Below are 136,029 nucleotides of genomic sequence, written 5' to 3'. Positions count from 1 at the left end.
TATACATCATGCAAGTACACCATTCCATCCACACATTCACCCTTTTACCAATGTATGGTATTCACAGACATGAGAGTACATCTCGTCACGTTCTCGTTCATACGTATGGGATGAGGTACATTAATGATTTATGATAATGGCTCCGTCACTCACGTCCACATACACATTGGTATTTGTTTTCATATAGTTTTATTTTTCTCAACAAAACGACTGATTGTGGACAGGTAGATTTGAGTGCACCATGGCGTGTCCCAATACAGACGTATAAAAGAAGCAGGTTATATTCTGCCGTTAAATGAAAACCCGCCTAATACCAGGGCAACGAGGGCAGGAATAAAACCTGATGTTGATCAACCATTTATATAGTTTTGAGTCTCCGATTTGCTCATGGAAGTTCTCCTTAGGAATAGATTTTTGCAGACATATTTCCTATTACGTTTAAAATGTCACATTTGGCTATCTTGCGGTCATGTAACGGGGAGAAGTAACTGGTCAGCTCCCAATGTCGACAGTGTGTGCAAAATGTATAGAGTGACATCCCGTTATTGTGGAAACTCTACTTTCCGGACGAATCCTTGTGTACCTCGTAGTTTAGGGATCACCTCAACATACTGGCAAATGTTTTACCTCAAGCATATGGTAATAAACACATTAATGTGTATCCAATAGCAAAGTAAAAAAACCAAAGAGACCCACCAGCTAAATATTGTGAGAGTGCCTGGGAATTTCTGTCCCTGCCTCAAAACACGTAGTTGCTTTCTGTGAAGGGTGCCAAACAATTGAATTTGTGTTTACAACACACTTTGAGAACATGGTGGTGGCAGTGATTTTGGCAGTGATAGTGGCGGTGTTAACGTTGGCGGTGGTGACCATGATGTGGCGGTGATGGTGACGAAGATGCCGGTAACGGTGACGGTCATGGCATTATAAGAAGTTGATTATTTTGGAGATTTATTTCGATATCTATTTTCTGCCTTCGACCCGCTTTGAATTATCGCTTAGTTTATGACCGATAGTTTCCCATAGGACGGATTGAAAAAGTTCATTTTGTGTGTTTCCTGTGTTACACACTTCTTATGTTGCACCTTTCAAAACTAAGGTTAATTTATGTTCTCGTGACAATAAGAACCTCTGTGACACAGGTGGTTTTTCTCCCACACCAAGCTGACACGAGTGATATTACAAAAATATTGGTCAAAGCAGCCCCCAACTCACTCTGTACATGAGAGGTTCAAACGGGACACGAGAAAAAGTCCTATCACTGGCCGGATTAATATCCACGCACCAACTACATACAAACGTATCATACGTGAATATTACCAGACTGATTAATGTTCGAATAGGCCATGTGTGGGGGACACTACGTGATTTAGGTGGCTTAATTTGATTCCCTACTAATCACAACGATGTCAGTTTTCTTAGCTGGTGTAACTAAAATATTGATTTGCAGCCACAAAGAGAATCACATTGGCCGTATTGCAGAAATAAAAGTCCCATATCCTTAGAAACCTGTCATTATTTACCATTTATGGCTCTGACACAGGTGTGGTTGAATATGACAATACGTTGTAAGTCGAGAAGGATATATTTCCGCCCACTGCACGTCTAAACACGTGGTGGGAGACTATGTGTGGTAGGACGGGCGAGGATCTTATTGAAAAGTGGGCATGTTGTTTTGCATCAAATTCATTCTCCGGTAACATACAGAAAAGTTGATGTCGTCAAAAATGAATCAAACATACAAACACTAAATTGAAGGTTGTTCCTGTTCCAGAAAGAAAAATATAAAACTTATATCAAATAAATAGTTCGTGTTACATATAACTGAATTTATAATATTTCATAGATCTTTCTTAGTTTTTACCAATAAATATATATCTATATCTATATCTATATATCTATAGTTTTCTGTGGTTTCATTTTAGTTTTTGGCATTTTCGTTTTGGTTTTTGACATTTCCATTTTAGTTTTTGACATTTTCGCTTCACATTTCAGCGACTCAATAGCTACTTGGAAGTACATTTTCCTTGTTTTCGGTTGTTTTTATACACGATTTATCACATATCTGTATGACAAATTGTGTTAATTTGCAAAAGGTTACGATAAAAGTAAATGAAACTTCAAAATATTGAAAAACAGACTCCATGTCCCTTATGGGCCACCGTAGTAATGACTTACATTTTACAGTTACAAATCATTTTTTACTTCTAATCATTGTAAGAAGATTCAGTATAATGGTAAGTAAGCCCAGACCGTGTCTAACAACAATGGTTTGTTTTGTTTTGTTTGTTGTTTAACGCTGCATTCAGCATTATTCCAGCTATATGACGGCGGTCTGTCGATAATCGAGACTGGACCAGACAATCCAGTGATTGATATCATGAGCATCGATCCACACAACTGGGATACGATGGCATGTATCAACCAAATCAGCGAGCCTGACCACCCGATCCCGTTAGTCGCTTCAACGACAAGCATGGATTGCTGAAGACCAATTCTATCCCGGATCTTCTCTGACAACAATGTCAAGACATTCACAACCAATCATGGCTCCTGTGTGTAAAGCATAAGATAGGTTTATGTTTACAAGTCATTCCAACATATAAACAGAACATTATTGTTTTGCAACATTCAGAAAACATCGCGTATTTCCGTAAACAACAGTGAGTGAGTGAGTTTGATTTTACGCCGCTTTTAGCAATATTCCAGCAATATCAATGTCTTCAGCGTGACGAGCGAACGCTTTAACCACCAGGCTACCCGACCGTCCCCTGTTAACAACAAGATAATGGCTCCACTGTCGACAACACTCCACCTTGACGAAAGTGCTTCCGGAAGTTCGCGAATAATTGCGAAAGGCCCATATCACGGTCTGTGGGGTCATGACGAATACGAAGGTGTTGAATACTTACACTACTGAATGTACACATATATTCCCTGAATGAGTGAGTGAGTATGGTTTTACGCCGCTTTTAGCAATATTCCAGCAATATCACGGCGGGGGACACCAGAAATGGGCTTCACACATTGTACCCATGTTTGGAATCGAACCCGGGTCTTCGGCGTGACGAGCGAATGCTTTAACCACTAGGCTACACGACCGCCCCTTCCCTGAATGAACCTGAGTGATAGCGTGTGGAAATTGCAAACACCTTCTCAAATGTGATGTTTTCTGCAGTCGCAATGTGTTTTTGTTAGGTTCCGGTGAGAATTAATTAATAACTAAGCCCCAGCTGTTACTCCCATTCAGCGAGGAGTACGAAATCCAACAGCCTGGTGTGTTTACTTATGTGGGTGTGAATAACAGTAAACACGGGGCCTCCAGGAACCACCAAGGTAGTTCGTGTGCCGCGCTTCAGCTGTTGGGTCGACTCAGGTGGTATGCGTTTTTCCTGTTTGTATTTTCTCTGCCTCACACTGCAAAATGTTTTGTCATGTGCTTGAGTATTTGGTTCATTCATGCTTTCTGTGTTCTGAAATGTTTCTGATTTATTTTAGAGGCACGCGGTGAAATTGGGAACACCCGCAGGACAACTGCACTGCATCTACACAACGTCATTCTGGTGAGACAGCGACACAAACACCAACAACACACCCACACTGTCTCTACACAGCGTCATTCTGGTGAGACAGCGACACCAACACCCGCAGTGCATCCACACTGTCTCTACACAACGTCATTCTGGTGAGACAGCGATACCAACACCCGCAGTGCATCCACACTGTCTCTACACAACGTCATTCTGGTGAGACAGTGACACAAACACCCGCAGTGCATCCACACTGTCTCTACACAACGTCATTCTGGTGAGACAGTGACACCAACACCCGCAGTGCATCCACACTGTCTCTACACAACATCATTCTGGTGAGACAGTGACACCAACACCCGCAGTGCATCCACACTGTCTCTACACAACGTCATTCTGGTGAGACAGCGACACCAACACCCGCAGTACGCCCACACTCTCTCCACACAACCTCATTCTGGTGAGACAGCGACACAAACGCCTACACACACCCACACTCTCTCCACACAACGTCATTCTGGTGAGACAGTGACACAAACACAAACAAAACACCCACACTCTCTACACACAACGTCATTCTGGTGAGAGAGCGACACAAACGCCTGCAAACACCCACACTGTCTCTACACAACGTCATTCTGGTGAGACAGCGACACAAACATCCGCAGTGCATCCACACCGTCTCTACACAGCGTCATTCTTGTGAGACAGCGACACCAACACCCGCAGTACGCCCACACTGTCTCTACACAACGTCATTCTGTTGAGACAGCGACACAAACGCCAACAAAACACCCACACTGTCTCTACACAACGTCATTCTTGTGAGACAGCGACACCAACACCCGCAGTACGCCCACACTGTCTCTACACAACGTCATTCTGGTGAGACAGCGACACAAACACCCGCAGTACGCCCACACTGTCTCTACACAACGTCATTCTGGTGAGACAGCGACACCAACACCCGCAGTGCATCCACACTGTCTCTACACAACGTCATTCTGGTGAGACACCATTGAAAGTAGTCATCTGAAATATTATTGATGGCCATATTTCATCGTCCATGGGAACCAATATACGCAAAAACAAACTTTCCATCTTCACAAGAAATATCTGCCAAAAGCAGAATCGATTGTACGATTCTGACCATATCATGAACTTCAAAGCTGGTCACATCAAGAATAGTTTGATGACTTCCGCTATGAGGAGGACAACTGTCCCGATGTGTTTTCAATAGCATCTGCAATATATATGATATATGGGGAAAATATACTTGAATCATTATGCAACTAGTTGCCCGTTTGCGCTTAGATAGGACCTTGTCGCAAAAATGGCCATGTGAGGAACAAGAGGCGCTATTCGGCTTGGCCCGGAATAACACGAGTTGGTCACGAGAAATCACGATTGACTCGGTCTGGTTTTATCGATGTGTTGGGGGGTTAACATCATTACACAGCGGTAGTAGATCAAATGGAAGAAGATAACCGACCGGGTTACCCAACGCCAATGAACTTTGTACGAAAATTAAAAAATTGTAATCAGCAAGAGTGGTATTCAAAGTGATGTCTGGGTAAAAAATGTAAATCCCTTTTAGTAGAGTATCATTATTGTAAATTCACGGTTCGTGAATACAGCCGACTTGTGTTAGAAGCGGAAAACTGCCATTTATGATAAATGACGGTGATATTGCTCGTTGTAAGCGACACTGTAAAATGTGTTTGCTGGGAAAACTTAAAGATGAGTACCGGGTTATATTGCCCATTTTCACTGCTTTGAGATCACCACCATAGTATTATTGGAATAACGTTAGTGAATTTAATATATATTATTTTACCATGTAATAAGAAGACCATGTTAATCGTACAAGGTTTGTGAGATAAATGTCACACAATCAACAATCATCTCACACACACACACACACACACACGCATGCACACGCACACGCACACACACTCACTCACTCACTCACACTCACTCACACACACTCACACACATCCACACACACACACATCTGCGCACAAACACAAACACATCAACAACTGATTTCAAGACAAACGTTATCAAATGAACTTGTACACGCAAGTGTTGGACTAAATTATTATAAATGACAATATATATGGAAAAAACATATAATGTTTATTTTCAGCATTTTTTGCCTTTTGAAAAGGATAAAACTAAACCAAAAGCTTTCTCTCGGGAAAATGAGCAACGGTCCTCGCGGTCAGGTTAAGATGTCATGCAATCAGCCACGGCACATAACCTGACCACGAGATTCCCAAAGAGGGCAGCCCTTGTGAAAAACATGCTGTGCTCTGGTCATATTCTGATCCGGACTCCCAACAGCCTGTGGGCGGACACTAGCCTTGCTCCAAGGCTGTACTGAATGATATGTTCACGGGTGTATAGTAATTCTATCCTTATAACAGTCAAGTCTTCATACGCGGACAGTACAACTAAGGGCGTCAGTATTTTACAGGGACAACTTGTTCGTATTATTTATATAATCTAGAAATTGTTGTCAAAACTAACAATGTTTGCCTTAGAGACTTGAGCAAGTCTAGGCGGACAGTTACCGATCTCGCTGTTTTACGAACAAAGCGAGGCTGACTTGGTATCCAAGATCCCCGAACAGTAAACGATTTGCCCTATCGTGGCTACGGAAATGACTCATCAGGTTTTAGTGAAATGTCGCCCATATCTGATGCTGTATATGTAAAGGTCAAAGCAATCAAGTCAAACACAACTGCTTGTCTGTCACACGGATAGATACGCTAAAGCTAAATCCATCAAAGTATAAAAGAATGTATAATGGTACCGTTTGTCATTGAGATGATCAAAAAACGATTAAGGGGTTGAGGAGTAGCCTCGTGGTTATATTTCGGCTCGTCGGAATCGGTTTCCCCACATATGTACAATGTGTTAAGGTAATAATGTGCTGAATTGTAACTAAAAGCGGCCTAAACACCTACTCCCTCAATCACCCACGCACAAACACTGATTAAACCCTGGGAATAGCTTTCATGAGAAATGGTCTTGGAGAATGAGTTAAACCCATGATTCCATCCAAGGAGGGCATCCGGCCATCCACAGGGACGAACTTGAACCTCTGGATCATGGTGGTCAGGAAGAGGAACAACTCCATCCGGGCCATCGACTCACCCAGACAAACTCGTCGACCTGAAATATTTCAAACCCTTGAGTTTTAATTCCTAATGTCCTTGTTCAGGAAATATCCGACCTATTCGTGTCAGCATCTTTGCCGCATACGTAGATATACAATAATTCGTTAATATTGCTTCATTGCGATGACAAACACAAGCTGTTACCTTGGCGTCCCGCTGGTTGAGGTTGGGTGGGTTTGGACTTGTTGAATGTCACTCACTGTATTTAATTTGTAATACACTGACGAGTAAAACAAACTATGCCAACAAAATTCGGCTTGACAACCGAGGTAATATATTATTCCAAATGTAGCGTTTGTAGTTATGAAACATTATTTCACGTTCGAACCCAAATTATAATATTGTTTGTTTGTTGTTTAACGCCACACTCAGCAATATTTCAGCTTTATGATGGCGGTCTGTAAATAATCGAGTCTGGACCAGACAATACAGTGATTGACATCATTAGCATCGATCCACGCAATTTGGATACAATGACATGCACCAACCAAGTCACCGAGCCTGACCACCCGATCCCATTACTTGCCTCTTACCACAAGCGTAGTCGCTTTTTACGGCAAGCATGGGTTGCTGAAGACCTATTCTGACCCGGATCTTCACGGCTGCCAAATTATGATAAATGTTACATAATGGGTATAGTTTCTTCAGCTCGACAGTGTATTAAGAACACTTGTGTAATGTTTCACAAAGAAATGACTGTGACTGTAGGACTGTGTTTTTTCCGGCGAGTAAACTCACCCAGAGAGAAGGGAATGAACTCTTCTTTCTTTATAATCTTGCCAGTGTCGTCATGGAAACGGCCGGGACGGAAGTTGTCTGGGTCGCCCCACACATCCGGGTCTTGTAGGACCGAATCAAGCATCAATATGACGTTGGCACCTTTTGGGAACGTGTACCCTCTGAACTGGACATCGTGGGGAACGGTGTGTGGGAGAGCGGTAGGGGCGATATCCGCTCGTCTCAACACTTCCATAATGGTTGCCTCGACATAGGGCAGATTGGTCTTGTCCTTCATGGAGGGTCGTCTGCTCTGGCCGATGTTTTCCTGGATCTCTTGAAAACACTTTTCCTGTACATCCGGGTTATGGAGAAAGTAGGCCAGTGTCCATCGAATTGTAGTGGATGTGGTTTCTGTCCCGGCCACAAAAATGTCTGCAATAACCCTGGTCAGGTTCTCCACTGAAACAGAACATCAACACTGATATAACACACCGTGCATATCAAGTAAGGTGGTGAGGGTGGTGTGGGTTGGGGTTGGGGTTGGGGTTGGGGTTGGGTTGGGTCGATGTTATAGGAGTCTTTTGGGCCTTTCCTCACACACGCTCCGACACGTCGTGATTTTACTTGTATTAACAACGGCATTAAACCCAACGCATTTATCCAAGTCATAAATGGTAACACAGAAACGAAATTAATTATTTACAAATTTACCAAGACAAGGCCAAAAAGGTAGTATGAAATTCCGCAACATTACACTTAAGGAATAACACAGAACATAAAGTCGTTGCCTTTTGCTTTTCTTTGCGACGTCGCATTTCCTTGATATAGGGGAGGATGAAGTCGTCCGCGTCATCATAGTTATCACAAAACTCACTCACTCAACCTTTTGATGTTAGCACACGAGCTTTACAAAGGGGCTTCTTGTCCCGGTTCCGAAACGAAGGTAGTAAGGAGTTAAGACATTCGATGTTGAGTGTCAAATACCAGAACCTTTCATGTACTGTAAAAATCTAGCATGAATCCGACAGCTTCCGTTTATGCTTACAGTTTAAAGTCATGTATAACAAATACATCTTCGTTCAGTTTATGCTTACAGTCTAAGGTCGTGTCCTCTTGCTTTTCTTTGCGAAGTCGCATTTCCTTGATGTATGCGTGGATGAAGTCGTCCACGTTATCATCGTCGTGGTTCTGCAAGTGTTCCTCTATCATAGGGTGTAGCAGAAGTGAGGTGATGGTATCCACATTCTTCAAAGTCTTCTTAAATTTGAATAGATCCCCTGGCAGAAAGCGCACAATAGGCAGCACGTTCAACACAGCAGCCGCACCTATGTTGGAAAAGTTTTCGTCCATAGCTTTCAAAAATGTAATAAAAAGCGGGTCTGTATATTCAAATCGCTTGCCGAACATAGTGGAGCAGACGACATTGGATACTGCGTTCTGCACCAGACGGATGCAGTCAAACCCGTGTCCCCGTTCTGTCTCGAAGGCCTCGAGAAACTGCGAGATTTCTTCATGTATTTTGTCCTCCATGATGTTCCTGCCAGCTCCAAACTCTCTGAGAGTGTTGAGGGTGAAGCGTCTTTGTTCGCGCCAGAGCTCCCCAGAGGTACCAACCACACCTGTGAAATGAAAATAAAAAGGACAAACACAGTGTGGGGCAACACAGGTGGATGTGTTATGTGGGGCAACACAGGAGGAGATGTTATGTGTGGGCAACACAGGAGGAGATGCTATGTGTGGGCAACACAACACAGAGGGAGATGTTATGTGGGGCAACACAGGTCGAGAGGTTATGTTGGGCAACACAACACAGAGAGAGATGTTATGTGTGGGCAACACAGGAGGAGATGTCATGTGTGGGCAACACAGGAGGAGATGTTATGTGGGGCAACAAACGTGGAGGCGTTATTAAATGTGTGGGCAACAGAGGTAGAGGTGTTATGTTGGGCAACTGAGGTGGAGGTGTTATGTAGGGCAACTGAGGTGAAGGTGTTCTTCAGGGCAACAGGGGTGGCGGCGTAAATTGGGGCAACACGGGGTGGGGGGTGGGGCTGGATTTGAAGAACGGAGGTGGAAGTGTGATGTGTGGGCAACAGAGGTGGAGTTGTTATTTAGGGCAACAGAGGTGGAGGTGTTATTTAGGGGAGAAGATGTGGAGGTGATATTTAGGGCAACAGAGGTGGAGGTGTTATTTGGGGCAACACGGGGGGTTTATTTGAAGCAACAGAGGTGAAAGTGTTATGTGTGTGTGCAACAGAGGTGAAGCTGTTAACAGAGGTGGGGTAGTTATTTGGGGCAACAGAGGTGGAGGTGCTATAAGGGCATTAGAGATGGAAGTGTTATTTGGGGCAACAGAGGTGGAGGTGCTATAAGGGCATTAGAGATGGAAGTGTTATTTGGGGCAACAGAGGTGGAGGTGTTCTGTGTGTGCAACAGAGGTGAAGGTATTATTTATGGGAACAGATATTAAGGTGATATTTAGGGCAGCAGAGGTGGAGGTTTCATTTAGGACGACAGAAGTGGAGGTGTTATTTAGGGCAACAGATGTGGAGGTGATGGTTAGGGCATCACAGGTGGATGTGTTATGTGGGGCAACACAGGAGGAGATGTTATGTGTGGGCAACACAACACTGATGGAGATGTTATGTGGGGCAACACAAGAGGAGATGTTAAGTGTGGGCAACACAACACAAGAGGAGATGTTATGTGTGGGCAACACAACACTGGTAGAGATGTTATGTGTATTCAGGGTAACAGGGTTGTGGTGTTATTTGGGCAACAGGGGTGGTGGTATTTAGGGCAACAGAGGTGGAGGTGTTATTTGGGGCAACAGGGGGGAGGGGGTGTTATTTAGGGCATCAGAGGTGGAGGTGTTATTTTAAGCAACAGAGGTGGAAGTGTTATGTGTGGGCAACAGAGGTGAAGTTGTTATTTTACATAACATCTCTACCTCTTTTGACCCACATAACACCTTCACCTCTGTTGCCCCAATAAAATCTCAACTTCTGTTGCCCAAAATAACACCTCCATTTATGTTGCCCAATGTTCATACTGTGCTGTAACAAATTATGACACCAACCTTTCCCGCGGGCAATGAAGTCATTTAGGAGCGTGTGTGGCCTGTCAGAAAAGACGTCGGCGTTCTTGACAATGGCGTCTCTCAGGGCGCTGTAGCCGTTGAGGACGATGAGTGGTACGTTGAACAGGTACACACTAAAGATGTCGCCATATTGTTGCCTGAGTTTCTTAAACGTGATCCGGGGATCAGAGCCCATAGAGAGGGCATTCCCAACAATCGGGAGGAGAGGGGGTCCGGGTGGGAGGCCGGAAGGACGCTGTGTTAGCAGCCATAACACAGCTAGCACAGCCAACACACACAATAACACAGTTGTGGGACTGAAGGCGAATATATCCACCATTGTATCCTAATGTCCAGTTCTCGTATCGTCGGTTTTCCAAACTGAAGATGTCACGATGTGTTTTCCCGCTTGCGCCGTGACAAATTGCCTCATGCAACCACATAGGATGTGTTACGCATTAGATTGAATCAGCTGAGCATGATGCCACACAACCGTGACCTAGATATTTCTGTTGTCCCAACTATTGCACAATCTGTATGATTGCCTGTCGTACCTGGTAACACTTGCTGTTAGTTAACATTTGTTTGCTGCTATACATGTAAACATGCTTTGGGACTTGGATAAACCAGACTAACTCTATGCATATTGTAAACGAATTGATTCAGTCTATATACATTTTACAATAGATTATCTAGTCTCTGTTACCATCAGATATGTATTACAGACAATCCTGTCTCTGTTACCATCAGGTATGTATTCAGACAATCCAGTCTCTGTTACCATCAGGTATGTATTACAGACAATCCAGTCTATGTTACCATCAGCTATGTATTCAGACAATCCAGTCTCTCTTCCCGTCAGGTATGTATTCAGACAATCCAGTCTATGTTACCATCAGCTATGTATTACAGACAATCCAGTCTCTGTTACCATCAGGTATGTATTCAGACAATCCAGTCTATGTTACCATCAGGTATGTATTACAGACAATCCAGTCTATGTTACCATCAGCTATGTATTCAGACAATCCAGTCTCTCTTCCCGTCAGGTATGTATTCAGACAATCCAGTCTATGTTACCATCAGCTATGTATTACAGACAATCCAGTCTCTGTTACCATCAGGTATGTATTCAGACAATCCAGTCTATGTTACCATCAGGTATGTATTACAGACAATCCAGTCTATGTTACCATCAGCTATGTATTCAGACAATCCAGTCTCTCTTCCCGTCAGGTATGTATTCAGACAATCCAGTCTATGTTACCATCAGCTATGTATTACAGACAATCCAGTCTCTGTTACCATCAGGTATGTATTCAGACAATCCAGTCTATGTTACCATCAGATATGTATTACAGACAATCCAGTCTCTGTTACCATCAGCTATGTATTCAGACAATCCAGTCTATGTTACCATCAGCTATGTATTCAGACAATCCAGTCTCTGTTACCACCAGGTATGTATTTAGACAATCCAGTCTATGTTACCATCAGATATGTATTACAGACAACCCAGTCTCTTTTCCCATCAGGTATGTATTACAGACAATGCAGTGCCTGTTACCATCGGGTATGTATTCATATAATCCAGTCTCTGTTACCATCAGGTATGTATTACAGACAATCCAGTCTCTGTTACCATCAGGTATGTATTCAGACAATCCAGTCTCTGTTACCATCAGATATGTATTCAGACAATCCAATCTATGTTACCATCAGATATGTATTACAGACAATCCAGTCTCTTTTCCCATCAGGTATGTATTACAGACAATGCAGTGCCTGTTACCATCGGGTATGTATTCAGACAATCCAGTCTCTGTTACCATCAGATATATATTCAGACAATCCAATCTCTGTTACCATCAGATATGTATTACAGACAATCCAGTCTCTGTTCCCATCAGGTTTGTATTACAGACAATCCAGTGCCTGTTACCATCGGGTATGTATTCAGACAATCCAGTCTCTGTTACCATCAAGTATGTATTACAGACAATCCAGTCTCTGTTACCATCAAGTATGTATTCAGGCAATCCAGTCTCTGTTGAAGAACAGGTCAGAAACATTATGAAAGATGAACTTGAAATGGAAAATGCACAGGATGAAAGCCAAGTTGTGATAGACAGAGCACACAGAGTGGGTAGGAAGAAGTCTGGGGGTAAGTCTCGACCAATAGTGGTTAAGCTTACCAGTAGTAAGACCAAGTCAGACATTCTATTCCGTGCCAGTGCCAGGAACAAGCTGAAGCAGTCTCCATTCAAGATGAGCGAGGTCAACGGCTTCACAGTGAGACAAAAGAGGAGGAAACTTATCCCACATATGCTTGATATAGACAAGAAGAAAACGGGATACCTGCAATCAACCAGGTCATAGAGCCTTACAACCCGATCACCAATCGGCACTAATATGGGTAAATGTCAAGGCCGAAAAAGGGTATACCACTGTTTGTGTCACATTGAATGTGGTACGTCATAGTCAAAACTGAAAAACAACAGATAGATTGTCACTGAGATGAACTTAAAGGCACATCTTTACAATCACCTTTCAATGATCGGCCACTTATCAATGATGACTAACACTTGTAAAAGCCACAGGTTCATAAACAACTTCGGAAATCTCTCCCGTTACGTTTACCGTGTCAGCCATTTTGACGTCTTGTACTTCATATAAATGTATTACGACGCCCTATCATTGGACTGGCTTAGTGAGGTAGTTCTTAATAGACCTTGTTCATCTAATGATGATATTATTTGAATATTTTTGTTGTAAACAAACTACAAAAGATGTAACTGTGAGCATACAGACGCTCTTGTCACCTCTTCCAAGGAACTACTTCCTTCCGCGATACAGCAGGTTGTTGTATGTCTGTCAGTGTAAACAAGAAGTCACACATACTTAATGTAATCGTGTATAGATCGACATCCTTCGAGGTGAAAATTAGTGATATATAAAAAACATAACAATTGACTTCCACTTTGTGTGAGTTCATTGGAGTATGAACATCGGTATAAGTGAGTGAGTGAGTTTGGTTTTACGCCGCTTTTAGCAATATTCCAGCAATATCACGGCGGGGCACACCAGAAATGGGCTTCACACATTGTACCCATGTCGGGATTCGAACCCGGGTCTTCGGCGTGACGAGCGAAACGTCGGTATGAACATTGTTAAACGTATTGCCTAAGCAAAAGTAGCTTGAATCAGCTAAATAGTTCTAGACCTAGTTCTATCTGAGTGAACATGACACAGCAGTTTTACCAACTACAGTAACCGAGTTGGTAGTTAACTCTCAGAGGTGGGTGTCCCAGCTTTTGCTAAACCTCTGTTTGTTTTCCTCTGAAATATTTGTTTTGGGATTCAGATACAGCGTCAGACTGCATACGGACAAAAGAGGCTCACTCATCACAAATCAACCCCGGTAATAACCGGTAGTCATGGCCACCGTGGTCTTGTTTAATCATTTTCTGAAAAATGTATGGGACTTATCGGTAATTTAACAGAAAATAAATGCTTTTTTTAACAATTGTTTTTTTATAACATGCGTCACATTTCTTCTTGATCGTTCCAGTAGTTGTTCAATTTTATTTTTATGTCTATTACTTAATGTTTGTTTGCTGCTATACCCCTGTAAAAGCATCGTTTGGGAGTCAGATAGTCAGACCTGCTCTCGGTATGTTGTAAACGACTAGATCCGGTGTCTGTTACTACCGGGCGTATATTACACGAGCCTATATCCAGTGTCTGTCACCATCGAATTGCACTAGCTTGGAACCATTCTCTATTCAGACCAGGTATATATTACACTAGTCTATATCCAGTGTCTGTCACCATCGAATTGCACTAGCTTGGAACCATTCTCTATTCAGACCAGGTATATATTACACTTGTCTATATCCAGTGTATGTCACCATCAAATTGCACGAGATTGGAACCATTCTCTATTCAGACCAGGTATATATACACTTGTCTATATCCAGTGTCTGTTACCATCGTATTGCACTGGCTTGAAACCATTCTCTATTCAAACCAGGTACTAGTATATATACACTTGTCTATACCCAGTGTCTCTTACCATCATAAGGGGCGGTAGGGTAGCCTAGTGGTTAAAGCGTTCGCTCGTCACGCCGATGACCCGGGTTCGATTCCCGACATAGGTACAATGTGTGAAGCCCATTTCTGGTGTCCCCCGTCGTGATATTGTTGGAATATTGCTAAAAGCAGCGTAAAACCATACTCACTCACTCATTCACTCTAACCATCATATTGACCTTGATTGGAACAGTTCTTTATTGCTACTAGGTGCATAACACATTTGCCCGCCCGAGCACTGACAGAGGCGATTTTGAACAACGCAGCTTAAGATGTTATCTATGGTGAATTTAAATTAATTCATCTCCCTTTAGATGTGGTTATACGTGAATGCCTTAGAAGTGATAGAATGAGGTTGGACAATCTAGTGGGCTATATTTCAGTTATAAGCGAATGACTTAGTAACACCTTTTATTTCAAGTTAGAGGCCACAGGCCCATAGAACATAACGTTAACATTACAGAAATACAATTACTGATAAAGTGACTTATACAATTTCATTGCATTCAATATGAATTTCGATAGCTGTACAATAGTAGGTTTATGGTTAGATGACATCAGACGAACAAAGGATTCCAGTGACGGATTTACAAAGTATTTAGAATCAATGTATCGACATCTTAAATCATTAAAAGCAGGGCATAAAAGTGCAAAATGAAATTCATTTTCCACTAGACTAATATTTAATCGAAGACAATATCTACACAAGCGACATTCTGGATCGATGCGTCTGCCCATTTCGATCATCAACTGAACAGCATCATTACAAGCACTCAGAGGCAGATACAGAATTCTATGTATATACTTACTCTGAACTCTCTCAGATTGATCCACGACTTCGTATCCCCAAAGTTCGGAGCCGTATGTTAGGATGGGCAGAACCATGCTATCAAAGTATTTTAGTGCAGTCGTTAATTGGTAAACCACCATACATAGAGTGCAATCTGTATATGTGTAAGCATACTTTCTCCGCCTGCTTTGTCAACACCTGTTTCGATCTCGTCCAAACTAGTTTAGGTGTAAAATAAAGACCAAGATATTTATAAAAGGAGACGGTTTCGATCTGAGAGCCCCAGTAATACCATTGTTCATACTGCCGTAGATATCCACCATTTCGGAATACAACAATCTTCGATTTCTGTATATTTAGGTTCATACCCCATTTTTCACAAAAGTTGCTGACGCAATTTATTTGTTCTTGGAGTTTGCCTGCGGTATCTGCAGAGTTAGCAATATCATCAGCATAGAGAAGTGATCATATATTAGGATAATCTTCTGATATGAAAATACCTCTACAGTTTGAAGAAGTCATCTCAGCAACCAATTCGTTGATGTAAAATGAAAATAACAGCGGGCTGACAATACATCCTTGGCGAGTACCAACCAAGCACTGAAAAAGTCTGTGAGACCTTGATCTGTCCGTCCACAAGTTTGTAGTTTTGAATACATATTTCTTAAAACAGTTAAAATATTTCCATGTATTTCATAGCTAATAAGTTGATGCCAAAATAAAGTGTGATTTACGCAATCAAAGGCTTTTGAGGGGTCTATGAAGAAAACATATAATCTGCCACCTGTTGATTTAGAGAGGTATTTTCTAATCATCCCATAAAGAGAAAACATGTTGTCCACCGTCGAATAACCTTTCCTGAATCCAGCTTGATTTTCATGAATACCATTATTTTCATGAGACCAATTTTGGAGTCTCTGGTTTAATATTTTGGTGAAAACCTTTCCAATCACTGGTAATAGATAGATTCCTCTGTAGTTGTTTGGATCAGATAAAGTGCCTCTTTTATGAAGAGGACATATGATTGCCTTGCACCAATCAATCGGGAAATTCCCAGTTTTCAGTATTTCATTAAACAAATTCATAAGTATCGGAGATATTTGAAATGAAGAATGTTTAAGTAATTCCGATGGAATTCCATCGCAACCTGCAGCTTTATGACATTTAAGATAACCGGGATTCGAACCCACAATCATAGGTTTCTGGCGTGCCCAAGGGACGCAACTCTGCACAAGGAATCGCGGCGCCTTAGACGACTGGGCCACCCGTGCCTCCAGATAACGGATTGTCTCTGTAACTTCCTGAAGGTTTATGTCTCTATTAAGTTGATCAGGTAGTCCTTCATTGCAATTGTTCCAATGTGAATCATACTCAAATAAATGTTGATTAACTTTATCTATAATAATCGAGGTGGTTTGACCTGTATTCAGTAACTGTTTAAAGTAATTATGCCATTCAGTGACGCTGACTTTACTACCTGTAGAAGACGAGTTGGTCTTTTTAAATGAATAAATAGATTTCCACAGTTCATCAGGGTTGTCACGAATACAGTTTATCTCTGATTCCTTGCCGAAAAGACGATTTACAATCATGACACACTGATTTAAAGTTTCGCTTCTTTTGTTAATATATTTGCAAATCAAGTGAAGCGTCATTCAATCTAAATTTGTCTAAGGCCCGATACTTTTCACGCTTGGCTATCTCACACTGCATGTTCCACCACGCGGGCTGTCGGACGGGTATGGAGTCACGTGACCCATGTCGTCTGCTCATTGAAGCTGCTGCCCGCTCGCAAAGATGGGATATCTTATTGACGGCGTTATCAATATACTTATAAATTTCAGCATTAATATCCTTAATCAGTGATTTTGAAACATCATCAGTGATTATTTTGTCAAAGACTTTTTGGCAGCTATCTCTCCAAACGTACTTTGTGTCAGTAACATGTCACCGGCTCTATCCATAAGCTTAGTGTTGATATTCAATTCACAAAAATAGGAAAGTGGTCAGATTCGTCCAGACTCACCACTCAGCACATCATATGTATTATTCATTTCATAAATTGTTTCTTCAAGAATATCGAGACTGTCTTTATCTGTTCCCTCATCGTAGGTTGTGTTTTCTGCAGAGATGTAGAGAAATCCAACAATTACATCTCTTTCCATATTGAAGTAGTTTCCATTCAAAAGAATGTAAACAGCATCCTGAACACATGGTACAATTCTCTTGACACCATCGCATATAGACTGGTGAATAAACACACCTATTCCCCACGTCTACCTTTAGAAGTGACTGAAAGAGGTTGGACAGTCTAGTGGGCTATATTTCAGTTATACGTGAATGCCTTAGATGTGACTGAAAGAGGTTGGACAGTCTAGTGGGCTATATTTCAGTTATACGTGAATGCCTTAGATGTGACTGAAAGAGGTTGGACAATCTAGTGGGCTATATTTCAGTTATGCGTGAATGCCTTAGATGTGACTGAAAGAGGTTGGACAATCTAGTGGGCTATATTTCAGTTATACGTGAATGCCTTAGAAGTGACTGAAAGAGGTTGGACAGTCTAGTGGGCTATATTTCAGTTATACGTGAATGCCTTAGATGTGACTGAAAGAGGTTGGACAATCTAGTGGGCTATATTTCAGCTATACGTGAATGCCTTAGATGTGACTGAAAGAGGTTGGACAATCTAGTGGGCTATATTTCAGTTATACATGACTGTCTTAGAAGTGACTGAAAGAGGTTGGACAATTTCGTGGGCTATATTTCAGCTATAGGTGAATGCCTTAGAAGTGACTGAAAGAGGTTGGACAATCAAGTGGGCTATATTTCAGCTATAGGTGAATGCCTTAGAAGTGACTGAATGAGGTTGGACAATCTAGTGGACTATATTTCAGCTATACGTGAATGCCTTAGATGTGACTGAAAGAGGTTGGACAATCTAGTGGGCTATATTTCAGCTATACGTGAATGCCTTAGATGTGACTGAAAGAGGTTGGACAATCTAGTGGGCTATATTTCAGTTATACATGACTGTCTTAGAAGTGACTGAAAGAGGTTGGACAATTTCGTGGGCTATATTTCAGCTATAGGTGAATGCCTTAGAAGTGACTGAAAGAGGTTGGACAATCTAGTGGGCTATATTTCAGCTATAGGTGAATGCCTTAGAAGTGACTGAATGAGGTTGGACAATCTAGTGGACTATATTTCAGCTATACGTGAATGCCTTAGAAGCGACTGAAAGAGGTTTGACAATTTAGCTCTGTTTCAGTTTCAGACTGTCGACGAAACGACTGAAGATGTTTTCACAATCGGCGGAAGCCGCCCATGCCAAGTGTCTTCATTTGAAGTCAACCATTTAAATTTCAGCTACATCACCACTGAAGCGAACTGTCTCGGCTGATGCAGGCTAATCAGTGACCGATAGCATGAACACCAATACGATGCCACGCATTGTGACCAGGCTAGGACAAACCATCATATAAGTGCCATGACCAATGTTTGTCATCCGGTCCACATTTAAATAACCCCTGAATAGGAGGATAGGGGACAATGGGGTCACTTTTCCTCTGCAGTCATTGAAAAAGTAGTCAGACACTATAAAGAAGGTGACCGCCTCCGTGGTCTTGTGGTAGAGCGTCCGACCGGAGAGCGGAAGGTCCGGGGTTATATCCCCGACCGCGTCCTACAAAAAGACGTTAAAAGATTGTACTTGTTGTTACCCTGTCTGGCGCTCGGCATTAAGGGGTTAAAACAAGGACTAGTCGGCTCGGAGTCAGTATACTGTGTCTGATTGGGGTATTCATGTTGAACTGCGGCATGGTATCTCGATGAGCTAGCACTATAAATCGGCATCAGTCCGTACTAGTACAAGCAGCCACACACACACATGCACGTCGCTATATAAGTGCAATAATCTTGGACGCGACGTTAAACCCAATTTCACCTCACCTATAAAGAAAGTAACACAAAAACTATGACATCAATAACATTCCACTAGGTGAAAAAACGCGTAGGTGAAGGTAGACTGGCCACCCAGCTGAATACACCATGTGCTTATTGGTCCTGCAAGGCAAACACCTCACAAACGAAGGTTTTGTATGTGCGCTGATGTAGACCAACAGAAGCCTGTTATTTATCATTATTTAACTATATCGCTGGTTCTGATACACCATCGCGTGTTTATATGGCAGACAGAAAATATTTCGATAACACTTCAGTTTAGTTACTCAGCGAGTATAATTGTTCCAAGTTTTCCACCGAGTGTATAAATTACAGAAACCATGAAGTGTTGAATGTTTGTTTGGCAAAAGACTTTGTCAAAAAGTACATAGAAAGTAGGCACTTGGAAATAGCATGGTATTCGTCTTCCGTATCTACAGCCCCGAATATATTGGCATTGGGAGTACCTAAGTGTAAATGACAGTTGCATAATCGCTAAACCTTCTGTGATGGATCAAACGCAAGATTGATTCCAAGATAACACGTCTGGGATACATTCCGCATATCAACCATAGCTAATATGTTGGTTTAATGGCCTTGGTTGACTGAATATATGTTTGGAACAGATTGGAAGTATATTTCAACATCATCATTACTTCTACATTTTGTTATGTTCGTATAAGCCGCCTATGATAGCCTCTCCTCGGTGGTAACTAGCTGACATTACTGGAAGTATAGGCTCCGATGTCTCACTTGGGCTGCCTGCTGTTTTTAGTTTATAACATCCAAGCAATCGGGAACCGGTCCATTTGGGGAGAGGGTTCGGATATGAGACCCAAGTAGTGTAAGCATCAGTCCACGTGTCTTCAGTGTAAGCATCAGTCCAGTGTCCATGGTGTGAGCATCAGTCCACGTGTCCACGGTGTAAGCATCAGTCCATGTGTCCACGGTGTAAGCGTCAGTCCACGTGTCCACAAGAACCAAAAACATTACACGTAGGCCGGTGTGTCTTTTTGCAGAAGCCCAGCGATTAATAAAACTAAGTAAGATAACATAAAAGATAGCTCTGGCGAGGGAATTGATTGAGATGAAGAGCACGGAAGCAGATGCCATCACTTCAAAGGGACGTAACTCGGAGTTACATCTTGTTATTTTCCAAAATCATTCTAAAAGATTTTTATCTTAGTAGGTTCAAATTGGAATGGAGCAAAAAAATACTTTTAATGTTTAGAGGACTCGTGTTGAGTGTCTCACTTATGTTGTCGCCATCCCTGTCATGCACAGAATTACCAGTGTCAAAATAATACATCCAATCTGCCGCACAGTGTGCACACTTCTGCTCATGTCTAACGCCAACAAATAAATTCAGTTTGGTCAATATTTTAATCAGTAACAATTTCACTTAAATATCTCACAAATCTCACATTTCAATGGAGACCTGTGAGATTTCAATGAACCTGACAAGTCATGACTAACACTTAGATCTCGAGGCCCCGGTACAGAAGCAGCTGTACACACAGCGCATTGTGGGGATGTATTTGAACGCGTGGGCAGATATTTGTCATCCTCTCGTATCATGCTAGACGGGCGCGTGTTTTTTTTCTAGGGCAACTCATTCCCAATGAAGTAGCTAAAGAAATTGCCCTTCACAAAAAATAGACTAAAACTGAATAAGGTGGGATTTCTCTTCCTCCCATAATTGCCACAAACCCCCCGGCCCCGCGGTATTATAGAATCAGCCATGATGTAATTTCTCGAGTACTTGCGTCAACCGACATAATTCGCATTGTTAGATTTTTTTAAATACCGTCCGTATATCCTCTACTAAACAACCAGGGTACAGATTCAAAACACACTGGTAGATTTGTTGATTTGTTTGTTTGCTGTTTAACTCCGCACACAGCAATAGTCCAGCTATATGAAGGCGGTCTGTACATAAAAGAGTCTGGTCCAGAGAGTCCAGTGATTGATATAATGAGCACAGATCCACGCAGTTGGAATACGATGAAATGCATCGACCAAGTCAGCGAGCCTGACCATCCGATCCCGTTAGTCGCCTCTTACGACAAGCACGGGTAGAATAGTATACGTGTAAGTCTATGTGAAGAATATGGGTTACTTGTTAGTCGTAGCTAATGGCGCAATATTGGCCTTGTTTGTCGTAGCTAATGGCGCAATATTGGCCTCGTTAGTCGTAGCTAATGGCGCAATATTGGCCTTCTTAGTCGTAGCTAATGGCGCAATATTGGCCTCGTTAGTCGTAGCTAATGGCGCAATATTGGCCTTCTTAGTCGCCGCAAATGGCGTAATATCGGCTTCGTTAGTCGTAGCTAATGGCGCAATATCGGCCTTGTTAGTCGTAGCTAATAGCGCAATATCGGCCTCGTTAGTCGTAGCTAATGGCGCAATATTGGCCTTGTTAGTCGTAGCTAATGGCGCAATATTGGCCTTCTTAGTCGCCGCAAATCAAATGGCGTATGCTCATGGTGCAATATCGGCCTCGTTAGTCGTAGCTAATGGCGCAATATCGGCCTTCTTAGTCGCCGCAAATGGCGTAATATCGGCCTCGTTAGTCGTAGCTAATGGCGCAATATCGGCCTTGTTAGTCGTAGCTGTGGCGCAATATCGGCCTCGTTAGTCGTAGCTAATGGCGCAATATCGGCCTTGTTAGTCGTAGCTAATGGCGCAATATTGGCCTCGTTAGTCGTAGTTAATGGCGCAATATTGGCCTTGTTAGTCGTAGCTAATGGCGCAATATTGGCCTCGTTAGTCGTAGCTAATGGCGCAATATTGGCCTCGTTAGTCGTAGCTGTGGCGCAATATCGGCCTTGTTAGTCGTAGCTAATGGCGCAATATTGGCCTCGTTAGTCGTAGCTAATGGCGCAATATTGGCCTTGTTAGTCGTAGCTAATGGCGCAATATTGGCCTCGTTAGTCGTAGCTAATGGCGCAATATTGGCCTCGTTAGTCGTAGCTAATGGCGCAATATTGGCCTTCTTAGTCGCCGCAAATGGCGTAATATTGGCCTCGTTAGTCGTAGCTAATGGCGCAATATTGGCCTTGTTAGTCGTAGCTAATGGCGCAATATTGGCCTCGTTAGTCGTAGCTAATGGCGCAATATTGGCCTCGTTAGTCGTAGCTAATGGCGCAATATTGGCCTTCTTAGTCGCCGCAAATGGCGTAATATTGGCCTTGTTAGTCGTAGCTAATGGCGCAATATTGGCCTTGTTAGTCGTAGCTAATGGCGCAATATTGGCCTCGTTAGTCGTAGCTAATGGCGCAATATTGGCCTCGTTAGTCGTAGCTAATGGCGCAATATTGGCCTTCTTAGTCGCCGCAAATGGCGTAATATTGGCCTTGTTAGTCGTAGCTAATGGCGCAATATCGGCCTTGTTAGTCGTAGCTATGGCGCAATATTGACCTCGTTAGTCGTAGCTAATGGTGCAATATCGGCCTTGGGGTTTATTTATGTTATATTTGTTTGTTGTTTAACGCCGCACTCAGCAATATTCCAGCTAAATGACGGCGGTCTGTAAATAATCGAGTCTGGACCAGACAATCCAGTGACTGATATCATGGGCATCGATCCACGCAATTGGGATCGATGACATGCATCAACCAAGTCAGCGAGCCTGACTACTCGATCCCATTAGTTGCCTTTTATGGCAAGCATGGGTTGCTGAAGACCTATTCTACCCCAGACATTCACGGGTCAATACTGGAATGCAAATATTTAACAAAAGTCTAAAGCCTAATAACAGATTGTATAATGATTTTTAAGTGTAAAAAATACCTTCTACAAATATGCCCCAAATCAAGTCAGCGAGCCTGACCACCCGATCCCGTTAGTCACCTTTTACGACAAGCATAGTCGCCTTTTACGGCAAGTATGGGTTGCTGAAGACCTATTTTATCCCGGAGTCTTCACGGGTTTATTATTTATGTTATAACGTTTAGAGGGACCCGGGGGTCAGTGGGGATTCCGGGGCGGAGAGGATCCCCCAGGATATGTATGTTTTTTGTCCGTCAAGCAGAAGCAGAAAACGAAAGTGTAGTCAAATGGCTATGGAAATCTTGGAACAGTTAAAAAACATCACCATCTCCTCCTACCGGGTACCCGCTCATTGCTGGGTGAACAGAGGCTTATTTCGAACAAAGTCATTTGCCCAAGGAGACACCACATGTACTACATGTGCTTTAGTGTGGGGCAGGACCGAAGCCCTAGAAACTCTCAGGGGGCATACCGTCGAACACGGTCACCCAACTAACCACGATCTCCGCGACCGACGTTGCTGAACTTCGCCTGATTTGTGACCTATGCATTGTACAAATTATCATGTGCCACAACGTGCCACCAACGCATGTAAATAGATAATTACATCTGGTTTCCGGGAGATATTGACACTTGACACCGTGAATAATATTTCACATTAATACGCAGTTTTCAGAGAATTGCGGAATGGGTGATCACAGCGTTCCGCATGGGGCATATTTTAAAAGGCATTGTGTAAAGTATGGAGTGGATTTTGGAATTGTGTATTTTGTTTGCTTATTGTTTGTTTTTTAACGCCGCAATCAGCAATATTCAAGCTATATGATGGCGGTCTGTAAATAATCGAGTCTGGTCCAGACAACTCAGTGATTGACATCATGAACATCGATCCACGCAATTGGGATACGATGACATGCATAACCAGGTCACCGAGCCTGACCACCCGATCCCGTTAGTCGCCTCATGCGACGAGCGTTGTCGCCTTTTACGGCAATCATGGGTGCTGAAGACCTCTTGTGTACATTGATCAATCGGAAGGGGTGCTCATTGGGATTGTGTTCACTAGCCAATATATTAGCAAATATCGCCGTGGGCGCTTATTAGAGCGGGGCGCTTATTACGTCGGATACGGTACTTTGTTTTATTTGGATATTATATCATGTTTATTATCATCTTAAGTATAGAGTAAACTTGCAAAGTATATGGCAATAGAATAGGGGGGGGGGGGGGGGGGGGGGGGGGGCGGCAGTTTACAAACTCAATTCACGTTATTGTATCAATACGGGTCTGTACAACACGGGTTGCAGTGGGGAAGGAGTACATTCCATTTTTCTCATTCCAAAACCCATTCCATACTTTATACTATGTCATTTCATTTCATTAAAATAAATTTAATGAGAATTACAAAAGGTTTTTTTAAATAATGTCTGGCACTGAAGTAATATTTTTATAATCCCTTTCTGCAAATTGTCATTTAATCCCTTTCTGCAATTCGTCATTTAATCCCTTTCTGCAATTCGTCAAAAACGACAGAAACAACGCCAATTTCAAGATATTGTTATAGAAATACAAGACTTGTCCCCTTGAACTTTGGGTGACATATCTATTTATACCTGTACGATATGTTAATTGTGGAAACTTCTTACCAATTTGGTTTCAATTTATGAGGAATTCTATGTGCAGAAATCCGAGTATGTTCCAGAACTGGTGAAGAAGTCCCTTAGTCCGTACAGTTATACAACAGACATGCGTAGATTGTATCAATCAATCAAGGCAAAATGCATGAAATTATACTGGGGGAAACTTCACGACAACAGACGGAAAGTTCAGGTGGTTGAATGATGTTGAGTGCAAATAAGCTTCATAGAGTTGCCTCCCTTCCTTAGTCAGCCCAAGTCATCATATCAGAATTTTCTGAACATGATGCATTTCTGCCGTGGAAATATTTACAATGATGCTCCCTTTACTTACATAGTATTAATACGCCTGGTGCAACCATTAGCCTGAGGTAACAATGCTCAGCATCGAGTACATTTCAAATCTTCGACAATGAAGGGTATTTCTATTTTAAGACTTGATGTAAACATACATGTGACGTCACAACAGGCTACCCATTCAGCAAAAAGTACGCGAAAGTTTGAACCAGGTAGGTGAGTATCGGATATATTCCCATGTATATAGCACGCTTGTATACACGGATTCTGTTGATGAAGATGTACGTACAGTTTGTCATCCCGAATGTACGAACTACAGTGATGTCAATTTGGAACGAAACATTCAAATTGTGTAAACATTTCGAAGCTCCGAAGCCAAACCATGTTGTGTTCAACAAAGCCAGAAACAGCAAACGTGGTGGACTCACCACGACCTGACTTTTATCATTATACAGAGGCAGTTCGGGCTTTGTTGTAAACAGCGAAGATACTTATTCACCTTTCATTAACATAATCTGTCTGATCAACTGTCATGGGTTTATGTTATGAAATGCAGTATCTGCGGATCTAGTGCCATGTTTATTCACTTTTCGACTGATGATTATTATTTTATGAGCGCTTCATTTTGCTTAAATATTTATATGTTGTGTTTAATCTTTATTTAAATGTTTATCATGTTTCGCAAATCGTTTCAGAAGATCTGTCAACCCAGCTGAAGGCAAAGATTGGAATTTGCATCATGCTCACTTGGTAAGTGGTAAGATCAATTTTTTTTATCATTCAGAGCTCTAGATAAACTTTTGGTCATTTGGGTATTTTACATTTATTTTTGATTTGGTATCCACAATTTTTAGAGGGTATTCAAATATTTTGTACACACCTGTTTCTTGCCATTTGGGTATTTTAACCTAAAACTTGTTTCGTAACAATCCCCTTAAATCATTTAATACTATGTGAAGTCTTTTTTGTTTGTAAAACTTAGCATTGCAAGAGAGGCGCTATTCTTTTAATCACCAATCAGTGACTATTTAAGATACAACATGTACATTGACAAGGCACATTGTGCTTCTCAATTGGCATCTATCAGTGTGTTTCCTGCAGAATTTTTTCCGAATGTAACTGCCGGTAAGTGAATTTTGCGATCGGCTGATGCACAATCATGTTATCTAACAGTTGTAATATAGGAAATCTTTTTATCTAAAAGTTGTAATATACCCATTAATTTTATTTCAAAAGCGTATTTATAGTTTTTTTTATGTGTATTTGATATGCTAGGATTTTATTTGTCTGCAAATTTATTTTTTATTTAAGCATATTTTACGTAAATACGCAGCTCTGATCATTTCAATGTCAATGGCAGGGCAAGGGGCTATTTAGAGTAATGGCTCAATCATGTGTGGTTTTATTTTAACATGTTTATAAGTGAATAAGTAGTGTAAAGTTATAGATACAGAAAAGAGTAAAATTATGATGATAGTTAAATATAATGGTTCCTTCTTAATACAACTGTTCAAATCTTTTCAAGTACCCAGTCCATAGCAAAACATGAGAAAGAGAAGAGGTTGTAATTAGTTTTGAACTTTGAAATGTTTATTGTTGCTCACACAACACAGAAATGTGCAACTTCATATTTAACATTGATATCACTGAACATGCTGAAAGCCATGCCATAAATTAAACTTTAGAAAATGAGGACTTTTCAACATGCTCTGTAATGTAGACAAAATATTACTTTTTAACCAATTTGTCATATTCCTTACTTGTAATCACAACCATAACATCTTGTTCACATGTTAAGTGATCTGGTGCCCATATCTGTCCCAGGTCTAGATAGTGTTAAGGGATTTATTTAGGATTTCTGACAGGCAAGTTGGATAAAAAAAACCATCTTTATTTTGTTTAAATTTTAGGATTTGATCTAAGTACTTATTTTGCCAACAAAGCCTAAATTCTGCAGTATTGTAACATTGCATTATATGCTATCATGTAAAACTAACAATTCAGCCGTAACCTCTACAAAGGTGTAACATTTGTGATAACTATCAGTATATTAACATGAATTCCATTTTGGGAATTTTTACCACCATTTACTGAAGACTTGGAGCCAAACATTAGCCTCTGGGCAGGTCAGGATAAATCGCTGTTACCAGCAAGGCAGTAAATTAATTTTGGTACATTGATATACTTAATCATGTGTTAATACAATTTGACATAATATGTTATTGATAAACAAGTGGTATTTCAGGGACATGATCTAATTTCCGAGGACTGCCGGGCGGTCGGGTGGCCTAGTGGTTAAAGCATTCGCTCGTCATGCCGAAGACCCGGGTTCGATTCCCGACATGGGTACAATGTGTGAAGCCCATTTCTGGTGTCCCCTGCCGTGATATTGCTGGAATATTGCTAAAAGCAGCGTAAAACCATACTCACTCACTAGGACTGCCAATAAGCCAACAGTTCCTGCTTTATGGGAAACTTCTAGTCCTTACGGTGTTCTACTAGTCATATTTAACCATGGGTAATTTTTATGTCTTTTTCCATTTCAATTTAGTATGTACCATGTTTACTGCCTTTTGACATTTTTTTTATATGGTAAAATTTGGAAAAAAGGCAATACTGATATTCAGTGGAAAAAAAATGACTACTTGCATCATGTATATACTATCCAACTCAAATCTGGGGCACGTGACTTGGGGTTAGTGCTGCTTTCAACAGTATTCCGGTTATGACACAGTGTGTCAGCTTAATGTGGAAGGAAAGCCTGATGTGATGCAGGTCTCAGATGTTTACCTCTTTGGTCAAACCCATAAGCACAGGAATTTGACAAGCTTAGAAACGTGATCAGACCCGTGAAGATCCGGGGAAGAATAGGTCTTCAGCAACCCATGCTTCCTGTAAAAGGTGACTGTGCTTGTCGTAAGAGGTGACTAACAGGATCAGGTGGTCAGACTCGCTGACTTGGTTGATGCATGTCATCATATCCCCATAGTGTGGATCGATGCTCATGATGTCAATCATTTGATTGACTGGTCCAGACTTAATTATTTACAGACCACAATCAGCAACATATAGCTGGCATATTGCTGAGTGAGGAGTTAAGCAACAAACAAGGAAAGAAACATGAATCTGGCAAACAGGGATTCAAACTCACAATCATAGGTTTCTGGCCTGCCGAAGGGATGCAACTCTGGACAGTAAATTGCAGTGTCTTTGACAATAGGGCCACCACAAAAAAACTCAAACCTATAACAGCACACATGAACCATGTTTTATACAAGCAACACAATGGCAGTCTGTTAATATGATCGGTATGGAATAGCAATCGGTACAGCAGACAAGGTACTGCTGGCCTTAAAGGATCACTGCCTATATCACCCAACCCACACATACAGCCATATGAGCTATCACATTACCGGTGTATACAATGGTATATCTACCTGCCACTGTAGATGAGTGGGCATGTCATAACAGACTGTATACAACCTCTGTTTAAACATGTAGTTAAGTTGATCGAGTTACCACACTCCTGTTCACACAAACCTCCTTCAGAGACATTTAATTTCTTGGCTCCCAACTGCCTGTTGATACATGATCTTGCTTTTTTGTAAGTAGCCACTTGGATAATTTGTTTGTAATGTATTGCTTGAAGAAAAAATGCAGCAATTATAAATGAAGTAGGTGTTTGTAACGTGTTAAAGCATGTTAAATTTAGGCCATCAAACATTTGTTAGAAAAAATGTATGTTCAAGTTTACATAACCCATGATAACCAATACTAATTTTTTTAATATAAACCAATAATTTAACTAGAAAATAACCTATGGACTATTTCTGCCGGCAGTTTAAACCATATTCACCTTGGGTGGATCCAGGATTTTAAAAAGGTGTGTGTGTGTGTGGTGGTGGTCCACTTGGGTCATTTGTAATTTCTGAGCCCACCCAAAAGCCTAACAAAAAAGACTGTTATCAATTTTACTTTAACAACCAAATAAACATGTTAGCATAGTGGGATTTAGTAAAAAAAATAAAGTGGTGTGCGTGCGTGCATGCGAGTGTGTGTGGCCAACCCAGGAACTCCACATCTAAATCTGCTATTGTGATTTCTTTTTTAAGATATGGCATTAATTACTAAATAACTTGGCTACAATTTGATACAAATGCTCCAGGATAATATTAAACAATTGAACATTCAAACAATGTACATTGTTTTACTATTCATGTACAAGTTGTAGTACAATGTTGTACTTGAATGTGTATATATTCTGTATTGTTGAATAGTATATACATACATCATAGGTGATAAATATATATATTAATCAATACACTATTCATCAATACTGGAATGGTTGGTTGGTTTGTTGTTCAACACCGCACTCAGCAATATTCCAGCTATATGACGGCGGTCTGCAAATAATCAAGTCTGGACCAGACAATCCAGTGATAAATGTCATGAGCTTTGATCCACGCAATTGGGATCGATGGCATTCATCAACCAAGTCAGCGAGCCTGACTACCCGATCCCATTAGTTGCCTTTTACGGCAAGCATGGGTTGCTGAAGACCTATTCTACCCCAGACATTCACGGGTCAATACTGGAATGCAAATATTTAACAAAAGTCTAAAGCCTAATAACAGATTGTATAATGATTTTTAAGTGTAAAAAATACCTTCTACAAATATGCCCCAAATCAATTATCATTCTTTTCCAATATCTTCAAATCAGGTTTCAGCTGAGCAATCAACATAGTCTAGCTTTGATAACTAGCACAGTATATAAACATAGGTGGGCACTTAAACCGTGTCAAATGAGCTGAATGGGCTTCTATACACACTAACATATTTGTTTATGACTTGGGTTAGTCTTTCTGTGTGTTCACAGGCTTAACATAAACTTGGGGAATATATTGGTATATGTTCCCAGCTGTTCTATCGATTGATTTCAAGTTGTTCGGAATGTAAGATATTGACGAGCTAGGTGTATGTGACATTCACCAGTACACCGAGGGCTTCACAGGTGGGTATACATTATAGCGATGAGTTTGTGATAAATGGTGTTTGGATGTTTTCGTTATTGAATCACTTGTCATTACCAGTTTTAAAACACATGTTTGGGACATTTTGGATCAGCTTTTGTCCTTGAAAAGAACTGATCTAGAACCCTTTTTATCGCACATTTTTAAATTTTATGAGAATGTAATGTTTTGAAATTATTATTTTTCTTTACTAACTAGACATGGCTTCCTTAATGCTTTAGCTTAAAGTTTGTTGTTTTTGTACATTATGATGGTCTTGTGTACTAGACACAGTAAGGTTAAAAAAATAAGTCTTGGTTCTCAGACACCGCCCAGCGTTTTGTTTTTGCTTTACTGCGCATCTTGTGTTAACCATGTTATGGTTATGGCAGCATTAGGAGTTTGTATGCTTGTTTATGTAGGTTGATGGTACACAGCTGTTTATTTGGTTATATACTAGTTTAAATAAGAAAGTAGACACAATTTATGGCAAACAACTTCTTTTTTTATTGTAAAGGCAACACTTTGGTATATAAGGATCCATACTAAAACGTCATCTTTACAGTAACTAAAGAAGTTGTTATCCACAAATTGTGTCTGTCTACTTTGTCATCTGTCAACTTCTAAGTAATACCTAGGAAACAATTTAGTTTGAACAAGCCAAAACAAAAACACCTCAACTATATTTTCAAAAGTCATTGCCTGAGAACCAATTTTTTTATTTTTTAAGCCTAAAATCTCAAATAACACTTTGTGCATGTTGTGACTCAGTTTGCATGATTTGGGCTAACATTGTTTGTTTTCTTGTTGGCCATTATTACTTATTATGCTTACAGGCTGGTAAACACATGGTAGACATTAAAATGTTTAATTGAGTATTGATATTGTGGGTTTTTTATATGTTTAAACTTTTTGTCATTGGTGAAAATATACAAAAATATAGTCATGTCAGTCATACAGGTGGACCTTATATCTCCTACGGGGGCCTGGGTGGCCTTGTTGTGTAAGGCACCGCGATTCGCTGTGCAGAGTTGCGTCCCTTGGGCATGCCAGAAACCTATGATTGTGGGTTTGAATCCCTGTTTTCCCCGATTATGTTTCTAGGTTTGTCAGCAACATACCCTTGCTCGTTGGTTTCAGCGAAGTAGTAAACGTTACGGTGGTGACATGCCGCAATATAACTGGAATACTGTTAAAAGCGGTGTTAAACCCAACTCACTCACTTATATCCCCTACGATATTAGATAGTGTGATGGCAATACTCCAATGACAAGTTGGATTATCAACCAATCATATCAATGCTGTACTACACTGTCAATATGGCTGAGAAGATACACCAACTGTGCGATCCGATACATATCACGATACCTTGCTCGAGATCCGATACATATCACAATACCTTACTCACGATCGGATATGTATCACGATACATGCATGTGCTTTTATCTGTGGAGCGTTAGCCATCTTTTTCATAGAGAGGATGGGCAAATACCTGGCACACTGATGATTTACAGTTGGCAGTGTCAAGTATGGCACAACAAATGAAAATATGTATGTTTTCACTTTTAACTTGCACTACTGATAAGTGTTTAGTGGAACAGTTATTAAAGCAAACATTTAAGGTCAGAATCAATATTTTTTACTGAGTATGCGACTGTGATCGATACTTATATCGAGAAGTTAAAAAATGCGATCCAAGGTCAGAATCAATATTTTTTACTTAGTGTGCGACTGTTATCGATAGTTATATCGAGAAATTAAAAATTGCGATCCAAGGTCAGAATCAATATTTTTTACTTAGTGTGCGACTGTGATCGATAGTTATATCGAGAAGTTAAAAATTGCGATCCAAGGTCAGAATCAATATTTTTTACTTAATGTGCGACTGTGATCGATAGTTATATCGAGAAGTTAAAAATTGTGATCCAAGGTCAGAATCAATATTTTTTACTTAATGTGCGACTATGATCGATAGTTATATCGAGAAGTTAAAAATTGTGATCCAAGGTCAGAATCAATATTTTTTACTTAGTGTGCGACTGTGATCGATAGTTATATCGAGAAGTTAAAAACTGCGATCCAAGGTCAGAATAAATATTTTTTACTTAATGTGCGACTGTGATCGATAGTTATATCGAGAAGTTAAAAACTGCGATCCAAGGTCAGAATCAATATTTTTTACTTAGTGTGCGACTGTGATCGATAGTTATATCGAGAAGTTAAAAACTGCGATCCAAGGTCAGAATCAATATTTTTTACTTAGTGTGCGACTGTGATCGATAGTTATATCGAGAAGTTAAAAACTGCGATCCACCGATGCATCAGTGTATCGTCCCACCACTAACTACCTAAAATAGGTACAATTGAGAGACTAGTTGTTACCGGTAGTCTAATATTGAATAAGCACTGTAGTTTACTGGGCCTTTGAGTTGAGTTGTTGTTGCATTAAGTGTTTAAGAGGTCGCCTTATGCCTAGGCAATTTCGGCTGACCTGTCCCTCTTTGGGACTCCTGTGTGTGAGTAGGGTACACATATCTATTGTGAGTTTGGTGTTCACATAATTTCTGTTTTAGTATTGATATGATTTCTATTTTCTTATATTGATATGATTTCATTTTTATCCTTGGCTGCTCTGTTTATATACGTTCGAGTAGCTGTCCATCTCACAGAAATAGAGTTAGTTTGGCCTTCGCTATTGCATCTCTTGGCTTTAGGAGATCTATGACAGATAGCAGATCTAACTGCAATTCTTGTTTTAACCTAGCCCAGGCTGGGGCATGGTCTTGACATTCTAGTAACACGTGATCAATGGTTTCAGCCTGATTGCAAGATGAACAAACCTTGTCATAGTGCTTTTTATGACCGAGTCTTGAGGCGTGAGATAGCAATTTTAATTTTCCTTTTATTTGAGTATGAGTTTGGTTTTTGTTGGACCTTGGGTTGAATTTTGTATAGCCATCTGCCGATCTTACTTGCGTCCCATTGGGCTTGTCTTTGAGGATGTTGTTGGAGATTTTATGAGTGCTTCTAGTAGAGCTGACTCCTAACTCTCTTGAGGACCATTCTAAACATGCCTCCATGACCTAAACTCCTGATGCTTTGTCAAGGATTTGGCACTGTTCATGTTAGTGTTAGCAGCATCATCTTCCGAGTAGAAGTCGGTGTGTCATGGTGGGTTGGAGTGGAGTTCAGTCTGTCATTACCTAATTCCTCTAATCTTTAGCAAGTCCTGAACAAAGGACTGATTAAGAAGAATCATACTTTCAGTGTGTAAGGTGCACTGTTGTGTTTTGGGTAGCTACACTGTGATCTTTACAGTCTACTTGTGTTTATTGTTGACTTAACATGTTTCACATGTCAGGGCTTGAGGTATAAAGCCAAGGCAACTACATGTTTGTTTGTTGTTTAACGCCTCACTTAGCAATATTCCAGCTATATGACGACAGACTGTAAATAATTGAGTCTGGACCAGACAATCCAGTAATTGACAACATGAGCATTGATCCATGTAATTGGGATCGATGTCATGCATTAACCAAGTCAGCGAGTCTGACCACCCGATCCCGTTTGTCCCCTCTTATGACAAGCATGGTCGCTTTTTACGGCAAGCATGGGTTGCTGAAGACCTATTCTACCTCGGATCTTCATGGGTCGGCAACTACATGTAGCCTCTGCGACACACTGAAAAACTTTTTCTCAAGTGTTTTAAGTTTATTATTTTACCATTCATTGTTACTATGACATGTATAAAGTGAAACAGTTACACAACCCTGTTATTATTGTTCTTCAGAGTCATGAAGGAATCAAGAACCTGAACAGAAGAAGACAAGCAGGTAGATTGCAGTGTTTTTGTGAATGATACAACATGTCTAAATCCTTTACTTGAGCCTTAAAACTCGCATCAGAGGGGATAATGACAGGTACATCCCCATTGATGCAGGTTATAAATCTCATAGTAGTCATAGCAACCTGATTAGTCTTAAAATGGCATTTAGAAGTGATATGCATAAGGAAGAGAATTTATGGATGTCATCTTTTTTATAATGATTAACACAACATTTCTGAGTATATACTTAGTCCTCCATCAGGTGAATAAATGTATGAGGTAGAGAACATATATATGTACCTGTAAGAACAACAAAGTAACTCGTTAACAAAGGTGGAAACTTAATAAGGGAAGTCATTAGTTAATTTGCGCTGATAGGTGATTAGCCACAGACAGATGGAAAAGTGTCTTATTACTTTTGTTGTTCTAACAGGTACATATGTCTGTCCTCTGCTTCATAGAATTTCTGCACCTGATGAAGGAGTAAGCATATACTCCGAAATCTTGTGTTAATCATTATAAAAAAGATGACATCCATAAATTCTCTTCCTTAAACTAATCAGTGTTTTTTCTAATTTTTGGAATGACTTTTCATTTAATATGTTTAAAACATGATATTAATGAATATCTACATGACTATGTTCACCACTTCCTGATGATAAAGGTTGCCCAAATGCAGATGGTGCCTGCACTGTTGAGAGTGAACATGTTGTCCCCTATACCATGTACACTGGAGAACAGACAAGACCAGTGTCAATACTCTGTTTACTGCAAAATTGTAGCAATGAAATGCCATATAGATATAAATCCGAAAACAACAATTCGTCTTAAATGGCATGAAAGTTGTTTGTTTGTCCATACCAACTTGTCACCATAATTTAAGACTTGTCATGAAGTAGAGAAAATATTGTTCAACAAACTACCAGGTAATTATTGGTGTTTCAATGCCTGTTGTTACCATGGTTACTAGGGTGTCTACACAATAAACATAACAGCTGAAGGGCATCGCGCAACACAGGGGTAGTCGCAAAACTTCTATAATCCCTCTCTTTTATAATATGAAGCTTTAATTCCAGTCTTACACCAACCTGATCATGGCTCGGTGACTTGGTTGATTAATTTGTGTCATTGTACCCTGATGGTGTGGATCGTTGCTCATAAAATCAATCACTTGATTATCTTAAGCCAACGTCATACAGCTGGAATATTGCTGAGTGTGATGTCAGACATCAAACATCCATAGATGAAACCAAGCTCTCAACTATTGCTTTAAAAACTGTAGACATGGTAGAAGGCAGTGTGTGTCTGTTTGATCCAATGACAAATATCAACTTATGTTAATTTAACATACAAAACTAAAAGAAGAGCAATCTGTTCTTACACACTGCCCACGACGAGTTAAAATTCTCCAAAATATAACTTCAAAACCTTTCCCAATGTCCATATTGCCCCAGTGGATGGAATTGTAGCCATTGAAAGAATTATGAGCAAAATGTCATGCGGTGTGTAAGAGTTCAAATCCAAGTAACAAAAAATATTTTAACAACATTTAATGCAAAGATGACATTCTTGGGATATTATATAAAATTTCTGACATTTGACATAATATTCCTGGGGATTTATTGAAATCTGGTCAGAGAAATAAGGCCTGATGTCACTGGAGGTTTAATAGTACTTACAATTATATGGGACTTGGATTGTACAGCAGTCTAGGATGCTACACCTCTCTGCAGAGTAGTGTCCCTTAGCTATCAGGATTCGCTGAGATTACCCCTGGCTATTTAGCCCAGCCTCGGTTGTTTACAGACTGCCGTTAAAAACCTGGAATATTGCTGACAGTACTATTAGCAAACAAACAAACAACATCAAAGGGAACACCAAAGGTAATGTTTCTTTCATGCATTGCTTTCAGTGAATCTGTGATACTCATCCACTACCCTACCAGTCTTTCTGTGACCGTGTGACCATCTGTGATTCCCCAAGGCTGTCTGTGATATTACTGAACAAACATGCTGTCCAGCACACCAAAAATGAAGGTAAATATATGTAACCATGACAACTGTGCTCCAACATTAGTGGTAGACCAGCAGCTAGGGGGCGGTAGGGTAGCCAAGTGGTAAAAGCGTTCGCTCATCACGCCTAAGACCCTGGTTCAATTCCCGACATGGGTACATTGTGTGAAGCTCATTTCGGGTGTCCCCCGTCGTGATATTGCTGGAATATTGTAAAAAGCAGCATAAAACCATACTCACCAGCAGCTGGAGTGTAAATACAGTTAACTGGAGTGTATGAAAGATTCAAATGGTTCTGACTAATTGTCATTTAGTATATTTTATTCTGTTGATCAGACCAAACTTTTCATGAAAAATACGCGACAGGGCTTGATGGAAAAAACTTGATTTTACTTGCACCAGGTGCATGTTGACATGAAAACCTAGTTGCACCAGACTAAACCAGGTTGCACCCTGGTCCCATAAATTTATCAAAGTTGAAACATAGGCCGGTCTGCTGCTAGTGTCTCAAATTAATGACACATTGCTGTAAAACGAAATACGAACACACATAACCTTGAAGTACAGACAGTTTGATGATGTCAAGCCTAAGAAAGCATGACAGATAACACTCAACACAGGGACTAGGGGTGTAGTGTGGTAAATAAAACTTAGGGGTACTGAGTTTGTTCAAACATTAATTTTGTTTGGACAAGTAAGGGTAAGTCAGAGAGCAAAAATTTTGACATGCACTTAGTGCATGTAGACATAAATATTAGCCTGCAGTTTTACTAAAATGGTAGCACTTGTGCATGTTTTATATAGCTAAAGGGAACTATGACTTGTGCACATTACTGGTACCTTTAGCCAATCTCAATAAAATCAGACCTTAGTTCTCTAAACAAAGATCTGAGGACATCCCATTACGGGTCACGTCAGACCGACCTTGCGCGAACTTTGACCGACCAATAGAATGACCAATCAGAAGGCAGCTTTCTCGTGCTTTATGGCACTAATTTCAAATTGGCAACTACGGTTTGAAACATATTTTGACAAATTCTTGATTACAAATTTGAAACCTAAACAAAAAATCATTCTGGAATGGCTAATAGATGGTCTAGATTGTATGGATTCAGTCCTAAAACCTGTAACTATCGTTCGGATTACCCCGTTTTAAAGTTTTCGAGGTTGTATGATAAGAAATCACATTCCAACTGTCACTTTCATGATCTGGTAAGTGACGGACTCATTGGTCGGATGAAAGGTCGTTCTGACGTGACCCCTAATGGGATGTGTTCAGATCTTTGTTTAGCAGTAGCGAGAACTAAGGTCTGATTTTAATGAGATTGACCTGCAGCTTACATTAAGTCATGAAAAAGACAAAGCTCTTAATGGGTCTGTAATCAAGTAAGTGTATCTATCATCACCTAAGTGTGTCTATCACTAGCAAGTGGGTCCATCATCAATAGTATGGTTAACATTAGGGCTGGGACAATACACCACCGATCCGATACGTATCAGGATGCCTTGCTCATGATCCGATACATATCAGGATGCCTTGCTCACGATCCGATACGTATCAGGATGCCTTGCTCACGATCAGATACGTATCAGGATGCCTTGCTCACGATCAGATACGTATCAGTATGCCTTGCTCACGATCAGATACGTATCAGTATGCCTTTCTTGCGATCAGATACGTATCAGGATGCCTTGCTTGCGATCAGATACGTTTCAGGATGCCTTGCTCACGATCCGATACGTATCAGGATGCCTTGCTCACGATCAGATAAGTATCAGGATGCCTTGCTCACGATCAGATACGTATCAGGATGCCTTGCTCACAATCAGATACATATCAGGATGCATTGCTCACGATTAGATTCGTATCAGGATGCCTTGCTCACAATCAGATACGTATCAGGATGCCTTGCTTGAGATCAGATACGTATCAGGATGCCTTGCTTGAGATCAGATACGTATCAGGATGCCTTGCTCACGATCCGATACGTATCAGGATGCCTCTTGCTCATGATCCGATACGTATCAGGATGCCTTGCTTGCGATCAGATACGTATCAGGATGCCTTGCTCACGATCAGATACGTATCAGGATGCCTTGCTCACGATCAGATACGTATCAAGATGCCTTCCTCACGATCAGATACGTATCAGGATGCCTTGCTCACAATTTGATACGTATCAAGATGCCTTCCTCACGATCAGATACGTATCAGGATGCCTTGCTCACAATTTGATACGTATCAAGATGCCTTCCTCACGATCAGATACGTATCAGGATGCCTTCCTCACAATTTGATACGTATCAAGATGCCTTCCTCACGATCAGATACGTATCAAGATGCCTTCCTCACGATCAGATATGTATCACAGCCCTTGCATGTGCTCTTTTCTGTGGTGCATTAAGCAATCTTGTTAATAGAGAGGACGGCCACAGACCGGAAACACTGATGATTTACAGTTGGCAGTGTGAAGCACAACAAATGAAAATATGTATGCTTTTACTATTAACTTGCACTACTGATTAGTGTCTAGTGGAACAGTTATTTAAGCAAACATTTAAGGTCAGAATCGAAATGTTTTTACTAAGTGTCGACTGTGATCAATACTTGTATCGAGAAGTAAAAAATCGCGATCCACCGATGCATCAGTGTATCGTCCCACCACTAACTGTCAATAGTGATACTTTCTATCTTTCGATGACATTGATACGTAACCGACAAAGCCACCCGCTTTACCACCCAATCCATTTAAACACCTCTGTCAACAAGCAAAGGGTTATCTTTTTTACCATTCTATAAAGTTGATATTCTAAATGAAGCACTTATCATTGTTTTTAAATGTCTCTCTTCAAAACTATATTTGTGTTTAGTGTTCGGTAACTACCTCAAGGAAACAATGAGGTCCGAAACAGGGAAAGGGAGATAACTCTTCTAAGCTATGTGAAAGTGGAAAAGAGATTTTACAGCACTTCACCTGAAACAGTTATAATTATATCAGATTATTATCATTGGGTTGGTTGGTTGGTTGGTTTGCTGTTTAATGTCACACTCAGCAATATTCCGGCTATATGACGGCAGTCTGTAAATAATCGAGTCTGGACCAGACAATCCAGTGATTGACATCATGAACATCGATCCACGCAATTGGGATCGATGACATGCATCAACCAAGTCAGCGAGCCTGACCACCCGATTCCGTTAGTCGCCTTTTACTACAAACGTAGTCGCCTTTTACGGCAAGAATGGGTTGCTGAAGACCTATTCTACCCCGGATCTTCGCAGGTTGATTATCATTGGAACAAAACAATAACAAAGATTTATATGATAAGGTGACATGCCATCATATGGCTGAAATAATATTCGAACAGTGTTTAGATCATTTCCCTCATTTTACAAACTTAATTTTAATTTTGTTCTCTTCGTAGAAGCAGGAACCTGTATTCCGAACTCCGATGACATACAGCCCCCGTCTTGTTGGCAACAAACCTGTCCCATCACCATCACGCCAAGAACTCTGGCGCAGACAGCTGGGATTTGACGATATTGGTAAGACCTATATATGCTTACCTCATTGATGCATATCACAATACCTGTTCCTCAAATTTGAAACATTGTTGCATGAAATTCTCAGCTTAATATTGATGTATGTGTTGATTTAAAGGTGTTTTAGTATCCGTAATGGTCAGTTTTTAATCGACAATTTGTGAAATCTTGCTGACATGTTACTGTGCTTTATGACAGATCTTGTGTTCCTGTTTACCGCAAATTACCAGTTTTGTACTGGTAAAATTAGCCTTGGACCGGTGATTCATGTGACTGCCAGTCCCTGTGGACCGGCAAATAAATTACCTTATAAATCTTTGTTGTTGAACAATATTGCAATATTCATATGAGTATATTTTACGACAGCTTGTCTGTGACCATTAGGGTTACCATCCCTTTGTCTATTTTTAGTTGGAAATGATAAAAATTAGGGGAGGGACTGGTAATTTTTTGAGTTGCCGGTCCACCAGGTCTGGCAGTTTCCAGATTTGAATTAGTCCCCAGCAACCTATGCTGGTCGTAAGAAGCAACTTAAAGAAAATGGTTGTTAAGTTGGTAACTTGGTTGATTGGATGCTCACAATATCAATCACTGGATTGTCCAGGGTAGAATAGGTCTTCAGCAACCCATGCTTGCCGCAAAAGGTAACTATGCTTGTCGTAAGAGGCGACTAACGCGATCGGGTGTCAGGCTCGCTGACGTGGTTGATGCATGTCATCGTATCCCAATTGCGTGGATCGATGCTCATTATGTCAACCACTGGATTGTTTACAGATGGCCATCATGTAGCTGGAATATTGCTGAGTGCGGCGTTAAACAACAAACACTTCATTGTCTGGTCCAGATTTGATTATTTACAGGTCGCCGTCACAACGCTGGAATATTATTGAGTGTGGCGTTAAACAAGAAACAAACAAACACTGGATTGTGTGGTCCAGATTCAATTATTTACAGTCTACCATCAAATAGCTGGAAATATGGCTGAGTATGGCATGAAACAAGAAACAAACAAACACTGGATTGTGTGGTCCAAATTTAATTATTTACTGGCCGCAGTCACATAGCTGGAATATTGCTGATTGCAGTGTTAGACAACTAACACAAACATCACAACATCATAAAGTAATTATTTAGTTAATTTGTACTCTATATTCTTGACATTCAGTGATTGAAGTGTTGTCAGATCTGCTGGACCAGTCTTTGTTGGTGTGTTGACTGTGTGATACCACTAATCAATACAGCATGAATGACAGGCTATGATTGGTCAATTAGCGTGTTACTCCCCTGTCACCCCTTGTGACTGATGAGACTGTACTGTTGTGACCAGGTGCCTGCTGCAACCAGCAGTGATGACGCCAGGGTTTTCTCAAGCCGCAAGACTGAGATTTACGTTAGTGGAAATGCAAACGAAATGTTGATAATGATTGACAATTATCTGGACATTCTAAGAGGCCAATATTAGACCCCACTACTGTAGCATCTGTAAAATTCCCAAATTGGCATTAAAGATATCCCAATTCTATTTAACAAAAAATTGAGAATACCTATTAAATAAAACAAAAAAAACTTCTGCCACAGACACATAGTTTGATAAATCCCTGATTAATTTATATTATACGAATGTAACACCATTCTGATAATAGTAACAATATATTGTTGATCGCAAAACATTTTGTCAGTGGAATATGTGTCGCATACAAATTTGCTGAACTGTTTTGTTTGATTAGTAGTCTTGACTTTGGTTTAAGGCTTTTACAAACATGGAACCATCAGATATGTCTTTGCAAGATGTAATCTACTTTAACATCAGTTTCCACATAGTAAAGTTTTGGTTAATTACATGGAGACATATAAGCCAGTGGGTTGCTTCAGGTGATTCCTAGGGCGGTCGGGTAGCCTAGTGGTTTAAAGCTTTTGCTTGTCACGCCGAAGACCTGGGGTTCGATTCCAGAAATGGGTACAATGTGTGAAGCCCATTTCTGGTGTCCCCCTGCTGTGATATTGCTTGAATATTGCTAAAGCGGTGTAAAACCATGCTCGCTCACTCACTCACTCACTCACTCACTCACTCACTCACTCACTCACTCACTCACTCACTCACTCACTCACTCACTCATATGATTTCCACATGTCCCTCCACAGGGCGGACCAGGGAGGAGGGGGGTCATGGAGTTCGACACCACAACACACACCGCACCCTACCCACCAAGCACCTGTTTTTGAACATAAGATGAATAACATGGCCACCAATGACATGAATCCAACCAAATCGTAGTAGTGGTAGTGTTGACCATCTTCCTGAGGCAAGGGAGTTAACTAATATAGAAGTCTAGTTTCCACCCTTGCTGAACTAGACTAGAATTTCATAGAATTTCCAAGTTATGTAATCTTTTTGCTAAACGAGCGAGTCTATGCATTGTCCAATCAAAATCGCATTACAAAATCGACATCCGGTTTGTAAACTGCACTGCAGATTTAGGTCGATTGCAGGATTTGAAAAGCATGTGTACCTCAACTGAGCATCGACAGATATCCAAATATTTTCATGTTTTCAATCAAGGTGCTCAAGTAATTTTATGCACTTTGAGAGGTATAACCTGTTTTGTAACAAAAAAGAATGTTATAAAAATATAGATTATTGATCAAATCATCTTGACTGGGCGCCGTCATTTTGTGAAAAGCATATACAAGTAATATGAAAGGTGGAATCTGATTGGTCAGTAGGAGGGACAAAGAAGGGACATAACTCAAAATAGCCTCTGATGGTGCTACAATCAAGCCACGAAATTCCAGCCTAGTTCGGCAAGGGTGAAAACAACTTTGAAGTCAGTTAACTCCCTTGCCTCGGGAAGATGAGTATTGACAAACTCGTGTACATTTTTGCCTTCATGTAAAGTGTCTAACCCTAATCTTATTTACACCCAACTTAACCCATAAGTGTTCAACTCAGTCTGAATCTCCAGCAGTCAGTCTTATATCAAGGACAGCAGGATCAGGAAAGCAAGAATCTTTTTAATTATCCTTTTGTTTAAACATTAATTCCACAATGTAGACCTAACTCAAGTGAGTGCACGCATCATGGACAAACCGACCCAGGGATTTAAAAGTCATTGACTCAAGCCAGAGTTTGAGATAATTCAAAACGAGTGGTGCATACATATGGCAATCTTTATTGTGCAAAACCCTATGCTCTTCATCTCTAGTGACATGAGGATGTCACTGTCAAAACCTGAATACCAACGTTCTAAATTACCCTGCCATGTGTAAAAAGACTTTCCAACCAGGAGGGATATAATAGTGATATCACCCTGTTGATGAGTTGCCATTCTCACAGCATGTCATCAGTGACTTATTGAACCCAAAGCCTGACCGATGTTGTTGACGACGACAATGATGCTGATGCTGATGAGCAAGCAATCCCCTCCTCCATCAGTGTTTCTGACCACAGGTGACTCCAAGTAGGATTTGTCAGGAGGGGGATGCCGGACATGTTGTTGCCAGCTTGCATAAACCCGCCAATTTTCAGTTGTTTACTGCTCAGCTTTTCAAAGTGGCAGAACTGTGATCCAATGTAGCACCTGTAATATGTATATGTAAATGGTATGAAATGTCAGTACTCTTAAAAAAAACATTATGTCTTTTAATCATGGATACTGACATCTATGAATCAAACAAATCATTTGAATTCATGTATTGAACGATTAAAAGCAAACCTTTAGTAGAGAGGATATTTATCATAATAGAATGGAAATATCATTCTCTGAATAATCGAGGATTCAGTTTGAACTGTATTTGAATACACACCTTTAAAAATTGTCAACCGATCAGATTGCAATAATAAGCAAGAAAAATTCACTGTGCAGAACTGCGTCCCTTGGCCATGCCAGAAACCTGTGATTGTGGGTTCAAATTCTGGTTCGTCCCGATTATGTTTCTATGTTTGTAAGCACTATACTCAGGATTTACTTCTGCATTAAGCTGTGATATAACTGGAATACTGTTAAAAGCGGCATTAAACCCAACTCACTCACTCTGAAACAGGCCTTTGGTGGCCAATATTGTTCTCAATACAATGGTGATATAATACGCTGGAGAGTCAAGAACATAGTGAAACCGGACCAGGGACCCTTTGTTTTCTCTTCTTTGTGTATGTACAGGCCCGTGAGGCTGGGTGTGGCACTGTGTGGGTGGGCGTGGCACCATGTATACTCATCCCATCAAATACCCTTCAACCTATTCTGTCCAGCTATGCAGAAATTGTTTACATTACATTCCCGGACACTTTGGGCAGGTGTTTTGTTAACTTTCCATTATACAGCTCTGACCCGGTCAGTATTAATGTCTATAAAAGGCAGGGAGGGGTGTTTTGATGTTGTGGTGCTACAGAATTATATCAACACTCATGTTATTTATTTGCTTCGTGTGTAGATGATGTTATATCTATTTTGGTTGACCTCTCATATGTCTCATGTGTGTATTTTAGTCGTTTGTCCAACATGTTTTTGTCATTCTGATTCCGTCAAGTTTAATGTACATTCAGTAAACTGAACAATCTTATTAAAATCAAATGTTTGACTCCGATACAATACCTCGCTGTATGAAGATCTGAGGTCACCTCCATAGGTCGTTTTAGGTGAACTTTGTACTTGACCAATCAGTGTCGAGGCTTCTAAATTCTCTGTACAAGTGAGCAAAACATTCAGGCAAGCATATCTGAATCTGTATCTTGAAACAAAGATAATCTAGGAGTTCCAAACACAAAAACAATAAAGCCATGCTATTATATTGTTGTGGATATTTTATACATCTTGTTACTGAGAGCGATGGATGTGCTGTCAAGGGTATAATTTGTTCTGCGGCAGGTCTCTTTAGGCTACACACAACCAAATGTTTTCCCATAGACTTCTATAGTAACGTTATATCTTTTTAAAAAATAACTAGGCATTCAACAGCCATTACATTTACATATATGCACAGTCTGGCCTTAAAGCTGCAATAAAAACACAAATTTTGGCTAGGTTAGTCAGCTCCTTTTCCGAGTACAGGAAGCTGAACACACCAACCCCAGTTCCGCACCAAATGTCGCCTACTTGAAAATATCTGTGCTCACATAAAGCACAAGTCATCTTGTTAAAAAAGTCAGCACCAAATATTGAAAAATATGGGCAGTTTTAATTGCTGGATGGATGTACATTTAAAAGACAGACAGCCTGCAGATGTCTCTTGATCTGCACTGTCACAACCAGTTCTGATTTGGTGTAGTAGAACCTGTAGCAAAGACACAATTTCCGAATTGAGGCTGTAGGTAAAGGAGGCTGAGGAGGTTTAGAAAACATCTGATTGGCCCAAGAGGCTCTGCATCATTGATTTTGATTTGGCGTTCACTCCGGGTTCAACTGACGTGTCCTGTGGAGGATTTCTCAGATCCTGACACAGAGATGTATTTTGTTTGAGTAACAGATCTTGAATTCTTCTTCTAGGTTTACAAACATTGTTCTTGTTAACAACTGTCTTGTGTTCATTTGCAATCTAAGAAATATTATAAGTCCAAAATAGTTCTTTCTCATTAATGTAGTTTCATTAATCAATTTCAGATTAAATTTGGTGGTTGTCTGAGAATTGTGTCCTTTGGGCATGCCACAAACCTATGATGGTGGGTTCAAATACTGGTTTTGCTCTGATTGTTTAAAGGTTTGTCAGCATCATACGCGTGCTCGTGGGTTTCACCAGAGTGGTAAACCAGACACCTGCATCACTTCGGGCTTTCCACCCACATCAAGCTGATGTGCTGTGATATTACTGGAATATTGTTCAAAGCAGCCTTAAACCCAACTCACTCACTCACTCACTCATTAACTTAAACTGGCTTTCACCAAAGATAATCTCAGATCTACATCAATTAGCTCTTTCCTCACACATCATGCTGACACACCATGATATAACTTCTATACTGTACACAGTGGTGTTAAACTCACTCACTCACTCACTCACTCACTCACTCACTCACTCACTCACTCACTCACTCACTCACTCACTCACTCACTCACTCACTCACTCACTCACTCACTCACTCACTCACTCACTCACCCACCCACCCACCCACTCACTCACTCACTCAACCCACCCACCCACCCATTAGAAGCATCATGGACAACTCTCTGCCTCTGAATCATCACGGATCAAATTTAAAAATGAAACCCCATCCAAGTGCATCCAAACACCGAGTCCCCATTATGAACGCCTGACAGTAGTGTTGTCAGTGTGACAATAGTGCTTTGATGGTCCAGTGTCTACACAGACTATACACCTGCATCCCTTTGTACTGGGCTGCCCATCGGTCAGCTAACTAAGGATCTCAATCACAATAGAGCACAAACCCCTCTGATCTCAGGGTAAGGTCAGGTCAGATACTGACCACAGGTAATCAGCTCAAAATAACCCGTGAAGATCCGGGGTAGAATAGGTCTTCATCAGCCCAAGCTTGCCATAACAGGCGACTATGCTTGTCGTAAGAGGCGACTAACGGGATCAGGTGGATCGATGGTCAAGATATCAATCACTGGATTGTCTGGTCCAGATTTGATTATTTACAGACTGCCGTCATATAGCTGGAATATTGCTGAGTGCGGCATGTGTTTCTGAATTTCTGTTCATCTATATGAATTCTCATTTGACAAGATTCACAATTTTAACTATATATCATGATATATTCAATCTTTACCTTTTAATCACACACCATAATTTCCTTAAAATAACCACTGAGATATTAAAAGCAATGAAGGTTTGAAATGGTAACATTAGAAAATATGGATACAAATGTTTCTGCCTGTTAATGTGTATAAGTTTGATGCAAAAAACATGATGGACAAGTAATAATATCTGATAGTAAGTGTTTGTTATCCAATGATAGGTACAACCAATTCCGTCACTCACCTTTTTTCAGTCATTTTATAAGAGCTATTAAGTAATATTCTCCACAATATACCATACATTCTTCTTCATCAACTTTATGGGTAATCTTAAACCTATGAGTGAAAATGACTCACATACTGACATGCTGATATATACTCAACAAAACAATTTAGGGATCATGAACATTTTAGGGATATTTTTATGAAATTATGTGCACAGTGTTCACTTAAAAAAAATCCTCAAAAATATTCATGATGCCTAACTTATTTTGCTCACTATAGATCAGCACAATATAATTTGACATCCTCAGTCATTGGTTTAAGATTATCCATAAAGTTGATGAAGCAGAATCTCCCCGGAACACATTCTATTGAGGTGATCTTAGTATTGAGTACTTCACAGTCATATTACACCCCTTCCGATACATTAAGCTTTAAGGCCAGGCGGTTAGGTTGTATGTTACAGCCTAGGGTGATATAGACGTGGTGTATGAGTGGCCAGCTGTCAGGGGTGATATACGTCCATGCAACACCCATGTAATGTCCCCTAGATAGATACAAAGTGTTTTATGTTCCTTGATATACCGTAGTTCATCAAATAGAAGCTCTACAGAAGTAGAAGGTAAAGGGCTTTTCAAGCTCTTATTAAGAATTGTTACATGTTGATTAATTTGTGAAACTGTAGATTAAAAAAAAAAAAAAATTATTCTAACAAAATATTTATCAGGTTTATAAAGGTTTATAAGCACCTTCTTATTAAAGCTAAGGAAATAAAATAAGGGAATATTAACCTTAGTAAGCTAAATATGCAACTGAAGGTAGATAAGCACAGGGGTAAGGAGAACAAAATAGTGTTAACACTATTTATTGACAAGATATGATATTTATACTCATACAATATGCATCAATAGCACATGATATTTGATTAATTGTTTTAGTAACTACTCAGTGTTCACAAGATAGAGTATTGAAATAAAGTTTGTTCATAGAAATTTTTATTTAATTGATTTTAACGTAGTTAACATTTTAAGGTCAGTATCATCAGTGGCTATTTTTCTCGAGGAATTACGGCAGGCATTGTTGAGATAAGCATCAGTACAATCTAGCCTTGCAGTTGTGTATTGGGTATTTATTATTCAGTCCAGTTTAGGGAAGATTAGTGGATCATCCAGTAGTATTACAGTGTTGTACACACTAGGGGATTATGTGTTGCTAGAACTGGTGTAATCAGGCCTGGGATTTCTAACACTTGTCACATGTTGACGAAGATCATGGCAGATTGTCAACTAATGGTCTATATCCTTCGGTTCCCAGTCATGGTTGTGATTGAATCGTTCCAGATAACAGGATTTGCAGATGATTCACTGACCCAATATAACAATTCTATTGACGAAGACATATTCAACCGTTTAATAGGTGTTTTTCTGACTCAGACAAGGTACTTAGCAATCTACACAGCGCCTGGTGAAATGAAACACTGAGTATTCTGTTAGCGCCAACATTTACCATCACATGGTTAATCACAGAACTAAAGTACCACCAGGGATTTATTTGGATCTGCACAGATGATGTTCAACCTAAACCTGCTGCAAATGCTGTAAGGGGCGATTGATGGAATCAGGAGGTGTAGCTTGTTGACTTGGCTCATTGCATGTCATATCCCACTTGTGTTTATGATGCTCCTGGTGTTAACCACTGGATTGCCTGGACCAGACTTGATTATATACAGACCGCCATCACGTAATCTGAATATTGATGAATGCAACAAAAACAAAATAAGCCATATGTCAGTTCTTGTTAATATACAGTAAACTATAGTTATAACAAACTCAAAAGGACCACTAATTTTAGTTCTTTATAACCATAGTTCAAACCCATGCCAGGGGCGGTCAGGTAGCCTAGTGGTTATAGCGATCGCTCGTCACGCCAAAGATCCGGGATCGATTCCCGACATGGGTACAATGTGTGAAGCCCATTTCTGGTGTCCCCCGCCGTGATATTGCTGGAATATTGCTAAAAGCGGCGTAAAACCTCACTCACTCACTCACTCAAACCCATGCCAAACAACCAGGTGGCTCGTAGGGCTGGGAAGAGTCCAAATTTACTACCCAGGTACCCACCACCCTGACTCTCAGGAGATAGGTACAAAATGTACGAATGGCAATAGTTTGACCGTAGCCCAGGACAAAATGTATTTAGATACATGTATAAAACACTCTGGTCATGCACACTGAAGTTGACAGAAGTTTTATCTTTATTCAAACATATAAAAGTGAGAAGGAATGGGTGCACATATAGTCACATGACTAACCTCGGGTCCGGGTAGTCCTGTGGGTACCCGGGTCCTTCTCAGTACCCACCCGACCCGAGAACCCAAGTTACCCGTCCCAGCCCTATTGGCTTGGTGTTCGAAATAAGCCTACTTTGGACAGGGACGTATGTTGTTGTGTAGCCTACTCTCCTTGCTCCCCCTAACCTTCTTCTCCCCCCCTACTTCTTCCCCCTCGCACAGGGGGATGTCACACATGGGTACCTGGGCTTAAGACACCACACAAAGATAGACCTGAACAAAAATGAGTTTTGATAAATTATGACAACCGCGTCCTACAGTGTGAGATTGACAATGATGAGAGGAATGTGGCTATACACTGGAATATATAAAAGGGCTTTGACCAAAGAAATGCATAAAGGTTTTTTTAAAGATCAGAAGTGTGTCTGTAAAAAGATAGTACTTGATGCACCCTCCTTTATTTAAGTAAGGATTTCTTAACTATATTTTTTTTCATCTTTATTCTGATTTAATATTGTGTATGTACCTTTGTGATGGGCTATGTAGCTCAATGCACTAGTGTGCTGTGTGAACAAGGCCACACTTGGCGAATGATTTGGCCCATCGGAGCCAAAAACAGAATATCGAAATAGAGGTTTAAAACTTTAAATTACTCCTTATGCCTGACTGCCCTATCTTTCATGATGTTGATGGATGGGAAAAAAGAGGTACAGCTACAGAAATCTAACATTGCCATTTTCAATGTTAATTCGTAAGTTGAAATTAATAATGAATAGTCTGGCCACCGGAAACACAAACTGAAGAGAACAAACCTTCTACCACATTAGGTGTGTTCCAATAGCCTAGTGGTTAAAGCGTTAGCCCCACACGCCGAAGGCCTGGGTTTGATTACCGACATGGGTACAATGTGTAAAGCCCATTTCTTGGTGTCCCCCGTCCTGATATTGCTAGAAGATGTCTAAAAGCGGCCTAAAACCATACTCACTCACTGGGATCAAATTACACTGAAACAGTGAAAACACAATCAATTTTAAATTGAAGTAGAAAAGATGACATGATTGCGTTTTTGTGCTCAAGACCTTCACACATTAAACGAGATTGGAACCTTTACGACATTGTTGTGTTGTTTATCTCATGCCTACATACATGCACCCAGAAATACTTAATAAGATGTTTGTGGCCATTTTGACAAATATTTCAAAAAACGAATATGCATTTTTGATGTGTGTCTCTATGGTAACGTCCTGAACAGAATCAGCATATATTATTTCCCCTAAACCATGTGTAAACAATCTGATCCTATCATCATATGGAAAATGTATTATAAAAGGTATTAAGCTCGACAAATTATGTTTCATTTTGACCTGTCCAAGTTAATTGTTAGCGAACAATCATTCAACAATGTGAAGACCATAAAACCCAATGCTGAATCTAAAGTGCTTTTGACATGCAGACATACCAGGCATCGATTTCGCTATATCCAAGCTGCACCAGTGCAGGTAAAACATTGCAAGTGCAGGTAATTTTCATTGCCAGGTTCCACCCAGTGCAGGTAACATTTCCCACGGCAAGTGCATGGCAGCAGTTATACTTGATAAAAGTGGAAAACTTAATTCTTTTAGAACCGGCTGCAAATCTTTTAGAATCCAGGAAGCAAAAGTTCATGAAAATAGTGAAATACACTGGTCTGAATGCAGTGAACTTGTAGAACTACCACTAGAACAGTCACTCATGAGGTTACAATCCCAATACACAGACACTTTGACACTTCTGTTAAAGGTAGTTGGCTGGAGGGGCGGTCAGGTAGCCTAGTGGTTAAAGCCTTCACTCGTCATGCCGAAGACCTGAGTTCGATTCCCGACATGGGTACAATGTGTGAAGCCCATTTCTGGTGTCCCCCGCCGTGATATTGCTGGAATATTGCTACAAGCGGCGTAAAACCATACTCACTCACTCACTCACTCACTAGTTTGCTGCATATGATCAAGATGTTAAAAGCCATTTACAGATTTCCTCAAAATAAAATACTGTAGCACATTCTCAAGTTTATTTTCTTTTTGGATTTATTTAATATCCAACATAATTGAAAATACAGTGTTTCAGTTTATGATAAAATGGTGCAGCCAATATTTTGGTGGTGCAACCTGATTAATTGACTCTGTTGCACCTGGTGAAGGTGGTAAAACAGAATGAAATCATACCCTATATACTGGTGGAGGTTCAGGAGACATTATCTGAATTTAAAAGGAATTTTGAAATAAAAAATTTAAAAAATCAGAATAGTACCAGTATTTTGAAAATGTCTTAGCCAATGGTTACTTGTGTTCTGTTCAAGAAAATATCTCGGATTAAATTTACAATAATATTTATTGACAGGTAGGTGTTTGAAGCAATTAGATTAGAGGAATGTATTTTCTTTTCTATACTTTTACATACCGGTAATATAGAGTTTATCAGTAAAACAAGAAAATAAATAAATTAATTATTAGATTCAACCCTATCTGCATGACCATAAAACACCCTGCCCCTTACATCAGTGTATTGTAGAACATTAGGAGAAAGGTGATTGCAGTGTGTTACCTTCATACTTTACCTTTGGGCAGTCAGGTAACCTTGTGGTTCGCTCATCATGCCAAAGGCGATACCCCACATGGGTACAATGTGAAGCCCATGTCTGGTGTCCCCCGCCGTGATATTGCTGGAATATTGCTAAAAGCTGTGTAAAACCTCACTCACTCACTCACTCACTCACTCACTCACTCACTCACTCACTCACTCAACAAAATCTTACCAAACATTGATGCTTCATTTGAATCACACCCATTAACAGTTACTGTACATAGATACCTTGAACAGTTTGTTTTAAAAATATATTTAGAATAACATTCCTCTTCCTCACCTTCTTTTTAACCCTGGATGAAAAAGTAATAAGTAATTTATTGTGGCCTTATATAAATATAAAATAGTTGATGTGTTTCATGAGATTACAGCCATCCTTGAAAAGGGGATGCATTGGGGGTTTTATCATAAGAGATCAATGTGTTCAGATATGAAACATTTAACTGCCCATATTTGGTCATGTTCATCTCAGTCTCACTAAGTTAAACTTAGTAGACACTCCTAAGTATTTTTAAATTTTTTAAATCAAGACATCACTCAGTTAATTGCATTCGTTATTTACAGCTGGTTTTGTTTAGAAGTGACGAACCTAAATCAACAGTTTAAATGCAGTTGCACACCCCACCTGTCAGGTAAATGTTGCCGACTGCATGTTAGGTGCATACACACTGCATACTTTCACTCAGACACGTAAATCGAAAATCCCCCGTGTTTTAGTCAACCACTTCACGATCACCGCACCCTGAATTTGTTCTAAGGGTATCTTATCTAGATAGTAGCTGAAATATCTGTGTCAATAGGGTGGAGAGAGTGATCGTTCGAGGAAGGGGTTTTGTATTTACATTTGTCAGGAGTTAGGGGTAAACATGATTGACAGATACAATAGGGAAGCGAGTGAGAGGTTTACCCCACGCACAATATGGATGGGTCGGTCCACTTTTACTGAGAGTATTATGTGGGTGGATATAAAGTAGGGATCAGTTTGCACCCTTGTGTCAGTGTATTTACCAGAGGATACATGTTGGTAAATATTACATGCATCTTATAGATGAGAAACTTATCTTAGTCCATCTGAAATTGGAATTTGATTTTCTCAAATTTATAAGTCAATTTTGAACAGGGGCTAACATATTTCTTTTCTAATATGCATACAGCCTTAGAATTATCATATTTTAGAGTCTAGCAGAGCTACTTATAAGCAGCGTATTTGCGTAAAATACCCCTAAAAATATTCAAAACCCATTTACTTTCAATTAACTTGGGTACAGAAACGCATGCATTAAATGAAATTGTAAATACCCAATGAAGCTTTTTCAGCATGCATACAACAGAGCTAATTTCTGAAACACAATTACAAGTTTATTTACTTTTCAAGTCAAGCCTATATATTTAGAACCGTTATATACATCTAAATTATTCTCTTTTTTTTAAATCTTAAAATGTCAACTGATTTGGGGAAAACCCCAATAGAGTGATGAATAGATGAAAAATATTGGTTACCAAATGAAAAATGTAATAAACCAATTAAAATAGAAACCCTAGAGTAAAAACTCAATTGCTCAAATACTTATCTGGAGCTCTGGACTAGTAGAAACCTTATTTCACTAGTCCACAGACTTTGAAGCATTTTCCATCAGCCTTATTCAGTTCCAATGTGTGGTAATTGAAGCATTTAGGACTGGTTCAGACTTATAGCCCTCAAATGCTACAAGTCAGTGAGACTACCATCACTGGATTGGACCTGTCCTCAGCACCATTTGGTAGTCTCGGGCTAGCGGACTAGCGTGAATTGTCAAGGCTGTACAAACCAGTGGGAATACTGTAGAGTTTCATGCTTGTATCATTTAAACAATTCCCTATGTGTTGTGTCTTTATCTGCCCTTCTATGTGGCGAATCTATTGAGTGATTTATTGTTTGTACTGACTGAATAAACAGCAAACAAGTATTGTCCTGATCTAGATGAAGTGATTGTATGTTCCTAAATTGTATTATTCATTCATAAAATATTTGTCATTATTCTAAATTTTCACACTTCTTGTGTCCCCTGACAATATGGCTGGAATATTGCTAAAAGTGGCTTTAAATCTCTCACTCACCCACTCACTCACTCACTCTAAACTTTCATCAAACATTTTAATGAAATTATATTTTATAAGCACTAAGTTGTAAGCTTGAAAACAAATCTACAATAGAATCTTTTCTCTAACATTAAAAATTGCTTCGCCATCGTTGTCTAACAAAGGAATTGAAAAATCAATAACGTTAGAATACTGTCAATAAAAAATGTTTCAATTTCGGATGATGGTGCCTAGCCAACTTTGATAATATCATGTTTCCAGCCTTTGCCTTCAGCCTTCTCTCTGCAGCATGAAAAATATGGAAGTGATACCTATGTTAGTGTTCACACTTGCTCGGATGAAAATACTTTCACCCATAAAGATTATCTCCTGTCATGCCCGATCTCCCTTGTTTCAGACGACCGCCCATCCACGCCTGGCAGCTACCACGACCCCTACTCAGACACAGACACCGACCACGAGGATTCTGGGAGATTTGCAGGTATGAAGTTTATCCGTCTTATGATATTTATCCGTCCAAATCTTGTGATTAAGTATTGTCACTGATGTGTAACGGATTCGCAACAGAGAGTGAGTGACCTGACCCCCCTACAGGGAGTGAATGGACTGGCCTGTGCTGCATCATGTATAGTAAAGGATCAGTTTGGCTAGAACACTGGAGGGGAGTGGTAAAGGCAGTGACAGGCTCGCGATAGCCTGGACTCGGACACTGTGCACTTCTTTTTGGATAATCATTTGTTAATTCTCACAAGATGGTTTTTGGAGTCTATCGCTATGACTACCCATCCGATCCAGCAGGAGGATTAGCTAATAATTATCAGAAGAAGCTGTACATCATCGGCGGCGTGCATGATAACACAGGTGAGATTGAATTTACGCGGGCCACTCCGTATATGATTCATCATTCTCCAATCAATCAAAACATCCGTTTCAATATAATGTCTTGTCAATATGGACAGATTTTATCCAAAATATCAAACAGATATATATGTCATGTTTGACTTTCAAACAGACGTACATTACAATTTCACAGATTTATAACAGCTATTGTATTATATATAAATATTATATCATATTTCATATTTGCTAAAATTGTTGTGATAATTTATAATAATAAATTTGTATAAAAGTCTGATATATACCTGACATGAATATCATATTTGTCATGTATGCAGATCACTAAATAACATAACATGAGCCTATCAGACAACCAGGCTCCGTTATCTCACAACAGATCACAATTATTTCACATTCCCTTCCATAATTTGATGTTATGTTATGCCGGAAAAAAATATCAGAAGGACCGAAAGAAACCATTCAAACAGCATTGTTGTTGCAAAGGTAACCCGTCCAGCAAGTTTGAATGAAGTTCACCCACACAAGTCCGGGTTAGATCGTGGAGTCATATTCTTGTCACCTGCGTCTCATGAAGCCTCTGATACTGCCTATCTATTATAAAGTCTCTCTCACTTAGCAGGAGAAAGGAAAATGTCAGTGTATGCAGCAGGGGTAGCTTGAATAATGCTTGGGGTGACTTATTGTGTTCTTCTTTGTGTTTATATTCATGATGGTTCTGGGGTTATATAGGGATTTATTCCCCTTTATTCCTTTATGTCCCTATGTCTGCAGCAAATGTCAGTAAAAATTCCCAAATTGGATTTGTATTTTCCAATTCATGTTACTATTATAACTAATGATAGCCTTTGTAGAGGTAACTTGTATTTCACTGATAACACGACCAGTTTAGAGGAAAAGGCTTGAATTCTTAGATTTACCTTATTACATTGAATGCAATGTTAAAATATCTCTGAATTGGGGAAAATAAGAACTTTGAACAGAATAATGATTTTTCCCAATTTGGCTGCAAGGGGACTTAGTTTAGAATCGTAGCTAGGTTGGTGTGGGTTGTCAATGATGACACGGCCCTACAGACATCCGTGATGTTGGTGTTATAGCTGGTTCTACCATATGGACCTTATTATGAGGGGGCTGTGATATTGTGCTTCATTTTAAGCAAAGGATGTTGGGAATACATTTTGTGCTATTTGCTTTGGTTTGATGGCCAAACCTGAACAGATGGTGTTGCTGATCAGACCCGACATAGGCCATTAGTATGGATGAAAACATTGATCAGAGATGTGCTGTGACGCAAACAGTTATACATTGATGACAATTCACGACGTCAATATTTGACATCGATACTGCTCATGTTTTCAGAGAGAATTAACACGATTAAGAAAAGTCTGATAATCAACACATTTGGCATACATGTACTTTTCAAATGACATTACATCGATGACAGTAAGAATATTAGGAGCTGACATTGCTACCACTGAAGTTTTCAAAGATATTCAGAAATCATTGATGAAAAATACCTTTTCTTTACGTAGTATGCACACTTCAGTTCTTTTCTATCAGAATTACGTTGTGAACATTGTAACGTATGTGACCGTAGATCAGCTGATCTCATACATAAGCCGGAGTATTAACTTGGTCATTGAAATCTGTATCAAAATGTTATGTGCAGTATAGCCGGGCCCCCAACCTAAAACTATGTCTCGTCGTGATCTGTCATTGGAAATAGAATATCAACAAGTCTGAATTATCATGATTATGCAAGTTGATTGTGTTGTTACACCATCGGTGATTTAAAGTGTTCATTGTATATATGGACTCATGTTTGTAATCTATGTAATCTATTTTACTGATTTTAATCAAATTTTCATTCAATAATATTTACATTAATTTTGGTGTCTATCCGGTACTTACAACCTCCGTACAGTATGGCCGAATCCTCACATATCTTATATTATAGGGGCCTCTTGACTGTTCAACAAAGGTAAAACCCTACATCACCGTAAGGGACTGATTTGTCAGCACCATACCCGTGCTCATGGGTTTCACCGAGGTGGTAAACGTCTGAGACCTGCATCACTTCGTGCTTTCCTCCCACATAAAGCTGACACGCCGCAATATAACTGGAATACTGTTAAAAGCATTACACCCAACTCACTCACTCACTCACTCACTCACTATAAGGGACTGGCCATTTGATAGGTGTATTTTGTTTGGATTTTTAGCTGACAAAACAGTTATTTTTTTCAAATATGAGCCTTAATAACTTTTTGGTAAACACAGGGATAGAATGCATATTTTTTCAAGTGTGCCACAGGGCACTCATAAAGATGTTTCAGCGTGCACTTTGGAATGTAAGTGTCCCAACTAGATAACTTGTGATCCATCTGTTAACTTTGTGGATGTTATTTCACTAAGGCTAGATAATAAGCAGTCATATTTTAGAATAATTGCTCCCTTCCTCTTCATTGAGATTGGTAATACCCAACGTTATTCTGTGCACCATACTGTGCATTAAGCATGTTCACATTGCATAATTCTCCCTGAGTTTGTCATGTTTACTTGTGCGTGAGTATATTTATCACTGGCTTCATTTAACAACCATTGTCACAAGGTACTGTTACAAAACATTATTAATTAGTGTGCCCTTTGGGCATTGGGAACATGTTTTAATCGGGTCCATTGTGATTTTAACCCTGCCATTGTCACTAAAATACAAGGAATTTCAAACCCTGACACACCATAAAAACACCTTTTGTGGCAGACAATTTCTTCCTCTTTTTTAAGCATAATTATATATTTTTGAGAATTTTCAGTGACAATTTCTTTTTATTCGATAATATCCCAGAACTCGCTCAAATTTAAAAACAATTCACACTCTCTATGCCCAAAACTTGAAATACTCCCCAGTTTATTTCCATCATGTTTTTTGCACAAAATGTATTGCTACACACACTTTGAATATGGTTGTTACAACAAATCTGGTTTTGGTAACCTAAAATTGTACATATAACTATTGAAAATGGTACTTTTCTATCAATATTATATCATCTTCTACGGGGATGCAGTTGTCCAATCACCTGATTTTTTACCCCTGACTGACAAATCAGAATCAAACTATTTCCTAAATCAAATCTGTCGGCCTTAACTTATATATAACTTCCCAACAAATCTATTAAATGTACTAAATGGTGGAACTAGTAATGTTATGGTTTGTCGTCATGTCAGAAAGACAGGAAATCTGCATTGTGTGAAGATTTTGGTAATGACGTCATGTGTATAGACAAGAAACTGCCTCCATGGCCCGGAGAGCGGGAGGTATGGGGTATGATCCCCGGCCGCATCATACCAAAAGACTTTAAAAGATGGTACTTGTTGTTACCTTTGCTGGCGCTCCGCATTAAAGGGCTAAAACAAGGACTGGTCGGCTTGGAGTCTGTATATTGTTTTCTGAGTGGGGTATTCATGTTAAACTGTGGCATGGTATCTCAGAGGGCTAGCACTGTAACATCGGCATTAGTCCAGACTAGTACAAACAGCCACACACAACACATGCACACCTTCACGTCCGTATACAATTGCAACAATCTTGGACATGATGTTAAACCCCATGTGACATCACCTGGAAAAGACAAGGTCATGTAGAGTAATTGTAACATAAATGGGAGTGTGAGCTACATCCTGATTGGTTAAAAAACGTTGTTAAATGAGGTTGGGTCTTTGAAATCCCTTGTACTTTTCACTGCATATGAATACTTTTCTTGATAAATTGAAAAATATTGTTAAATGAATATTTTTCGAGATACTTTTTCTCAATGCCAAATTGAAAACCATCTCATTCAGCACCATCAGTTCCAAATGAAAATTTGGACTTAAAATACTCAAAACCTGCAAATCTGAAAACACACTATGTTTATCTACTGAGTGAGTTAGTCATGCATTTTTAACATTGTCCTGTCCCAGTCAAGATGGGAGACCACCAACTCGGACTTCACACACTGTGGACAAGAATTAAATCTATTAACCATTCCTAGTAAAATAACAACACTTTAATTCTGCTAAACATTGCTAGAAGCAGAAAAAACAGACAATATTTGACTTCTGATATTGCGTTTCATCCTGTATTAAAGTTTTTGAGCAAAATGCTACATCTTTTGAAATGCCCTCTGTATTCTTAAAAAGTAAAGGAACATTTGGATGTGACATCCTTTTGGAAAATGAAATTATCCAGGAGGTAATTTGATGCTTAATGTGGATACCCTTAAAGGTCAATACTACTTGCGAAGGAGAAACTTGTGAAGTTTTATGGTCCACAAGTATCTGCCAGTCATTCTGCTGTAAAACATCACCCACTTCTGACATGTCAATCACGAACTTGGCGTGCAGTCTGCATATTAAACTGGACTGTCATATGTCATTGTCACACTTTCTCACCCTGTGTGTATAAAATTTGAATATATGAAGGAATAAATCTGTTCTGAGCTGGGATTTACCGAGAGAAATGTATAACCTTTGATAAGGATGCTCCCTTGTTTAATGTTGGCAGGGATGGAATTACTTAAATACTTCGTTGATATTGACTCTGTTGGGTGCAGGTTACAAAAGGCCTCTGGCATTCTTTAACTTGATATAGCCTAAATTGTAAGGCTTGCAGGGTTTTACATGACACAGACATGGGCATCCAGTATGCCCCATTGTATAGAATGGACACAGAAAAAAATATATATGGGATGCAAAAAAATATTCATTGTACCAAATTCTTGAAGTTCCTGAAGTTAAAGTAAGTATTAAATCTTACAGTACAGTACACTGCACCTATTCATTACTTAAAAGGATCTTCAAATATCTGTATGCACCCTTGTAATTAGTACTCTGGACCTCAAGTTTCGTAGGTCAAGGTAAAACCCTTAGGTGGCCAGGCTCGGTGGCTGGATGGCCTGTTATTGTACCCTGATGACGTGGACTGGTGCTCATAATATCAACCATTGGGGTGGCTGACTAGGATTTGATGATTCCTGGTTGTATTGATATTGATATTTTGCCTGCTTAAAAGACCTCAAGCTCAATAGTCTTATGTGCCCATACTAAAGTTTGAAATTATAACAGCATTTCAAAACAAGTGTTCCCCAAGATACCTATTTTGGTTTGGATAGTGGCAATCATCTACAATATGCATCTCTTTGGCCTTTACTCCCATATTAAGCTGGTAAACAATTACATAGCTGAAGATCCAGGTAGAGAAAAGGTCTTCAGCAACCCTCTTAAGATGCAGCTATGCTTGTCGTAAGAGGCCACTAATGGGTAAGGCTTGTTGACTTGGTTGATGCATGTCATGGTGTCCCAATTGCATGGATCGATGCTCATGATGTCAATCACTTGATTGATTGGTCCAGACTTGATTATTTACAGACCGCCATCGTATAGCTGGAATATTGCTGATTGTGGTGTTAAACAAAAAACAAACACAACAAAATATAGCTGAAATGCTGGTCATAATATAAGTGGCAAGTGGGAATATATAAGTGGCAAGAAATCACTCACTCACTTACTCACATTTTAAATGTCCCCTGAACTTCTTGATAATGAGAGACACACATGAAAAACTGTTTCAATGGGCATTAAACCCTCGCTTGCTCACTCACTCACTCACTCACTCACTCACTCACTCACTCACTCACTCATGCACTCACTCACTCACTCACTCAAAACGAAAGTAAAAGCAGTGCCTACAACTCAATTTCAGTGGAAACGCTATCCGTATCAACATAACACTCAACAAATAGCACACAACACCTGAGTTCAGGGTATGTTAGCTCAGCTCTGATGGAGATGAGGCCGGGGTCAAGCCTGCTTGACTGAGCACGTGAGTCTGAGAAATAAGAGAGGATCTTGTTACAAGGGGAAGCCTGCAGCAATTTACTTAATACACTTCAAGTACACAGGATGACACAACAGATCTGGAATAGACCTATTCATAGGCCACAGATTGTGCAGGACATTCCTGGGTAGCTGTGGTCAACCTGATCAGATTTCCTACACTCACAGGTGCAAATATTGGATCATGATTTCTATATTTGGCTCAATTTTATGCTATTCATAAGAAGTTAAAGAACATCCAATTTTTTTCATTTTACTATAGTTAATGTGTCATGGCATGCAGTGTTTGAAATACCAGACTGACATCTGGACACACAGACTTCAGAAGCTGCAGGCCCTGACTAAACTCTTTCGGTACACATTTTAGAAAACTGCAGCTAACCAGAAAACTGATTATATTATTATGACAAATATATCGACATGCATTTACTTTAGTGTGTGAGTGAGTATTGTTTTACACCCATTTTAGCAATATTCCAGCAATATCACGGCGGGGAACACCAGAAATAGGCTTCACACATTGTACCAATGTCAGGAATTGGACCCTGGGTCTTTGGCGTGACGAGCGAACGCTTTAACCACAAGGCTACCCGACCGCCCCTATTTACTTTAGGCCATACAAGTTGGAAACTACAAATAGAAAATACTGATGGACTCTCAGTTAAAACAAAGTGTGTCTGTCTGTCTGTCTGTCTGACTGTCTGACTGACTGTCTGACTGACTGACTGTCTGTCTGTCTGTCTGTCTGTCTGTCTGTCTGACTGACTGACTTTAGTGTGCAATCTCAAATACAACAAGGATTCCCTCCCCTGTCTTAGGAGGCAAATACAGTATACTACGTTTATAATGAACACGCTTTTAAAAAACTGACTCATAAAACAAATTTATTTTTTAGCCCCGGCTATTTGTTGCATATATGCTGTATATATGCTTATAATGAACTATGGTTATTACAAACTTAAATTAGTGGTCTCTTTGAGTTTTTTATAACCGTAGCTAACTGTAATGTCAAATCAACCATGACATTTGTGTTTGTTCTTATTCTGCCCCTGCATCTTGGCAAATTTACCCAAAATATCTGTGTAACAAAAAAATAAATTAGTCTAGCCTAAATCTTGTTGCTTGAAATGTGGCCATAAAGTTGGGTAAGAGGCTTGCTGGGATGACTACCTGAGTGAAATTGCAATTAAGGCAGAGGATGAGGCAATACAAGAAGACTGCCTACCTGTAATATTAATCAAAGTAACCTTAATGAGTTCAGGCAGGTACAAGAACCACATTTACTTTCACTGAAAGAAACTTTACATAATCAAACATAATTCCTGCAGGTTTTGTTTCCGTTTCTTGGAGCAAAAACACAATTATTTTCATGTGTCCATTAAAAGCATAAAAATAGACAATCAATGTATTTATGGTATTTGCGTGTAGAATTACCTGGATTAATCATAAATGTACATATACAGGTACAATAAGACGACTTCCATCAAAACAATTTCATTAACTGTGACCAGATCATCACGGAATATCTGTGTGCAGATGGCTGTGAATATATCCAGAGGGAGGTTTCAGGTGGAGTTGCTGCATCGTTAATAATTAATTATGAAATCAAATTAAGGCGTGGCTGGTATGGGTCAATGCATTAAGACTACAAATGTCCCATGCTACTGCTGTGTTGGGATTTAGTGTATGAACTACAATGGCGTCTACGGTGCCTGTGTTCACTACATCCTGATTACTTGTGTTAATATAATAAAAAAATAAACAAACAAAAGTGTAGGCATCAAATAATGGTTGTTTTGGGGTGGGTGGGTGAAAAACAGGTATTATTCGATAACTTGCGTAAACACTTTTCTTGATGTACTAACAATGAGACTATTACGTGACCGAAGCAATTATTCTGTAGTACAGCGACAGCAGCTTCATGTTTGAAAAATATGCTGAATTGCTACTCGGTAGGTATTGATTCGCATCGCTGCCTGTTCTTGTTGCCGTTGGTTACGGTATAAGGAACAGCCAGGTGGAACTCATGATAGACTTGATCACTGAAAACAAGCAGTAAATCAGAGCCTTTTGAATCAATCCACTGGTTCCATCCAGGCAATATTTCTCCAATAGTCCATGCATGCAAGCTTGTTAAGTCCCTGTGTTCCTTTAATAGGGCCATAAACTCAGTGGGGATGTAATTAAATGTGGACACATGGTAATAATGGTTACAATGCACTGATTGCGAAGGTATTGCTGCTGGTGAAGACTTGGGTGGAAAGTCCGCTCAAACGGAAGTGTTGGTTAAATTGCATTTGAACAACAAGGTCGAAGTTGATGGCCATAGGGTGAGCTTCATTTCACGGGGGAGGGGATGGTGGCATCGTCTATGGCTAAAGCATTTCAAAGACCTAGGTTCGATTACTCACATGGCTATAATGTGTGCAGCACAGTTTGGGCGTTACCTGCAGTGCTGGAATATTGCTAAAAGTCATAATACAACTGTTACATATGTTCATATATATATAAGCAATGCCTTACCCCAGTTTATTCGCAGTCAAGGTGTTTGTTTAAATGCCACACTCAGCAATATTCCAGCTATATTCCAGCGGTCTGTAAATAATCAAATTTTGACCAGACAATCCAGTGATTGACATCAACATCGATCCACGCAATTGGGATACGATGACATGCATCATCCAAGTCAGGGACCCGATCCCATTAGTCGCCTCTTACAACAAGCATAGTAGCCTCTTTCGGCAAGTATGGGATGTTGAAAAATAGAAAGTCTGGACCTGATAATCGAGTGATTGACATTATGAGCAACGGTCAATGCCATTGATGTAAGATGACATGCAAGTCACAGAGCCTGACCATCCGATCCATTTACTACAAACCTAGGTTGCTGGCGACCAATTCTAACCCCAGATGCCCCCAAAGACCTAGAAGTTGTCAGCCAGAGCTCGGAGATGAAATGATATGATTGCAATTAGACCATCGGACATGCAGCTGAGGTTGTATACCCCCCAGGGAGCTGAGAATGTAACTTGAATGGGCACTGATCCATTGACTCGGGTAATAATGGTGTAGCACCATGAACATGCTTTAGGGCATGGATACAGCACAATATGAATATGCATTGTTTTCAAGGAGGGCCATGTAACTACAGAGCTTGGGTTTATCACCCCAGTATTCTCAGCTTAATGTGGGTGGAAAGCCAACGATATGGAGGTCTTAGATGTTTACCACTTTGATGAAACCCACAAACATGGGTATGGAGCTGCCAAACCTAGAAACAATCAGGGCAAACGGGGACTCAAACCCACCATCACTGGTTTCTGGCATGCCAAAGGGATGCAATCCTGGGCCCACTTGCACAAAGCGATCTTAGCGCTACGATGATCAGAAGTCCCATACTTTAACATAGGCTTACAATAGTCTTAGCGCTAAGATCGCTTTGTGCAAGTGGGCCCTGGAGAGCGAATTGCAGCACCTTAGAGGACTGGGCCACCCTTGCCCCGCCATGAAACTTGATCCCTGATCCAGTTACATTAATCTCAATGATCATTTCTGGCTTTTGTTTTCTGCTTCTTGACATATCAACTAAAAACAGGAAAAGAAACTGGTTTGTCCTTAATTCACTTTCCATGTATGAATACAGATCTGGTCTTGCAAAGGCTAATCGTCGTGGTAATCTCGGGTAATGAGAAACACTTTGCGCTTTAAGTAATCCATTAAGTAAGTAAGTCCCCTTGTTTATATCTCTTAGTGTCTTTGATCTAATAATCTGTAACCAGTAATCTTGTTTCATACTGTCGGCTTATGATTAATGTGTGAATAACAAACATGTTTATCTTTTTGGCATAGTTGCAGAGGTTCTTCAAATCGATATCCACCTTATTGAATTATTTCTGCTATTTTCGGTTGAAGCAAACATAATAACCATGATAATTGTCAGGTGAGTTTGGGTACAGGTGACCTGCTGGTCTAAGGTGCAGGAGTTGCATCCCTTTGCCTTGCTAGGATTTGCTGATTCAGATAAGATCAGTATTACTTTGGCCTTTTCGCAACAATGCGATAAACCTGAAATACCTTTCAGAGTTGTTTTATTAAGCATTACTGACAAGAGCTGCTTACCATTCCACTAAGTGTTCTCAGTGTTACTAGGATCATACAGCACTGTACCATTGCTCGTGGGTTTCATCAAAGTGGTAAATGTGTCTGAGACCTGCTTCAGGCTTTCCTCCCACTTTAAGCTGACACATTGTGATATAACTGGAATACTGTTAACATGTTAAAAGCAGTGTTAAACCCAACTCACTCACTCACTCACTCACTCACTCACTCACTCACTACTAAGATAGTAAGGCTATGTTAAAGTATAGGAGTTACAAACACAGCATCAAGATCACTTTGAGGAATGGGACTGCCTCTGTGGTCTAGTGGATAGAGTGTCTGCCCGGAGAGAGGAAGGTCGGTGGTTTGATCCCCATGTCCTAAAATATGAAGCATGCACATTGCTAAGTGCCAAAATCTTGAACACAATGCTATACCCATTTACCTCACCTTGTGCTGTGGGACCCAGTAGCACACAGAGCTTATAGTGTTTGAGGATCTATGTAAATCTATGTTAAATAATGGGGATTATGCTGTAACGGGGCTGTAGTAACCACCATTGCCCTCAGATACTTGTAGGGTAAGTGTTACTGGACTGACTGACCTGGTGACCATCAGTGGTAATTACCAGGTGAGATGTATTGACCAGGTGACAATCAGCCTCCACAATGTACAACATGACCACTCTAGCCCCAGATAACATGCTCCATTGACTTTCTTGCTGCATCCACTGAAAGCATTGATGATGGGGTGGTCAAGTTGGTGTCCCTCCATCTCATAGAGGTGGAATGGTGATTGGTCCATAGGAGAGTTTTAGAAGAGACATAACTTGTAATAACCACTGGTGGCGCAACGATCGAGCCCAGGAATTCCAGCTTAGTTCGGCAAGGGTGGAAACTGGACTTTTAAAGTCAGTTAACTCTCTTGCCTCGGGAAGATGAGCTCTCTCAGACTCAGTGGAATTTATTCAGTGTAATGATAAGTAATTCAGTGCATCACCCCTAGACCCTCTGACAAAGATTTGTTTTGTGTGTTCTTTAATGGCACATTAGGCATATTCAAACTTCCATCAATGAAATTATCTATTTTGGACGAAGCAAACTAGTGAATCCCACATAGTCAGGGTACGATGACACACAGTCTACAGAGTCACCAACCTGACAACTTGATCTGTTTCTTCTAACAAGCACTAGAGTGATGGTGACACAAAGTTGTATCTGAGCACTATGATAATTAAAAGTTAAAGTATTAGACTTTGTGGTAAAGGGCCCAGGAAATTCAACATAATACAGTGTTCAAAACTGCTGCCTATTGTTTTTCTTAACACATTTATGCCAATATAAATAAATTTCTACTGATTCTGTGGCATTTGATTGGTTAACCAAGAAAATGGTTTGCGTTAATGTTTCCACAAACGAAAAACACATAAGGCCATGCCAACTAACAGACTTCTGGTCAATAATGGGCAGGGCTTGTGCTGCTTAACTGCGCCGAACGATATCACTGATTTTGTGTTGCTGTCTAAGATTATTATTTATTACTTCTTTACGTTTATACCTACATACCATTTCTGAAAGTTGTATCCATGCTGTGGTTGAGAGCATGAACTAGGATCCATGCTGTGGTTGAGAGCATGAACTAGGACCCATGCTGTGGTTGACAGCATGAACTAGGACCCATGCTGTGGTTGAGAGCATGAACTAGGACCCATGCTGTGGTTGAGAGCATGAACTAGGATCCATGTTGTGTTTGAGAGCACAAACTAGGACCCATGCTGTGGTTGAGAGCATTAACTAGATCCCATGCTGTGGTTGAGAGCCTGAACTAGGACCCTTGCTGTGGTTGAGAGCCTGAACTAGGATCCATGCTGTAGTTGAGAGCCTGAACTAGGACCCTTGCTGTGGTTGAGAGCATTAACTAGATCCCATGCTGTGGTTGAGAGCATGAACTAGGACCCATGCTGTGGTTGAGAGCATGAACTAGGACCCATGCTGTGGTTGAGAGCATAAACTAGGACCCATGCTGTGGTTGAGAGCATGAACTAGGACCCATGCTGTGGTTGAGAGCATGAACTAGATCCCATGCTGTGGTTGAGAGCCTGAACTAGGACCCATGCTGTAGTTGAGAGCCTGAACTAGGACCCATGCTGTGGTTGAGAGCACAAACTAGGACCCATGCTGTGGTTGAGAGCATGAACTAGGACCCATGCTGTGGTTGAGAGCATGAACTAGGTCCCATGCTGTCAGGGTAGAACTACACAGCCATATATGTGACTCATTGTTTTTGGCTGAATTGTCACTAGTCATGACACAATCTGATGTACCAGCCCAGCTGATACATCCACACACAGTTGTAGCTCAGTGTACTGGCAGGAGTGATGCCAGATGTTATTCTCCTGAGTGAGTCACATCACAACACTTGTGTGGACGAATTAATTCTGGTGTAATGGTGATAGATGCAATTAACAAAAGCTGTAAAACCGGCAGAAGATCCAATCACTGATAATACCTATGTATGTTTCACCTGTCCAATATGATTCATATCTCCCCTCTGGCCAGGCTCGCCTTGGTAGCAGTACTGAAAAGTCATGTGCCATGTATACAGTCAATTACATTTACATTGGATCACATAGTGTTTCATATACATACAATGTATTACTTGTTGGCTATACAGTATACAACAAAGTCTGTTGGTTATACAGTTTTATATCATTTGCTTAGCTGTATAGGATATTAATAGATGATACTGTTCATAATCTTACGAAAATTTAGGTGACCTTTTTTCAGAGAACATATTTTTTTGATATACCAATGCTTCAAAATGTCCTCCACATATTCCTCAGGGTAATCAATCAGATTCATAATTGGGAATTGCATTGATTGTTTTTTGTTTTTTTTGGATTTTGATTTTTTCGGGACACAATTTGCATGAATGTTTTGAACTGTTTACACGCTGGGAGCAATTTCATTAATGTAAGGTAGCTACCTTCATATGACCTTGGATGAGATTCAAGGGAGCGATTTATCTGTGTAATCAATTGATATGAAATGTTGTCACGTCCATATGCATTTTCAAACCGACATATTTCCTCACTTAGTGCAATTGATCAAGTCATTTATTCAGGAGTGGGATGATGGGATGGGTTGGTAATCGCCATTCTTTCCAAAATAAAATTTTAAAGTGAACTTTTCATGTTGTCATCAACAGGATATACCAGTCTAGATCTTCATCCTATCTACAAAGGAATGTCATATCTACACAAACTGTGTGACTGTGCACTGCAAAAAGACATGTTCACAAGGCTATACTAATCCATAACCTGGGGTGTTTTCACCCTGGACATAACAGTCATGTTTTGTCATGAGTTATTACATGCCAACAATGCTAGATGTATTACGCTAGCATTGTTTCTGCTCTGTATCACACAACAGACCTATTTTTGTAGGAAATATGATACTTTAAACACAGTGGACATTCCTATGTGAATCTGCAAAGTGTATGACTTTCTTCAGTGTTGGGGAGGACATGGTTGTCTGTGGGAAGGAGATGTTTTGTGTGTCAGAGCCTATAATGGAAAGTGTCATTCTTGACTCAAGCCTGTTGTGATAGATGAGTTAGTGGGTAACAGAGTTATTATGTTATTGTTTGTCTGAACACACCACTGATGAGACTTTTACCCCTACACTCTTATGAAGTGTGATACTGTAAGTCTTAATGTACATGGGGCGGTGGGGTAGCCTGATGGTTAAAGCGTTTGCTTGTCACGTGGAAGGCCCAGATGTGATTCCCCATATGTATGAAACCCATTTCTGGTGTCCCCTGCCGTGATATTGCTGGAATATTGCCCAAACTGTGTAAAATCTCTCTCTCTCTCTCACTCACTCACTCACTCACTCACTCACTCACTCACTCACTCACTCACTCACTCACTCACTCACTCACTCACTCACTCACTCACTCACTCACTCACTCACTCACTCACTCACTCACTCACTCACTCACTCACTCACTCACTCACTCACTCACTCACTCACTCACTCACTCACTCACTCACTCACTCACTCACTCACTCACTCACTCACTCACTCACTCACTCACTCACTCACTCACTCACTCACTCACTCACTCACTCACTCACTCACTCACTCACTCACTCACTCACTCACTCACTCACTCACTCACTCACTCACTCACTCACTCACTCACTCACTCACTCACTCACTCACTCACTCACTCACTCACTCACTCACTCAAGGTGTGCTGCTATACTTGTCTAGCAGTTCCTGCTTACCCTAATTAGGTACCCTAGGCCATGTATTTTGTATTTTTTGTTTCATGGGCCCGCCGCCCCCACTGAAGTGAAAAGCAGCCGGTTAGAAAACTGTTACAAAGTCCTTCTTTAATGCACAGTTACGGAATATGTAAAGCTACAAAAATAGGAGTGGGGCATTGTGTGACATTCATGTTTATAGCGATCAAAGTAAAGCCCTGTTGGTTTGTTATCACATACATCTACAATTTATATCTATGTATCTACATATATCTCTATTTTTGGGGCATACCTGACACACTTAGCTGATATTTTTACTCACTGCCCAAATAAACGTGAATACCATACATGTTGGTTAATATATGAAGAAATTACTCATATTCAAGACATATTAGATTGGTTTGATGCACAAAAGAACATACTTATATGTTGTGGGAACAGATGCTCATGAACGCAGTACATGTGATGTCATAGACCCATGACTCGTGATGCACCATTTGTCTCGTGCAGGATTAGCATGTAAATTTGGGAAATTGGAGTGAGTGAGTGAGTGAGTGTGTGAGTGAGTGAGTGAGTGAGGTTTTAACCACTTTTTGATGTATTTCAGCAATATAACTAAGGGGGACACCAGAAAGGTGCTTCACATATTGTACCAGTCGGCAAATCAAACTGGGTTTTTTTCATGATAAGCGAACACTTAAACCACAGAACTAAGGCTGCACATCACTTTGGGGGATGTCAGCGATGTTTCCCTGTGTTACTGTATTCTATATCTGGGGGCACGGGTAGCCCAATCATCTAAGGCGCCGCATTTTCGCCGGTCAGAGTTGCGTCCCTTGGGCTCACCAGAAAATCTTGATTATGGGTTCGAATCCCAGTTTGCCCTGATTATGTTTCTAGGGGTGTCAGCACCATAACCATGCTGGTGGGTTTCACCAAAGTGGTAAATATCCAAGAAATGCCTTACTTTGGGCTTTCCTCCCACATCAAACTGACACACTGTGATATAACTGAATAACTATTCAAAGTGTCTACCCAGCCTGTCACAGGGCCAAGGTGGGACAGTCAAGGCAATGATATACATGTATTGTCAAACTGTCCCCCTAGCCCTGGTGACCTCCCAAATGACAGATCGGTAATGAGAGCAGAGGGAATTAGCTGTTTGCTTCACTGACTTACAAAACGTGCCACAGAGGAGTTAGAATTATCTCCACTAAATGGAGCAATTACCATACTTGGATGTAGATGGGCTCGTGGAATGTTGGCGACAGAGGGAAGTAATTGATGTACTTCATGGCATCCCAATTATCAAGACGAAAATTAAGAGACAAGATGGTTGTTACAAGGACATTGAAATGGCCAGACTATTGTAATGTTTCAAAACAGTATTTAGAAGCACAACTATTATTAGCCTCATGGGGAAAAGTTTCAAAAAGCTTCAAAACAGTATTTTCCTTTTCAACTTTTGGCAAGAAACTAACAAATTCTAACTCGGAATTTTTATCTTTTATGCCAAAATAGGCGTCTAGTTCACACCAATTTTCAAATCAGTCCTGAGAACCAAGTCGGAAGTGACATGTTTTCAAGCTTTTGGTTAAAGTTTTTGGTCTGTAAATTTGCGAGTCCTCAAGACTCTTGGTAATAGAATTGGGGGATCCAAGGCCTTAAAATGGGGGTGACAACTTCAACAACAAACAGGGGCAGTTGGGTAGCATGGTGGTTAAAGCATTCGCTCGTCACGCCGAAGACCCGGGTTCAATTCCCGACATGGGTACAATGTGTGAAGCCCATTTCTGGTGTTCCCCGCTGTGATATTGCTGGAATATTGCTAAAAGTGGATAAAACCATACTCACTCACTCAACAACAAATAACATACAAATATGTGTCATACCTTATGCTTATTATGGATGGGAGCTTCCTTATTTAAATTGGACTGTCCAACCATTGGTTATATTTCTTTTCAGAACACAAAAATCAGATATATCTATCACATGCTTAAATGTAAGAAGTTTGAATCTTTCCAACTAAAATACTCTTTTTGATACAGTTGGATATCATTTGTGTCCATTCTTAATTTTTCTGAGATATGGCACTGCAAATATTTATACGTAATCATTCGTGAATACTTTGATGTGCAAGTAATGATACATAAACACATATATAATCGCATTGCAACCGTTCCAGTAATCATGTAAGGCAGTACATTGCCTCTGTTCCTTGTACCCAGTGAATTCACCACATTGCATGTGTGTGATGTGCAAGAGCCGTCTATTCAACAATCAGCAGCTATATATATATCTCAAACACCCATCACTGACTCAGGGGATGACACGAAACTGTACTCCAACTTTAATGGGTTTTTTATCCCAGCAATGCAGATATGCATGGAATGCTTTGAAGGCCCACTCAGTTCTGCCACACCCAAAAGCATGTATGTCTTCCTGATCTGCTTGTCAAAAAAAATGAAAGATAAATATAATTTAAAGATCAGTCCAATGTTTAGGTGATGTTGCTGAATATTGTTTGCTGGTGTGGAATAGATATGCTTCGTATCAACAGAATGAGTCAGTGAGTTAAATGTTATAATCCAATGTGTACACTACACAGACAGTCTTTGCCCCTTGGATGGTTAGACTTGCTCCCCAGCAACCTATACTGGTTGTAAGTAATGACTTAATTGGGTGGTCAGGCTCAGTGATTTGGACAATTGTGTGTCATCATACCCCGATGGTGGGATTGTTGCTCACAATATCAATCACTGGACTATTGCTGAGTGTGGCATTAAACAACAAACAAAGGATGACTATTTTCATCATAAGCAAATGTTGAGTAGTAAATATTCAGGCCACGATCATAAAGTTTCAGTATTGCTGATTGTGGCTTTAAACAACAAACAAACATTTATCTTTGTAGTTTAAACAAAATGTCTGAGGAAATGCATGCTGCTTTTTTAACTGTATTTGTAATGTATTTCCTCCCACATCAAGCTGACACGCCGTGATATAACTGGAACACTGTTAAAAGCAGCGTTCAACCCAACTCACTCACTCACTCACTCACTGTGGTCCACCCAGGGACACAAACACTGAACATGGCACTCGTTATTCAGATCTTATGGCTGAGTTGTCGCATTGTGCAATGTGTAATATTTTGTCGTGGTGTGACATGAATACAAACATATTCCATCCCACCTGTTGCATCTGTGACAGTAACAACAAACACCTGCTTCGGTGTACTACCTGTATACCATATTTCCCCTAGCAAGATAGGTGGTAGGCTAGCCTAGTGGTTGAACCATTTCTGGTCAAGCCAAAGGACTGGTTTGATTTCCCACATGTGTACAATGTGTGAGACCCGTGAAGATCCGGGGTAGAATAGATCTTCAGCAACCCATGCTTGCCATCAACGGCGACTAAAAGGATCAGGTGGTCAGGCCCACTGACTTGGTTGGTGCATGTCATCATATCCCAATTGCGTGGATCAGTGCTCATGATATCAATCACTGGATTGTCTGGTCCAGACTTGATTATTTGCAGACCGCCGCCATATAGCTGGAATATTGCTGAGTGCGGCGTTAAACAACAAACCAACCAATCAATTACTGGATTGTCTGGTCCAGACATGATTATTTACAGACCGCCGTCATATAGCTGGAATATTGCTGAGTGCGGCGTTAAACAACAAACCAACCAATCAATCACTGGATTGTCTGGTCCAGACATGAGTATTTACAGACCGCCATCATATAGCTGGAATATTGCTGAGTGCTGCGTTAAACAACAAACAAACAAACAATGTGTGAAGTTTATTTCTTGTGTTCCCCATCAAGATATTGATGGAATATTGGCTGGATCTTTAATTTAAGGCCCGGCCCTTAACCGTTCTTATTGATGCTGGGACATTGTGAAGCAGGAACAGTTTGTTGAGGTAAACTTTCAAATTTAACTGAAATGGGGAGAACCGTAACCCTCACAGACCCAGTCCTCAGTAGGAGGGCTGTTTCTCCTAGATCTGTCCCTTAATGCAGGAAATATGGTGAATGTATGAATACAGGGCTGCAGCAATTCAACAGTGGTTCAATCGGCCAAAGCCTGGGTCACTGAACCCACACAAACACACCTGACCCTCCCTTCCTGATTGATATGGGCCTCTGGGCCCACACTCCTAAAGCAAGGTCAGAGGTCGTGGGTGACTTGGTTATTATAATACTCAAAAGAAGTTTAGAACCACCCGTTTCTTTCATATCACTATAGTTACTCTGTCATGTCAAAAGACTTTTAGGACCACCTGATTCTTTCATATCACTATAGTTAATCTGTCATGGCAGATTCACTGTAGTGATATGAAAGAATCGAATGGACCTTAACTTCTTTTGAGTAGTATGCATATTCAAATACTCCTGAAGCTCTTGAGAGGATTGAGTTTTGTATCATTTTGGATTTTGTCACAAATCAATCAATTCTTGACTTATAAGAGAATTGAGATTTAATACCCTGCTTCAGCGAGGATGTGATTACCATTGCAAAATTTTAATGTCTTGCATTTCAAGCCATGCAAAATGTCCATGTTGGCCCAGTGGGGTGAAATTGGCCAGGCTTTGAATCCCAGATTAGGGATCGACCATTTGATATTCTTGGGGATCCTGGGATTATGTCTGGAGATTAGATATTTTTTCAGCTACAATTTTTTTTTTCCAACACTCTGAAGCAGAATTATTTTTTCAAAGCATTTTCAGGCACAATTTAACCCCCCACCCCCCACCCCCCGAATATCATTGATCTGTCCCTTACGATGCTTGGTCTGACAGCACATTGTAAGAACATCTCTTAGAACTGTGTCTTCTCTCATGGAACTTTGTACTCTCTCTAGATCTAATAATATTCTGGGGGCACAGGTGGCCCAGTCGTCTAAGGCGCCGCAATTCGCTGTGCAGAGTTGCGTCCCTTGGGCACGCCAGAAACCTATGATTGTGGGTTCGAATCCCGGTTCGCCCCATTTATGTTTCTAGGTTTGTCAGCACCATACCCGTGCTCATGGGTTTCACCGAAGTGGTAAACGTCTGAAACCTGCATCACTTCGGGCTTTCCTCCCTCATTAAGCTGACACGCCGTGATATAACTGGAACACTGTTAAAAGCGGCGTCAAACCCAACTCACTCACTCACTCACTAATAATATTCTCCCCCCCTCCCCCTGAGCTAGTAGAGTAAAATATAACCCCATACAAATGCTGCTTTTTTTAAATCTTAACATTCCGTGTTAGAACCCAAACTTAAGTCAACATAATAGCTCTTGTAGCTTGACATAAGATAAGAAGGTCGTATGTGTAAATACATGCATAGAGAAATATAAGACCTAAAATAGCAGTATGACCCATTTCGCAGTTTATTGCAACAAGTGTCAGTAAGAAATGCGAAGTTGTTCTCATTAAACCTGAGTTTTTCTTTAGACGTGAAATATGCAATGCAATGCAAATTGTTAACTTGAAGAATCCCTCACATGTGTCTTCTGACATAAAATGGGCAATTCTGTTATTGTAACTAATTTTATAACGATCATCAGAACTTAAAACTATCCTCAATATTAGTACTTCATTAGTGCCATGTGGGATAGTCGATGACCTTACCACATAATCTACGGATATGCAGAGCTCCAGATAAGCTGCGTATCTGCGTGAAATACGCATCAGAAATGCAGAAATACACAGTAAAATATAATCCAAGCATATCAAATATGCAACGAACATTACAGATACGCTACAAAAATAAAACTTGTGCGTATTATCAAAATATTGTGAAGTAACCCTGCGTATTCTATTAGCAAATCAGCAACTTATTTTGAAATTATAAACGGGCATTCCGTCAACCTTGCCAAACTCCACGATGACAGTTACATCATGATCATTTGCCATCACACTTTCTTGTGGAAGTATCATTGTATTTTTGAGTCCTATAAAGCTCTCGAACCCACACGACACCAGTTTGCAGGGACTAGATGAATAGTGTTTTTAAATATTTAACTTAAATACCCACATGTGTAAAAACTAGTGGGTAACAGAAATTTGAATACGCAGATAGAATTACTGATACCCAATGATTTTAAAATGCATGGGTAAAATACCCACAACACCAAAAGCTTATCTGGAGCTCTGGATATGTCTTTTTTTTGGCCTTTGCCATTAATTTAATTATCTCTTCACATACACGCACATGGATGGCCAGTCATCTCAGGCTCTGAGATTCACTGTAGAGAATTGCTTCTGCTAAGTGTACCAGAATCCTATAATCATGGATGCAGATGTTGCTAGGGTTGTCAGTATCCATCTTCCCGAGGCAAACGTGTCCACATGCCTATATCAAAGCCTTGTTTCCCGAGGCAAGCGTGTCCACATGCCTATATCAAAGCCTTGTTTCCCGAGGCAAACGTGTCCACATGCCTATATCAAAGCCTATTTTCTACCCTTGCCACACCAAGGCAACTTTTCTTGGCTCCATCCTGGCACCACCTCGCGTAGATTCACAAGTTGTGCCCCTTGTAATGAAAATGCGATATCCAATCAGATCGCTGTTTTTATCTCATATAGCTTCTCAAAAATGGCGATTACCATAGGCGGCGATAACGAAAACATTTGCGATTTCATCAGTGACACACAAAAATATGCAATCGTTGTGGGGTTTAAAAGATGAAAAAGACATATTCCTATCAACAAAGACAGGCGGTGGTAAATCACTTTCATGCAAAGGTGAACCAGTCGTGGATGTTCACTTTGTGAAACGATCTCTGAATGGACTTTCGATTTGTGCGATAGTCCAATCAAATTTAGCACAGGAAAGTGGGCTTGATGTGGCAAGGGTGGAAACAAGATATAGATAGAAAGGCTAATGGACACTCTTTCCTCAGCACCATGCCCATGCTCTAGATTTCACCAAAGTGGTAAAATTTCTTCCCACATCAAGCTGACATGCTGTCAAATAACTGAAATACTGTTGAAAGCAGCGTAAAACCAAAGTCACTCACTCACTCCTCCCACATCAAGCTCACATGTCATGATATAACTGAAATACTATTCAAAGAGGCATTAAACCAAACTCACTCGCCCTCCTCATATACTAGCTTTACCTCCGAGGTAAACTTGACCTCGATTGATCAAATCATATCTTTATAAGACTCATTGTGACCCGATGTTTGAAACCTATACGTGTGAATATTCCATAGCGTGATCATATCACTCTCCACCTGTTCTTCCATTGTGTTGAACCATTGATTGCTGGTGATCCTAAGTCATACTTACTTGGGCATTAGATGCAGCTGACAAATTAGAAATCTGTGACAATGAGTGTGTAGATGTCGAGTTTTGCTGCATGTTTTATAGTCTCTCATATTGGATAAAACAATACCATGGACCATGAAGAACATAGACCCGTGAAGATCTAGGTTAGAATAGGTCTTCAGCAACCCGGGGCGGTCGGGCAGCCTATTGATTAAAGCGTTCGCTCGTCACGCCGAAGACCCGGGTTCGATTCCCGACATAGGTACAATGTGTGAAGCCCATCTCTGGTGTCCCCCGCCGTGATATTGCTGGAATATTGCTAAAAGCTGCGTAAAATCAAACTCATTCACTCACTCACTTGCTGTAAGAGGCGACAATGCTTGTTGTAAGAGGCGACAATGCTTGCTTGTAAGAGGCGACAATGCTTGCTTGTAAGAGGCGACAATGTTTGCTGTAAGAGGCGACTATGCTTGTAGTAAGAGGCGACAATGCTTGCTGTAAGAGGTGACTATGTTTGTTGTAAGAGGTGACTATGCTTGCTGTAAGAGGTGACTATGCTTGCTGTAAGAGGTGACTATGCTTGTTGTAAGAGGCGACAATGCTTGTTGTAAGAGGCGACAATGCTTGCTTGTAAGAGGCGACAATGTTTGCTGTAAGAGGCGACAATGCTTGTTGTAAGAGGCGACAATGCTTGCTGTAAGAGGTGGCTATGCTTGTTGTAAGAGGCGACAATGCTTGCTTGTAAGAGGCGACAATGTTTGCTGTAAGAGGTGACTATGCTTGTTGTAAGAGGCGACAATGCTTGTTGTAAGAGGCGACAATGCTTGTTGTAAGAGGCGACTATGCTTGTAGTAAGAGGCGACTATGCTTGTAGTAAGAGGCGACTATGCTTGTTGTAAGAGGCGACTATGCTTGTTGTAAGAGGCGACTATGCTTGTAGTAAGAGGCGACAATGCTTGCTGTAAGAGGCGACAATGCTTGCTGTAAGAGGCGACAATGCTTGCTGTAAGAGGCGACAATGCTTGTTGTAAGAGGCGACAATGCTTGCTGTAAGAGGCGACAATGCTTGCTGTAAGAGGCGACAATGCTTGTTGTAAGAGGCGACTAACGGGATTGGGTTCCAGACTCGATTATTTACAGACCGCAGTCATACAGCTGTAATATTTGTGTTGAGTTAAACAACAAAGAAACAAACAAATACTTTGGACAAAATATAACAAATTTCTTATTTTCCATGTTTACTTTCTGTAATTCTGTGACCATGAACATATGGTAACGGTTGTCAAGAGCTCTTAGTGCTTTAATTGACCGTGCATGGTAGCCTCCCTTGTCCAAGTCAGGATGTGCTAGTTATGGGTTTGAGCCCCAGACTAATTATATTTTTGGTGTCACAGAATCCTAACTGGTGGATTTTACTCTAGGGGTAAAAGTCAAGTATCAGCTTCATGTAGCCTTTCCTCCCATGTAACTTGACGCAGTGTGACCAGCTGAAACTCTGTTCAAAGTGGAAGGAAACTCAATTCACTCACTCACTGTCTTGTCTCTCCAGCCTCCGTGTCAAGTCCGTGTTCACTGGCCGAATACCACAGTCTGCAGAAGGAACTTGAAGAACGAAACAACCAGCGTGATGACCTTCTGCTACAGGTCAAGGTAGGTTACACAAAGGTCTAACATGATGATTGAATGAGGATCAAGGGTTCACAATGGATCGTGATAGTATTTGAAATAATCAGATTTGTTGCTGCCACCTGGCAGAATATCAACCACTGGATTGTCTGCTTCAGGTCCGGGTATTGTATAATATAGCTAAAATGGATAGAATTATCACTAAACTGCGTGCATGTTATCAGAAATGGACCACTGTAACTTGATAATGCTAGCCCACTGACATACCATGCTGCAGTTTAACAGCTGTGACAGTGTTTTTGGTAAACATCCTAGTTTGGACCACTACAAACTACAAATTATACTTGAGAAAGAAGTATAAAATGACAAATATTAGCCTTTGCTGTAATACAGCAATCAAAGGTGTTAATTAGAGGCATGTTATTGTGATTTTTAAAAACAACCAGAATCAAGTATTTATACTTAAAGATCATCAAATAAAAGCAACAAATCCATTTCCATTATCATATGAAATCTCTAAGAGCAGAGCAGAAGCCCTTGGTCTTTTCAAATGGCCTCCTTCGTCATGCAGTTAATGGAAGACCTCAGGCTTCAGCAAATGATAATGCCCTGAAAAATAGCCTTACCCTTATAGTGTACTGAGATATTGGTAACAGGGCATTAAACACAATTTTTCCATGACATACTATATGTCCTTGTTTCTATTGAGGTGAACACTTCAACTGCCTTTGCATGTGTTTGTGATGGATGCCACTTGTCCAGGAAATGCTCACCTTTTCGCGAACACCTGGTATCATCACTAATTGATAGTGATTCATAAACACATACTTAATATATAGTCTGAATCATGCAATGGACTCTGCTCTTAGAGATTTCATATGATAATGGAAATGGATTTGTTGCTTTTATTTGATGATCTTTAAGTATAAATACTTGATTCTGGTTGTTTTTAAAAATCACAATAACATGCCTCTAATTAACACCTTTGATTGCTGTATTACAGCAAAGGCTAATATTTGTCATTTTATACTTCTTTCTCAAGTATAATTTGTAGTTTGTAGTGGTCCAAACTAGGATGTTTACCAAAAACACTGTCACGTCTGTTAAACTGCAGCATGGTATCTCAGTGGGCTAGCATTATAAATTGGTATCACCACACCACACACACCACACACCACACACCACACACCACACACCACACACACACACCATATGCACGCCAAACGCGCACATGCACGCACGCACACACACACATGGACGTGACATTCAACCCCATTTCCCCTCACCTATAGGTAACATGGTTCCACATTGAAAGCATTGTATGTCTATACATGTTAACTGTTGACTATGCCATTGTATATTGCCTGATAACGATGAGATATCCTACTTTCCCTTTTGAGGAATAATGGAAATGTGAAGCTTACTGAAAATGATCAAATCATTCACCTATGCACTGATAACTTTCGGCCAATATGTATCAATATGATTTTTAGGAACCATTTTAATAAATATCCTCAACCTGCTCAATGGTGTTATAAAGCAAAAAATTTGAATACAAATAATATACAAACAGTGGACAAGTACAGTATCACAAACATAAAAAATATTGATCACAAGTATATATCCCAGTAAATATAATCATACAGCTGAAATATTGTTGAGTGCAGTGTTAAATAACAAACAAAGTAGAAATATTGTTAACTTAAATTATCCAACGTTTTTTCTTCATAATCTATCATCTATGTTTATATGATTGCCTCGGTGGCCTAGTGGATAGGGTGTCTCAGCAGAATGGACAGTAGGTGGTTCAGTCCCTCATTCCAACAGACGGTAAACGGTGGTAGTTGTTACCCTGCCTGGTGTTTGGCATTAAAGGCATAACACAAGGACTGGTGAGCTTAGAGTCAGTATAACATGGAATATCAATGTAAAATTCCAGCATGGAATATCAATGTTAACTTGCGGCATGGTATTGTAGTGGGCTTGCACTATAAAACAAGCACAAATCTTGATGAGTAAAAACAGCGACACACAAATATATGCATATGTGCAATACTCTTGAATGCAATGTTAAACCCCATTTCATCACACCTGGTGTCATACTGCCTCTGTATCGCCATGATGGCAATTCAGCTCCAACTGGAGATGCTCATGCAAACTGACAAATTGACGGTGATTTGTCCTTGACCTTATTTTCATGGCAATGTTGAGAGGGAACGACTTCAGACACATACAAGGATCCCGAGTGGATTGCACACATCTACCTTTTTGAAGCATGTTAGTCATGGTGTAGTATAAAAAACATATAACTAAATCATATAGTGACATATTCTGAAATTAAATAACAATGACCTGACAACAGTTTGGGTAACAAATGTAAATTGTTTTCCGAATAGTTTCTCTTCATTTTTATATTTCAAGTACACCCACCCCCACCTAACCTTTTTCCCAAACGCTGTGCACATGCATGCATGCACGCACGCACACACCCACATACCTTTTTCCAAAACGCTGTGCACATGCATGCATGCATGCACGCACACACACACCCACATACCTATTTCCAAAACGCTGTATGCCCACTTGAAACATGTAAATCTCTCTGAAGTGACACCTACGTAAAACTTGAAATCAATGATAAACTTTGGTCTTCTTTTCCTTAAACTCTGTGGGGGTGGATTACTTGTGTTTGAAGATTATATCATGAGAAATCTATACCATGTACCAGCCATTCTGGTATCACAGCTATTTGAAATGACTCATTTGTTTGCTGCTTTTTTATATATCTTTTTCTAAAAACAAACATGAAATAGCGAATCTGAATTTTCTCAGGTTGATAATGTCAAGCATAAGGTTATACAACCTCTATGGAATGTTTGTCAGAACTTATCCTTGAACCTTGTTTTTCGGTGAGTGAAGCTAAATTAATGGGGGACCTAAACACCCAATAGTGGCTTTAATTCACTAATAGGTTTTAATCGCCTCGCTCGCTCGCTCACTCACTCACTCACTCACTCACTCACTCACTCACCTACTCACTCACCCACCCAAAACCAACCCACTCACTCACTCACTCACTCACTCACTCACTCACTCACTCACTCACTCACTCACTCACTCACTCACTAACTCTCTGTTCAGGCTCTAAAACTACAATGTGTTGCAACAGGCAGTACAAAATGACTTCACAATCCTGCTTCAACCTTGCGGGTATGTACAGACATTTAATAACTGTGTAGACATTTCATTTTCTTAGAGACCGCCTCTGTGGTCTAGTGGTAGAGTGTCTGCCCTGAGAGCGAAGGTCCGGGGTTTGATCCCCTTCCTTGTCATACCAAAAGATGTTAAAAGATGGTACTTGTTGTAACCCTGTCTGGCGCTTGGCATTAAAGGACTGAAACAAGGATTGGTCGGCTTGGAGTCAGTATACTGTGTCTGAGTGGGGTTATTCATGTTAAGCTGCAGCATGGTATCTCAGTGGACTAGCACTATAAAATCAGCATTAGTCCAGACTAGTACAAACAGACACACATACACATGTGCTTGCACATCATGACATAAGCGCAACAATCTTGAATGCGACATTAAACCCCATTTTCTTGGAAATCAGGTGCCGAGAATTTTGAGACCTGAATCTTTCTTGATATTAGTCTCTGTAGATATCCTGAAACAAATATATCCAAATTCTCAAGTATAAGCATGTCTACAACACAAGATTTCTTCAGTGTCCAGTAGTGAGAGACATTTTAATAAAAAAATTATCTGTAAAAATATTTTCATTTCAGAGAATTAATGTCAGTCTATCTTGATAAATAACACAAAACATTCAATGGCCATCAAATGAGTTATCTAGATTTACCTACAGATACTTTGAAAGAAAACTATTTTGAAGCAGATCTTGTTCCACCCGAGTTCTCCACAGCACCCTCCTTTTGTATTCCAGACATCTGCCCTAAAACAGTCACACATGATCACACATGTTTACTTCCAACATCACACAAAAACACAGCACACTTCACTTAACCCTGTTTCTTCCACCCACAATGTATTGTATTGACAGACTACGAGGATGGTATTTACTGAAAGAGGATGGACTTTGAAGCTTGGTGTATCTTTGGTCTCTTTGTCCTTCCCTACGATCCCTCATTCACTTCAGTGCCCCTGTCCTCTATACTTAATTCTGTCAGCTGCTCATGTTTGTGGCAAACTGTATCAATATTTGACATATCTAAGATGATATACACATATATCTCCTCCATACTAAGTGGTAGCTGCTTATATGTTTACAAGTATGTGGCAAACTATCAATATTTAACAGACCTTGCATGATATACACATATATCTCCTCCATACTAAGTGGTAGCTGCTTATATGTTTACAAGTATGTGGCAAACTATCAATATTTAACAGACCTTGCATGATATACACATATATCTCCTCCATACTAAGTGGTAGCTGCTTATATGTTTACAAGTATGTGGCAAACTATCAATATTTAACAGACCTTGCATGATATACACATATATCTCCTCCATACTAAGTGGTAGCTGCTTATATGTTTACAAGTATGTGGCAAACTATCAATATTTAACAGACCTTGCATGATATACACATATATCTCCTCCATACTAAGTGGTAGCTGCTTATATGTTTACAAGTATGTGGCAAACTATCAATATTTAACAGACCTTGCATGATATACACATATATCTCCTCCATACTAAGTGGTAGCTGCTTATATGTTTACAAGTATGTGGCAAACTATCAATATTTAACAGACCTTGCATGATATACACATATATCTCCTCCATACTAAGTGGTAGCTGCTTATATGTTTACAAGTATGTGGCAAACTATCAATATTTAACAGACCTTGCATGATATACACATATATCTCCTCCATACTAAGTGGTAGCTGCTTATATGTTTACAAGTATGTGGCAAACTATCAATATTTAACAGACCTTGCATGATATACACATATATCTCCTCCATACTAAGTGGTAGCTGCTTATATGTTTACAAGTATGTGGCAAACTATCAATATTTAACAGACCTTGCATGATATACACATATATCTCCTCCATACTAAGTGGTAGCTGCTTATATGTTTACAAGTATGTGGCAAACTATCAATATTTAACAGACCTTGCATGATATACACATATATCTCCTCCATACTAAGTGGTAGCTGCTTATATGTTTACAAGTATGTGGCAAACTATCAATATTTAACAGACCTTGCATGATATACACATATATCTCCTCCATACTAAGTGGTAGCTGCTTATATGTTTACAAGTATGTGGCAAACTATCAATATTTAACAGACCTTGCATGATATACACATATATCTCCTCCATACTAAGTGGTAGCTGCTTATATGTTTACAAGTATGTGGCAAACTATCAATATTTAACAGACCTTGCATGATATACACATATATCTCCTCCATACTAAGTGGTAGCTGCTTATATGTTTACAAGTATGTGGCAAACTATCAATATTTAACAGACCTTGCATGATATACACATATATCTCCTCCATACTAAGTGGTAGCTGCTTATATGTTTACAAGTATGTGGCAAACTATCAATATTTAACAGACCTTGCATGATATACACATATATCTCCTCCATACTAAGTGGTAGCTGCTTATATGTTTACAAGTATGTGGCAAACTATCAATATTTAACAGACCTTGCATGATATACACATATATCTCCTCCATACTAAGTGGTAGCTGCTTATATGTTTACAAGTATGTGGCAAACTATCAATATTTAACAGACCTTGCATGATATACACATATATCTCCTCCATACTAAGTGGTAGCTGCTTATATGTTTACAAGTATGTGGCAAACTATCAATATTTAACAGACCTTGCATGATATACACATATATCTCCTCCATACTAAGTGGTAGCTGCTTATATGTTTACAAGTATGTGGCAAACTATCAATATTTAACAGACCTTGCATGATATACACATATATCTCCTCCATACTAAGTGGTAGCTGCTTATATGTTTACAAGTATGTGGCAAACTATCAATATTTAACAGACCTTGCATGATATACACATATATCTCCTCCATACTAAGTGGTAGCTGCTTATATGTTTACAAGTATGTGGCAAACTATCAATATTTAACAGACCTTGCATGATATACACATATATCTCCTCCATACTAAGTGGTAGCTGCTTATATGTTTACAAGTATGTGGCAAACTATCAATATTTAACAGACCTTGCATGATATACACATATATCTCCTCCATACTAAGTGGTAGCTGCTTATATGTTTACAAGTATGTGGCAAACTATCAATATTTAACAGACCTTGCATGATATACACATATATCTCCTCCATACTAAGTGGTAGCTGCTTATATGTTTACAAGTATGTGGCAAACTATCAATATTTAACAGACCTTGCATGATATACACATATATCTCCTCCATACTAAGTGGTAGCTGCTTATATGTTTACAAGTATGTGGCAAACTATCAATATTTAACAGACCTTGCATGATATACACATATATCTCCTCCATACTAAGTGGTAGCTGCTTATATGTTTACAAGTATGTGGCAAACTATCAATATTTAACAGACCTTGCATGATATACACATATATCTCCTCCATACTAACTGGTAGCTGCTTATATGTTGACAAGTATGTGGCAAACTTTATCAATATTTACACATACACATATATTCCCTCTGGAGCTCACATTTAACCCATATTGTTTTAGGAATATAAAACATAATCAACTTGTTATTTTACCTGTTGAGTCTCTTTTTACAAATAAGCATAACTAATAATCCAAAATGGCATAATCTTGATCAAGGGAGTGTTGTATTAGGAAATAACTGTATTCTTTATACTATGTTTATGGAATATCTGTGATTTATGAGATGCTTTTGGGGTACAAATATGGCAAGGAAAAATGGCTTTAGACTTGTTAAAAATATTTGTAATTTTAGTTTTGTTTATTCATAATATATTTAAGAAAATGTTGGATGGATTCATGATTATAAACCCAGGCTTGTCAAGGTCTTTGGAATTCCTAGGAACATTGTGAGTCAGTATGGTTTTATGCCACTTTTAGCCATATTTCAGCAATATCACTGCAAGGGTCACCAGAAATGGGCTTTGCACATTGTACATATGTAGGAAGTTGAACCCGGGTCTTTGGTGTGACTAGCGAACGCTTTAACCAATAGGCTACCCGACCGCCCCTTCTCAGAACATAAGATCCCCTGTTATAATCGCTGTTGTTGACACATAGTTTGTCCGTCAACACAATATTCAGATCTGTTGTCTGGCATGATTTAAACTCAGAAGAGTTGCACCTCATGTATCAGAGTAAGTGCAGCTCTGCTTCTTCAAGTGAGCCTACAGACATGTTTTTTTGTTTGTTTGTTTGTTTGTTGTTTAACCTCATTTTGTGAGGTTAGACATAAAATGTATAAATATTGAGTATGTTTCAGAAAGGAATGGGGAGGGGAACACATTCCTGTACCCTCCTTCTAGATAGATGTATGCCATGTGTCTAATTGTATCTAAATCTTCACTTCTGGACCGATAATTTATCTCTTTCTTTAACAGTTTTAAGCTTTTAAATTTAAACAGCCTCATCTTTTGTCACCTTCAGAAATTAGTTTTGTCCAAATATCAACAAACCAATGGGACACATTTCTATAATTTTACTCTGTAAAAGTGTATGGTGAATACAAGGGAGATAATCCATAACTCTTCTCATGACACTATTAATCTAGTGTTTGAACAGAGATCATATACCGATACCGGTATATGGTCTCTGGTTTGAATTTGAATCTAAGTTTCCGTTTGATTGAATAAAGTTGAAACAGTCAAAAATTATAAATTTTCTGTTCAAATGTATTCACGGTCAAACAAATAAATTTTTTACTTCTTTGCCAGATTTGATGGAGGGTATAGGAAACATATATCAGAGATAGGAAATATTACATCTCACCAATTGTTTGTCTGTATAAATTGACTTTTAAAACGTCCTAACCATGAATGCTTATGAATCCCTTACATTTGCATTCCTTTTATTATTATTTTTGATGAAATGTTGCTCTGTTGCAGACATTAACAGACAAGAACAAGCACTATCGGTCAACATTAACTAACGAAGAAAACAGTAAGAAACAACAACTGGGAATTCTACGAAAAACTCACCAGACCCAGCTAGAAGAAAAAGACGACCTAATTCAGACCCTCAAAGAACTATTAGAGGAACATGAGAGTAGGATAGAACAGCTAGGGAGAGATGTACAGGGTGAGTCTTATTATTACATATTGCACCATCAATACTGCCCGGGTTTCGATACATATTTTCGTTTCACGGGACCGCTGCCCCTACTGAAATGCAGCTGGGAAAAAAAAAAATTAAACATAAAAATATTTATTTTTATTATGGCTCCCGCTAGTAACATTGACCCTCTTATAAAATATAAACTGTTAAATTCCATATAAATTCCATGTCTACATCACTGTCAGTGATTAAAGAAGCCAGCTGTAGTTTTAACTCCACGGTAGAATGACTTTCATATTAATAAACAAATGATAGACAGCTATTTATTTTCATTTTCATTTCGACCGACCTTGTGTGCAAAAGCAGGAATAAATCTGTGAAAAATATCAACATGCCCCAACGCCATGGCTTGTTCCTCATAATATCAATCACTGGATTGTCTTGTCCGGACTGGATTATTTACCGACTGAAATATTGCTGAGAGTCGCATTAGACAATGTGACTAGTCATCCAAGTTTCATGTTTTCATGTGTTTAATCCATGAATCAGTATCTGCTGACTCATAAATTATAATAAGTTTGAATAGGCCGTGAATGGTATCTGTTTAACCCATGCTTCACAACTGACATGGCTAGTCCTTCAACACATGTATCGCCCATCTTGCAGGTAACATCACAGCACAGGCGACCTCCACCAACCCACCCAGCACAGGCACAGATATAGCCTCGACCTCAGCCTCCACATCAGCCTCGACCCCAGCTTCCAAGTTGGTGGAGAAGGTGACCCTCCTCCAGGATGACAAGTTGGAGCTGACCAGGGAGCTGGTGACCTTGCGCTCGGAGACGGAGCTGCATGAGCTGGGCCAGAATGAAACCATCCAGAACCTTCAGCAACTCAACGCCAAGCTGGAGAAGGAGAACGCCCAGCTGCATGACGAGATCACCAAACATCACTGTGGGAGTGACTTTGATGTAGGTCCATAGTGTACAGCCTCATCCAGGTGTGCCTTGGGGTAGGGGTGAAATAATGCAGCAAGGTCATGATACAATGTGTATCACGATACATAAGTCACGATACGATATTTATGTCAAATCACATGGAAACTTCTTGACAATAAATATTTCAGAGCACATTCAAATGGGAAGGCTAGCTATAGACACATGTTCGTAGCAGCTGTTTTAGTGAAATTGAAAAGCTAATTACAACACATTTTGCGATATCTGACTAACAAAAACGCCAGGGGTCATTAAACGAATAGTAAGTAACTTATTTCAGCAAGAGTATCATCTTGTATCAATACAGACAAAATGTATCGTGTATCATATCCTCACATGAAATCTAATGGTGCACCGATGTATCGTTTCACCCTTACCTTGTGGATGGTAATTATACAGAAGGACGTCCTCTGTTTCCCCTCCTTCTGAAACCTTGACCCCTCATGCTCATCTGGTGTGACATAGATTACTATAGTTCCGGATCGGTGAAATAGTTGGAGAATGAGTGAAAAATGATATATAATTCATGTCCGAAATGGATTGTAGATGAGTGAGAATTCATATGTCACCTCTTCACATATGAGATCTTTGTGTGTAAGCCTCAGTTTAAAGTAAGGTGCAGCAAAATGACGAATTCAATTAAATTAATCAAATTATTCATTCCTCACTGTTCAGGTAACCACGGATGATAATTTCATTATAGTTTTTTACACTGCCTGGGGCTCAGCACAAAAGGGATAATAACACTCCGCACACTCACTCACTCACTCACTCACTCACTCACAAACTTCACCCCCCCCCCCCCCCCCCCCCCCCCCCCACACACACACACACACACACACACACACACACACACACATGTCGATCATTAATCTTGAATGCAACATTAAACCCTATTTCACCTCACCTCATTATAATTTAATACCAGCCATCAATCTGTAAGCATGTATGTTTAAAATTGTGTAATCCTGAGATGTGTGTACAAATTTCAAAGTAACAAGCATTGCCTAAAAGTGGCTGCAAGTGCCTAAAAATTGTTAGTAGTCTAACACAGATTTCCTAACTGTCCACATTAGCATTGGCTGGAACAAAATGAGTGGAACTCAAGCCAGGCCATTAAGTCATGGTAAGCCAGGAGAACAAAGCCGAGCTGTGAAGGTAGTGCTGCATGCCCCCTGCTGGGTTGTCACATCAATCTATACACTGGCACTTTTACTAAGACTTTATTGATTCAAAGTTCAATGTGTGATTTTCATACTCCATAATTCTCTCTTTACCAGGTATCGTATGCATTCAGGTGAAACACCATAATCAATAAAAACGGTTAAATGAATTTCCACCTACAACCCACAAGGCATTTATAATTCATGGAGTTTATTTTCACATCTTGAAGCCCGCAGGGGATGACAGAACAGACTTGTTGTGTTAGTGCCTGTTACTATCAACATTGAAGCATATTTTGACACCTACTCCTACAAGGTTTTGTAAGCAGCATTTAATACTGAAATGTTCCTAACTATTTGACTAATTAAAGCCATGTTTTTAATGGTGTCAGCGTGGCAGGTTGCCTTATGGTTAAAGCGTTGTCATGGCGAAGACCTGGGTTTGATTCCCCTCATGTGTACAAAATTATTGGTAGCCCATTCTTGGAGTCCCCTGCTGTAATATTAGTTGGGTATTGATGAAGCAGCTTAAAATCTCTCTCACTCACTCACTCACTCACTCACTCACTCACTCACTCACTCACTCACTCACTCACTCACTCACTCACTCACTCACTCACTCACTCACTCACTCACTCACTCTCTGATGTAGTGTTCGAACTTAAGGGGGTCCTTGGGTCCTTTAGATTTTCTCCGATAGTGTTTGATTCCAGGACCCTTAAATTTTAAACTTTTTCCATTGCAGTTACCAAGTGACCCTTTTACTTTCATGAAAATTTCAAACACTGCTCATGACATACCAGATACAAGTTTAATATCATTAATTTGTTTCATTATAAGTTAGCAACTGACAAAGCGTACTAAGGTCAAAATGATTATTCTTGTTCCAACCCCCATGAGTGAGATCTCCTTGTCTGACAGGTTTTAGTTTTGCTTTAGGGCAAGAAATAGATGTTTGCATTCTTTCCAACTGCATCAAAAAATAAAGCGGCAAAACCCTTTCCATATCCAATAGAAATCAATGTTTCAAAGTCATTGCCTGTTTACAAATTGACAAATTGTTTTAATATTTTGACCAAGTTGATTGAAATATTCCTATTTCATTTTATATTTTGCATTTTATGACCACCCCAGATTTCTAATTTTGCGAAGGCTCATATGTATCATATGTCAAATACATGATAAATCTTTAGAGAAGACAACAATATGTCCACCAGTGCATGGAGTCAAACTCCACAGATTATTTACAAACCAAACTCGTATCTTATATCCTATCAGGTCGTCTGTTGATTGGGATATTTATATGAAAAAGAATTTTATTACTTTACCCATGCAGACCCCCATGGTGTGGCTGAGTAAGTGATACGTGCTTGACCTTGGTGGTAGTGCCTTGTGGATAAATCAATAAGTTTCTGATTTCTATTTTTAAGATGTTATTTTGATGAATTATATTGATATATTAGTCAGATAGTTGTAGGAGAGGAATGTAAACATTTTTATGAACCGCAATTAAATTTTAATAAATATGTTATTCGAATCATTTGTCATTGAGATGCTCTAATCAGGAATGTGAGGATAGACTTTTCTTATCCTTAGCAGTCAAACATTCTTACTCATTACTACCATGACAAAGTTTATTGTTGAGTAGCTTAGTGAGGTGAAGATTTCGTGTCCAAGATTATTGCACTTATATAGCGATGAGCATGCATGTGTTTGTGTGGCTGCTTGTACTAGTTTGGACTGATGCAAATTTATAGTGCCATCTCACTGAGATACCATGCCACAGTTTAACATTAATACCCCACTCAGAATATACTGACTCCAAGCCGACCAGACCTTGTTTTAGCCCCTTCATGCCAAGCGCCAGACAAGTACCATTTTTTAATGCCTTTTGGTATGACACGGCTGGTGATCGAACCCCAGACCTTCTGCTCTCTGGGTGGACGCTCTACCACTAGACAATGGTGGTCGTGTAGCTGAGTGGGTAGCTAGAGACTTTGGTTTGATTTAACTCTCAGGTACATTGTGTGAGACCGATTTTTTATATCATCTTGCTGTTGGGTTGACAGAATATTGCCCAAGGAGATGTAAAACCATTCTCACTGATTGAATAACTGTCATTTTATAAGCTGCCATGTGTATGGTAGAGAGTTGAAGACAGAAAGGTTGGCCTGACCCACACAGCTCTTTGTGTCTGCCTCCACCCCCGCCACTCACTTGGGAGACATTACCCAGATCCGACTGATCAATACCGTGATTCATTACCTGTTACGGGAAGCAGACAATTAAGACATGTCCACAGCATTGCTTAGGTAGAGCCATGTCGGCATCAATAATTATGGCTAGAACTATGTCGGTATCATTGGTCACAGCTAAAACTAAGTCAGCATTAATGGGCATAGCTAGAAGTATGTTGGCATCAGTGGTCATAGCTGGAACCATGTAGGCATCAGTAGTCATAGCTAGAACTATGTCTGCTGCAATAATCATACCTAGAACCATGTCGGCATCAATGATCATAATTTGAACCATGTTGGCAGCAGTGGTCATAGCTAGAACTATGTCGGCAGCAATGGTCACAGCTAGAACCATGTCGGCATCAATGGTCATAGCTAGAACCATGTAGGCAGCAATAATCACTGCTAGAACTATGTCAGCATCAATGGTCACAGCTAGAACTATGTCAGCATCAATGGTCACAGCTAGAAGTATGTCGGCATCAATGGACACAGCTAGAAGTATGTCAGCATCAAGGGTCACAGCTAGAACTATGTCAGCATCAATGGGCATAGCTAGAAGTATGTCAGCATCAATGGTCATAGCTAGAACCATGTAGGCAGCAATAATCACTGCTAGAACTATGTCAGCATCAATGGTTACAGCTAGAACTATGTCAGCATCAATGGTCACAGCTAGAAGTATGTCAGCATCAATGGTCACAGCTAGAAGTATGTCAGCATCAATGGTCACAGCTAGAACTATGTCAGCATCAGTGGGCATAGCTAGAAGTATGTCGGCATCAATGGTCATAGCTAGAACTATGTCAGCATCAGTGGGCATAGCTAGAAGTATGTCGGCATCAATGGACACAGCTAGAACTGTGTCAGCATCAATGGGCACAGCTAGAACTATGTCAGCATCAATGGTCACAGCTAGAACAATGTCAGCATCAATGGGCACAGCTAGAACTAAGTCGGCATCAATGGTCACAGCTAGAACTGTGTCAGCATCAATGGGCATAGCTAGAAGTATGTCGGCATCAATGGTCACAGCTAGAACTATGTCAGCATCAATGGTCACAGCTAGAACTATGTCAGCATCAATGGTCACAGCTAGAAGTATGTCAGCATCAATGGTCACAGCTAGAACCATGTCGGCATCAATGGTCATAGCTAGAACCATGTAGGCAGCAATAATCACTGCTAGAACTATGTCAGCATCAATGGTCACAGCTAGAACTATGTCAGCATCAGTGGGCACAGCTAGAACTATGTCAGCATCAATGGTCACAGCTAGAACTATGTCAGCATCAGTGGGCATAGCTAGAAGTATGTCGGCATCAATGGACACAGCTAGAACTGTGTCAGCATCAATGGACACAGCTAGAACTATGTCAGCATCAATGGTCACAGCTAGAACAATGTCAGCATCAATGGGCACAGCTAGAACTAAGTCGGCATCAATGGTCACAGCTAGAACTGTGTCAGCATCAATGGGCATAGCTAGAAGTATGTCGGCATCAATGGTCACAGCTAGAAGTATGTCAGCATCAATGGTCATAGCTAGAACCATGTAGGCAGCAATAATCACTGCTAGAACTATGTCAGCATCAATGGTCACAGCTAGAACTATGTCAGCATCAATGGTCACAGCTAGAAGTATGTCAGCATCAATGGTCACAGCTAGAACTCTGTCAGCATCAGTGGGCATAGCTAGAAGTATGTCGGCATCAATGGTCATAGCTAGAACCATGTAGGCAGCAATAATCACTGCTAGAACTATGTCAGCATCAATGGTTACAGCTAGAACTATGTCAGCATCAATGGTCACAGCTAGAAGTATGTCAGCATCAATGGTCACAGCTAGAAGTATGTCAGCATCAATGGTCACAGCTAGAACTATGTCAGCATCAGTGGGCATAGCTAGAAGTATGTCGGCATCAATGGTCATAGCTAGAACTATGTCAGCATCAGTGGGCATAGCTAGAAGTATGTCGGCATCAATGGACACAGCTAGAACTGTGTCAGCATCAATGGGCACAGCTAGAACTATGTCAGCATCAATGGTCACAGCTAGAACAATGTCAGCATCAATGGGCACAGCTAGAACTAAGTCGGCATCAATGGTCACAGCTAGAACTGTGTCAGCATCAATGGTCACAGCTAGAACTATGTCAGCATCAATGGTCACAGCTAGCAGTATGTCAGCATCAATGGTCACAGCTAGAAGTATGTCAGCATCAATGGTCACAGCTAGAACTCTGTCAGCATCAGTGGGCATAGCTAGAAGTATGTCGGCATCAATGGTCATAGCTAGAACCATGTAGGCAGCAATAATCACTGCTAGAACTGTCACAGCTAGAACTATGTCAGCATCAATGGTCACAGCTAGAAGTATGTCAGCATCAATGGTCACAGCTAGAACTATGTCAGCATCAGTGGGCATAGCTAGAAGTATGTCGGCATCAATGGTCATAGCTAGAACCATGTCGGCATCAATGGTCATAGCTAGAACCATGTCGGCATCAATGGGCATAGCTAGAACTATGTCAGCATCAATGGTCACAGCTAGAACTATGTCAGCATCAATGGGCATAGCTAGAAGTATGGGCGGCATCAATGGGCACAGCTAGAACTATGTCAGCATCAATGGGCATAGCTAGAAGTATGTCGGCATCAATGGACACAGCTAGAAGTATGTCAGCATCAATGGTCACAGCTAGAACTATGTCAGCATCAATGGTCACAGCTAGAACTATGTCAGCATCAATGGGCACAGCTAGAACCATGTCGGCATCAATGGGCATAGCTAGAACCATGTCGGCATCAATAATTATGGCTAGAACTATGTCGGCATCAATGGTCTTGGCTAGAACTATATTGGTATCAATGGTCACAGCTAGAACCATGTCAGCAACAATAATCATAACTGGAACCGAGTCTTCATTAATGGTCACATCTGGAGCCAAGTAATGGGGGTCGTTTGTTTTCCCCTGTCTGCCATGTATGCTAAGCTGTTTTATATTGCAGTGTATTAGATCATGTGTGACAGATGGTCGGTTGTGCAGACAGGCAATCAGACCATTTAGGCAGGGTGGGGTTGATATTTCTCTTTGATGCTGCATTCCATTTGATGATAATTGATTTATTGTGTGTGTCTCACCATCGTAGTTATTGCTGCAGGGTTTTACCTTGACCTACAAAACTGGGGGCCTGTTGGACTGCTCTTAATTAATTTCGAGTGAGTGAGTATGGTTTTATGCCGCTTTTAGCAATATTCCAGCAATATCATGGCGGGAGACACCAGAAATGGGCTTCACACATTGTACCCATGTCGGGAATTGAACCTGGGTCTTCGGCATGATGAGGGAACGCTTTAACCACTAGGCTACCCGACCGATCTCTAATTTCAAGTGTCCTTACAGGAAATATGAAGGTCCTGTAAATAATGAAATTGTGTAGTGTACTGTAAGATTTCATAATAACTTTAATTACAGGATCTTGTCAATATTTTGGTACAATGAATATTATTGTGTATTCTTTCGGGACACATTATATTCTTTTTTCTGTGTCTATTCTGTACATTTGTGGGTACTGGACGTTCATTACTGCGTCACGTAAAACCTTCTGTGGAAGTGGCGTTAAGTTACATTTACCCACTCTCTTGACTGTATGATGGGGGATTGCAGTAGCAGGGCGTTAAGGGACATGTTTTAGGGGATTTAGCTTTACACCTTCAGTCTCCCCAGGGTATGAAACTCCCAAAAAGTTCAGCCAGACCACAGGACTGGCTAGCTGAAATACTTGCCAGCCCTGACCAAAACCTGCCTGCCCACTATAATCATATGTTTCTCAGGATAAGCTAACGGGGTTTCTTTTTGGTTACATTTTATCATTCATCTTTACATGTGAATTAATGATTATCATCGGGAAATATTTAGAATGTTGTCACATATGAAATATAACCCGACCGTCGGGCAGGGGGATTTGAAAATCTGGCAGCCCGAGTTGAAATCAACCCGTCTCGGACGGTCGGGCAGGCAGGTATTTCGAACACTGGTCTCCCTTTAGCTTCCCTGACTACGTCAGTGACTGGTGGAGAGTTCTGCTTAACATTCATGTTCAGGGCTAGACATTTATTTTGCATGGGTCATATCTAAGAGGAAGTATGAAAGTAAATTACATCAAGTTATTTACTGGTACCGTATTCGACGTAATAAGCGCCCTGCTCTAATAAGCGCCCATGGCGATATTTGCTAATATATTGGCTAGTGAACAATCTCAGTTAGCATCCCTTCCAACTGATTAATGTACACAAGACTTATTTATTTGTGTATAATACGCACCCGTATGTCATATGCACCCTTAATTATGGGCAATTAAATCCTGGAAAAATATATCTGTCGTATATAAACATTTCAGGCTGTCAGCATAAACCACGAAATTTACGATCTTTCAACTCAAAATAATATCCTAATAAGAGCTCCCTATTTCTAATTTTGAGAGCGCCCTGGGCGCTTATTACGTCAAATACGGTAATAGTTGTTTTGTAGATGCGCAAACACATTTTTGAACGTGGACAATCCCCATAAGTTTGACAGTTAGTTACATGCAGTGTTACATGCAAAGCTGTGAGCCTCATACAGTTACAGGAGCGACTCTCCGCCTGCCAAAATTTGGACCTTGACACTTATTTATATTCACTTGTGTCAATCCGAAAATGACCTATATTTTGGTAGTTTATATGTTTAGTTTATGTCATCAGAATTTAAAGCAGCATGAATTACCTGCACCTTCAACAATCACATTTTTATTAACAATTTGGGACCATACAACCATCTCGTACACCTAAAAAACCCAACTAAATCGAAACTGTTCTGATAAGTACCAGAAACTCAATACTTAATTAGCATGATATCCATTTCACCAAGCCGTATGACACACTTATTAAATTTAGGTTTGAGAAAAACAAGGAACGTATTCATGTGAATTCCATTCAAAGTTATTCATGCACAGAGAATAGTCCAAGAGATTTGTAGGCTCTTAATCCCATTTAATCACCTTTTTCAACCATTCCGATTGCAACATACATTCCCAATCATTTTACAATAACTGCTTCCTTGTACCCCTGCAGTCATCCATCACGGGGCTGTGCACGACAGACACTGAGAAGCAGCTGGAGAAGGTGCAGGCTGAGAACAACCAACTCGCCAAGCAGATCAGCGGACTCCGCAAACTCTCCGCCCGACCCTCGTCCATCGCTTTCAACTCCGACAACACACAGATTCAAGTAAGTAGAGACTTCGTACAAGAGCTGTCACTATGGTCACGGAACATTTACAGTTCTGTGGATACTATTTACCACTTATTTGTTGTAAGCAAATCTAAAGAAAGTATCTACTAACCACATAAGTCATGTAAGTGCGAGGTGTAGTCCAAGGGAGATAACTTTACCAAATTATTCAAGTCACGTTAATGGATGAACCTAGATCTGGCTCAGTTGATTAATAATCATTGTTCTTTTTTAAATTCATTGCTATTAAACATGTTAAAGAAAGTGTAGAAGATGAATGTATTTGTTTTAAAACTGTTATTATTTGTAGTTTGGCTGATATTCTGAAAACAGTTCATGTATTACTTGTAGTTTCTTATATGAGTACAGCTGGGAGGGATGGGTGGTGCAGATCCCACAATTTGATGAACAGAGTTACTTCCCTTTGTCATTCCATGCTTCACTTGTCCAGTATTCATATATTGTGGTCCTTGTGGTATTCAGCCATATACATATGATCTCTGTTTTGAAGTTGCTGCAGGAAGAAAATGAAACACTCCGAAATGAAGTGTCACTGTTGCAAGAGACTCTGGACCAGAAAGAGGCTCAACAGCGGGATGCAGAAATCAAGCATCGGTCATCAGTCATGAAACTGTCAACAGATAGCCAGGCGTTGTCGCGGCAACTGAGAGAAATGAAGGCGGAGATGGTGGCGCTTCAAGCCCGGGAACCAGAGGTGGGTGAAGCGCCGACGTTGGCAGAATAGGTCCCAAATACTATATGCTTGTAGTAAGAACTGACCGAAATGGGGATCAGGTGATCATAATGTATTGCTCCCCTCAGAACAGTTGCTCATACCATCAACCACTGGTTTGCCTGGGCCGGAAGTGAACATCTCCAGCTGCCATGAAATAATTGGGAGATGCTGCAATATAACACAACCTTCACTTACAGTATTTGCCGCATGGCTCACTTAGAAAATGGACAAAGGGGTGCTTATTAAATTTATTTGAGCAGTTGAGTTCAAACTTTAATGAAACTAAAACCTTTTCGATAATAGTTACTAGGCAACTACATGACCTTTCTATGCTGCTGTTTCTGTAAAAAAATCTGTAATATCCCCGAGAACATACAGACGGTCTTAGTAGAGGGCGCTTAAAAAGATTACCTAAAAGTAAACAACAAACTGTAGTGAACCTCTACTATAGTTTATCTTACGAATGTATGTGGTCATAAATTGATAAAGTTATAAAGTGTCCGCCTCCTTGGTGTACTGGAAAGAGCATCTGCCCGGAGAGCAGAAGGTCGGTAGTTTGATCCCCTGGTCACGTGGTACCAAAAGACATAAAAGAATGGTCCTTGTTGGTTCTTACCTAGTGCTCGGTCGGCTTCGTCGGTATTGAGTCTGTGTGGGGTATCCATGTTAAGCTGTGGCATATCTCCATGGACTAGCACTATAACATCAATAGTCTTAAACATGATGCTGAACCCTATGTCATCTGACCTTCCTGCTGTTCCTGACTGCCCCTGCAGGTGATGCATCAGATACAGCGTGTGCAGGTGGAGGTGGAGTCAGACACCTTAAAGCAGACGCTGCGAGACGCCGAGGACCGCAATTCCCAGCTGCAGAATGAAGTGCAACTACTGGAACAGCAGACAGCGCAGCGAGGACAGGCAGCGTCGGAACTACAGCAGGAGAAGGAACAACTGCTACATGAGGTAGGTGTCCATTGTTGCTGATGAAATGTTCCACAGACACCTGGTGTCGTCACTGATTTCCAGTGATCCATGCATATAATTTTCACCTTTTTTTGTGCCTTTTTAACCCAATAAACTCTATGTAGATAGAGACTTAATATTTCCAGACGTTGATGCATTATATCATATCTGCTATCTCTCTGAGGATAACCAAAGGAAGATCCAGGTTAGAATTGGTCTTAAGCAACCCATGCTTGTCGTAAGAGGCAACTTACAGAATTTGGTCAGACTCTGTTGATTCATGTCATCATATCCCGATGGTGTTGATCAATGCTCATGATGTCATTCACTGGATTGTCTAGTATGACTGTTGTCATATAGCTGGAATATTGCTGAGTGCAGCATTAAACAACAAACAAAAAAACCTTTAATAGAGGATGAGGTTTTAACATGTTGAACTGCTGAACCATATGGGCACACCATTTGCTAAAAATAAGTAGACATTACCCAGCTTTCAAACATCCTGAATATGTGGAGATTTGAAAAATATTTAGTGAATCATAGCGCTTGAAATGGTTACAACTAGTGATCCTGTACATGCCAGTGATGTGTTTAAGCAGTATGAAACTTTCGTTGCTCCCTAACTGACCCATTATGCACATGAGAGTAGAATGAGTCCAATTTACTATCTAGAATTCCCCAGAGTTAAAACTGGTCTTGGCAGAATATCATTTAAAAATCATAGTTTCTGGTTCCTGTTTTCTCAATAGTAATGGATTAAACTTCATATGATGAACTACAAATCCTCCTGCAACAATCAGGGGTGGTTGGGTAGCCTAGTGGTTAAAGCATTCACTTGTCATGCTGAAGGCCCGGGTTCGATTCCCTATATGGTGTCCCCTGCCATGATAATGCTGGAATATTGCTAAAAGAGGCATAAAACCATACTCACAAACTTGTCACACAGAAGACCTAGGTTCGATTCCCCACATGGATGCAATGTTTGAAAGAAGTTAATCTCATTAAAATCAGACCTTAGTTCTCGCCACCGCTAAGCAAAGATCTGAAGACATCCCGTTAGGGGTCACGTCAGAACGACCTTTCATCCGACCCATGAGACCGTCGCTTACCAGATCATGAAAGTGACAGTCGGAATGTGATTTCTTATCATACAACCCCGAAAAATTTAAAACGGGGTATTCCGAATGATAGTTACAGGTTTAACAACTGAATCCATACAATCTAGACCATCTATTAGCCATTCCAGAATGTTCTTTTGTTTAGGTTTCAAGTTTGTAATCAGGAATTTGTCGAAGCGTAGTCGGCAATTTGAAATTAGTGCCGTAAAGCACAAGAACGCTGCCTTCTGATAGGTCATTCTGATTGGTCGGTCAAAGTTTGCGCAAGGTCGGTCTGACGTGACCCGTAATGGGATGTCCTCAGATCTTTGTTTAGCGGTAGCGAAAACTAAGGTCTGATTTAATGAGATTGGAAAGCAGTGTAACTCACTCCTGACACAAGCATCGAGTGAAATGAATCTTAAAGCATTATCTATAACATGCACATGTACGTTATGTTGTCATACCATTGGGCACTTCCAGCTTGCAAGTCACCAAAGTAAACACCAGGAGCTGCAGGTGTGCATGGAAGAGAGGCTGGGTGAGATGGAGGCGGAGAAGCAGCGGGCTGTCCAGACGGTCAGACGAGAGACGGAGGCAGAGATGGCTGGTCTCCGGGCCAAGTGTCTCGGCATGTGTGAGAAGCTGGTGTCCGTGCAGACGTCCTTTGATGAGGTGATGGTTGCGTACATCCAGCTTCAGAAGTTGACCAAGCAGTTCCCGACAATGCTGGCAAAGACAGTCGCCCTGCTGAAGGCGGAGGTGAGAGATGAGATCATTTCTACGATGGGCAGACTTTTGTAGGCAGAAATTGTACTTGGTTTAGAATAGTTTCTGTGTATGAAAATTCAACTGATTGTTGCTGTGGATGGACCATATGGTTGTTGGTATATCTCAGATGTTGAAGTCTATCTTTGTTTCCACATCAATATTGATATATCTCACATGGTGAAGTCAAGCCTGGTTTCCACATTGTTGGTATATTGCAGATGGTGAAGTGAACCCTTGTTGCCACATTGTTGGTATGTTGCATATGGTGAAGTCTATCTTTGTTGATATATCTCAGATGGTAAAGTCAACCCTTGTTTCCACATTGTTGTTGGTGTATTGCAGATGGTGAAGGTGATCTTTGTTTCCACATCAGTGTTGGTATGTTGCAGATGGTGAAGTCTGTCTTTGTTTCCACATCAGTGTTGGTATATGTCAGATGGTGAAGGTGATCTTTGTTTCCACATCAGTGTTGGTATGTTGCAGATGGTGAAGTCTGTCTTTGTTTCCACATCAGTGTTGGTATATGTCAGATGGTGAAGGTGATCTTTGTTTCCACATCAGTGTTGGTATGTTGCAGATGGTGAAGTCTGTCTTTGTTTCCACATCAATGTTGCAGATGGTGAAGGTGATCTTTGTTTCCACATCAGTGTTGGTATATTGCAGATGGTGAAGGCTATCTTTGTTTCCACATCAATGTTGGTATGTTGCAGATGGTGAAGGCGATCGAGGCAGTGAGTGAACATAACAAGGAGCTGGTCAAGAAGTACCACCGTGAGATGTCACTGCGGAAGAAATACCACAATGAGCTGGTAGAGCTCAAAGGTAGGCCCAGTATTGCAGCTCATGTTAATCGAGACAAACTTGAACTAAAACAGTGTTTTCATTCCGAAATAAGTGAGGTGAGCTGAAATGGAGGTTAACCTCGCGTCCAAGATTATTGCACTTATGTAACGACGTGCATTCACGTGTGTGTGTGTGTGTGGCTACATGTACTAGTCCAGACCTATGCTGATTTTATAGTGCTAGCCCACTGAATAACCCACTCAGACACAGTATACTTATTCCGAGCCAACTTTTCCGATTTAAGCCATTAATGCCAAACGCTAGGCAGGGTAACAACAATCTTTTGACGTCTTTTGGTATGACACGGCCAGAGATCGAACACCTGACCTCTCCGGGGCAGACGCTCTACTATTTGAGTGAGTGAGTGAGTTTGGTTTAACTATTAGATGACGGAGGCGGTCCCTGAAATAAGTAACCAGACGATATTTATTTTTATTAGGGTGGTTTACATAAACACCAAGTATTCACAGAAACTACAAAACTGCGACAGCTGTGTTTTTCACCACTTCATGACAATGTCAACTTCACACTCACCACAGGCAACATACGGGTGTTCTGCCGAGTTCGACCCTGCATCAAGGAGGATGGACAGCAGAGAGACGTGGTTGTTACATACGACCGTGATGATGATGGCCTCGTCTACGTCGACAACAAGGGGAGGTGTCAGACATTTGAGATGGATCGAGTGTTCACCGACACCAGCACACAGATAGAGGTGAGAAGTAGTACCCTTCAGGTGTTAGACCAATATCCAACTTATTTTACATCCTCAACCTGTCTTGTCCAGAAGAAAGGTTGCTCCTATTATTCTCACCACCACAAGATAGTTACCATTTGAGTAACAAATGGAGATCATCATCATCATCATCATCATCATCATCATCATCATCATCATCCTTCCAGCCTAAGTTTGATTTTCTTCATGGTATCAATGTTTATTATTGTTCCTGAATGCAATACTATCAGTCATGAAGTGAATGCAATCTCATTTAAATCAGATCTTAGTTCTCGCTACTGCTATACAAAGATCTGAGGTCATCCAATTATTGGTCACATCAATCCGACCTTTCACGAACTTCGACCAATGGAATGACAGACAAGAAGTTGACAATAGCCAATCAGAAGGCAGCTTTCTCATGCTTTATGGCACTAGTTTCAAACTCATGACTACGCTTCGAAACATATGTTGACAAATTCTCGATTAAAATTTCAAAAACTGAACAAAAGTACATTCTGGAATTGCTAATGGATGGCCTAGATTGTATGGATTCAGTCATAAAGCCTGTATCTGTCATTCAGACTACCCTCTGTTAACTTTTTCCAGGTTGCATGATTAGAAAACACTTTCTGAATGTCACTTTCCAGATCTGGTTAGCGACGCTGTGATTGGTCGGATGAAAGGTCGGCCTGATGTGACCCGTAACAGGATGTCCAAGTGAATTGTTGAAGCAGTTCTCTTCTGTGTTTCTGTGAGACATGATAAGGGTGTAGTGTGGGATGCCATGAAGTGTCATGTTGATGTTGCAGGTGTTTGAGGAGGTCAAGGCTCTTGTCACCAGCTGTATCGACGGCTTCAACATCTGCATCTTCGCCTACGGTCAAACAGGTTCTGGCAAGACGTACACCATGGAGGTACAACCATTAATCCTACCTTACACATGAATGTGGGATTTTGATAACTGCAACATGTGCATCTGCCAAGATTGATGTTGGGGTACTTGGCTGAACTTAAAACAATAGGGAAACAGAGTTTTGCAAATACTGGTAACATATACCGTATACTCCGTAATCAGTGCCCGGGTCACTTAAATGAACCAAGGGTAGCTCTTATTAAGACCATACACAACAAGCTAAATTAATTTAGCGGTTGAGAATGCATTTAGTTCAAAATGTCAATGTAACATTTCTGATAAGTTACTAGGCAATTATATATCCTTTTTATACTACTGTGTTTTCTGTAATAAATTGTAATAAACACAAGAACATACTGACTCCTGTAAATAAATATGGCAAATACAGTATGGTGAAACCTACTGGCAGCATAAAAATATTATCACTATATATATGTACGTCATGGCAGTTCTGCATTAGACTTGGTCCCCAGCAATCTATCCTGGTGGTGAGAGGGCCTTAATGGATTGGGGGGCTCAGGTTCAGTGACTTGGATAAATGCATGTCATTGTGCCCTACCATGGATTGTTGCTCATGATATCAATCACTGGATCATCTGGTCCAGACTCACTTATTTTCAGTCCATTTTCATAAATATGGAGTGATATATACATATAGCTGAGTGTAGCTTCGAGTTTCCTATAATAAATAATAAAAATCTTAGTTCTTCCCTTGTTTCAATTCCTGGTACTAAATCAAGCAACAAGTATTTTCAATGTTTTAAGTATGTATACAACACAACCAACACTAGGATTCAGAAAGATGTAGCTGTACTGTCTGTTGACTCGATGTCCATGAACATGTGATAAAAGATTTGTTTCAATGCAATTACTGATCCATGTTCAGGGCCCCTCATCAGATCCGGGCATCAACCAGAGGGCGCTGCAGGAGTTGTTCCGGGAGACCAGTGAGAAGGGGCGAGACTGGCAGTTTACCATCACCGTCAGTGTGGTAGAGATCTACAATGAAAACCTCAGGTAGGCCACGAATACTCCAGCTTCAAGAGGGAACGGGTGGCCACATTGTCTAAGATGTCACAATTCATTCTTCAGAGTTGAGTCCCTAAGGCGAGCCAGAATCAGATGATAGTGGGTTCGAATCCCAGATTTGCCCTGATTATGTTTCTAGGTTTGTCAGCACCATACCCTTTTCATGGGTTTCAACAAACTGGTAAACGTCTAAGACCTCCATCACGTTGGCTTTCCCCCCACATTAACCGGAATATTACTGAAATACCGTTCAAAGTGTTGAAGCTTTGGAAAATGTGACAGTTGGTGTCCATCCACTTTTTCTTGACAAACGTGTGCTTTCTGATCTGAATAGATCCCCAGTGCTTTCTGCTTGCCTTAAAAGTCAACTCAAATGACAATCTGGTGGTCACAATGTGTTACCTTGACGACTGTACGAACTGAAATACTGTTCAAAGCCCCATAAAACACAACTCCCACACTATGAATGTCATTGACTAGTTATTGAGTCAAACTATTACCCACACTGCCTGGCCTATGGATGGAAGGGTTTCCACAGGGAGCTGGGTGGTCGGGTAGCCTAGTGGTTAAAGCGTTCGCTCGTCACGCTGAAGACCAGGGTTCGATTCCCGACATCGGTACTATGTGTGAAGGCCATTTGCTTGGCGCTCGGAGATGTCATTAAGGGGATGAGACAAGAATTGGTTGGCTTGGAGTCCATTAGTCACCAGCACAAGCAGCCACACACCCACACACCCACACACCCAACCATTGACACATGCATGCATGTCCCAAAATAGGTGCATTAATCTTGAATGTGATGTTCAATACATCACACCACCGGGGGCACGGGTGGCCCAGTCGTCTAAGGCGCCGCGATTCGCTGTGCAGAGTTGCGTCCCTTGGGCACGCCAGAAACCTATGATTGTGGGTTTGAATCCCGGTTCGCCCCGATTATGTTTCTAGGTTTTTTAGCACCATAGCCGTGCTCGTGGGTTTCGCCGAAGTGGTAAATGTCTGAGACCTGCATCACTTTGGGCTTTCCTCCTCATTAAGCTGACACGCCACGATATAACTGGAATACTGTTAAAAGCGGCGTTAAACCCCACTCACTCACTCACTCACTCACTCACTCACTCATCACACCACCTCATGGAGTAGTAATTGAGTCTAACCGTCCCCACACTGCCCAGCCTACAGATGATGGATGTGTTTTCACAGGGATCTGCTGAACAATGACAACGGCACCAAGCTGGAAGTGAAGATGAACCCAGACGGAGGCTTCCATGTTCCTGGTCTCACACACTACCAGGTGGCCACTGTCCAGGATGTCAACAAGGTGAGTCGGTAAAGGGAGACAACTATCGTCCACGATTTCCGCTTTAACTATAGACTACTTTCACTACTACTGTAGCAGAAGGTCCGGGGTTCGATCACAAGCTGCGTCATACCAAAAGACGTCAGAATATGGTACTTGTTGTTACACTGTCTGGTGTTCGGCATTAAGGGGTTCGGCTTGGAGTCAGTATGCTGTGTCTGAGTGGGGTATTCAAGTTAAACTGTGGCATGGTATCTCAGTGGGCTAGCACTGTAAATTGGTGCGTGTCCCAGTGCGTGACACCTTCGTTACACTCTCAGTAACATGGCTGCCATCAGTATGGGAACGCCATTACAACAATCTTGTAATTTGCCCTCTCACCCAAAATGAAGTAACATTTATACTTTTGTTTATGTCCTTGGGAAGGCCATCATAGTTTACGACCGACCATATTCCTCAGAAGAATTTAACGTTTGTTTGATCAGATTGGTTCAAGATTGCATACGAATGGAAATCACCCAACTCCCCCCTTACATTCTTACTTTACTAATTACATGATAGTTGAAATAGAAATTCAAATTGACAAACAGAGAAAATAATTTAGCTGGGGTAAGAGTATTCGGCATCACAACAGTCATCACTTAAATTGTTTGTAAACATAACAGTCACCAGTTGCAAGTTCAACTCCAAGCATGGTTGTAGCCACCTATCACAGTGGGAAGCTTTGACTGGTGGCAGCGATAGTATAGAGAGCTCCGCGGATGGGCTATCACTGTGAGGAGTTTGCCAGGATCCACTTGTCATCGGTTTTAATCCCAGAATTCCTCTGATAATGATCCTTGGTCTCTCAGCACCCTACCTGTGCTTGTTGGTTCACTGAATGGGTCAGTATCTGCAAGCTGTATTGACTTGGTCTTCCTCTCACATTCAACTGACATATGCAATGACTGAAATACTCTTCAGAGAAGCTTGGAACCAACCTGACGTGGTTCAAAAGTTCTATCAGACCTGATGTTTACACTAATTTGTTCTCGTGCAGGTGTTTGCCATGGGCCAGAGGAACCGTGCCACAGCAACCACCAACATGAATGAACATTCCTCACGATCTCACGCACTGTTGTGTGTCACCATCACCGGTGTCAACAAGACAACCAACACTAAAACTGTCGGTACGTAGAACATCATCAACAACTGACCAGGATTGTAGGCGAAAGAGGGTAAACTCAGTTACCTCCCCTAGTGCAGTCATGAAGGTTATGGACAGCCAAATGTTTTCAAATAAACTTTTGTAGTAATGTTATATTATTACTGCATAACTAGGCTTTCTACAACCATTACATTACATATGTATGCACAATCTGGCCTTAAAGCTACAACAAAATCACAAGTGTTTCAAGTTTAGGCATAAAAAAATAAAAGAATTGGTTCTCAGGCAATGAATTTTGAAAATATAGTGCGGGCGGGTGGTGTTTTTTTTTGCTAATTCAAACTAGTATGTAACCAAATAAACAGTTCTGTACCATCAGCCTGGAAAAGGGTCCCTACATCAACAAGCATACAAACTCCTATTGCGGCCATGGGGCCAGTCAGGTAGCCTAGTGGTTAAAGCGTTCGCTCGTTACGCTGAAGACCCGGGTTTGATTCCCGACATGGGTACCATGTGTGAAGCCCCCGCCGTGATATTGCTCGAATATTGCTAAAAGCAGCGTAAAACCAAACTCACTCACTCACTTTTGCGGCCATGACCATATCTCGAGATGTGCAGTAAAACAGTGCACATGTAAAGGGAAGTAACTCTGTGCTGTATTGGATTGCATTGTTTTTAAGTATTCAGGTTTTTTGTTTTTGTTTGAAAATGGAAATAATAACAAAGCATGCGGTGGACTTTATGATGATGCGGGCGGTACCTGAGAACCAAGACTTTTTTTTATCCTTAGCCAGTTCTATTTCTGAGTACAGGAATTAAAGCTTAACACACCAATCCAAGTTCTGCACCAAATGTAACCTACTTGAAAATATCTGTGATCCCATTCTGTGTGTTCATCGACATATGAGTGCAATAATCTTGATAACAATGTTGTACCCCATGCATTCCACTTTACCTGACTGTCCTCCAGGCAAGCTGAACCTGGTTGACCTGGCCGGGTCTGAGCGGGTTAGCAAATCAGGAGCAGACGGAGCACGTCTCAAGGAGGCCCAGAACATCAACAAGTCTCTCTCCTGTCTGGGAGATGTCATCCATGCTCTGCGCAGCAAGCAGAACCATGTTCCGTATCGCAACTCGCGGTTGACGTACCTCCTCCAGGACTCACTGGGTAAGATTGGGGGCTGCCTGCTAGGTAAGACATGCATGTTCACTGAGACCACCAGAGACTAACTGATCGTTTTGTTCATTGTTCATTTCAAATTCAAAATATTATAGCAAGATTTTGACCAAACCTTAAATTTTAGTTTATCCTTTCATTTGTTAGTTTGTTTGGGTTATCGGCTTTACAAAATGTGTATGAGCTCAAAACGGACTGACTGTTTAATCTTGGGGGTGAAGCAAGGACATTTTTATCAAATGAAATTTCCCAAAAAGTACCAGGAAAAAATAATTTTGCTTCAGGTTTAAGCACAAAAATAACCTTGTTTGCAGTATATTTTGGATTTCTGAAAAAAATTGTTTTCTTAAATTACAATTGTTTGCCCTTCCTGAACAATAATATTTTATCTAAACATAAAACTCCCAGCCAAATATTAACTGGTCGGTTCCTTAGCTGCAAATGGTAATGAACTCTGCAGATAAATAATGAACAAAACAATTTAGACCAACATTAGAAAGTGAGTATGCATGTCCTAACATTTTGCATGAGATGCCATAAAGAGATACTTCACTCCACTGTCTTTGTTCCCGTAATTTCCTTCATTTGTTCCCATATGAACGACCTATAATTTCCTTCATCTTGTCTTGCGTAAAGCCCATATTTGTGGTGCTTAGGACTATTGTGTATTATTGTATCTTGTATCTTATAATGGTGTATTATTGTATCTTGTATTATTTTTTTTTAAATGATATTACTTTTCTATTCCATGGCTTACCAGATTTAATGTCCACTTATGAAGTTTTAAGCAACTAAGCATCCCCTTTAGCCCAAAATGAACTAACAGCCAACAAAATTGTGTATAAAATGTCACAATAGCTGCTGTGATGAAATATTTCTTAGATATTTACCTGCTGTCCTCTTTCCTGGGTAGTAGTGCTCACAGCTCTCTTATCACAGATATATTTTTACAAATTGTGGGGTGGGATTTAAATTGTGAGATGACCACATTTACTCAACCAGCCAAAATAGGTGGTCGGCTAGTCCTTCAAGATGGGTCGATACCCGTGACACGACAATAATCTAGTCGCTTGGTCAAGAAAACATTTTCTCACCTATTTTGATCTTGTGAACCGCTCCCTTTGTGTCTGAGTTCCTCCTCATTCGGGGGGCGGTCGGGTAGCCTTGTGGTTAAAGCGTTCGCTCATCACGCCGAAGACCCAGGTTCGATTCCCGACATGGGTACAATGTGTGAAGCCCATTTCTGGTGTCCCCCGCCATGATATTGCTGGACAATTGCTAAAAGCGGCGTAAAACCATATTCACTCACTCACTCCTCCTCATGCGGAGCACATGTTGGTTGCAGGGGGTGACAGCAAGACGCTGATGATCGTCCAGGTGGCGCCAGTGGAACGCAATGTCAGCGAGACCACTTGCAGTCTGAACTTCGCTCAGCGTGTCCGGTCTGTGGAGCTTGGTGCTGCCTCCAAGAGGATTGAGTCAAACACAGACCATAATGAGGTGAAGAGACCGCGCTTCGCGCTGTAGTACGTGGTATGAACAATGACAGGAACTTCTACACTTGTTCCTTATTTTCACATATTTGTTGAACTTCTTTGAAATTTCTTATATGAATAGTCTTTTCGGGATGAGTAGTTAAAGTATATGAGGATGGAATGTGTTCTATCTTGCCTTGTGTTGTGTGGCAGTACAGATTGTTGTAAGTTCATTTGTAGCGATTGTCAGTGGTCGCAAATGATTGAAGTGCCAGTAAAATGTTGAGTGCAGTGAGTGAGTGGAATTTCAAGTTACTGCCGCTGGTGGATTACGAACGTGGCAGGCCTCAAATTGCGCTGTTGTCGCTCATATACAGGTACAGCTACCCGTCTGTTCGATTCCAAAACTTCTCACATGATGAAGTGTGTTTTGTTTATAAACAACCAGTAACTATAAATTCCACGCACTCACTGCCAACAACAGAACTCTGCATTTTACCAGTGCTTCAATCATTTGCTGCCTCTGACTAATCACTGCAAATAACAATCTCTACTGTCACATAACTGATGCTTGTCAACAAGTTAAATGGTAGAGTCCGATAGTGAAGAGGAAGGATTACTTGTGTCATCCCAAACTTTATTTAACATTCTGACAGGTTAAGAAAATATCTTCTTGATACAGCTGATAGGTTGGCTGGCAGTGGTTAACATGTGCTATATATCATCCCGTTAGTTTAAACTGGGGTGAATGGCGCCATGATTATGGAGCCTTATTTATCATTCACTTCAGTTGAAAAGTTATCTATATCTTATTGCAGAAGCGAAGACGAATGCATCAAAGATTCAAATAAGTAAGAATGTTCTCATTAACCCCACATTTGTTATTTTGTTATGTCACTAGTTCAAACAAATCTAACTGTTGGCTATTTGACCACGACCTGTCCTCCCCATTACAGAATGGACTTTCCTCACCTCTGCCCAGTCCACGGAGCAGTCCATCTTCCCCTCGCACTCACACACCGGGTAAATCCACCCCTGGGAAACTCGCGTCTACCTTCGGCAAGATCAACACTCCAGTAGCCAATGGCAAGCCAGGAACGCCTACATCATCACGAACTCCAGGACAAATGTCAAGGACGCCGTTGTCACGACAACTTAGCAAGAAAGCAAAATAATTGACAAATTCCAAACTTTTGGAATTCTTTAGCATCACAGTTATATAAAATATCAGGTTTTAGGTCTGTTGACTATAGACCAGCCCTACTTTGTTCACCTGTTTCTAACTCTTCAAGTTCATTTTGCAGACTGTATATTTGTCCAGTGTAGCATAGTTACGAGGAAACAGAAAAGCCAAACACAATGAGAGATGTATATTTTGTTAATATTTGTATATATTTAGTCATACTGGAGTTTTAGTTGTTTAGTTCACATCATTATGGTTGACATATCATGTAAATTCTATATCACCGCTGTACCATTGACTTCCCCCATCACACTTGTTGTTAATTCTGTTTTCTTTTTCATTTCATTTGATTCATGTTGTTTGTTTTTATTCCTATGTTACAAACTAATCATAACATCAAGGTGCTTTCTCACGTACAGAAATCAACTTTAGCATAACAAACAACAACTGTCTCTTGTAGTCAGAAATTGTAGTTAGAGTTATCTCCCTTGTACTGAGTATACAAGCAGTCCCGTGTGTAACTTGTGTTGTCAAAAGTTAGCCTGATACTATTCTCCTTTCAGGTATTTAAAAGACATGGAACAAGATTTATAAATAAATTTGATTATTTCTTCTCATGACCTTTGAAATGGAATTACAACAGTTTGTAACATATTTTGAGTACTTTGTTTGTTTAAACAACTCGGGCACTGAACATTGAAGTCAAGCATTTGTTATGTTTTGAATTAAGTTGACAATTTGATATACAACTTGTAACATGAATTGTCAACAATATGTAAGGCTTAAAAAAATAAAAGTATTGGTTCTCAGGCAATGACTTTTGAAAATATAGTGCGGGCGGGCAGTGTTTTTTGGGGGGGGTTTTCTTGTTGAAACTAATACGTGCCCAAATAAACAGTTGTGTACCAACAACCTGGGAAAGGGCCACCCTAAATAAATACGCCTACAAACTCCTATTGCTTCAATGACCAAAACACGTGATGCACAATAAAGCAGTATGCATGTAAAGGGAAGTAACTGCATTCTATATTGGATCGCATTGTTTTCAAGTATTAGGATATTTTTTTGATTTTTTTTAAAATGGAAATAAAAACCAAACGTGCAGCAGACTTTATTATGATTCGGCGGTACCTGAGGACTAAGACTCTCTTTTTTTTGCGTAAGAAGATATGAACATGGTTCATGATTGTAATGTAAATCTTAAACAGTGTGTAAACTATAGTGAAAATACTGCAGTGTACATAAGTTGTGGCCAGTGGACTACAGACTGGGTCAGATTGTACTGAACTGAGCTATACATGTTGATATTGCACACAACTATAAAAGGAGGAGAAACCAGGTGAGTCGGTGTCAATATGGCGGCTGGCATGGCTTCTCATACTTCTCCCAAACCCGGTCCTGCTTCGCGAGACCACACCCCTTCACGATGTCTTGAATTCTCAAGTCATCACAGGTTCAGTTATTTTTGACTCAGACTGTAGTTAAACAATTCAGTACAGTTATTTTCAGTGATATCATAATGTAACTACTAATAGTCCTTATGTAGATTTGCGGATTTGTGACACTATTAATTTTATCAGGCAGTTTAACATGTTTATCCGCAAAGAAATATTTCAACATTCAATTTTCTTCTCATAAGGGTTTGTTCATTATTTAGATTTGTCCAAGTTTCAATATCATAAATTCAGCTTTAACAATTCAGCTGTAAGAACACAAAAGACAGTGTGCAGTGTTTTCAAGTGTGACTGCAGCGTTAGTGTATTGATTAAGTGTATGGTGGTTGTCTTATGTCATTGGTTCAGTTTCACTAACATCCAAGGGAAGGTGCCCCATTACGCACTGTCAGTTAGAACTTTACCCTAGCCAGTTTGGTTCACTTTGGTTTAACCGACAACCAATCAGATACCTTGTTACAGACACACAACAGCCTACTTGTTTGCCCAAGATGGAGGCATGGGTGGAGGCCCTGTTTGAAAGCCAGCAGCTCTCGATCAGTAATCTGGTGCAAATTCCGTTTAGTCATGACCCGTTTCCAGTTTTTTTATATACATTTAGAACACCAGGAACAAGGGAAAAATATAATCAGTATTGTATCACAAACACACACATCTAGCACTGATTTGTCAGGTCCAGACTCGGTTGTATACAGACCTCTGTCATATGGCTGGAATATTGCTGAGTGTGAGGTAAAGCAACAGCATAATGGAAGGTATATTCTGTAATGTTAGTGTGTCAATTGCTATAATCTGATTGGTTGTTGGTTGTCCTTCCGTCCTGATTTCGTTTGTTTCGTAGCTCTGCTATCTGGAGCCTGGTGTTGGGTAGGCTTCTTAAACACCACGGTCACTGTCGTTGTCGACGTACGGTCGTCAGATCCCCTGTCTAAACATCCCCCATGGACTCTTGGTTCCATGTGGTTCCTCTTGGCATTACTCCAACATGCCTGCCTACTGGGAACAAGGATCACCAGGGCACCATTCCACAAAGCGATCTTAGCGCTACGACTATCGTAAGCCAGTGTTACGATCACCTTAGCACTAAGATGGCTTTGTGGAACATGGCCCAGGGCCCTGTTCCACAAAGCCATCTCTCAATGTTAAGGTGATCGTAACTCCCATACTTTAACACTGGCTTACGATAATCTTAGCGCTAAGATCGCTTCGTGGAACGGTGCCCAGGTGCCATGTTTCTGTAATACTTCCCTGATACCCACAAGCTTTACATTCTTTTAGAATTTTTCTTTAACAGTTCCATGTGGGTTGAATTGTGTCTAAAATGGTCAGAAAATCAAATATTACATGAAAACAACATAGTCCAGCTGTATACATGTCAGAAAAATCATTTTTATATCTCGGCTTCATTCTTCAAATCCAAGTTAAACATGACAGGAAAGTTTAATGTCATTAGTCCCAGGCACTTGTTTTAGTTGGTAATGAGTTTCATTAGTCCATTAGCAAAATCTGCTGCTATGCATGTTGCAGCTCATATATGTTGTGTCACACTTGAAAACATTTCACTTACCTTTTACATCTGTGATAATACTTTCATGAGCACTGTTCTAAAGAAGCTCTCGTCTTTAGGCATAGAAAGAACATCATTTCTTCACATTGATTAGCAATTAGTACTTAAATCTATGCATTTAGATTATTAAGGAAGTGTCCTTCTGAAGAGTTGCTTGTTTGTCATTATGTTTATTACATGGCATATATTAAGAACACAAGGCCAATTTGAACTGCCACAAATTTTGCCTCAAAATATTGGTTGTGGAGTTATTTCCCTTTGACCAGGGGCTACTGAAGAAATTACGCCAGTTTTGTCCATGACTGTTTGTACATTAGAGTGAAAGGATATTATCATCCATAAATGTGCCCAATGAAATTATGAATACATGTGGATATTCAAGGAAGGATTTTATATATAAAAAATGACACTCTTTGCATTTATGAAACGACACGCTGCAAACACTTTTCATAATGAATCACTCAAAACACAGTCATATATCAGTACTGAATGTTGATATTCAATTTAACAGAATTATAATTGGTGGGTTTTTTTAACATAAATGCATTTTGAAAAATTTAAATTAGCCTTTCCATCATCCTGATTTCCCTTGATCATCAAGTGAGCATGCATCTCACATGCAAGGATGATATTAACAAATACTCCCTGTATTTGGCTGTACGTAGTGTTAGTATCTCAGGTCCTCCATGTCCATAACTACATTGTTGTACAACTTTACATGACAGTGTTATAAGCAATATATACCACTCCAAAAAAGCAAAGTACATGTAGCGATAAGTTGTGGATTTTTCCATTTTTTATCTCTACTTTGTCATTCATCGACTTCTAAGTAATGCCTATCAAACAATTCACTCCCAAAAAGTTATGGACCACCCAATTCTTTCATATTACTGTCATATTATTTGTCATGAAGGAGAAGAGTCACTGCATTGTGGTTCTGTATATAACTATGACAATTGTAAACATTACCTGAATCAAAACAGTTATTAAATAAACATTTTCCAAAATGTTGTGCCTCACTAAAATATCAAAATTATTCCAAATATGAATTTTAAAAGTGTCTCATCATTTACCATATCATTCTTGTCCATGTTGTCAGAATAGAATCAAAATAACTGTCTCAAAATGTTTTAATTTTTTTTGTACAATATCACTTGTCTATTCTATACAGGGACTAACGTTTGATGTACAATGTGTATATTACTGACATGTCAAGTATATTCAACAGCTGGGGTGACACTTTTTTTGTATTAAGTTGTTTACAGATTCCTTCAACAATAAAATAATGAAAAGTGGGGAATTGGGGAACAATACATAAAGTTACATGCTCACAACAAAAGAATTGTACATACGATAGATTAAAAAGCAAGACCCGTGTTAACTAACACTGCTTAAGTGGCAACATTGTCAGTTTTGAAGAACAAAAAACAACTGAAGTGTCTTATCTATTGAAAACTATTCCCCTCCTACCAACCAGGAAAAACATCTGTAAACCACAAAAAATATGTCTGGCCTTATGCCTGCGTTGTCCAGCTTCATAAAGCCGCTATACCTATAGCAAAGCATATTCTGGCATGGTCGCTGTACTGTAGCAGCCAAGTATTACTTGCTACATGGAAATAAAATAAATCACATGAAAGAGACTTTTGTTGTCTGTTTTGTTGGGTAAATATACTGAGATAAGTGGATACTTTGTCCCAACTCTGTCCTTTATTAATCAGGAGGTCACAGGTGGGCCAGACGTCTGAGGCAAGGGTGGTCGGCTCGCTGACTTGGTTGATGCGTGTCATCGTATCCAAATTTGTAGATTGATGCTCATGATATCAGTCAGTGGCCTGGATTGTCTGGTCCAGACTTGATTATATATAGATTGTCATGTAGATGGAATATTGTTGCATGCGGCTTTAAACAACAAACACAATTCACTTTGCAGAGTTGTGTCCCTTAAGTGTGCCAGAAACCTGTGATTGTGGGTTCAAATCCCAGATTTGCCCTGATTGTGTCTCTAGGTTTGTCAGCACCAGATTTATAAACATGTAAAACCTTCATTACGGAAGGATTACGCGAAAGGCCCAGGGTTCGATCCCCGGTCGCATCAAAGATGGTATTTGTTGTTACCCCATCTGGCACTCAGCATTAAGGGTCTAAAACAAGGACTGGTCAGCTTGGAATCCGTATAATGTGTCTGAGTGGGGGTATTCATGTTAAACTGCAGCCTGGTATCTCAGTGAGTTAGCACTATAAATAGGCATCAGTACGAGAGAGCACTCACTCACACACACGCACCCACGCACCCACGCACCCACGCACCCACGCACGCAAGCACGCACGTTGCTATATAAGTGCAATAATTTTGGACACGACGTTAAACCCCATTTCACCTCACACCTTACATGCTGGAATTGTTCCAAACTCACGAGTTATTTTCTTTATGTAGCATAATAAATATCAAATCAACACTAAACCAAACTTACGGTACTAATTTGTCTGACATTTAAAACTTGATAACTGGAATCATTTACGTAGAAAATCAGAAGAAGTAGAACATTTGTTTTCTTCCCGGAGGCATTTTATTTTCTTTGTGTTGTAATTTTGACTCATGGTTGTGTGTTAATTTTGAATGTAGTGATAAAAGAACCCCTGCTGAATAAGTGGTGGTCTAGATACTGGCAATCCAGACAAGAAGATAATTCTGGCACAGTTTCTTGAGCTGCCACAGAGCGTTGACCGTGTTCGTTGAAACGATACTGGATGGTACTTTCATGATTTTATGGATCAGCATACAATATGGTTGAGAAAAACTTTGTTTATCCAACTTAATGGAAATTTTCCCTCTTGAATGAATTCGTTATTGACAAAATTGAAAGAAAACACATTTGAAACACTGTACAACTTCCTGAATAGGGAGAAGATCTATGTCAATCTTCAACATATCTTTTTTTCTATTTTGACTTCCCCTTTTTTTTTATTGAATATGCAAATCAAAAAATGTTTTTGTCCTGCATGAAATTCCAAGTTGCAGTGCAAGGAACTGTGATTGTTGTATTCCCCGAACATACATGGTGAAAGGCAATGGACTTGTAGAAATGTCAAGTTCAGAAAGGTGTTTTACAAGGACGCGGAGCTTAAAGAAGTTGATTTCTACCACAGAGTAATCTATTACTGTAACTGAGTTATTAAGCAAAAGCTTAATGTGTTTGCTTGAGTTTGAGCTCCGCCACCACAATTGGTTTTGTCAACCACTGACTTATGAGAGATGTTAGAGACTTCATACCTGATATACCTCTTATATACCATTGGGGGATTTGCCTTACATATGATTCGATTCCATTCTAGGTCAATCAGTATGAACCTAGGTGCCATAAATCATTATCTCTAAGGCAGGGTCTTCATGCCTCAAGTTTTGGGTGACCAATATTATGGCAAGCTGTTTTCACATTTATTACGGAATTAGATATCTTCAATCGTTTTAAAGATATCAGTATTTTATTTAAAGATATCAATAATGTTTTTAAGATATCAATAAAAATTTTAAGATATCAGAAATTCTTTTCAAGATATCAGTAATATGCTTCACCATATCCTTAATTCATTTCGTGATATCTTAAATTTTATTGCAGATATCTACAATTATCTGCATTTAAGATATCTTCAATTCCTTTTAAGATATCTTCAATTCATTTCAAGAAATATTAAAAAAAATTGAAGATATCTGTAATTCCGTAATAAATGTGAAAACGGCTTGCCATACAATATGAGGTCAAGGTCAAAGGAGGTCAACTTAGGAAGTATGGTTCAAGTTTTGTGAAATTTCAGATAAATTCATGAAAAATTGAAGCATTTCCAATCACTTATGATAGACTCTAAATAATTATCACAATACCTGCAGGACGTCATTTTTGTGTCAAATGTCAAGTTCACTTTGAAGGTCATTCACTCTTGTAATGACTTGTAAATATACTTCTCCAAAGAAGGTAAACGAACACCCAATTTTTTTATATGACTATAGTAAATCTGCCATGGCTGGTGGGTATTGCAACACAAAGCCTTCCAATTGTGGATGTTCTTTAACTTGTTTTGAGTAGTATAGTTTCATTCAGGAAGTAATGTTAGCATGGTCCAGAGACTTCATATTTGTAACACCAGCTAAGTTTGCAACAAGTAATGATCTCTTATGTGACTGGATGATGATTGTGAATGGAGGTCAGTGTTTGAAATAGATGCCTGCGAAGATTGTGTAGACAATATCTTCAGCATTTATGATCAGAATTTGATTAAACTTTACGTGCATGATCTATGAGCAAGTTATGACTGAGATTGAAGGTCAAGGTAATTAAACCGGAAGAGTTTAAACTTTAAGGTGGCTAGAGGCATAGGACTTTCAGTTCGAAAGTTGTACTTCATATTTGGGAATGTGTTTTCCTGAAAATTTGAGTCATTTCATTCAACCTGAAGTACTTATAGATTTGCAAATCCAAAAGATTTTTTGTCCTGCATGAAATCCACAGTTGCAGCTGTTATTAGGGTGGCTACAGGCATAGGTTTTAGTTGCACTGCATTTGACAACATAAGATGAAAATTTGATAGAATTTCTTGAGGCCATCTGTATTCTGATTTGTAAAGTCTAACCGGTTCATGTTATATGTGGGCGGTCGGGTAGCCTAGTGGTTAAAGCGTTTGCTCGTCAGGCCGAAGACCCGGGTACGATTCCCGACATGGGTACCATGTGTGGAGCCTATTTTTGGTGTCCCCTGCCGTGATATTGCTGAAATATTGCTAAAAGCGGCGTTAAACCATACTCACTCACTCATGTTATATGTTCCTGATGGCAAAGCGTGGAGGACTTCATGAAGAAACCTGTAAATAACAACCAGCTTGTCGTTGTTGAGAGGTTGTTTGAATATGAAAGTGCAATGCACTTACACAAGTTAGTGTACTATATGTTGTTCCTGAGAAAACGCACAAAGTTGAAGGAAGAATATATTCTATTACGAATAATGATATGAAACCGATCAAATACAATGAAAAATGTGAAAATAGCACTAAGTACCCTATATTTCCAATATTTCCCTTTTACAATAAGGGGCAATATTTACGATATTAACCCTTAAGGTAAAAAAAATAATTTTTACAAAAAGGGTTGTGGGTTGTTACTCTTAATGCAAAAATGAGGGGACATGGGAGGCGCAGTCGTCTAAGGCGCCACATTTCCCTGTGCGGAATTGCATCCCTTGGACATGCCAGAAACTTATGATTGTGGGTTCGAATCCCGGTTAGCCCCGGTTATGTTTCTAGTTTTGTCAGCACCATACCCGTGCTCGTGGGTTTCACCGAAGTGGTAAACGTCTGAGACCTGCATCACTTCAGGCTTTACTCCCACATGAAGCTGACACGCCATGATATAACTGGAATACTGTTAAAAGCGGCGTTAAACTTGGGCTGGTCTCGATCACCAATTCAAAATACATTGATAAGCCATATCAGCACGGCAGGGGGTGTAATACGGGTCTGGTTTTGTGACCCCCTGAGATATGAAGGTCTCCATGTTGGGTCTATCACACATGCAAAATACCTCATATCATTGATGTGTATATGATAATAGAAAGTTATTACACATGATCATTCTACCCTGATGGGTAATAAATATTACACAAACAGCCTGGTAAAACATTCTATTCTTCATTGCCTCATGTAATCGAGTCTTATGACAACAAGACCGCCTCCGTGGTCTTGTGGTAGAGTGTCCTCCTGGAGAGCGGACGGTTGCATCATGCCAAAAGACGTTAAAAGATGGTACTTGTTGTTACCCTGTCTCGCGCTCGGCATTATGGGGTTAAAACAAGGACTGGTCGGCTCGTAGTCTGTATACTGTGTCTGAGTGGGGTATTCAAGATAAACTCCGGCATGGTATCTCAGTGAGCTAGCACTATAAATCAGCATCAGTCCGGACAAGTACAAGCAGCCACATACACGTGCATGCGTATCTCTATATAAGTGCAATAATCTTGAACGCGATGTTAAACCCAATTTCACCTCACCTCTTATGACAATAACAACAATAATATTATTTACACTTGTATAGGGCATCTTCCAAACATAGTTTGCCCTATAGGCTGAGTCATGTGCAGTGGTGGTGACCACTAATCAACAAGGCTGAGAACTGCAGAACTATGTGTGTGAGATTCAATATTGGAACATCTGAGGCCCTGTCCCCATGACACCCACACCGACATCAAGCAAACACTGTTACTGTTAAGTTCAGGAATGGCTACTTTGGATTCAGTTTAAACAAGAGGTCAGTTGATGAAGACATTATTTGTCAGTACAGTCAAGGGGTACCTGAGACCTGTCTGTACCAAATTCTGATGGGCCGAAAAAACTGGTGTTTGTGATGAAAGATAAAGTCCGAGCCAAGTACATCTCCATTGTCATACATGTAAAATTTATACAATCTGTGGACTGTATGCAGTTCTGGTCTGAAGAGTATAATGTATTTGGCACACAGTAACAATGTTTGTTATAGCACATGGTGACCAGATCACTTCCATGGTATAGTGGATAGAGACTCTGCCCCGAGAGTGGAAGGTTGGTGGGTCAATCCCTGTCCACATCATACCAAAAGAATGTTAAAAGATGGTACTGGTTGTTACCCCACCTGGTGCTCAGCATTAAAACAAGGACTTGTTGTCTGACTTGTGTCTCAGTGAGGTAATATCCTAGTGGATCGGAGAACGATCCCCATGTGCGTCATACCAAAAGATGGTACTTGATGTTACCCTGTTTGGAGCTTAGCCTGAAGGGGATAAAGCAAGGATTGGCCTGATCAGAGTCCGTGGGGTATCCATGTTAAACTGTCACATGGTATCTTGTTGGGCTAGCACTACAGAACCAGCATTAGTCCGGACTTGTACGAGCAGACGCACACACGCATGCACGCACCACACACACATCGCTATGTAAGTGCATTAATCTTCAACGGGACGATAAACCCCATTTCTCCTCACCTAATGTCTGACGCTCATGAGGGGCCTCCTACAGACACAGCTGGACCAATGAATAACTCCCTAACCAGACACCTGACAGTTATATGTGACAGCTATCCTAGCCAGGTCCCCACAAACTGCTGGCTCACCTCTACTGTAGCTCTGTGCAGCTGGTGTCAAGCATCCTACAATGATGCAGAGCTCTATCATCTTTGTATGTTATGTCAGGATATACAGTTTTAGAATTACACCCACAGGGGTTCTGGGGCAGAATTGGTCCAGTATCTCTTCATTACACGGTATTGTATGAGCAGGATAACATTTTTCATTGTAGCTTTTTCAGTGATCTAGCCTCTTTGGCTTTGTGCAAGTGGATGGCAATAGCAGCCAAAGCTTAAGAACATGATTGTAGTGTTTAGATTATTTTTTGCATGTGGGCCCAGGTGGTTGTAATGTGGGATTTGGCAAAATGTTAGTGACATTGTACCCCAGTGGCTGAGATAGTTGCACATGCTGTCAGCCCCTGCTTGGCCTGACCCGGTTTGGCCTCACCCTGCTTGGCCTCACCCTGCTAGGCCCGACCCGGCTTGACCTGACCCTGCTAGGCCCGACCCGGCTTGACCACACCCAGCTCGGGTTGACCCTGCTTGGCCTCACCCTGCTTGGCCTGACACAGCTTGGCCTGACACAGCTTGGCCTGACACAGCTTTGCCTCACCCTGCTTGGCCTCACTCTGCTTGGCCTGACCCAGCTTGGCCTGACCCGGCTTGACCTCACCCTGCTTGGGCCCACCCTGCTTGGTCTCACTCTGCTTGGTCTCACCCTGCTTGGCCTCACCCTGCTTGGCCTCACCCTGCTTGGCCTCACCCTGCTTGGGCTCACCCTGCTTGGCCTCACCGTGGTTGGGATGACCCTGGTTGGCCTCACCCTGCTTGGCCTCACCCTGCTTGGGCTCACCCTGCTTGACCTCACTCTGCTTGGCCTGACCCTGCTTGGCCTCACCCTGCTTGGGCTCACCCTGCTTGGACTCACCGTGGTTGGGATGACCCTGGTTGGCCTCACCCTGCTTGGCCTCACCCTGCTTGGGCTCACCCTGCTTGGCCTCACTCTGCTTGGCCTGACCCAGCTTGGCCTGACCCGGCTTGACCTCACCCTGCTTGGGCTCACCCTGCTTGGCCTCACCCTGCTTGGGCTCACCCTGCTTGGCCTCACCGTTGTTGGGATGACCCTGGTTGGCCTCACCCGGCTTGACCTCACCCTGCTTGGGCTCACCCTGCTTGGCCTCACCCTGCTTGGCCTCACCCTGCTTGGGCTCACCCTGCTTGGGCTCACCCTGCTTGGCCTCACCCTGCTTGGCCTCACCCTGCTTGGCCTTACCCTGCTTGGTCTCACCCTGCTTGGCATCACCCTGCTGGCCTCACCCTGCTTGGCCTCACCCTGCTTGGGCTCACCCTGCTTGGCCTCACCCTGCTTGGCCTCACCCTGCTTGGCCTCACCCTGCTTGGCCTCACCCTGCTTGGCCTCACCCTGCTTGGGCTCACCCTGCTTTGCCTCACCCTGCTTGGCCTCACTCTGCTTGGCCTGACCCAGCTTGGCCTGACCCGGCTTGACCTCACCCTGCTTGGGCTCACCCTGCTTGGCCTCACCCTGCTTGGGCTTACCCTGCTTGGCCTCACCCTGCTTGGTCTCACCCTGCTTGGCCTGACCCTGCTGGCCTGACCCTGCTTGGGCTCACCCTGCTTGGGCTCACCCTGCTTGGCCTCACCCTACTTGGTCTCACCCTGCTTGGCCTCACCCTGCTGGCCTCACCCTGCTTGGCCTCACCCTGCTTGGCCTCACCCTGCTTGGGCTCACCCTGCTTGGCCTCACCCTGCTAGGCCTCACCCTGATAGGCCCGACCTGGCTTGACCTGACCCTGCTAGGCCCGACCCGGCTTGACCACACCAAGCTTGGGTTGACCCTGCTTGGTCTCACCCTGCTTGGCCTGACACGGCTTTGCCTCACCCTGCTGGCCTGACCCTGCTTGGCCTGACACGGCTTTGCCTCACCCTGCTGGCCTCACCCTGCTTGACCTAACCCGGGTTGGCCTGCCCCTGCTTGGTCTGACCCTTATTCTACAGACTGCTAAGATATAGCTGAAATGTTGCTGACTGTTTATGTAACAGGATGAAGTTTTAAAATTCAAACTAAATTGAGTGAACCTACCAATAACATGTGGTACCTGCATCACTTCGGGCTTCTCTCACATCAAGCTGACATGCCTTGATATCACTGGAATACTGTTCAAAGCGGATTTAAACTACTAACTTGTCAGCACCATACCTGTGCTCGTTGGTTTCACCAAAGTTGTAAACGTCTAGGACCTGCATCACTTCGGGCTTTCCTTCCACATTAAGGGTGTGATTTAACTGGAAAAGTGTTCAAAGCAGCATTAAGCCCAACTCACTCACTCACTCACTCACTCACTCACTCACTCACTCACTCACTCACTCACTCACTCACTCACTCACTCACTCACTCACTCACTCACTCACTCTCACTCACTCACTCACTCACTCACTCACTCACTCACTCACTCACTCACTCACTCACTCACTCACTCACTCACTCACTCACTCACTCACTCACTCACTCACTCACTCACTCACTCACTCACTCACTCACTCACTCACTCACTCACTCACTCACTCACTCACTCACTCACTCACTCACTCACTCACTCACTCACTCACTCACTCACTCACTCACTCACTCACTCACTCACTCACTCACTCACTCACTCACTCACTCACTCACTCACTCACTCACTCACTCACTCACTCACTCACTCACTCACTCACTCACTCACTCACTCACTCACTCACTCACTCACTCACTCACTCACTCACTCACTCACTCACTCACTCACTCACTCACTCACTCACTCACTCACTCACTCACTCACTCACTCACTCACTCACTCACTCACTCACTCACTCACTCACTCACTCACTCACTCACTCACTCACTCACCTGGGCCATGTTCACAAAGTGAGTGCCGTGACTCCAACACTTTAACATAGACTGTGATCACTAAATACCCAATTTAATTACCTTAATGCCTCAATAGCCCCATTTTCATTTCCTGATACAAAGTAACAGCATATTTCACTTCATGGCATGTGACTAGATAATATGATTACAGCCTATTGCTGATAACAGACCCCCTAACGTATCCAGATGCACTGCTCTTCCCAAAATGAAAAAAAAGAGAAGTTGCATGCTGAAACCATTTTGCCCTTTTCACATTTTCTTCAGTCTTTATTTATCGTCTTTCATGTGTAATGTTACAAAAATCAAAAGATATTTCTTTTCAAACCATGTCTGTAGGACATGATAGGATTCTAATTGGCTGGTGTAAGTGGATTCTAATTGGTGTGGATAAGTTTTTAAATTTCATGGCATCTGTCAACATGTCTGCATGTTGGAGATATGGTGAGATTAGATTGATGGAGCTACCTCCCACATGCTGCAGAGAGTGGCCGAGTGGGTGGCTGTGCATGGCATTAGGCATGCATTATTGAAATGTTTCATCACAATATGAAAATATATCTTAGTCCATAAAAAAAATATTTATTAGATATCCATCCTACCTGCAGTCAGTCAGTCAGCCATCATTTTATTGTCCTCAAGTATTTATGGATGAAGAAATGTTAAAAGATGGTACTTGTTGTTACCCTGCCTGGTGGTCAGCCTTAAGGGGCTCAAACAAGGACTGGTCGGCTCAGAGTCAGTATACTGTGTCTGAGTGGGGTATCCATGTTAAACTGCGGCATGGTGTCTCAGTGGGATCTCGGGGTCAGTATACTGTGTCTGAGTGGGGTATCCATGTTTAACTGCGGCATGGCGTCTCAGTGTGATCTCGGAGTCAGTATACTATGTCTCAGTGGGGTATCCATGTTAAACTGCGGCATGGTGTCTCAGTGGGATCTCGGGGTCAGTATACTGTGTCTGAGTGGGGTATCCATGTTTAACTGCGGCATGGTGTCTCAGTGGGATCTCGGAGTCAGTAAACTGTGTCTCAGTGGGGTATCTATGTTAACCTGCGACATGGTGTCTTAGTGGGATCTCGGAGTCAGTATACTGTGTCTGAGTGGGGTATCCATGTTTAACTGCGACATGGTGTCTCAGTGGGATCTCGGAGTCAGTATACTGTGTCTCAGTGGGGTATCCATGTTTAACTGCGACATGGTGTCTCAGTGGGATCTCGGAGTCAGTATACTGTGTCTGAGTGGGGTATCCATGTTTAACTGCGACATGGTGTCTCAGTGGGATCTCGGAGTCAGTATACTGTGTCTCAGTGGGGTATCTATGTTAAACTGCGGCATGGTGTCTCAGTGGGATCTCGGAGTCAGTATACTGTGTCTCAGTGGGGTATCCAATGTTAACCTGCGACATGGTGTCTCAGTGGGATCTCGGAGTCAGTATACTGTGTCTGAGTGGGGTATCCATGTTTAACTGCGACATGGTGTCTCAGTGGGATCTCGGAGTCAGTATACTGTGTCTCAGTGGGGTATCTATGTTAAACTGCGGCATGGTGTCTTAGTGGGATCTCGGAGTCAGTATACTGTGTCTCAGTGGGGTATCCAATGTTAACCTGCGACATGGTGTCTCAGTGGGATCTCGGAGTCAGTATACTGTGTCTCAGTGGGGTATCTATGTTAAACTGCGGCATGGTGTCTTAGTGGGATCTCGGAGTCAGTATACTGTGTCTCAGTGGGGTATCCATGTTTAACTGCGACATGGTGTCTCAGTGGGATCTCGGAGTCAGTATACTGTGTCTCAGTGGGGTATCTATGTTAAACTGCGGCATGGTGTCTTAGTGGGATCTCGGAGTCAGTATACTGTGTCTCAGTGGGGTATCCAATGTTAACCTGCGACATGGTGTCTCAGTGGGATCTCGGAGTCAGTATACTGTGTCTGAGTGGGGTATCCATGTTTAACTGCGACATGGTGTCTCAGTGGGATCTCGGAGTCAGTATACTGTGTCTGAGTGGGGTATCCATGTTTAACTGCGACATGGTGTCTCAGTGGGATCTCGGAGTCAGTATACTGTGTCTCAGTGGGGTATCCATGTTAAACTGCGGTATGGTGTCTCACTTGCCATGGGCTGGCATTATAAAACCGGCATTTATAAGTAGAAACTCTAAAAATGAGGGTTTTACAAAATTAGAAACAAAATGTTTAGTAAGTTTTTCAATCAAGCACAGCATTTTCAATGCGTTGTGTAAATATATATATATATGTCTTTATATGGAAGTATTTGTTTCTTGTGCCAAAATTCAATTTAAAGTGTTTATTGTATGAAGGCCATTGACCCAAACACATGAGGTGCACATTATACAGTACAGGATCATCTCACAAAAAGATTCACTTGTTTCATTTAGTGCTCTACTGCTCTTGAAGGCACTATAATAATGATGCTATTAAATTGTGTCAGAATGAGCTAAATCCATATTCCATTGATTTCTTCTTCTTCAGGAAAGGACTGTAGACAGGAAGGGAGAGTTCATCCATGAGGGAGGAGTGTATCTTTGGCGCACCCTCAGGTGTAATCTTTTTAAATAGCTTGACCGATTTTTCTAAATTTTCACAAAAACAAAAATCAAATATGAGTCTTGTATACTGTCCTGGGTTACTGCTTACCATTGGGGTGGTGGGATGGCCCAGTGGTTAAAGCATTCACTTGCCACACAGAAGGCCTGGGTTTCAATCTCCAACATGGGTTTCAATCTCCAACATGGGTTCAATCTCCAACATGGGTTCAATCTCCAACATGGGTTTCAATCTCCAACATGGGTTTCAATCTCCAACATGGGTTCAATCTCCAACATGGGTTCGATCTCCAACATGGGTTTCGATCTCCAACATGGGTTCAATCTCCAACATGGGTTCAATCTCCAACATGGGTTCAATGTGTGGAGCCCATTGCTGGCGTCCCTCGACATGGTATTGCTGGAATATTGTTAAAAGTAGGGGTGTCACGATAAATCGAAATATCGATATGTTGCTATTGGGAAGCACTTAAAGTCAATAAATCGATTGTTAAATCAGTTTCGGATCAATAGTATCGATTTCATTTAGGAAAATCGATAGTTTCGATTGTATTAAATATCAATTAAATACATGCAATGCTTTACAAATTTGTTTTTCTTTCAATCATGAGTGGTACTAATTTACACATGAAGTTTCCTTTTCTTAAACTATTAGGGTAAAAACAAAACAAATCAGTCATATTTCAAACTGTACTTTTTATTTGTTGTTATGGTTATCACATTCAAAGGAAACTTCAGTTCCAAGATTTAATTCAACTCTAAAATCCATCTAAAATGATACACTGAAAACTATCGATATTTATCGCAATAGTTGCTTGCAATATCAATAGTTATCGCAATAGTTTCTTTCAATATCAATAGTTATTGCAATAGTGATTTCCAGACCAATAGTCACCCCTAGTTAAAAGCGTCATAAAACAATATTCATTCACTCACTACTGTCCACCATAGTTTATCAGAGAATGATACATCCATCAATGTTTGAAAAAAATCTCGATGTCTTTTGATGGGAATTAGAACCTTCAATACAAAGTAATTACACTTAAGAATAATCCAAGGAAACTCGACCCTCCAACACAAAACGAGACATTTGTGTCAATGAATGGATTTCAACTATCCAGTAGCATGGCATCTCTTGACCTCTTCTCCTTCAAGACCGGTATCCTTATTACTATGCCATTACCAGGCCTGGTTTCCTGGTAAACAATACCAAACTTTGACACCATCTGACCAATCCGCACAAAGATGACGCTCTGCACACTGTGACTCAGACCAGTGTGTTGACATACCTTTTATGAAGCAAATCCTCCTCAGCACCGATTGGCCACATCATCGGCCAAACAAGTGGCATTGTGGTGCGATAGAACGCATGTTTGCGGATCATGGCCTCATGGTGTATCACCAACTCGCTTTCCGGTAGTTCGGAAGACGACCACATCACGTCACAGTGTTGTTTGGCTTCAGAATGACGCTAAAGTGTAAATATTGTAAATTGATGGAGTCCGCAATTCGAGGTTCATAATAGCTTAGCATGGCAGGCTGAATAGTTGTGGACCTTCAGTCTGCCCTTCATGTTGGTGGACACCTCATGCAATTAACACTCATACTCCACCATTGAAATACTCTAACATGTGATGGCGATTTTTAGCTCAGTTTTACATTTTTTGTCTCTTTAACTAAAGAGTTGGTTTAAAGAAAGTAATGGAAGAAAATTATCGCATGTTTGAGCAAACATAACCCGTCGTCATTATGGCTGATTGGAAGGGTATTGATTCACGGGAAATCTGAAGGCAACTATCAAATTAAACATGTCTTTTGGTGGAAGAAGAATCGTGCCTAATCTGTCTGTGGTCCAAATATTCTGCAAGGAGCTAAATATTCTATATATGGTGTTTCCAATTTGAAAAAGATTAAGTGTCTTATATGAACTCATATTGGTTTGTGAGTTTGGTTTTGTGAGGCCGATTGGTCTGTCCAATGTATCTTCTGTAGTCAGAACACTCATCTACCTACCTGCACACAGGTAACTTCTGTAGTCAGAACACACATCTACCTACCTGCACACAGGTAACTTCTGTAGTCAGAACACACATCTACATACCTGCACACAGGTAACTTCTGTCGTCAACACACATCTACCTACCTGCACACAGGTAACTTCTGTAGTCAGAACACACATCTACCTACCTGCACACAGGTAACTTCTGTCGTCAACACACATCTTCATACCTGCACACAGGTAACTTCTGTCGTCAGAACACACATCTACCTACCTGCACACAGGTAACTTCTGTAGTCAGAACACTCATCTACCTACCTGCACACAGGTAACTTCTGTAGTCAGAACACACATCTACCTACCTGCACACAGGTAACTTCTGTCGTCAACACACATCTACCTACATGCACACAGGTAACATCTGTAGTCAGAACACACATCTACCTACCTGCACACAGGTAACTTCTGTAGTCAGAACACATATCTACCTACCTGCACACAGGTAACATCTGTAGTCAACACACATCTACCTACCTGCACACAGGTAACTTCTGTAGTCAGAACACACATCTACCTTCCTGCACACAGGTAACATCTGTAGTCAGAACACACATCTACATACCTGCACACAGGTAACTTCTGTCGTCAACACACATCTACCTACCTGCACACAGGTAACTTCTGTAGTCAGAACACATATCTACCTACCTGCACACAGGTAACTTCTGTAGTCAGAACACATATCTACATACCTGCACACAGGTAACTTCTGTCGTCAACACACATCTACCTACCTGCACACAGGTAACTTCTGTAGTCAGAACACATATCTACCTACCTGCACACAGGTAACTTCTGTAGTCAACACACATCTACCTACCTGCACACAGGTAACTTCTGTAGTCAGAACACATATCTACATACCTGCACACAGGTAACTTCTGTAGTCAACACACATCTAGCTACCTGCACACAGGTAACTTCTGTAGTCAGAACACATATCTACCTACCTGCACACAGGTAACTTCTGTCGTCAACACACATCTACCTACCTGCACACAGGTAACATCTGTAGTCAGAACACACATCTACCTACCTGCACAAAGGTAACATCTGTAGTCAACACACATCTAGCTACCTGCACACAGGTAACTTCTGTAGTCAGAACACATATCTACCTACCTGCACACAGGTAACTTCTGTAGTCAGAACACACATCTACCTACCTGCACACAGGTAACTTCTGTAGTCAGAACACACATCTACCTACCTGCACACAGGTAACTTCTGTAGTCAGAACACACATCTAGCTACCTGCACACAGGTAACTTCTGTAGTCAGAACACATATCTACCTACCTGCACACAGGTAACTTCTGTCGTCAACACATATCTACCTACCTGCACAAAGGTAACATCTGTAGTCAACACACATCTACCTACCTGCGCACAGGTAACTTCTGTAGTCAGAACACACATCTACCTACCTGCACACAGGTAACTTCTGTAGTCAACACACATCTACCTACCTGCACACAGGTAACTTCTGTAGTCAGAACACACATCTACCTACCTGCACACAGGTAACTTCTGTAGTCAGAACACACATCTACCTACCTGCACACAGGTAACTTCTGTAGTCAGAACACACATCTACCTACCTGCACACAGGTAACATCTGTAGTCAGAACACACATCTACCTACCTGCACACAGGTAACATCTGTAGTCAGAACACACATCTACCTACCTGCACAAAGGTAACATCTGTAGTCAACACACATCTACCTACCTGCACACAGGTAACTTCTGTAGTCAGAACACATATCTACCTACCTGAACACAGGTAACTTCTGTAGTCAGAACACATATCTACCTACCTGCACACAGGTATCTTCTGTAGTCAGAACACACATCTACCTACCTGCACACAGGTAACTTCTGTAGTCAGAACACATATCTACCTACCTGCACACAGGTAACTTCTGTCGTCAACACACATCTACCTACCTGCACACAGGTAACTTCTATAGTCAACACACATCTACCTACCTGCACACAGGTAACTTCTGTAGTCAGAACACACATCTACCTACCTGCACACAGGTAACTTCTGTAGTCAGAACACACATCTACCTACCTGCACACAGGTAACTTCTGTAGTCAGAACACACATCTACCTACCTGCACACAGGTAACTTCTGTAGTCAGAACACATATCTACCTACCTGCACACAGGTAACTTCTGTCGTCAACACATATCTACCTACCTGCACAAAGGTAACATCTGTAGTCAACACACATCTACCTACCTGCGCACAGGTAACTTCTGTAGTCAGAACACACATCTACCTACCTGCACACAGGTAACTTCTGTAGTCAACACACATCTACCTACCTGCACACAGGTAACTTCTGTAGTCAGAACACACATCTACCTACCTGCACACAGGTAACTTCTGTAGTCAGAACACACATCTACATACCTGCACACAGGTAACTTCTGTAGTCAGAACACACATCTACCTACCTGCACACAGGTAACATCTGTAGTCAGAACACACATCTACCTACCTGCACACAGGTAACATCTGTAGTCAGAACACACATCTACCTACCTGCACAAAGGTAACATCTGTAGTCAACACACATCTACCTACCTGCACACAGGTAACTTCTGTAGTCAGAACACATATCTACCTACCTGCACACAGGTAACTTCTGTAGTCAGAACACATATCTACCTACCTGCACACAGGTATCTTCTGTAGTCAGAACACACATCTACCTACCTGCACACAGGTAACTTCTGTAGTCAGAACACATATCTACCTACCTGCACACAGGTAACTTCTGTCGTCAACACACATCTACCTACCTGCACACAGGTAACTTCTATAGTCAACACACATCTACCTACCTGCACACAGGTAACATCTGTAGTCAGAACACACATCTACCTACCTGCACACAGGTAACTTCTGTAGTCAGAACACACATCTACCTACCTGCACACAGGTAACATCTGTAGTCAGAACACACATCTACCTACCTGCACACAGGTAACATCTGTAGTCAGAACACACATCTACCTACCTGCACAAAGGTAACATCTGTAGTCAACACACATCTAGCTACCTGCACACAGGTAACTTCTGTAGTCAGAACACATATCTACCTACCTGCACACAGGTAACTTCTGTAGTCAGAACACACATCTACCTACCTGCACACAGGTAACTTCTGTAGTCAGAACACATATCTACCTACCTGCACACAGGTAACTTCTGTCGTCAACACACATCTACCTACCTGCACACAGGTAACTTCTGTCGTCAACACACATCTACCTACCTGCACAGGTAACTTCTGAACACATCTGAACCCTGTCTACAGGTAACTTATATAGCCAGAACACATCTGTCAACCCTGCCCACAGGTAACTTATATGGTCAGAACACATCTATGCAACCCTGTCCAAAGGTAAGTTATTTAGCCAGCAGACATCTATGCAAGCCTGTCCACAGGTAACTTATATAGCCAGACGATGTCTATGCAACCCTGTCCACAGGTAACTTATATAGCCAGAACACATCTGTCAACCCTGTCCACAGGTAACTTATATAGCCAGCAGACATCTATGACACCCTGTCCACAGGTAACTTATATAGCCAGAAGACATCTATGCAACCTTGTCCACAGGTAACTTATATAGCCAGAAGACATCTCTGCAACCCTGTCCACAGGTAACTTATATAGCCAGAAGATGTCTATGCAACCCTGTCCACAGGTAACTTATATAGCCAGAAGACATCTATGCAACCTTGTCCACGGGTACCTGCACACAGGTAACTTCTGTCATCAACACATATCTACCTACCTGCACAAAGGTAACATCTGTAGTCAACACACATCTACCTACCTGCACACAGGTAACTTCTGTAGTCAGAACACACATCTACCTTCCTGCACACAGGTAAAATCTGTAGTCAGAACACACATCTACATACCTGCACACAGGTAACTTCTGTCGTCAACACACATCTACCTACCTGCACACAGGTAACTTCTGTAGTCAGAACACATATCTACCTACCTGCACACAGGTAACTTCTGTAGTCAGTACACATATCTACCTACCTGCACACAGGTATCTTCTGTAGTCAGAACACACATCTATCTACCTGCACACAGGTAACTTCTGTAGTCAGAACACATATCTACCTACCTGCACACAGGTAACTTCTGTCGTCAACACACATCTACCTACCTGCACACAGGTAACTTCTGTCGTCAACACACATCTACCTACCTGCACAGGTAACTTCTGAACACATCTGAACCCTGTCTACAGGTAACTTATATAGCCAGAACACATCTGTAAACCCTGCCCACAGGTAAGTTATTTAGCCAGCAGACATCTATGCAAGCCTGTCCACAGGTAACTTATATAGCCAGACGATGTCTATGCAACCCTGTCCACAGGTAACTTATATAGCCAGAACACATCTGTCAACCCTGTCCACAGGTAACTTATATAGCCAGAAGACATCTATGACACCCTGTCCACAGGTAACTTATATAGCCAGAAGACATCTATGCAACCTTGTCCACAGGTAACTTATATAGCCAGAAGACATCTATGACACCCTGTCCACAGGTAACTTATATAGCCAGGAGATGTCTATGCAACCCTGTCCACAGGTGACTTATATAGCCAGAACACATCTCTGCAACCCTGTCCACAGGTAACTTATATAGCCAGAAGACGTCTATGCAACCCTGTCCACAGGTAACTTATATAGCCAGAAGATGTCTATGCAACCCTGTCCACAGGTGACTTATATAGCCAGAACACATCTCTGCAACCCTGTCCACAGGTAACTTATATAGCCAGAAGACGTCTATGCAACCCTGTCCACAGGTAACTTATATAGCCAGAAGATGTCTATGCAACCTTGTCCACAGGTCACTTATATAGCCAGAAGACGTCTATGCAACCCTGTCCACAGGTAACTTATATAGCCAGAAGATGTCTATGCAACCCTGTCCACAGGTGACTTATATAGCCAGAACACATCTCTGCAACCCTGTCCACAGGTAACTTATATAGCCAGAAGACGTCTATGCAACCCTGTCCACAGGTAACTTATATAGCCAGAAGATGTCTATGCAACCTTGTCCACAGGTCACTTATATAGCCAGAACCCATCTATGCAACCCTGTCCACAGGTAACTTATATAGCCAGAAGACGTCTATGCAACCCTGTCCACAGGTAACTTATATAACCAGAAGATGTCTATGCAACCCTGTCCACAGGTGACTTATATAGCCAGAACACATCTCTGCAACCCTGTCCACAGGTAACTTATATAGCCAGAAGATGTCTATGCAACCCTGTCCACAGGTAACTTATATAGCCAGAACCCATCTGTCAACCCTGTCCACAGGTAACTTATATAGCCAGAACACATCTCTGCAAACCTGTGTACTCTGTACTCAATGCTGGTAGAGGCCGTGTACACAGATTACTGTGCACTCAGTTATGATAGATTTAGGTGACTGACGTATCGTAGGTGCAGCTCATGTAACAAGCTCCATCGCCACCCATCCACATCTCTGCCCCACCCCTCTCTCCAACCGGCTCCACCCCAACCCCGTCAATGCTCCCGTCTGTCTCCCAGGCCTCCGGCATTGTTGAAGATGTTTATTTTCCATGCATCAGTGGCACTTGGACAAACAGACCCGACCTCGTCTTTGTCTTGTGAGATTATCTGGAAGAGAGACCTAGTGGTAGAGGGAAGATGCTTGTTTTGTCAAACCTGATATTTCTTGCAGTCATCCCATACAAGAATCTTAGATCTTTGGCGAGTTGATTAAAGTGTCATTTTTTAATGCAACAGAGACTATGTTTATCCTTCCTCGTCTGATTCAGGTTTTTTCTGGGGTCTAGCTGTGAACAAAGTCCAACATTGTTAAACAGTTCTTTCACAGTCCCCACTTAAAATGAATCATCCAAAAGTGAGCGTATTAATTTCTTTATCATAACATGTTCCTGGTAAAAATTCAAAGCGAGTCTGCTTTATTCTTGCCGATGCGTGTACAAGAAAAGCAAACTAAAGATGCAGTGATCTCAATCTGCGCATGCAGCAGAACAATAGTGAGATCAGCATGGTGGGATACGGGGCAGCATATCGGGATCCGGGGGATCTCGGGGGGGATCTACGGTCTGCAGATAACCAACCCATCTTCTGTATCTCCAAGGTTGGGATAGGGGACGGAATTCCGTGACAGTTCCGTGCTGAGCTGTGACTCAGACCTTCAGATCAGGTGACCAGTATGCACGTGCTTTGCCAACAATCGTGTAACCAAGTCCCGCCTGACCTCACTGTTCATGGCTGCCATACAAAACTAGCCGTATTTCACTACATGTGCCAGACCAGGTGTTATTGTGTTGGAGATTTTCGGAACATCTGGCTCGATTTCTGTCCTGATGTTTATTATGAAATTGGGCTCTTTTCCTGAAATGAAGAGAAATTTATATGAAATGTATGTTTTTCTTGCACTTGGTCGAGGGAGAGGTTATTTTTATCTTTAAATGTTTTATTATTTCAATTGTAGAAATGAAAGATAGATGTGAGGTAGCAGTTGGGTTGAAACTGACAAACAAAAACATTCTGTTGTGGAATTATAAAATGATGCACTGCGAAGATGTCTATCAAAGTCGGAAAAAGAAAATATTTCCAGATTCGTTTTAGGAAAGAAAAGAGTTTGCCAGAGATTTCTCCAAAAAGGCTAAAAAATGTGGACATATTCTTTTTAACTTCCAATACTTGATCGGAGAATATTTCAAACAACAGAACTTTTTTTAAAAATTTAATAAAAGATCTTGAATATCACTCGATAATGTTTGATACGTGTATTCCATCGGAGACTTTCAAACTTCTTCCATTACACACACAATTTATTCCCCCAAAGTTTCAAATGTCTTATTTAAGAAAAGTCAGTTGTTTAATAGTTTGTTTGATTAGTTGAGATGCTCTGACTTGTCCCAGCGCAGGAAACTGCTCCTGTTGAATACCGGGGCACGGGGGCACGGGGGCATGGTTGGCACGTCTAAGGCGCCACAATTCGCCTACAGAGTTGTGTCCCTTGGGCACGCCAGAAATCTATGATAGTTGGTTCGAATCCTGGTTCGCCCCAATTATGTTTCTAGGTTTGAAGCACCATACCCGTGTTTGTGAGTTTCACCAAAGTGGTGAACGTCTATGACTTGCATCAATTCGAGTCAGTATACTGTGTCTGAGTGGGGCGTTCATGTTAAACTGCGACATGGTATTTCAGTGGGTTAGTCACTATTAAACCATCATTAGTCCGGACTAGTAAAATCACACGCACGATGCACCTGCACGCACGCACACTCCTGTCTCTTACACACGCACACGCACACGCACACGCACGCACACACGCACACACATCACTATTTATGTCACTATATATGTGTAATAATTTTGGGGCGTTAAACCTCAAGTCACCTCACATATATGAATGACGTACTTCACAGATCCTGTTCAACAAAGTGATAATAGCGCTACAGCTGTCTTTATAAGTCTATGTTAAAGTATAGGCATTACGTTCGTCTTAGACCCGTGAAGATTCCGGGGTAGAATAGGTCTTCAGCAACCCATACTTGCCGTAAAAGGCGACTATGCTTGTCGTAAAAGGCGACTAACGGGGTCGGGTGGTCAGGCTCGCTGACTTGGTTGATACATGTCATCGATCCCAATGGCGTGGATCGATGCTCATGATGTCAATCACTTGACTGTCTGGTCCAGACTCGATTATTTTACAGACCGCCGTCATATAGCTTGAATATTGCTGAGTGCGGCGTTAGTCTTAGCACTAACATTGCTTTGAGGAATAGGACCCTGAAACATTGTGGATGTATAATAAAAAAGTTATTTCTATTTTTCATTGTCCTAATGATGACTGCGATGTAACATTAAAACACTTAATATTTTCAGGTTTTATTATTAATGAATCCATCACCAAACAAACTATTTCAGCTTTATGTTTGCAACGACAAGAAAGCTTTAATTCCTGTTGCCAAATAAAAATGCCAAAGTTGTGCTGATCTACTGAGGATGTTGTGTTCTTTGACAGGCTACGTGTTAGCAACATGAAACAGTTCCAGCTTTCAGATCCTTTTAATGGATTACCGTCTCCCTAAAAACCTGCACATCCTGTCAAATCTACCTTTAATGCATTGCATTTTTGCACTAAAAACGCTTCCCTGTTTAAAGAGCAGCTAAAAAATATAATAATGTGTTTATAGCATTTTATGAACTCAACGTTGTGTTTCAGAGCCAAATAAATACACATTATGTTCGGGGTTCTGACAAACAGGCCGTATAAGACAGTTTTTGCTAACGCAGTTTCCATGCTTCCCATACCAATTTCTCTTCCAATCCCACAATTCCTTGGTAATACAGATGTTTATTGTCACCCGCGTGAAATAAAGGCCATATTTCACCACTTGGTTCAACATGCAAATCTTTGAATTGGCAACTAATAACGGCTCTGCAGGGAGCCCTCCGCGTCCTATTTGCTGTCCGCGTTGGTAATTGACGCGTCGGTAAGACAAGGCGCTATTAGTAGGTAGCAGGAATGTCAAGGCATAATGAGAACGGCCAGCGAAGTAGAAGTTACTCTGGTCTGTAGAATGATAACTGGGCATCATTAGCACACAGTTAGCTTGACTTATAAGCCAAATTACAGACTAGTAGAGTCCTGCTATTTCAGGCGTGTACATACTAACTAGATGCGATCAATATACAGAGGGGTCTTGCATGGACTTAATGCATTTTACAACTGTAGAGTGACGCTCTACATCAGCCTGATGAGATCTATGTGGACTAATTATGTTTGCTTAGGAGTTGTCTACCCTTGGAAAATGTCAAAGGATGAATTGGAATGCTGAGTCGGCATCTTTTTTCATTTGCATTACTTGGAATTAATTTGTCTTTCCTCCATTTTTTGTGCGAGTGTGGCCTGACTACTTATTTGTGGTCTGGACAAAACATGGGGTTTGTTTTTTTATGATTATTTTGAAACACTTTAGGGCCGCAGGACGCCTTGATATAAGGCAGTGTATATGTTGGTATAGACTAACGTTTGGTCTCTAAAATACATAATATTGATAGAAATAAGGAGCTACATTTAAATAGAAAAAGAGCCTCGGTGAGATGAGAAGTTTGAAAATCTAGATTTAATTCATTTAGGGCTATATCATTGTAGTAAGCATGGAGTGAGTGAGTGAGTACGGTTTTACGCCGCTTTTAGCAATATTCCAGCAATATCACGGCGGGGGACACCAGAAATAGGCTTCACACATTGTACCCATGTCGGGAATCGAACCCGGGTCTTCAGCGTGACGAGCGAACGCTTTAACCACTAGGCTACCCGACCGCCCCCAGTAAGCATGGAACCTAAATATAGATCTTATTATGTGATCATGAAGTAAGGGATGGGTTGAAGGGAAAACAATGGTTCAGGGACAATGAGACAGATCGATATTGGTAGCTTGGATTTAAAACATTTAAAACAGGTGCAGAGTATGTTTGAGCTGTATTAATGTGGGGTCAATCTTTCTATAGGAATATCATCTAGGTACTGATGTCAAGGGTCATGTTAGGAGGGTCCGCCTTTACAACCGACCGGCATATACCTGGTCATATATATCTGTGTTGTCGTCACAATCTCATCAAAATCTGATCTTAGTTCTCGCTATCGCT

At 40.8% G+C, this 136,029-nt stretch overlaps 3 protein-coding genes across 5 annotated transcripts; 1 reads left to right on the top strand and 2 right to left on the bottom strand.

Annotated features, from left to right (window-relative positions):
* Nucleotides 1-5,648: 5,648 nt before the first annotated feature.
* Nucleotides 5,649-11,019, bottom strand: LOC124133948 (cytochrome P450 2U1-like). The gene is made up of 4 exons (XM_046498552.2): nucleotides 10,515-11,019; nucleotides 8,530-9,054; nucleotides 7,454-7,894; nucleotides 5,649-6,710 (listed from the first exon to the last, which is right to left on the bottom strand). The coding sequence occupies exons 1-4, from the start codon at nucleotides 10,852-10,854 to the stop codon at nucleotides 6,532-6,534; spliced, it is 1,485 nt and encodes a 494-aa protein (XP_046354508.2). The 5' UTR covers nucleotides 10,855-11,019; the 3' UTR covers nucleotides 5,649-6,531.
* Nucleotides 11,020-33,844: 22,825 nt separating this feature from the next.
* On the top strand, nucleotides 33,845-113,303 carry LOC124133946 (kinesin-like protein KIFC3). Of its 3 annotated transcripts, none has more exons than XM_048397689.1 (20): nucleotides 33,845-33,887; nucleotides 35,793-35,916; nucleotides 39,319-39,439; nucleotides 53,733-53,816; nucleotides 77,255-77,355; nucleotides 85,453-85,645; nucleotides 86,288-86,592; nucleotides 95,133-95,288; nucleotides 95,803-96,006; nucleotides 96,804-96,989; nucleotides 98,570-98,848; nucleotides 99,568-99,679; nucleotides 100,240-100,415; nucleotides 101,228-101,332; nucleotides 102,218-102,348; nucleotides 103,561-103,678; nucleotides 104,697-104,826; nucleotides 105,775-105,972; nucleotides 107,327-107,481; nucleotides 108,413-113,303. In XM_048397689.1, the coding sequence occupies exons 2-20, from the start codon at nucleotides 35,890-35,892 to the stop codon at nucleotides 108,629-108,631; spliced, it is 3,000 nt and encodes a 999-aa protein (XP_048253646.1). In that variant the 5' UTR covers nucleotides 33,845-33,887; nucleotides 35,793-35,889; the 3' UTR covers nucleotides 108,632-113,303. The 3 variants fall into 3 exon arrangements, with proteins under 3 accessions (XP_048253646.1, XP_048253648.1, XP_048253647.1); XM_048397691.1 differs by having other exon boundaries at nucleotides 107,327-107,514; nucleotides 108,413-108,544; XM_048397690.1 differs by lacking the exons at nucleotides 33,845-33,887; nucleotides 35,793-35,916; nucleotides 39,319-39,439; nucleotides 53,733-53,816 and adding an exon at nucleotides 53,957-54,196.
* A 5,941-nt stretch (nucleotides 113,304-119,244) lies between these two features.
* On the bottom strand, nucleotides 119,245-131,930 carry LOC125381133 (ribosome-binding protein 1-like). Its single transcript, XM_048397366.1, has 4 exons — nucleotides 131,803-131,930; nucleotides 130,157-130,200; nucleotides 120,036-120,364; nucleotides 119,245-119,991 (listed from the first exon to the last, which is right to left on the bottom strand). Exons 1-4 carry the CDS (start codon nucleotides 131,928-131,930, stop codon nucleotides 119,245-119,247), a joined length of 1,248 nt encoding a protein of 415 aa, XP_048253323.1.
* Between the last annotated feature and the right edge of the window lie 4,099 nt (nucleotides 131,931-136,029).

The sequence above is a fragment of the Haliotis rufescens genome, unplaced genomic scaffold, assembly GCF_023055435.1.
Source record: "Haliotis rufescens isolate VD_foot unplaced genomic scaffold, xgHalRufe1.0.p SCAF_17, whole genome shotgun sequence".
In the NCBI taxonomy this organism is placed as follows: domain Eukaryota; kingdom Metazoa; phylum Mollusca; class Gastropoda; order Lepetellida; family Haliotidae; genus Haliotis; species Haliotis rufescens.
The sequence above is the reverse complement of the archived record's forward strand: the minus strand, read 5'-3'. Positions and strand labels throughout refer to the sequence as shown.

What these genes read in the sequence shown, in the direction of transcription:
- LOC124133948 (XM_046498552.2), bottom strand. Translation starts at nt 10,854, where the DNA reads ATGGTGGATATATTCGCCTTCAGTCCCACAACTGTGTTATTGTGTGTG. An exon ending in AGAGGACACGACCTTAGACT is followed by an intron (nt 7,895 to 8,529) that starts GTAAGCATAAAC and finishes GTTCTGTTTCAG; the next exon opens with TGGAGAACCTGACCAGGGTT. An exon ending in GTTCATTCCCTTCTCTCTGG is followed by an intron (nt 6,711 to 7,453) that starts GTGAGTTTACTC and finishes GAAATATTTCAG; the next exon opens with GTCGACGAGTTTGTCTGGGT.
- LOC124133946 (XM_048397689.1), top strand. Translation starts at nt 35,890, where the DNA reads ATGCTGTCCAGCACACCAAAAATGAAG. An exon ending in CCAGCACACCAAAAATGAAG is followed by an intron (nt 35,917 to 39,318) that starts GTAAATATATGT and finishes TTCTCTTCGTAG; the next exon opens with AAGCAGGAACCTGTATTCCG. An exon ending in AACCAACACTAAAACTGTCG is followed by an intron (nt 104,827 to 105,774) that starts GTACGTAGAACA and finishes ACTGTCCTCCAG; the next exon opens with GCAAGCTGAACCTGGTTGAC.
- LOC125381133 (XM_048397366.1), bottom strand. Translation starts at nt 131,930, where the DNA reads ATGCCGGAGGCCTGGGAGACAGACGGGAGCATTGACGGGGTTGGGGTG. An exon ending in ATGAGCTGCACCTACGATAC is followed by an intron (nt 130,201 to 131,802) that starts GTCAGTCACCTA and finishes ACCTGTGTGCAG; the next exon opens with GAAGGTAGATGTGTGTTCTG. An exon ending in CAGAAGTTACCTGTGTGCAG is followed by an intron (nt 120,365 to 130,156) that starts GTAGGTAGATGT and finishes GAGCCCAAGCAG; the next exon opens with GGTCAGGCCAGCAGGGTCAG.